Source organism: Pinus tabuliformis, chromosome J (genome assembly GCF_031772625.1).
Source record: "Pinus tabuliformis cultivar Carrire ecotype Pingquan chromosome J, CPIR1, whole genome shotgun sequence".
Lineage (NCBI taxonomy): Eukaryota > Viridiplantae > Streptophyta > Pinopsida > Pinales > Pinaceae > Pinus > Pinus tabuliformis.
Genome location: NC_142295.1, coordinates 1,056,602,513 through 1,056,746,691, shown reverse-complemented (window position 1 = coordinate 1,056,746,691; position 144,179 = coordinate 1,056,602,513). Strand labels below are relative to the sequence as shown.

The 144,179-nt window shown below is 35.8% G+C and overlaps 2 pseudogenes; both read left to right on the top strand.

Annotated features, from left to right (window-relative positions):
• Positions 1–20,397: 20,397 nt before the first annotated feature.
• Positions 20,398–29,706, top strand: LOC149230594 (uncharacterized; annotated as a pseudogene).
• Positions 29,707–37,967: 8,261 nt separating this feature from the next.
• Positions 37,968–139,606, top strand: LOC149230593 (aspartate aminotransferase, chloroplastic-like; annotated as a pseudogene).
• The last annotated feature ends 4,573 nt before the right edge of the window (positions 139,607–144,179 follow it).

Here is a 144,179-nt window from a genome sequence, read left to right as displayed (position 1 = left end):
TTATTTCATATTTCAAATTAGCAAGCTCATCTTAAATCAACAAAATATATTCCTAGAAAACACCACCTTAGTAAATGCTATAGAAAATAAAGTTTAAAGAACTCTTTATTGATATTTTGATATGATAGTTTCAATTTAGTATATTGACTTGAGATAGATGATATCAAAATGTTCTTGTTAATATTTTTGATAGGTATTAACTTGTTAAGAAATTACAATTCACATATGGATATATTAGTGAAATAAAATATATGTATTAAAGTCTAGTTATTAAAGAAATAAAAAAAGATACTTTTTTTTTTTTATATGGTTTTGTTTATTATTTTTCTTAAAATTGTTTTCTCTTTTAATTGTTATTATAAATCATGTGTGTGTGTGTATATAGTATTTTAAGGGATATATCTAAAAATTCAAAATTCCATATCCTAAGGGATTAATCGAAACATAATGAAAATATTAGTCATAGGGATAGTTGGAGAAATAACAACATTATAAATGGTTAGATGACCAAAATAAATATAGACATTAAGGGGAACCATTCATAATTTGCATGTCTTGGTGGATTATCTTTATCATTAAGAATTACAAACCAATCCACTGATGGTTTTCTCATCAATAGGTATGGCAGGTTCTAATCCATCAATGCCTTATCTTTCATGCAAATTCACCATGGAAATGGTCAACTTTGCTCGAGCACCATCAATAATATGGATTAGTAACCCAATGAGACTCAGTGAAATTTGAACCTCAACTAGACTATAACTAAAGACCTCGTTGTGAACTTTGTCTTCAAGAAATCTAATCAAATAGATTGACCTAACCCACTAGTTTATATTGTAATGTGTTTGTATGTGCAAACATGCACACACTCAAACATTAATAACAATAATGGCTAGTTTTTCCGCAGCGACATGACTTCATTTTTAAATATGACCTATGTTCTCCCTATCAATAGAATCCCTTAGGAAAACGATTCAATTAATTAGTTATTTTATTGTTGTTAATGTTTTTATATTCAAAGGAAAATATTGTGAGATGCACCACCCCACCTTACAAATTCTTACAAAATCAAGACCGCTAGCATATAAATTGTTAACTATAATAGTGATTGGTAAGTTAAAGGGAATCTATCAGATTTGAAACTATGGCCTCGCAGTCACTAACATGAATTAGGTGAATAGCTTAGCTAATTGAGCTCAACCTTATGAATTCTTTTCCAAGAAACCTCAAGGGATTCCAACCTCTTCTTGAGTATATAGATGGAAAATAACTCAAATACCAACCATAATAGTGGTTGATCATATAGAGGGACTTAATCAAATTTGAACATATGACCTGCCAATTGTTAACATGTATTAGGTGAATACTTCAATTGATTAAGCTAACCCTTAGGGATTTTTTTTCCAAGAGAAACCTCAAGGGATCTCCACCTCGTCACCATATTATTTGGATGGAAGGTAGCTTAACTCCAATCACAAAAGTGGTTGCTAACTGTAAGGAATTTAAACATATTTGAAACCATGGCCTCCCCATATAAACATGATTTATGCTGATGGTTTGAGTGATTGAGCTAAATCCTAAGCTATATATATATATATATATATATATATATATATATATATATATATATATATATATATATATATATATATATTCCAAATAAAACAAAATTCTTGAAAAAAATCTCAAGGTTTAATAAACCAAAGTTATTTCTAGTAATTGAGTTGTTGTCGACCTCAATATTTTGGGAAGCTGGAAGAAGGGGGAGATCCCATAATGTTCTATTTTTGAATTTATAACAACACCAATAAAATAACCAATTAACTAAATCATATTTTGAAGTCATGTTGCTAACTAGGCGGACATAAATCACAAGTTCAATCAAGTTGATTCCTTCGACATTATTACCCATAATTGTGATTAGAGATTGATTTTCCCTCATCCAAATATTCTAACTAAAATTAATGTTATTTATTTTTAATTTTTAGTTTTTATTATTTATTTATTTATTTATTATTATTATTTTTTTTTATGTTTATTTATGTTTATTTATTTATTTAATTTGGTCCATGAAAGAGGAAAATAGGTTTCTCGTATGACACATAAACTTATGAAATGTTCAATGTTGTTGAGAGCTTATAGTGGCTAGGGTTTACATTATCCAACTCTCCTAATTCCATAATTATTCCCATGTAAAGGAGTTATAGTCACTACAATTGAGTTGGTGCAATCCAAGCATGCGGGTTAGATCCGATTGAATTTCTTTTGTAATTGTTCTACTATAGAAGAACTCCATTCTCTAGATATAGAAGAAAAATATCCAATCTGTGAAGTTAAACGTTCGAATCCCATGGAATTTCCTTTGGCATTAATATACTAAGAAATTTTCTCATCATATTATTCATGAGATAAGCAGCTAACCATGGCATATATACATGCATGAATTCCCTTGTTTAGTCCCTAAATCCATGAAAACAAAGAGACCATTAATTGCAACATTTTATCAAAAGTCTAGAAGATATCTGTCACCTAGATCTTCCGTCTCTAAAGCCAAAAAAGAAAGACATTGTCCTCTTTGATAGGGATTTGGTTGAAAAATTTACAAGTCTTTGGCCCAATCCAAAAGTTGTGGAACCACGAACGACAAATAATTAGCCATTGAAGTTAAAAGGATAGAGAAACCCATTGCTTTTGGTCATGGTTATTACATTTTTGTCTTTAAAACAACGAAAAAAGAGATGTGATTTTCATGTCTCGTCCATACTTCACATTTCTAGGGTAATATCTCTCTCTCAGTGGACCCTCGACTTTAACCTCGAATAGGAGATTACAATACTTGAAATGTGAATCAAATTGGCTCACCTTCCACTAAGTTACTATAATGATGGCTCCATAAAAGAATTTGGAAAAAAACATAGTCATTGTATAGATAGAGAAAAACTCAAAAGGGAATATATATTCTTGTACAAGAATATGCATGGAATGGGATTTGGATAATGGGTTGTTAGAAGCTTTGAAAATAAACCTAAATGGGTAGAGTCAAGATGTTAGGAACCAACTCACAAAAAAATAGAAAAGATAAATCAATGCCTTAGAATTCAACCTCTTCGAGGGGGAAACCTCCTTTACATTACAGAAATGAACTATTCTTCAATGATACAAATGACTAAACCTCCCTTCTATATATAGGAGTCTAAGGGGTCACAATATAATCAAGCCGACATAATAGTAATAACATAAGGGCACAAAAATAATAATAGTGGGTTTCTATGGGGCATACTAATAACAATATGGGGACAATAGGGGCACAATAATAAATATAAGGGATACAATGAAAATAGTAATGGGGGAATCAATAGTATGATAGGGGCCTAACACAACATCAAGTGGCATATTATACCTAGATCACATTCAAGCACATGGTTTTTCATGCTCCATTCACTAGTAGAAAATGATGAAATTAATGACTACGTGACTAAAGACGTTAGTCATTGTTATCACCCCAAGAAACTCACCTAGGTTGTATATCAGTGATGCTCAGGAACATTAAAAATTCAACAATTTTGTTGGATCAAATGATGGATAAATGGAAGATGTGCAGCACCTTTAAGCCAGATAACCACTCCTACTATGATTTACCCCAGACATGGGTGAGGACCCCCAAACTACAAGGCTTTCAACTACCAACTACTCACAGTTTAAGGTAAAGGTGATGATGGAGAAGACTAATTACACCAGCAGATACACATGACCCTGTGATGGCCAGCTGCAACCAGTTAGAAGGTCTGTAGCACTATTGTTTAATACACAGACAGGATGACAGCTCCCTGATGTTAAACAACAACAATTTGCAAGCAATTTTAATGAACCACTAAATTATAATACAGAGGTGGGATGACAGCCCCTCTGATATTAAACATTCATAGCACTTCAAATAAATGCCAGCAGGCACAACCTGGAACAAGAAAGAGAAGTGGAAAGTGAGCAGGTGATAGGAAAAGAAGCTTGTATTAGTGGAAATCAAGACGAGAAGCTGCAGGTCTCATAGTATTAACAGTCTCCACAAGTTAAAAGGCTACAATAAGCTCTCATTCATCAAACACTCATCATCCACTACATTTGTTTTTTCAGTATATATGGTGTCTCATTACACAATCTCTCTGTTAGCTATGCGTGGAGGAGTCCATAAATGGCCACCAACCACATTTACATTCAGGAATGGGCCGCTGATACAAATCTGGCTGTGCTGTAAATGGATTTGACCCCTCTGTTGCTCTACAGTCCTCCTTTGAGCAAGTGGCGTGAAATACCAAAGGAGCCATAACCATTGAATGCTCTGCATTGATAAACGGTGTCCTACTTCCTCCTCGGCCATACTTTTGATTAATGGTACCTGCCGAATCATTAAAATGGCTCAATTATGACTGTTTGGCTTTAAAACAGTGAAACACTGCTACACTGTTCATTCCCGCCCATCACTGCTTCATCTTTGGCTTTAAAAGGTGTCCGTCAACCGTTGATCTGCCCTCAAGAAATCGAACGGTTGAGGTGAATATCGGAAGCCATTTCCTGACTGTCCTTTAAGTCCCGATAAAATGGTTGCTTTGGAAACGTACATAGGACGCGTGTCATAGTTCTATTGCATCGGGCTCTCTTGTACGAAAAACCACTTGCTGAGCAAAAGCAGTCCGATAAGGTTGGCGGTTTCCTTTGTATTTGAAAACACATAAACTGCTGCAAAACACGGGAAATTTGCTTTTGGAGGACTTAAGAACATATATATTTTACTTCCCGGCCCCCATCGGGTTCGGTCTTCATCGCTACCGGCACCCACCAGGCCTCCTTTGTATTTTATTTATATAAAGAAAATACATAAAAAACAACGAAACAGCAACGGGCGTGGATTTGAAATATTATGCAATGGATTGTTGTATTGTCGTTGGGTCCAGCCCATTGGGTCACAACATAACTCATGGTAAAGCCCGCCCCTTTGTTATCGCCGATAGCGATACGCCGATAGCGATATCGGTGATCGCTCATCGCAAACATAAAAGCCCCGATTTCTTTGATAATGCCGATGCGAAATTGCTGTGGACCCGATAATCTATCAAAAGGAATTAATACCGCCGTCGGGTCCGGCCCATCGGTGATTGCTCATTTATATGCAAAAGGCCATGCTCCATTGGAAACGCTGATAGCGATATCAGCGATCGCTCATCGGCGATGTATCATGTCGCTGTTGCTGCCTCCCCCGACTTGCGATATGCCGACGAGTTCTGGACTGTTGATCGGCCAGATCTAATGGCTGCGATTAATTCGGTCCCTTATGCCTGCGCTTTTGATTTTTAAATGGTTTTTTGGGTATTTCCACCTCCCGATAGTGTATTTTTGCCCTCCAAAGGGCTTTCCCCTTGCAATTTTTTCAATCGGTGGAAGACTTTTAGCCATAATTTGAGAATTTGAACAGCAACCATGGATCCTTTAGCACCATTATAAGTGTAATTGCAGCCTTTGAGAGTGTTTGAATCCATTTTTTATGCCTTTGCATAGCAAAGTTAACACTGGCTCCTTTCTCCGGATGAGATCCTCCCTGTGAGGTCTCAAGAACCTGCAGATCAATGCCTTTCCAACAACAAACAAATTAGCCAAAATTCCTAGTGTTCCATTGGGCATGGAGTATACTACAGCTATACCAAAAACTGATAAAAGCACAATATTTACAGCTTTTAAGGCCAAAAGACTTTAAATCGCATAGTTTTTCAAAAACCGCCCATTAACAGGGCCATCAAAACTTGGTTCTTCTTCCATACTTTTCAGTATGAAGGTATTAGTCCCTTGAATTTGTGAAATGATGAAAGGGCCTGTCCAGAGAGCATCAAATTTCCCATGATTGCCTTTCTTTCCTTTAAATGCATCCCATTTCAGAACCAAATCCCCAACCTGTAGATTATTCCTTTTTGCCTTCTTGTCAAAGACTTCCTTGATCTTTTGTTGATGTGCTGTAGCTTTTTCAATCAACTGCTCTCTGATCTGACATAATTCTGTTAAATCAATGATTCTATTGGCCATATCATCTTCTTCATTCTGCGCTGTTTGGAGCAACTTTTCCACAGGGAGGGTAAGTTGAATTGGAAAAATGGCATCAGTTCCATATACTAGCTTGAAAGGAGAGCAGCCTGTAGATATTTTGATGGTCACTCTGTCTGCCCAAAGCGCATATTTGAGCTTGGCATCCCAATTCTTCTTATTTTCCTCTAACAGCTTCTTAATAATCCTGATCAGACTTTTATTAGAGGATTCTGCTAGACCATTCCCTTGGGGGTAATAGGAGGTGGAATGATCAAGTTTAATGCCCATTAAATCACACATTTCCACCAACTCTTTTGCCTTGAAGGCTGCTGCATTATCTGTTATAAGCTTATGTGGGCAACCAAATCTGCTGAAAATGTTTTCTGATAAGAATTTCATGACCACATTATGATCAGCCTTCCTTGTTGGGATTGCTTCAATCCATTTTGTAAAATAATTAGTGGCAACTAATATCCACCTGTGCTGGCCACTGGAGTGTGGGTTGATTTCACCAATGAAATCCAAGCCCCACTGCTGAAAAGGTCCTTTTGCAATTATTGGCTTTAGAGGCAGGGATTTTAACTGCTGCTTACCTTCAAATCTTTGGCACCTGTCACAAGATTTAACAAAAGCAAATGCATCAGAAAATAAAGAGGGCCAATAGTACCCAGCTCTGAGAATCTTTTGGGCTGTAGTCCTCCAATAATGATGTCCTCCACACATGTTGTCATGGAACTGCTGCAAAACTTCTATTGACTGTTGTTTATCCAGGCATCTTAAAAGCACTCCAGATGGATCCCTCCAATAAAGCAAGCTACCATTGATCAATATTTCGTTGCCTTGAGCCTTAACGTTCTTGGTTGACTTTGAGAAAATTCTAAGGAACTTCTAGCTTTAGCAAGAAATTAATTATTGCAGCATACTAGCTACATGAAGCTAAGTTCTCGGCCACTGACTACCCTCTCTGCGTTTCAGCTGTTTCATGCTCTTCTATTTGACCATTTTCTGCTACATTGAACAAGAAATCAATGTCCAAAGACCTGCAATTTTCTTCAGCCAACAGTTTAGCAAGCCCTTGACCTCTTACCAGTTTAGTGGGCTTCAGCTCTATGTTGAATTCTATCATTTTTGCAATCCATTTCGCTCGTTTTCCATCAACATCAGGCTGCGTTAAGACATCCTTTATTGCAACAGAAGGCACATATGCAACTATTTTGGAATGCAAGATGTATAATCTGAAAGCTTTCAAAGATTTGATAAGAGCATAAGCCTGCTTTTCAATAATATCATACCTCAGTTCAGCATCCCTCAGATTCTTGCTAAAAAAGGCCACTGGATGCTCTTGACCTGCTTCATCTTGCTGCAACAAGACAACTGCAATGGTATCCTTAGAGGCAAATGAAAATAGGTGAAACTCCTTGCTATAGTCAGGGCTTATTAAAGTAGGGGCTTCCACAATAGCCATCTTAATGGACTCAAAAGATTTTCTGGCCGCATCAGTCCACTTTACCTCTGCTCCTTTTTTCAACATGGAGGTTATGTGCTTAACCAGCTCTGCAAAATTAGGAATGAACCTCCTTACAAAGTTAATTTTGCCAAGAAAAGACTGTATGTCTTTCTTTGATCTTGGAAGAGTCAAGGCCTGAATTGCTTTGACTCTTTCTGGGTCAATTTGAACACCTGCAACAGACACTACATGTCCCAACAGTTTGCCTTCTTCCAAATAAAATTGGGATTTTTTGGGGTTGAGTGAAATTCCAAATTTCCTGCACTTTAAAAACACCTTTTTTAAATGTTGTAGATGATCATGATGGCTTCCAGAATAAACAATTATGTCGTCAAGATAAATTAGCACGAATTTATCCTTTTCACCCACAAAAGCAATATCCATAGCTCGCTGAAAGGTGGCTCCAACATTCATCAGCCCAAATGGCATTTTGGCATACATGAACGTGCCCCAAGGAGTGGTAAATGTTGTCTTCTCTTGATCATCTGGATGCACAGCGATTTGATTAAAGCCTGAAAATCCATCTATAAAAGACATTACTTTGGCACCTGAGACTTGCTGCAACAAATGCTCCATTTTTCGTAGGGGATAGTTATCCTTTTTAGAGCATTTATTTAGATTCCTGAAATAAACGCACAGTATGATTTCTCCATTCTTCTTCCTCACAACAACCAGATTGGCCACCCATTTAGAATATCTGAGAGGCACTATAATCTTAGCAGCCAGCAGATTTTTAATTTCTTTCTCAACCAGAGGAAGGAGCATAGGATTCATTGGTCTCAGCTTCTATTTGAAAGGAATAGTGTCTTTCTCAAGCGAAATTTTATGCTGAATTATATTCCTGGCATATGTTTTCAGATCACTGTATTCCCAAGCAAACACATCAGCAAATTGCCTCATTAATTTTCAATATTCAGCACTCTGATCAGTAGATAAATTAGTGGACAGATTTATGAATTTGGGCTGACCTGGATTTCCTATATCATGCTTACAAACTGCAGACTGATCTTCTTTTTGGGCAGCTTTGTAAGGCACATCATTGTGGTCAAACAATCTCTCAAGAGGAATTAGACCCTTAGGGATATGGTTACTAGGAAGCTGGACTATGTTATTCTTGCCAATTTTATTTCTAAGTTGGGCCTTGGGATCCTCTAACAAAGCATCATTATTTTGGTCAATATGCATTTCAGAGAACTCATCAATGACTTGAAGGAACCTATTTAACTCATCATCATCATCAAAAACCTACCAATGGTGAACATTATCAGGCACAGAGGGTCTATACTTCATTTGTACCTCATAAACTAGTTTGGGAGGCGATGCAGGGATGAACAAACTAGCAAAGACAACAAGGGAATCAAAAAGCTGATTTTGGGCTCTAGGAATATATGAAATGCAGAAAAAATTGAAGAACTCTTTGACTCTCCATACCTCATCTCTATAAGCTCTCAGCCTTGGATGCTTTGCTTGGAATGTTTTATTTACTTGCTGAATTATCAGATCAGCATCTCCAAACACCTTCAAATTTTTTATTCCTCTATCTTTGGCTGCATGAAGGCCTAACAGCAGTGCCTCATATTCTGCTATGTTGTTTGTCACCTGAAAAACCAGCTTTAGAGACAACTGAACTGTTTCTTGTTGTGGAGATACTAGCACCACCCCTGCTCCCGCAGTCTCCTTGGAACATGCTCCATCAAAGAACATCTCCCAAATCTGACCACCTGTATCATGCTCAGCCTGAGTTCTTGGTTTCCTGATCTGCAATGCAGCCTTATGAGATTCTTCTATTTGGAGAATGCAAGCTCAAAAATCAGTGTCCACTGCATATATGGGGTGGTTTGTAAGATTCTTCTCATCACTAATGATATATGCCAACTGTGCTTCTCTATATAACCTCCTGCTTTCTCCTCCAAACACTGGAACAATTGCATAAGATAGATCATTTTGCAATGTCCCATCTAGTCTCTTCATCCATCCTCTAGACAACAGCATACCAAACTTCGGAGGAACATCAGCCATCACTATATCCATCATCATACTTTTCATGGGCAGCTGGGTTAAGGTAATGGCCACATCCTTAATTAATCCAAGGCATTTTACCTTCCTTGAATCAAAAGAGAACAAATCATGATAAGGTCTAGTGATATCAAGGCCTAACTCTTCCATGATAGTTTTAGGCATTAGATTGTGGTTGGCCCCTGTGTCTAGAAGGTAATTGTGGAGGATTTTATCATGGATAGTTAGTGAAACATAGAAAGATGGAGAACTATTATCAACAGGTTCAATCATAGGGCTAAGAACAATAATAGGCTTGTCATCTTGCAAATTGACAGAGTCAATGGAGTTTTGTTTAGATTCTAGTTCAAGGGCTTCAAGGATGGGTTTTCTGAATAATTCACTCTTCACCAATTCAGCCAGAGGCATGGATATTTTCAATTTCTGAATTTATGACTCAAAAGTAAAAGAAGAGAATACTTTATCAACAGTTTTTACCTCTTGAACTGGAGCTTTGAGGGTGATAGGATTAGCTGCTGGTCTTCTTTGCATGTTATTCTGTGGCATTGTTTGAGCACCTGCTTCTTGTGCAACATTTTCTTTGATATTCTTTGCAATGGATCTTAGATTATATTTTTGCTACTGCTCACCAGATTGCAGAACAATACCACTGTCCCACCTCTGACTGTTTTGTTCTTGCGGCAATGACTCTTCATATTCGGCCAATGTTAAAAATGCAGCACTGCCTTTATCTTCCAAGCAGTGAATTTCATCCTCATCTTCTTCAAATTGTTCCCCCTCCATGACTACATTTTGAAAGGGAGATTTAACTTTATGATCTTCTTTTGTTTCTTCACTCCTTTACATAATTTGTAATTGCTCATTTGCTTTTCTGAAAAGGTTTGGATTTCTTAGAGCAAATGCGTTTTGCTGCCTTGTTTTCCCTGAAGTCTGCTCGACCTTTAACTTAGAAATTTCAGTAGCCAATGACTCGATCATCTTAGTCATTTTGTCTAATTTAGGCTCTGAAGTTGAGGCAGGGGAAGAAGAAGCCTCACCTCTCAGCCTTCTCCTATCAACTTGACTCTTTTACTTGTCTGCTGCCATAATATTGGATTCCACCTCCAGGGCTGCATCTTGCATATCACCCAAAGTAGCACATCGTCTTTCTCTCAACAATAAAAAGAAATCAGAGTTAAAAGCATTGGAATATGTGAGTTTGGCAGCAGTGGGAGTAGGCTTTACCTTAGCTGGTATTTTACTATACATTCTATTAAATCTTTTATTGAAGTCAGGCAAAGACTCACCCTTTTCTCTTTTCAAGTTTCCAAACTCTGTATGATAATACAACAAGTCCTTCTTAACTCCCCATTGCTTCAAAAATGCATCATCTAATGCTTCAATATCTGTTATGGATCTTTGGGGTAATTCTCTAAACCACTTCCTAGCCTCTCCATCAAGGCTTTGGACAAAAACTCTCATCCATACATCATTCTCATTTATATCTAAATTATCAGCATAATTGTAAAAGGCTTCAAGATGTTCTTCTGTTGTCACTCCCTCTGTTCCAGTAAATTTAGGCATGTATTTTTGATATTCTCCCACAGGAATAGGATTTAGAGGCACAGGAAATACCAAAGGTCCATATCTAGCAGCAACAATCCTCTCAATCCTAGTAGGTGCTTGCTGTCCTGCCATGTTTGGAATATGTGGAAGAACACTAGCAGATGGAGCAGTAGGAAATAATGTAATGGATGGTAGAGATATTGGGATGTTTTGGACAGTATGGGAAGCTTTCTTTGGACTGAGATTCAAAGGGGAACTAACTGCACAAGGGGCTGAACTAATCTCTGAAAGAATTTCTTTATTAACAGTACTGGGCTCTAAGACTTCAAGTTGTAATTCTTCAGTTATAAACTCATCTTTCATAGATAAATTGGAGTTTTTAGGCTTACCTGATCTTGATGCCCCTTTTTGTGATGATTTCTTCGATTTAAAAACTTTCTCAGGGTCATGCAATGGTTCAGCTGGAGATTTCTACGGATTTCTTCTAGTATTCCTCACAAACTGAGCTAGAAATTCAAAGTGGAGTCACCAAAGGATGGTCTACCACCAATGGAGTCGCCAGACAGAAGATTACAACCAATACTGTGTTCAAACCTTGTCTGTCATCAAACCTTGAAATTATGTCGTTCTCCTAGGGAAGCTTGAGCTCCAATTCTCCTCTCCCCAGCAACGACGCCAATTAATGTTATCACCCCAAGAAAATCACCTAGGTTGTATATCAGTGATGCTTAGGAACATTAAAAATTCAACAGTTTTGTTGGATCAAATGATGGATAAATTGAAGATGTGCAACACCTTTAAGCCAGATAACCACTCCGACTATGATTTACCCCAGACATGGGTGAGGACCCCCAAACTACAAGGCTTTCAAATACCAACTACTCACAGTTTAAGGTAAAGGTGATGATGGATAAGACTAATTACACCAGCAGATACACAGGACCCTGTGATGGCCAACTGCAACCAGTTAGAAAGTCTGTAGCACTATTGTTTAATACATAGACAGGATGACAGCTCCCTGATGTTAAACAATAGTGATCTGCAAGCAATTTTAATGAACCACTAAATTATAATACAGAGGTGGGATGACAGCCCCTCTGATATTAAACATTCACAGCACTTCAAATAAATGCCAGCAGGAACAGCCTGGAACAAGAAAGATAAGTGGAAATCGAGCAGGTGATAGCAAAAGAAGCTTGTATTAGTGGAAATCAAGATGAGAAGCTGTAGGTCTCATAGTATTAACATTCTCCACAAGTTAAAAGGCTACAATAAGCTCTCATTCATCAAACACTCATCATCCACTACATTTGTTTTTTCAGTACATATGGTGTCTCATTACACAATCTCTCTGTTAGCTATGCATGGAGGAGTCCATAAATGGCCACCAACCACATTTACATTCAGGAATGGGCCGCTGATACAAATCTGGTTGTGCTGTAAATGGATTTGACCCCTCTGTTGCTCTACAGTCCTCCTTTGAGCAGGTGGCGTGAAATACCAAAGGAGCCATAACCATTGAATGCTTTGCATTGATAAATGATGTCCTGCTTCCTCCTCGGCCATACTTTTGATTAATGGCAGCTGCCGAATCATTAAAACGGCTCAATTGTGACTGTTTGGCTTTAAAACAGTGAAACGCTGCTACACTGTTCATTCCCGCCCATCATTGCTTCATCTTTGGCTTTAAAAGGTGTCCGTCAACCGTTGATCTACCCTCAAGAAATCGAACGGTTGAGGTGAATATCGGAAGCCCTTTCCTAACTGTCCTTTAAGAATGTCTGTTTTGGAAACGTACATAGGATGTGTGGCATAGTTCTATTGCATCGGGCTCACTTGTACGAAAACCACTTGCTGAGCAAAAGCGGTCCGATAAGGTTGGCAGTTTCCTTTGTATTTGAAAACACATAAACTGCTGCAAAACACGGGAAATTTGCTTTTGGCGGACTTAAAAACATATATATTTTACTTCCCGGCCCCCATCGGGTCCAATCTTCATCGCTATCGACACCCACTAGGCCTCCTTTGTATTTTCTTTATATAAAGAAAATACATAAAAAAACAACGAAACAACGACGGGCACGGATTTGAAATATTATGCAATGGATTGCTATATTGTCGTCGGGTCCGGCCCATCGGGTCGCAACATAACTCATGGTAAAGCCCGCCCCTTTGTTATCGCCGATAGCGATATCAGCAATCGCTCATCGCAAACATAAAAGCCCCGATTTCTTTGATAATGCCGATGTGACATCGCTGTGGACCTGATAATCTATCAAAAGGAATTAATACCTCCGTCGGGTCCGGCCCATCGGCGATTGCTCATTTATATGCAAAAGGCCATGCTCCATTGGAAATGCTGATAGCGATATCGGCGATCACTCATCGGCGATGTATCATGTCGCTGCTGCTGCCTCCCCCGACTTGCGAATTGCCGACGAGTTCTGGACCATTGATCGGCTAGATCCAACGGCTGCGATTAATTCGGTCCCTTATGCCTGCGCTTTTGATTTTTACATGGTTTTTTGGGTATTTCTGCCTCCCGATAGTGTATTTCTGCCCTCCAAAGGGCTTTCCCCTTGCAATTTTTTCAATCGGTGGAAAACTTTTAGCCATAATTTGAGAATTTGAACAGCAACGATGGATCCTTTGGCACCATTATAAGTGTAATTGCAGCCTTTGAGAGTGCTTGAATCCATTTTTGATGCCTTTGCATAGCAAAGCTCACAATTATTTCAAGTGAATTACTACTAAATTTGAGCAATTTTAAGTGACCAAACTAAAAATGACTAACTTAAACGACTAATTTAGTCTTGGGATAAAATATACAACTAGCTAATAAGTTACTAAACTAAAAGCGACTAACTTAAATGACTAATTTAGTCTAGGATTGAGAAATATGACTAGATAATAAGTGAAAAAATCATTTCATGATGAGACTACCCTACAAGCCACCAAATTTCTATCATATCCGTGAGGTCAACAACAATTTGTGGTTCAAAATATAACTAATTTGGAAAAAACTTAGCTCTAGAGCCTAGGATTTTTTTCCACCTCTAATGTTTATGGACAAAGGGGTCAATTTATAAAGCATGTGGGAGCCAAACTATCACCTTTCCCATGTTGACTCCCTCTATTGAACATCATGGAAAATTTCCATAGATTAGTTATCCTTACTAAAGCAAATAGTTCATTGGAAATGATCATTAATCCTATGACATTACTACTTCACTATACTTTTTGACCACACATAGTTTATTTTGTTGTCTACCCTTCTTATTTCATGACAAGGCTACCCTAAAAGCCACCAAATTTTTATAATATCCATGAGGTCAACACCAATTTGTGGTTCAAGATATAACTAAGTTGGAACAAACTTAGCTCTATACCTTATGTTATTTTTCACCCCTAATGTTTATGGACAAAGAGATATCAATTTTCTAAAACATGTGAGAGCCAAAGTATTACCTTTCCCATGTTGACCCCCTCTATTAAACATCATGAAAAATCTCCATAAATTAGTTATCCTTATCAAACCAAACATTTAATTGGAAATGATGACTGATCATTACCATGACATAACTACTTTTTTTCATTTTTTAACCACACAAAGCTTGTTTTGATATCACCATAATTCACTTTTAATAAATCAACAAAAATGCTCCAATAATATTTGGTGACACAAAGACAAAACTGTTTTGATAAATTTATAATTATTTATAATTAGAAATACCTCTCATTAAACAAAAGAAAAGACTCAACATTTTATTTAATGGAATTTATTTCCCCTTGAAAAACACACGATCATTTAATACGAGTATTTCAGTCAAGGTTTCATGGATTTGCTTCTTTCAAATACCAAAATTGTTTATTTCCCTCCATTTGAAAGGTATGTCCAGTAGGAAGAAGGAGAAGGAAGGGCATGACCATGTCATCGTAGTATGATCTGATTAATTTGGTTGAATTCATGAGATTGATTGATTTGGTTGAATTCATGAGAATGGATTCTCCGCGCCTCCAATCATGGTGATTTGGTTTTACTGTGAGAATGTGCACAAGGTTGCCCACACTACTATGCAATGGCACATAGCAAGCTCTCCATCTTTGTGAATAACTTCAGAATACTTCTAGAGAAGCACAAAGAGGTGCTGAACTAAAGGAGATCTATCTGGGCAGGTTAGAAATATCCGGAAACTATGCTATTGAAACAGGAACGGAAATGGGCCTCGTCTATAATAAACATAGCTGTATCAGGGGTTCCACCATCCATGAATCATAGTTTCCCGCTGGATTATGTATTGGGTCCTGGAGGGAATCCCGACTACTAGTGGGGTTGGGAAGGCACAAACAGGTGCCTAAAACGAGGATTCGAAGGTTAAAGCCCATGTTTCATTAGGCTATTTCCATCATCAAATAGGATTGGATGGAGAAGTTGTTTGGTTGGTACACCTCACAGTACCTAGGAATCTTTTCTCTATCAGTGTAAGATAAATTGACTATATGTTTCTTTCTTTCTCTTGTCTTCCTTGACTTGGAATATGATGTTATATGTTTAGGGTTACATGGAGGAAGATGAACCCAAATGCATAAGCGATAATGGATTCACCAAAGAAGACGACATGTGCCTTTCAGACACAAAAATAAACGAAGAAAATAAGCAAATAAGAGAGCAAGAATGCATTGATTAGGACAAGGAAATAAAATATCCTAAGACCATAGGTGGTCACAGGCAGATGCTCTCGCAGAGATGGATTCTAATGATCCAATCATCCCTAAAAGTGACAGAGACCCAAAAAGGACCTCAGATTCGCCTGGACCCAAGATTTTGAGAGTCCCAAAGCAAAAAAAAATGGATGTCGAGGAAATAGATGTGGACTTAGACAAGTAGGATTGAGGCTTTGTGCCAGAGGAGAATCTTCCAAAGGCCAAACCCACTTAATAGGTAGCTATCTAGCTGCATTTTATCTTTATTTTTTAATTATAATAATTATTGATTTTTACCCCTGAGGAACTTGAAAGATTCTCAAACTCTCGAGGATCAGACTGCAAAGCTAACCTTCTAATTTATTAAACACAAAAGAAAATGATTGTGTATATATACAATGGGATGAGCCCCATGGATAACCTCCATAGTGGGAAAATAGAAAACCTATGTGAGCTTACAAATCACAACACAACAAAGAAAACTAATTTTCTTTCTTTAGAAATTACCAACACCAACACCCTCCCGTAAGAGAAATGTAAGAGGAAACAAACAAATGGGTCCAAAAAACTAGGCCTGATGAGGTACCCATGTACAACAACAACGAAATCTCATAGAAAACCATAAACAAGAAACCAAAGAAAAAAAAATTTAGTGAAGGTAGGAGGATTAAAGAGGACCACCCAAAGAATACTTCCTTCACCCCAAGCATTGAACGAAGCTGAAGAAACCTAGGAGATGCAAGAGGTTTAGTGAAGATGTCAGCCACTTGCGCTTCGGTAGGCAGATATTCCAGATTGAGAACTCCATCTTGGATTTAATTGTCAGATAAACTGCATGTCAATCTCTATGGTTTGCTCCGCTGATGCTGAACTGGATTTCTGGATATGTTGATGGAACATTAATTGTCACACCAAAGAGTGGTCAGATGCTCTTGTTGAATTCCAAACTCCATCAGTAACTGTCGAATCCAAAGGACTTCTTGACTAGCCAAGACTGTAGCACGATATTTAGCCTCGACGGAAGAGAATTCAGTTGTCGATTGTTTCTTGCAGGACCAAACAATAGGAGTTGAACGAAGATGGTAAACAAAGCCTGATGTAGACTTCCGATCATCAACAGAAACAACCCAATCAAAGTCGATAAAACCTTCTAGCTCAGAAGAGCCAACGGTGTAGTGAATGCCAAACTTGGAAGTACCTTGAATATACCGAAGAATGCGCTTATCTACTTGCCATTGAGTCTCATGTGGATCCGAGAGAACCGAAAGACAAGTCCAACTGCAAAAGAGATGTCTAGTTGGGTATGTGTCAATTACAACAAACTCCCAACCAACTATTGATACAAGGTCAGATCAACACTGGGTGACAAGCAACTAGCAGTAAGTGTAACACCTGACTAAAATGGAGAGGGTGCTGACTTACAATCAGCCATGCCAAATCTCTGAAGAAAATCAAGAGCATACTTTTGCTGATAAATGAAGATGCCATCTAAATATTGATGAACCTGCAAACCAAGAAAATAATGCAGAAAGCCAAGATTTTTCATGTCGAACTACTCCATCAACTGTTTTTGTACACTTTGTATCATGGATGAAGAACTCCTAGTAATAATCAAATCATCCACATATAGAACTAATACCAAAAGATCAGTTCCTTCTCTTTTAGTATAAACTGTAGGATCTGAGTGACAGTGAGCAAAGCCTATAGTCAGTAGAAAAATATCCATCTTCTCATACCAAGCTCGTGGAGCCTGTTTGAGACCATAAAAAGAATGATGAATCATGCAGACAAGAAAAGAGTCCTATGCAAAACCAGGAAGTTGCTCCATGTAGATTTCTTCCTGCAAATCTTCGTGAAAGAAAGCACTCTTCACATCCATCTGATAAAATAACCAACATTGTGAGGCAATAAGAGACAACACAAGACATATGGAATTCATTTTGGCAATAGGGGCAAAAGTTTCAGAGTAATCAATACCTTCAACCACTGAAAAACCCTTGGGCACTAGTTGTGACTTATACTTGTCAACAATACCATCTGCAGCATACTTTGTCATATATACCCATTTGCAACGAACTAGTTTTCGTCACTTGGGAAGAGGACCGAGATCCCATGTGTGATTCTTCATCAAATAATACTCCTCTGTCATGGCAACTTCCCATTCAGGTATCCCATTAGCAACAAAACATTGTTGGGGATCCTTTGAAATACCATGATGGAAAAGAGAAATACCAACTCTCTTGGGCTGAATAGTGCTGGGAGCATGAGAAAAATAATTGAAATCAGATACATCATATCCATACCTGTGAGGTCGCTTCTTCTAGCAAAGACTAATCCTCTCTTGTTCTTGATTAAGATGTTCCTATGTAGGTTTATCAACTGCAGGAAGTGGTTTTTCTTCTGGTTGATTTTCATCTTTAGGAGGAGGATTCTCATCATCCACTTGATCATCAAGAATAAAATTATCAACATGGCCTACACCATCATGGTAACCTATGGAGAAAGTGGGTTATGATGAGTGTTTTAATTTCTCATCAAAACGAACAGCTCTGTGAAACAAAACATCCTTTGTAACATGATCAAAAAATCTATATGCTTTCACGTCTTCATAGTAGGCAACAAAAAATAATGGTTGGCTATTTTTCTCGATAGCTTTATGTTTGTCATTTTGAATCAAGGCTCATGTTGCACTGCCAAAGACTTTAAAAGTAGAGACATCATGTTTGACATGACTCCAAGCTTCCTCTGGAGTTATATGTAACACTTCTTTATGAGGCATATGATTCTAAAGATAATTGGCACAGTTCACTACTTCGGCCTAGAAGGAGGATGGAAGGTTCTTGGACTTAATCATGCAATTGGCCATTTCTTTCAATGTCTTGTTCTTCCTTTCAGCAATGCCATTTTGCTGAGGGGTGTAGGGAACAAAGTGTTGATGCAAGATGCCATGTTCTCTACAAAAATATTTGAATGCATGACTGACATACTCCCCACCATTATATGTGCATAGATTCTTGATATAAAGAGAGGATTTCTTCTCAACAAAAGATTTAAAAGTTTTGAAAGTGGCCAATACTTCACTTTTAAACTTAAGAAAATATACCCAAGATTTGTGTGAGAAATCATCAATGAAGGTAAGTGCATACTTAGCTCCTGAAAAGGAACAAGTTGGAAAGATCATAAGATCACTATGCACCAACTCGAGAGGAACAATAGCCTATAATTCTTTCCCTTTTGGAAAGGGATCTTGATATTGTTTTCCAAGAACACATCCTAGACAAACTCCATCTGTGCATGACACCTTAGGAAGCCCAAGAATAAGATTTTGAGAATTCATTTGCTACAAATATTTTTAGTTCAGGTGTCCTAATATTTCATGCCAAAGCTTAATGAATCATCATGTGCAATAAAAGAGTTACCAGAAGAAGGCTCGAAACCTACAAATCTATATAAGCGAGATATGTGATCTACTTATGCATATGCAACAACTTCTGGATCTTGTAGTTCTCGAATTCCTACATCATTGGGAGAAAACCCAATCATTTTCCCATCCACAGAATGACAGATATGATAAATAGAAAGTAAATTTGTGGAGATGCCAGGCACAAGCAAAACGTTCTTGATGCAACCATCATCTAACTGCACAGTTCCTGATCCACAAACATCAAGATGTGAATATTCTTCCACTACAATTTGGGAAACAATACAATCAAATGGAGATGGAAGAAAATTACTAGAATGAGTCATATGATGAGATGCACTTGAGTCAAATATCCAGTTGTCTTAGAATGCATGTAAAGCTCGAGCAGATAAATCATGTCATCTACTAGATGAAGAGGGTTTGGATATTGAAATATTATTCTGCTTCATCGCTTCATTCAATGCTTCAAGTTTCTTATAACACTTGGATTATGGATGACCTTCTCCTCCACAAAAGCTGTAGGTTTCATTTGACCTCTTCTTCCATGGCTTGGAGGAAGACCTTTTGAACTTGGAAGAGGATGGAGAGGGCTTTGACTTTTGTTGAGGTTTGGAGGGAGGCTCACTACTTTGAGTAGAATCCTTCTTCTTTTGAGGACTAGCCTTGGATTTTCCTTTGGAGATATGTGCTACAAGAGATTGAGACGTTGAGCTAGAAAGAGCATCTAACTATTGAAGCTTAGATTGTCTTCTTGTTAAGCATTCACAAAAAAAACTCAAAATAAGGCATTTTAAAATTATCACCAAGTGCATCCATTGTAGAATAAAATGTAGAAGAAAAAATTGGATACTGACCCTTCAGCTTGAATAGAATCAGGAAAATACACTCACTGTCTAATTTGGTGTCTCCACATCCTTTCAGTTGTGCAACCAATGACCAAAATTTGACAAGATAGTCTTCAATAGAGGTATGCTCATCAGGGATCAATGAAGACAATTCCGCTTCCAATTGTAAGGCCTTGAACTAATTTATTTTTCCAAACAGAGAGGCGAGTTTGTCCCAAATTTTCTTCGAAGTATCATATTTATTAAGATAGAATAACAAATTGTCTGAAACATGAAGCGCAATTAACCCCATGGCTTTATCTTCTATTTCAGATGATGAATATTGCATTGAGAAGTGGGATTGGGAACACAGAGTTAAGATCTTTGTAAAATTGTTGAGTTCTAGTAGGGAATTAATGCAAAATAGAGCCAAAATTATGCTTGGGAGAATAGAAAATTTTTCTTTGGGGTACATTTTAGAACAAACCGTGCCACATTTGATTTCCCTTCTTGTTATTGGGAAATCTAGTGTCTATGCAGAGCTGCTAGTCCCACTAAGACGGGTAGCTATCTTAGAAACAAACAGATTAAAGTTACTTTCGTTTTCCTTTATGAGAAGTAGATAGGAGAGGATCAAAGAATACCAACCTCGATCTTTTGCTCGGTTCTTTGCTTGTTCCTTCTCCTCACCGACAGGTCTTTGCCGCTTCTCCCTTGACCACTCCACTTCAAAGAGTACCTATAAATTCAAAGCAGCATAATACCTTCAAAGTGCAGAGATCTACAATCATAAACAATATAGGACCAGATATATATTAACCACAAAAATGCATATACTATCAGACATACAAGAATGTGGAGGAAAACTTGAATAGCTTTATTGATGTAAAGATTAGAAGAGAGGATTACAACCCATTGATCTAACCCAGCGTCATCCTCCCAGCATGAAAGCCCTTCTTCACCTCATGAAAAGCTTAGATCACCCAACACTATGATATTCCACCAGGAAACCAACAACACTTCCTTACAAGATACACAATTCCAGCCTATGGATCTCTGGGATGAGGGATCCATATATAGATGATTGCAGGGAGGTGAGTCAGCTTCTGGGATTTTGATTAGTGTCTTCTCTCTGATAGTTCTTGATTCCACTTGGAGATTGATGATCTCTTACTCATCCCTGGGCGAATTCAGAGAGGCAAGTGTCACAGGAGAAGTTTCTGGAAGATTCCATGATCATCCACCTCGCAAATTGTCTCTGCCATTTGTCCATTCTCGCCCATCGCACCCTACAGAAGGGATTTCCAGTATGCATCACACCTTTTACACTGGTCAGGTGAGATGCATCGCACCCTTAGCACTGAGCAACCTGTATGCTCCAGTTTTGACGAGTTCTGAGCAGTTTTCTGTGGAGAACTTCAGGGAGATGATGTAATCAGCTGAACTTGTTCCTTTAGGGCATGAAACAACACTTTTAGGGACTCAGAAGCCCTTGGTTTATGGACATATATGATTGGGGTTGCAGTGCCCAAAAATGTCTATAACAGTTGCCCTCTAAAGCATGAGGTCGTTAATCTTTTGATGTCTGGTGAAATGCTTTATCATGAGGATCCGAGGTTTTTGGAACTGGAGGCGACCTGTAATAAGATACAATACAATACATTATCTTCATAACATTTTCATGATCTAGCTGAGGCAGGCATTCCCATGCTCAGCTTTATAAATTCATTTTCATGTACATAGGACAGACAACCGTTTGTGTGGCAGACTGATGATTCTGATAGAGCCATCATCCTTTGATTCGGATGATCATATGTGCAACAATGATGTACATTTGATGTCTTTATTTTCCTGAATATATCGCAGCCCGGATGGATGAAACTAGATCCGGGGTCTTCAAACTTGTCCAATCTTCGCTCGAAGTACAAGTCGATCCATGTGAAAAATGTTATGGAGTCGAACATGGAAAGACATCGCCTGATTACTAGCCAATGATGTAAGCTGTTAACAGGTGCGAGAGGAATCACCGATAATGATGATGACCCTCAAGGTACGACAGTACAATTCACGTGGTGTGAAAATGGGACTTGGCGTCGAACACCACGCAAAATCTCTCGGTCGAAGGCCATTGATGTAAACATGTCACCGAAAGTGAGAAACTTGCCATTGAGGCATGCAAGCTTCAAAGTACTGAAAGGGTTGTTCCTAGGTCGACTTCTTGGATAATGAGATGATGTCGACAAGAAGTGACCCGTCGTAGGAGGGCCTTAATGAATCCCACATCTATGACACGGAATGGAGCAAATGACTTTTGGAGGTGAAAATGATCTGATGATACAGGGTTCAAGGTGGCGGTCATGAAAGAATGAAGCGTAAAGGTATTGCAGTGGATGAGACACAAGATGGGTTGGTGAATTCTTTGATCGACTTCTCTTGAACATATCGGTGACACTAAAATGGATTGGTAGCGTTAACCCCAAAGATGGATGGTATGGTGGACCAATGGTAATATGACCGGTGAACGGAATAACCCAACCCGACTCAATCATGGTGATGGAGTGAAAGTGTCATGTTCAAGAGCAACTCACTACCAATAAAGTTTCTTCAATTTTTCTTCCCAATTTTTCCCCAGTCATTGTTGACCAGTACCTCTTTATTTTTATCAAGCTTGAGGAGGATAACATATGCTTGTTCTATAATTTTCCCTTCGGGCAAACCCGTCGCTATGTTTTAACGAGCCTAGCGACAGTGAAACTCGTTCTTGTCTACATGGACAAGTTTGTCGCTATTGGTTTTAACGAGTTTAACGATAAAGACAACTTGGTCCTTTTTCAATTTTAGAGAGTCTGAAAAGGGACGGAAAGGAAATTCCAGTGATCCTTTTTCGTCATGTAATCCCTTAAGTCTGAAAAAGTATAAAATAATATGAAAGGGATGAATTTTCAATAGTTTTAATGAGCCGAACAAGACAAGCGCTCAATATTTTTGTGTAATAATCCTTCAGGTCCAAAAAGATTAAAATATAGAGGAGGGATAGCACTCCCGGTAGCTTTAACGAGCTGGAGAGGCCAATTGCTTAGTAATCTTTTCATATTTTACGAGTCAGACGAAAAGAGCTTAAAGGATACTCGCCTCTTGAGGAACGAGTAGCAGCTGATTCCAGGTAAGGTTTGGAATTTTCCAATCATGGCAGTGTCACAAGGATGGCTAACATAATCACTCTTCATATCTGTTCCTCAGAAGGGGTAAACAATCAAATGGACGTGAATGATCGGCTAAAACAGAGTGGAGGTGATGGTAAGAACACGACTAGGGCTCAAAAACCTGATGATAATGCGTTCGCAATGGTTATTTACCGGAGGTTGGTTCATTTTTTAATGAGCGTAAACTCTAGGGGGGAATGTTTGCTCATTGCTTAGGTTTAATTTTTAACGAGCTTGAACTTCACATAAAAACTGCTCGTGCCAGTTGTATAATAAGGATGTCTCATCGATAGGTTCAATTTTTAGGGAGCTTGCACCATTCGAAACTTTGCTCTGCTACCTCTTGCATGCAAGCTAGGAATGACCAACTACTGTCCTAGGGGTTAGTTAACTACTAAGGTCAGGTAGGAAAATTTTTCCTTTATTTCGCCGGTGCCATTTGGCCCCTGCGAAGGCGAACGGTTGATTCGACCACTCACCCAACTTAAGCAGTTGAAGTTAGCGAAAATATGGAGTTAGCGTTACACTGGTCACTTTTCACTTGCGCACAAAAGGTTTGCATGCCCCCAGGTATAGCGAAGTAGAGATTCTGAGGTTACCCCTCAATTTGTAGACAAAACAATTGTTCTATCGAGAAAGGCCTACCTTTTCTATGTTACCCTTCAATTTGCAGACAAAACATTCGTTCTATTGGGAAAGGCCTACCTTCTAATAGAGGTACCTTATTCCGGTCTAATCCCATTTTCCTATATGGACGGGTGTGTCAGACTAGTCATATATCCTCCACGGAAACCTACCCTATACCTGAAGTTTTTCTGCTGAAGCAGACTAAGGTGCATGCCCCCTGGGTTTCAGTCATGGCCACCGAATTACTCGCGTTTTTTAGGTGGACGGACTAGAGATTGATGAGACATTCCTTGCATGAAAATACCATTTAGGGATGGTATTTGACTATTAGCTATGTGTGAGCCAGGGAACGGAAGCTGGTCTATGAGCTGGACCACTCGGCCTTCATGCGAAAAACACATTACTCGAAAGAGTGAGGAGACAATGGCTCCCATGCTATAAATATAGTCGCACCCAAGGAGCAGATTATAATCTAAAGGTCCTTGGACTACCATTATGTTCAGATACACGGTTTTCCCTCTCAAGGTTATAGGAAAACTTGGAAGGATCCCTAACGGTCAACTGGTTCCTTTATCAAAGCCTGTTAGATTCTGCATCTCAGGCAGAAGCGATGGTGAACCAAGCGCTTTCCAAGCAGTTGAGGAAATGATACTCACAGAAGCCCCCTCATCTATGATGGTACCGACCATGACCATTCTGTAGGTTTGAACAATGATTCAGAATGGTACACTAGCCGGTAAACGGGGTCTGCCTAGTAGATTCCAATCGAAGGAAATGACTAGGTTGCTCGGAGGTGGGACCAAATAAACGGTCGGGTATGACTTTGATGAACTTCCTTCTTGCGGTAAAGGAATGGGTAGATTGCTCCCATTTTCATCAGAGTCTATGTTTACGAAAAGAATTTGAACGGTTTCGTTCTCATTCTCTTTGGTGATTGTATCATCTGAAGATGGACCTTCCGAAGAAAAGACCAGGTCGACTGCCACCTCAACCTTTTGAATTTCGTCTGGTATGGATTCAGCGGGTTTATCTTCAATGATAGATGCTTCGATCGACCACAAAGTTGTGTTGGTCAGATTTTCAACTAGTGATGGACTCGGCAAGAGTTTCTTGTATCCAGGAGAAAGCTGCAGTGGTGAAGCGGGACGGTTATCCAAGACTCTTTTAGCTTCGTCCAGGAAGGGACAACGGTGGATGGCATGATTGCCTTCGCACAGTTTGTAAGGAAATTTACATCTTCCTTTCTGTCCAGAGACTTCATTTTCACTAGTTGATGGTGTGCTTTCAACATGATCGTCAGAGGTTGATGACACCGGATTGTGCAAACAAGGAGACCAGTCCCTTAAGATCCGGGGGATACAAGGACAATCTCGATGATAGTGGTCCCCTTTGCAAATGACACATGGAGATTTAGGTCTGGATGGTGCCGTGTGTGGATTTTCGCTAGATGATGCATGGTTACCCCTTTTTGCCTTTGGCTCCTTGTTATTCTTTTCCTTCTTCTCCTTCCCCTTCTTCTCCTTCTTAGTTACTTGATTTTTTGCTTTACCAACTTCATCAAGTGAAGAGGAAGGAGGAGAGGGAGAAATGGATGAAGTAGAAGGTTGGGGGGTAACTTTAGTATCATCTAGTTGCTGACTTGATTGTTCAGGAATCACAGCATTCTGAACAATGGAGGTCAAGAAGAGCCATATTGGCAAGCCAATCGTCAATCCTGGAAGTGACAATGTGGCCATATGAGGTGCACCAACATCTCCCCAAGAGGAGAAAGGACCAGGATTTCCTCCAAGGGGAAATCCTTGGTTGGTGGACTCCATTTTCTCAACCTAAGACCAATGAGGGAACAGTGATGTTATTCCGATTAAAATAAATTTTATACGCTTTGACACAAACTACTTTTTCAATTTTTAAGAGTCGAGAAAAAACAAAAGATGACTCTAGTCGCCTTCGATTTTTAATGAGATTGAAGTGACAAGTGCTCAGATGGACCTTTTCCTTTAAGGAGTCTGAAAAGGAATGAAAGAGACTACTCTGGAAATCTAGATAGAGGGATTACCAAACCAATCACAAAACTGCAGAATACTTTTTACGGTACGGCAATCAATCTTCTCGAATGTTGTGTTCAATGCATTATGATCGATAGGGCGGCAGACATGGCTTCCTAAGGATAAAGGATACAGCCGATTGTGGTCTCCCTATATATACTCGATGGTATGTGCGAGCACAAGTCCGTACTGGCACTTGTCGTCTCAAAGAGGAGGAATCACCCAACCTACAATGAAAGTGATAGTTACCAGGCTTTACGACGCCGGAATACGTCTCTAGCCTAGACTTCTAGATGTTGTGCGTTGGGTTCCAAAGAGTTTTTATGTTCATTGAATTTATTTTACAGTTGATCTTTCTTAAGAAATTTGCCTTTCAGGTTCACCGTGTGATGTAGATATATAATTCCTAAAATGCAGTCTAAGATGATAAACAATCATTTAATCTTCTTTTTGCAATGAAAATCCTAGCTACTAAAGAAAGAGAGATGATATTCTTTCAACATAGAGCAGAGAGCACACACTAGATGCATTGTCCTAAATCAAACCAACAAGTAGTCTAAATGCAAATGCACATGCATGTATTTGTTTTCTGCTTTCTTAATGTGTGAATGACATAAAGAATGCTGAGTACAAATCTGAATTATATTTTCAAAGCGATAGTACTAACAAATTTCTCTTCAAAAACGAAAGGAAGATAATGATGAAACTTTGTGACTTTGAATTGAAAACTGCTTTCGACACTTGAAAAACTACTAATTCAAATCAAATACAAGAGTAACTGTATAATCAACCATAAAGAACGATAGGATTCTTTTCTTTGACTAAAAACAACACTTGCGACACTTCCAAATCAAAAGACGACAGTTTGATTACGCTACTTGTTGTAAAAGAGAACTATAAATGGCGCACAATACATAAAAACATTCACAATTCTTTGTACTATGGAGGCAGAATCATGCAAAGGAAGGGAGTTTCCACAGTGGTATATTGATCACAGACAGCAAAACTCCTGAATAAAGCTGAAGAGAGTGAACAAAGAAACCAAAATCTAGAAGCAGAAGAGGTCTTATCTAATCAGCGCACCTGCAACACAGTGAAAATGCGATGCAGCGCACCTACTGCACATGGGAGGTGCAATGCATCCAGATTTCCAAGAGGAGAAAGTGCGATGGTCCAGGGACGAGACTTCAACTTGGTTCTTGGTCACAGTTTGCAACTTAGTTCAGGGATTTAGGCCGAGATAATGATAGTCAGTAAATAGAAATCACAGGGGCTGATCTAATGAGGTTACTAGAGCCACCACTAGGGCAATTAGGATGTTTGCAAATGGATTGTTCAATTTATAAACAAAACCCTGAGATAGACTAAAGAAGCATTGATCTACTTTGCACTTGCATAGAAAATGCAGTTCGAAGGCTAGGTGGCTTAAATTCAGGCTCCGTCTATAAGTTTATAAATAAAACAAGTATAAACAAGGAAACAAGCTATTCTCTCCCTAGTGGAGTCTCCATTTTGTTATCAGGAAATCTATTGTCTATGCAGAGCTGCTAGTCCCACTAAGATGGGTAGCTATCTTAGAAACAAACAGATTAAAGTTACTTTCGTTTTCCTTTATGAGAAGTAGATAGGAGATGATCAAAGAATACCAACCTCAAGCTTTCACTCGGTTCTTTGCTTGTTCCTTCTCCTCACCGACAGGTCTTTGCCGCTTCTCCCTTGACCACTCCGCTTCAAAGAGTACCTGTAAAGTCAAAGCAGCATAATACCTTCAAAGTGCAGAGATCTAAAATCATAAACAACATAGGACCAGATATATATTGACCACACAAATGCATATACTATCAGACATACAAGAATGTGGAGGAAAACTTGAATAGCTTTATTGATGTAAAGATTAGAAGAGAGGATTACAACCCATTGATTTGACCCAGCGTCATCCTCCTAGCATGAAAGCCATTCTTCACCTCATGAAAAGCTTAGATCACCCAACACTATGATATTCCACCAGGAAACCAACAACACTTCCTTACAAGATACAAAATTCCAGCCTTTGGATATCTGTGATGAGGGATCCATATATAGATGATTGCAGGGAGGTGAGTCGACTTCTGGGATTTTGATTAGTGTCTTCTCTCTGATAGTTCTTGATTCCACTTGGAGATTGATGATCTCTTACTCATCCCTGGGCGAATTCAGAGAGGCAAGTGTCAGAGGAGAAGTTTCTGGAAGATTCCATGATCTTCCACCTCGCAGATTGTCTCTGCCATTTGTCCATTCTTGCCCATCGCACCCTACAAAAGGGATTTATAGTATGCATCACACCTTTTACACTGGGCAGGTGAGATGCATCGTACCCTTAGCACTGAGCAACCTGTATGGTCCAGTTTTGACGAGTTCTGAGCAGTTTTCTGTGGAGAAATTCTAGGAGATGATGTAATCAACTAACCTTGTTCCTTTAGGGCATGAAACAACACTTTTAGGGACTCAGAAGCCCTTGGTTTATGGACATATATGATTGGGGTGGCAGTGCCCAAAAATGTCTATAACACTTCTATGTCTTCCCTCTAGTGGTGGGTCTCTATTTGTTCAAGAGACAACTTCTTTTTACTTAGGTAGGATTGCACACAAAGGGGATCATCTAAGCTCTACTATTGGAGATTTTGGAACTATTCCCATCCTTGTAAGACTCTTGCTAGAATCTGAAGTGAGAATGCAAAGGGTGTTGGTCAAGGCTTTGAGGGAGCTTGGCATATTTACATAGAGTAATCAAGTAATTCTGGCTAGGAGTGGAGCACAAGTAATAGTGAATCTTATAGCTTCATCCCCTGATGATGTAAAGAAAATCGTTGCAGAAATATTGACTTCATTAACACTCTTGAAGGATATTCGATGAGAAATAGCTAGTTTGGGTGGAATCCCCATGTTAATCTAGTCAACTAAATTAGGTAGGATTGCATCTAGAGTTAGGGCAGCTCAGGCAATTGGACAACTAGGAGTCACCAAAAGGGTCAGAAGGATGCTTGTGAATGCAGGTGTTATTCCTGTTTTGATTGAGCTGCTAAAAGAAAATGATTTGGCTGCAAAGCTTGTTGCCGGGAATGCTCTTGGAATAATATCGGCCCATGTTGATTATCTTAGGCTCGTTGCTCAGGTTGGTGCCATTCCCCTCTTTGTGGAATTTCTTGAAGGAACCAATCCCTAGGGGAAAGAAATTGCTGAAGATGTCTTTTGTATTTTGGAAGTTGCAGAAGAGAATGTTATAGCCATTGCAGAGCACTTAGTGAGGATACTACAAGGTTCCAATGTTGAAGCAAAAGCTGTAGCAGCGGATGTTGTATGGGATCTCTCTAGCTACAAACATTTTGTCTCTTTTGTCAAAGCTTCAGGTGCAATCTCTCTACTTCTGAGACTATTGGAGGATGAGAATGACAATGTTAGATACAAGGCATTTGGTTTTGTTGCACAATCGAGTTATGATCACGCTGATAGACTAGCATTAACAGAGGTTGGGGTCGTCCCCATACTTCTGTCATTATTGCAGAATGAATCAGAGGGGCTCAAAGACAATGTTGTTGAAGCTCCGATCAATTTCTTAGAGGAACCATCATTGAGAGATATGATTTCACAAGCATTTGATGTTCCTTCATTTTGAGATATACAATAGAGACTTATGAGGATGCATCAATCAGATGAGCATACCACTCACTCTCAAATGTATATGCGGCTGGAGAGATTTACATTCTAAGTATGTTTGGTTCATAAACAGTTCTAGATGATATGAATATTTATCTTTATTCATGTTTAATGACCAATCAAGGCTATGTACAGTGAGAGACATGACTGATTATATATTCTCTCATTCTCGAATAGAATAGGAAAGCATAACCAATCCCTTCAAAAGGAATTGTGGGATATGTTATTATTCGCCCAGTTTCACTGGATTCTATTAAGCACCTATCGAAATTTTTTACTCCTTTTAAACTAAAAAAATGAACAAGTCACAAAGCCACCAATAAAATAATTATCTTGGAATTTAGAAAATATAACTAAAGATAAGTTTCCATGAATTGCATACAAGGATATGAACTACAAAAAAATAAGAAAATACTCTCTATCATTTCCTTCATAATACAAGTTCATGGACTACCACAAGTATCATAATCTCTTTGGTTTGGTTCATTTCATTTATAGAGAGCTATAGATGTGCACTCATAATTATAGAGGTATTAGCATTGCATTTTCAAGTGACTGCGTGCTAAGATTCCTATAGTTAATTTTACATATTGTACTTATATGAACACCATTGATGTGCATACCTACAACTCTACCCTAATCATAGTATGCAGTGTTAGTGACAAGTCAATATGACTAAAATCTTTAGCAACCATAATTAGCAGGCTCAATGGAACTAAGCTTTTTTCTTGAAGCTGTGTATAGTGTTCTTCAGAAACAACCTAAGAGAAAATAATTACGAATGTGAAGCCATGTGGGCGTTTTGCAGGATATTAACAACAATATCAAGGGTATTTCCTTACATAACCTCAATAAAAAATTGCACATCATACTCATGTTTGTTATAATTGTCATTGTGTAATAATACACGATATGGTGGAGATGTCTTCCTTGGTTTTGTTTTATTGTAATGACAAGCAAATAGCAAGAGACATAGAAGATGCATCAAATGAATTGGAAATTCTAAAGACATCATATCTATTTCATTGAAAATGAAAATAAAATTCAAGTAAAATTCTAGTCACATATTGTAAGGTCCCACCTTACCAACCAACAATAGTATAGAAAAGTAAAGGTCATATTGAATATTATTACTCAATTTTTATTTTTATTTTACTCATAATATGTCTAACTTAGCTATCATGTAATCATGTTCCTTCAACTATTTCAATGTAAGAATATAACATACGAATTCAGGGATAACTTTCTTAATATCACAAAATATATTGACCCAACAAAATTTCCAAATTCATCAATTAAAATTTCCAATCCCAATTATTAAGCTAATGCTTCAATCGTGAGAATTGTATAATGAATGTTGCAGCAAGAGAAACTAATGTTACCAATTCAGAAGCATATTATTCTTCAAAATGTGTCAAGTAAAACAATGGACTTGCATAAATTGGGGACAAGTAGCTCTTTTCTACAGTCATTGAAGCACAAGAATGCACCCATGAATACATGCAGCTCATATGAAATTTATTATGCTCATTTTCGCAAATTCCTACAGAATTAGTCATTGTAAAATTGTTTCCAACAACAACCATTTTTTTAAATGAAAGCTTTAGATAATAAAAGTAACAATTGTCTTATTCTCTATTCACACTTCAACAACTTATTAAATTCATTTTCACATTCATACAAAAACTTGCAGACATAGGAAGCTACATCCATTAAATAATCTATTCATAATTTTTCTAGTGCATAAAAGCTACAGTAAGTAGGAAATTTATTCTAACAATTTGTATGCACAGAATTACATCCATTGAAGTTTTAACAAACACTTTTCAAGCATGCAATCTGAAAACTACAGTCATTGAGGACTTTTGACAAACACTTCGCAATCATGCAATCTATAGCTATTGAGGGCTTTTAACAAGCACTTTGCAAACATGCAATCTACAACCATTAAGACATTTTTTCAAACACTTGGAAGCCACAATCTCTTAAGGAAATTTGACATGAATATAAGATTCTCCTTCAACCTATTTAGATCATAAAATTTATATATTAATTCTTCAAATGACAAAATACTAAACCAATGACTAAATCATTTTATTCTTTCACCCAAAACTTGACAACAGACGCAAACAGTTGGCAGCAACAATCTGCAAAATCACCCATTTTTATGATCTAGGTTTTGAAAAGTTTTGTTTTGGAATCAAATTGGGGGTTACAGGTCCATGTGGCATGGATACCCCCTGATGTTTTCCTGAATCGGTACAAAACCATGCATAGATTCATTTTTAAAAACTAGCAAATATGTTGACTCCAGGAATTTCATTTACAATTTTTGTCAAATAGATGGCATGCAAGATTGAATATACAACTATGAAAAACAAATAACAACCTATAATTAAATTATAATTACTTATGTATTGTCTAAATTTCTTTCAATATCATTTCATCCATTGTAAGTGAATTAAAGGGCTTTGAGATTCATCAAACATTATTTTCATTCAATCATTCCTATAAACCCATGCCAAGCATCTTGAATTATTGTAATACATAATGATTGAAACTTACCCCAATGATTCTCTTTAAAACTCTTGTCTTCCATCTTGTTTTTTTTTTAACATTTTTATTTCAACGACATATCTAGTGAATCTTGCTGGTATATTTTAGATTTGCATCCATTTCCTGCTCTGGTAGGCTGCAAGTTAACACTTTTTCATGCATAATGATTCTCATTCACGGATTTTAAAAAACACTTTGCAAAATATCCTGAAACCCTTTCTAAAACATGTCTCTAATTAGATGAAATAGAACCATAACTCAAGAGCTCTTACCCAAGTCCTTTAGAATTTCTTTATTTCCATTACCTTCAGCGATATTTGTCTTTCCTCTCTCAAATGCTAAAATACCAATGTTAGTACAATAGAATACACCAATAATAATTCCATAACATCTTGAGATCTAAACATCCATACATATATACCACTCTTAGTTTTCAGTTTCAAGTATCCAATAAGATTCTAAATAACATAAGCTTAAACCAAAATTAGATTCTTACAACAATTTAAATTTCTACATTTTATTTTATACTAAATCTATACTATAATAAATTGAGGACAATAAAAATTATACCTGAAGAGATATTCAACTCCAATCACTGAGAATATGATCCATCTTTGATCCCTTAACCAACTCATTTGAACCATTCGGTTTTCCACCCAACCATATCTAGGGAGAACTTCTCCCCCTGGAACCCCCGAGCTATAAGAGCTCACAAGCAGTACCAAAATATAGCAGTAGAGAGATATCCAAGGCAAGTTGAGGAAGATAAGTTTCACTTCCTCCCAACACCACTCATGGTCAGCTCCACCAGGTAGAGCTACATAGTAATTTAGACTAGGAATTTCAAAATCATTTCGAAATCAATTGACTACTCTCCACGTCTCTCACTCTCATAATATTTTTCAAATCTCTCCAACTCTTGGTATCACAATGCACCTCCCTCTCCCCCAAAGTGAGAATACATGAGACACATATATAGGAGGAGCAACAAATTCTTGTCATAAAGGAGGAGTAATATTCATGCCTTGTATTCCATTTAGAGGAGTGTAACTCTTGCCATTAAGGAGAGGTTTGCATGCCTTAGTTAAGGAGAGTGTAACTTATGCATTAAAGAGAGCGTAAGAGGAATATTTTATGACATGTCTTTAATGAGTGTAGCAAGAATATGCCATTATTTGATGAGTGCATAAAATAGAGTGTAATGTATTATTAAAAGATAGATATTTACATAGAGCCATGAGAGTCATCAAGGAGAGAGGTGTGAAGTGATTGAGGAGATGAAGGTGACTTGTAATTCCCTTTTAGTAATAATATCATAGTTTCATAAAAGATAATATTAATATTAATAATATTCAGGATTAAGTCGAGATTGAACTATTAGGATTGATTAATGATAAGTTAAGTGATTTTCCTTCAACTGTATTTGATTTCCAATTTATGCAAGGCGAATTACTATTTTTGGAAAGTCATACTTGAGATGCTAGACATGACTTTCAATCTTTAGAGAGTCACCCTAGGATTGTTAGAGAAGAGGTTTTATTAAGGAAATTCATCCCTGAACTGCCCATGAGTGGTATTTTTCTTCAGAAGAATAGGGATTCCGCACCCCTATTGCATGCATCTCCATGCCTTAGTAGATTGAGGACTCTACGCCCTGATCTACTCTAAAGATCCAAGATTCCACACCTTGATCTTTTTAAATATTCAGGACTCCACACATTAAACATTTTATTATAGATACAAGACTCCACGTCTTTATCTTTCATGGATTTAGGACTCCGCGCCCTAATTTTCATGGCTTCTCATATACTCTACTTTGAAACTCCACGGTTCACCTTAAGGTATTGATTGTTAGCTCATACCCATCTGATGGTTTGTTGGTAAGGCCTCGTTCCAAGACCTGCACATATCAAAATCTCATAGATCAAAGGAATCAATGAATTTCATAATTAACTTATTCACATTTTACCAAATATTGTGCATGACTTCCACAACCATTTTGGTTCTAGAGAAATGACTTCTGCAACCATTTAAAATTTGAACATCCTTGCTTGAAAATAACCACATTCCATATCACATATTTCTCAATACAATATTAAGCATATAAAATCATAAAAATCATGTATCATGACTTCCACAGTCATTTTAATTTGAGCATCCTTGTTTGCAAATAACTAGGTCCCTTGTCACATCATGTTCAATACAATATTAAGCATATATAATCATAAAAACCATGTATCATCCATAAATCATAATTAACCATATGTTCCACATAACCATGATCATCCATGGATCTATGTGTCTCAATCCTGAATCACCATCCATGTCATACAACCATGCCCAAGCTAGGATACAAAAAGAGAAAACATTGATAATATGCTCTTAACCAAAATGAATTCTTATACACACAACCATAGATCTTATCCTAAGCACACAACAACTAGGTGACCCAAACCAGGTCTATAGCATATAAGCATGTACATAAGTCTGTCATGCATAATATTATATCATTATATCAAAATCACCCTGTCTAAGTGTCATCAAAGCTATTTCACCAAGAAGGGACACTACATACTCTAATAACCATGTCCTTCAGAGTAGATATATTTATTTGAAAAAAGTTCTATATAAGACAATACAATGAAACAAGAATCTATTCATAAGTAATCATTCTATTTACCATAGATCAAACTCTGATTCTCTATCAGGTGTATTTTTCTCAATTGTTGGCATCTCTATCAATCCACCACCTTTTCCTCATTGTGAGGTCGATCTGATTGCATAAAACACCCGGTTCATGCATGTCCCTTTTGACTGTGATATTTTGTCACCTTGGAGACTTTTCAATGTTTTTGTCTTGTGGTTGTTTTCCTCACATTGCCTCTTTGTACATGTAGTATCTTACATGTTGTTAATTGCTAATTTACCCATAAGGGAAAGTTTCTTTATGTTGATATGATTGGGGATGGGGAAGAATTAATCTCGAAGATATCAAACTGACCATCACTTATGACCCCTACTTGAGAGTACAAACTCATTTTGTACATAACAAGAGGACAACTCTAGAATCACGGGCCTCTTTCCATTATTCCTCTTTCATTGTTTTTTTTCCATGATATTTTTTTTTCCTTTCTTGTTTTCCATTGATTTTTCAGTTGGAGAATACTTTGTGCATACCCAGTGATTGAAGGTCTGGTCGATAGTAAATTGTGGTTGAAATTTCAACCTTTGAGATGGACCAAACTCTATCTAGTGAAGCATAATATCCTCCAGGTTTTGATGCATGGGAGGGCTCTGTTGGGGCTATAGTTTGCATGTTGAAGGCATAAGAGAAAGATATATTTCTCTGCCACAGTTTAAACAAACCATTAAGGGCAAGATCTCCAATGAAATTTCCATTCTTGTCTTTTAGTTGCAGATCCTTCTATAATGATATCAATAGTTATTTTTGTTTTTGAATGGTATGATGATAATCAATGAGATCTTGCATGCATAGCTATTTTTGGGTGCTTGAACACTAAGTTTGTTTATGTTATTATCACGTAACTAGATATTTGATAAGGCCTCTAACATAATAGGAGTTCATAGACAACTACGATTTTAACCATATGCATTAAATCTGTATATCTATAAAGTTCTTATTTCTTTATGTGTCATTCTCTTTCATATTTAACCAAAAACAAATTAGAGTTTGAGTTAAGTGTGTAAATATCCCCTCAAATACTCTGTTACTAGTAAAATATACCATATTGAATTGCATAATATATGGGTGAATTCCATCTTCCAGCTTTAAAAATAGCCTTTACTCCCTGTGGTGTGGATGGGATGGTGACTATCGAGTCATGGTGATAGCATAGGTCTTTTCTAGTTACAATTTGATTGGTTCTTCTAGAGTAGACACGAGACTGCATTATTTGCATGCATAATCACTAAGTCAAAAGTAAAACACTAGTAAAGTCTCCATAGCTTGAACACTCTTTCAAAGTTTCAAGTTCACCAGAGAAGTTCATAGCCATACTATATCAGCTAACAATATATGATTCATATGTAGGAAAAATATATTATTCAATCATAAGATAAGATAATTTTATTAATGTTGATGAGTTACCAAATGGTGTCAATGGGACTACAGAGTATATGGAAAACACTGATAGTAATGTGGGAGTTCCATGACAGCTCCTTAGTACCGAAGAAAAAGAAATACAAAGTAAAATAAAGGAGTCAGTAGGAAGGGGTTTGTTGGAAGTGTAAACACTAACAAGGAGAGGTACTGCATTTTATTGGAAATATGGATTCATTTCCAAGTTCATAAAATTTTTGGATTTCTATGATATCAATTACAATAGGTTGTCTAATTGAAACAAAAGACATGTCTTTGCAGAATTTGTAGTGTGTGGAAGCCATCTCATGAAACTGAAAAGGCAATTTTATTTGATCATTAATACTAGGTGGCCTACCTCTAGGCATGAAACTTACATATCTTAGGGATAACACAACCTAATTTCCCTTTGGATGGTCAGTCTAAGATGCTCAAAGCCTCAAGCACATTTTTTTGGTTTTTCCCTCCTCCCAAGTCTGTCTGAGAATGGGTTTAGTTATTTTCTGGCTAGCTTTACCAACATCCATCTCATGGAAGATAGCCTTGTTATGTGATGAAATACCATTGGCAGTAGAATTGTAGGCTTCATGGCATCTTTAGGGAGTGGAAATACTCTTTTATTTGTAGGAAAATGAATGGTGTGTTATTTAATCTCATACAACATGGTAAAAGTTTATGTTGGTTTTCCAACACCCTAATTCATGCGAGCTTGTCCATGTAGATATATTTACGAGCCCAAAAAATGGACCTTAGGAAGCTTCTTGAGTTCTTTGAGGGCATCAGATGTACTATGAGCAAGAATCCTCCTGGAGCTTCTCCTGCATGTTCAACCCAATTGTGACAGCCTTAGCATTTAGAAGGTTAACCACAATTGTTGACACAACCATAACTGTTAACCACAACTGGTGCCCAAAACCATAATTGTTAACAACAAATGTTGACACAACCTCAACTCCACCACTGGGTCAAGTTTATCTAACATTTGACTGATGTTTCATCATGTGTGCCAAAGCTTGCTTTTGAGATGTTTAAACCCTTGGAAAACAACCACAATTGCAATTATGATTGTGTTTAAAAGTTTGAATGAATTAATGCTTATGTTCTTATGATAAAATAATGCCATAATTAAGTAAATGTATTTTCTCATGGAAAAAGAATATCATGAAATTTATGTAAGGTACCTTGAGCAAGATGATTTCTTAAAGAATGCAAATCTTTGTCATGAATGAAAAAGTGAATTTAAGATACTTGCGATTAAAAAAATTATTCTATCATGATAAAATCATTTGTTAGTGAAGACATTTGTTGAGGTGATCAAAGATAAACTGATCAGCGATAGGAAATTCTTTTGTTTAGAAGTGATATTCGAAATTTATTGTTGTTGGTTTCTAAGTTATGTTATTTCAAATTTGCAGTATTTTTAAAATTATTCTTAATCAAGAAAGAAATATAAGACATGCAATGTATCTTAGGTTCTTGAATGAATTTCTCAAACGTGTAACCATATTTCCATATCTATTGACTTGAATGCATTGCTTCCACCAACTGTATTTTCCATAGTATATTGATATAAAGAAAGTTTAATTGAAATTTATTCCCATGGGTGGAGTTTTTTCCTAACATAATTATTTTCTGTACAGATTGTGAGTAGAATTAACATGGCTATTACAACAGATGTATCAATGGCACCTCCAGATCCAATTCTGGGTGTTTTAGAATCCTTTAGAGCAAATAAGTGATTTGAAGCTTAATCTTGGTATTGGAGCTTACAGAACAGAAGAACTTCAACCCTGTGTGCTCAATGTGGTGAAAAAGGTGTCATTGAATTCTTTTTTCTTTTAGCTAATCTGCATTGAATAATATAAATGTTTTAAGGTCTTTATCTTAGTTTATAGCATTTTGAGGGCTCTTTTAGATTTATTTTATCAATTGGAATCCTTCTTATCACTGCTTCTATTTTGTAGGTAGAGAATATGATGTTGGAGAAGGGAGATAATGAAGAGGTATGCATGTGAAGAGACTATTGCACCCTTTCCATGGGAATCGTTTTAAGTTTTTACATATTTGACATTATCTTGTTATTATTTTTCTAAAGTACCTCCATATTGAAGGTTTGGCTTCTTTTAATAAGGCTACTGTGGAATTGTTTGTGGGAGCTAACAATAATGCAACCAAGCAAGGACTGTATGTTGTCTCTGAATTACTTCTAGACAGAGTAGGGTGGGGTGGCAAGGTGAGATGGGTGGAAGAATAGGGCGAGTTCTTTTTAACTTTTAGGTTGCACAATATTTTCCCTTATGCAAACTATGCTAGGAAAAGGATATTTGTATCTCTGTAGATCACCTAAGAGATGGTAGAAGGTTGTATCATAGATCCCTTTTTTCAAATTGGCATTATAGTGCTTATGTGATGTGTGTGTTAGGATGATGATATTTTGTGCTTGTGTATGTGGAATTAAATTTACATAATACCCTATTGACACTTATCTAGGTGGCTATTGTCCAAGGCCTTTCAGGAACTAGTTCTCTTCTCCTTGTTGCTACCTTTATTCAAAGATATTTCCCTGGAGTACAAGTCTTGATTTCTTCTCCAACTTGGGGCAATTATTAGATTTTTGATTCTGAGATCTAAGTAATGTATTTAGAGTTGTGATATTGAACTCTAAGTTATGTATTTAGAGTTTTCATTCCCATCTTACAATTGAACATTTTTAATCATTTTGATGCAAACTAATATTTGATCTATTTGAAGCTATTTGATTCTAGTTTGATTTTGACCAAGGAATCACAAGAACATTTTCAATGATGTTGGGGTTCCATGGTCAGAATACTGATACTATGATCCTAAAACTATAGGACTAGATTTGAAAGTGATGATTGCAAACATCAAGCTAAGAAACATTTTTGTTCCTAGATCTTTTCACAAAGAGATGATTAGTAAATGCACTGTTATTTTTTTGTTAGTAGAGGAGACTTATAGTTTCTCAACTTCCTTCAGCCTGCACCAAGTGGTTGTTTTGTGCTGCTTCATGGTTGTGCTCACAATCCAATTGGAATTGATCTAACTCCTGAGTAGTGGGAGAATATTGTTGATGTCATTCAGGAAAAGAATCTTATTGCTTTCTTTGATGTTTCTTATCAGGTTATTGATGATATGGGGGTTATGTTTATAGCCTTTATATTGTGAATCACTCATTGCATATTACTTTGTTCTTTCATTTGTTTACATTTGTGTACATTTTTCTATACCGACAAGTCTTATTTTGTTATTTGAAAATATTTTTTTAGTTTTTACTTGTTCTTCATTTTCAAATCTTTATGATTACATTGCAAGTTCCCTCAGAATTTAATTATCAATATGAGAATAATCAGAATATCATCAACCTACTGATTCTAGGATGCAAGAGTCTACCATGACTTTGTATGATTACCAAGATGCAAGAGTATATCAAGACTATATACCATACTAAATTGTAGGTTGACATTGGAACCAGTAACATAGGAAACATTATAAATTGTACTATTATTGACATGCATTTGATAGTAATCTAGGTTGTCATAACATACTATGACCCTAGCCAGTGTAAATAAGGGGTTCATATGGGTTGGATTACTGTTGGTCCACATATTCTCCAGCCTTGTCCTTATTATGTAACTAAACAAGGAGCACTTTCACTTAAGAGAGTATGAAAGGTGAAGGTTTGCTTGGAGATACCCTTGGAAAGAGTTGCGAATGTCAGCTCCAGATATGACAATAGATCTTTAGTATGGTCTCTGAACTTCTTACATGAAGATGGGAGGCCACAAAAGATCTAATGTGCCACATCATGCCCAAAGTTTTCTACCATTATGTAAGTGTCTCATGTTCCTAGATCATTTAGCAAAATTTTTGAGGGAGGGATGCCTTCTAGACCCTTTCCTTTGTCCTCCTTTCGTGCCTCCTCATCCAACCTAGCAATCTCATGTAGGCTTCTTAAGTGATTTTAGTTGAAGGATGAATGTGGTTGTCTGTTGCCCGCTTTGAAATAAGGAGGATTTCCTTTCCCAAAGACTCACTTGTCAATGTCTTCATCAATATCTTATCAATTATTTGATCCAGGGGGAACCCTTCTTTCTCTAGGGTAACCTACAGTCCCACAATGCAAATCTCTTTCCATGGACAATGGGGGTAGACCCCACTTCTTCATCACTTTAGCTTTGGCCTCTTCTAGATAAGGATTAGGATGTGCCAGTCCATGGATGTGGGAGTGTGAGTCAAAATATTAGCAGAGGATAGGCACAAACCCATGACCATCATTAGCCAAGAAACTTTAACCACCCAACAGAGATAAGCAATGGAAAAAGCCAACTGTGTTGAAACAACAAAGTGGTGGTATGCTGTCTTACATGCTGAAAAATAAAACTTGTTCATGTTGTTCTCCATAGATGAGGTCTAATGTTACATGTTATACTTTGATTGTTGTTAGGAAGTAGGTGTGAGGAGGGTATCTTCAACCTTAACGAATATCAACTAATAATGTGGTGGAAGCCTTGGAATTATACAAATGTCTCGTAATCTTAAAATATAAAGGGGTCCATACAGCTACAATGTTGGGGACCCTTCAATAATTCAAACATCAATGTATCAAAAGGATGTTGAAGAATTTCAGTCTATATAGGCTAGCACAAAGAATTCTAAGAGAGGTCAAATACTTTGAAAAGATTCAAATTTTTTGATGTCTCGTGAAATGAAAAGAAGGTTGTGGACAAGTAGAATAACAAGGGAACTAGGTTGCATATGGGTGTGTGATTCAAATGGGACCCTACTATCCATCTATCCCCATGAATGAATTTGAATCTTAGGGTGAGCCCTCATTTAAACACACATAAAATCATGTAAAATTTGACACGATAGCAAGTTAATACACCAATATCACCCCTTGCGATTCTTCCTCACAACTTTTGCATAGGTGTTTATGAAGGCTACAATGGAGGATTCAAGTGCCACTTGTGGGTTTATTTGGCTAGAAATTGGGATGAGGATTACATTATGCTCCCTTGATTTGGGTTTTGACCCCCTATCCAAGTGAAATCAATGGGTGTGTGGGCTTGTTCGATAGGGAATTAGGATTTTGTTTGACTTATTTGTCTCTACTTTAGACTTTGACCTTTGGCATGAGAAATGGACATAGAATGGTGGTTTGTTGTTTGTTCAGATTGCTAGGATTGTGGCAATGGCTCACCACCATTGCAAGAGTGTTTCTTGTGAATCTGAGCATGGTAGGGTAAAAAGAGGAGTGAAGCACATGTAAAATAAATAGTGGAGGTGTAGTGTAGTATGATGAATTCCACCATTCTTTGATGGAGTGTTATGATGTTATCCTTCCCACTTAGGTTATATTCTTGTAAGTGACATGGTAAAGCTTTGAGCTTCACAAAATTGGGTTTACTCTGTGTAACATCCTTAGAATGAATGGAAAATTTCTAGTGGGTTACTTTGAGAAATGGATTACATGGAAAAAAAAATGGAAGGAAGAGTATGAGAAGCATTTTTTGAAGAAAAATTGTGTTAAGGACTCTTGTGCAATGAACACAACAATCACATGCTAGAAATCTGGGATTGTTAAAAAGTGATGCATTGGGATTCACTACAGGAAGTATTTGGAGTTCAATGTACATCTATGGTCTCTACAACATATGGTTGGAAGAATTGTGGCCCATTTCGATTTACCTCTAGAAATTGTCATATCCCCCTCTTGAAGATTCAAGTCCATTTGTGGCTATATCTTTGGTCTTTTGGAGAATCGTAGGGGTATTCAGCTTGTTCAAAATTTGGTAATGGTTGAAAGTACATATAAGGTTAGCCTTGTTGCTACAATCGAGAAAGAGAGGCACTTGGAGGGCTATTGGAAGTGAGCCAAAGGAGGAGAAATAAGCAGATGCCTGTAGTATGCATGGAAACTAGTATTTTTCTTTTCCATTTTTATATATGTAAGGCAATACACCTGTAAGGCCACTAGAGGCTGGATCAAGGAAGATTGAGTATATGGTTTGAAGGACTATAATTTTTCATTTTGGACATTCGGTTATGGCTACCACTTTTCTTTTTTGTATTACAAAGATGTTTGGCTTGACTGCAACATTTTCTTATATAAAATATATTTTATTGTGAAAACATTATGTGATGCTTGTATGTGTTCTTAGACAACCTAGATGTGTCTAGTAGTATTTCATGCAGTAATGAACTAAAAAATTGGTCTGAAAGAGCTTATTTTCATGATTCAAAATTGAGATTTTACTTGAATTTGCAAGGATTTGCAAGTGGCAGTCTTGATCAGGATGCATCATTTGTGAGGTTGTTTGTAGCTCATGGGATGGAAGTTCCTGTTTCTCAATCCTACAACAAGAACTCAGGTTTTTATGCAAAACAAATAGGAGCTATCAATGTTGTGTGCTCCTCGTTAGATGCAACAACTAGGTATCACTTGTAAATTGGGGATTTTTATTTTTCCCATTGGGTGTTTATATTGCTCCTAGATATTTAGCAATTGTTTAAATGGATAATACAGTCGATTCAATTTTAGCCAGTTTTAGTTTGGATATTTTTCAAGATGTAAATGAATATGAAAGAAGAAAATCAAGTGGGTATTCAGCATGTTCAAAATCTGGTAATGGCTGAAAGTACATATAAGGTCAGCCTTGTTGCTGCAATCGGGAAAGAGAGGCACTTGGAGGGCTGTTGGAAGTGAGCCAAAGGAGAAGAAATAATCATATGCCTATAGTATGCATGGAAACTAGTATTTTTCTTTTCTAGTTTTATATATGTAAGGAAATACACTTGTAAGGCCAGTAGAGGCAAGATTAGGGAAGATTGACCATATGATTTGAGGGACTATAATTTTTCATTTTGGACATTCGGCTATGGCTACCACTTTTCTTTTTTGTATTACAAAGATGTTTGGCTTGATTGCAACATTTTCTTATAAAAAATATATTTTATTGTGAAAAAATATAATTTGATTACTATTGTGATGCTTTTATGTGTTCTTAGCCAACTTTGATGTGTCTAGTAGTATTTCATGCAGTAATGAACTGAAAAATTGGTCTGAAAGAGCTTATTTTCATTATTCAAATTTGATATTTTACTTGAATTTGCAGGGATTTGCAAGTGGCAGTCTTGATCAGGACACATCATCTGTGAGGTTGTTTGTAGCTCGTGGGATGGAAGTTTTTGTTTCCTAGTCCTACAACAAGAACTTGGGTTTCTATGCAGAACGAATAGGAGCTATCAATGTTGTGTGCTCCTCATTAGATGCAGCAACTAGGTATCACTAGTAAATTGGGGTGTTGTCCTCTCAAGAAGATATGGTGTTATAAAGGTGACAGAATCGGGACATATTCTTGCTTGCATCATCTACCTAAACAATTTGAGAACCCCTATACCTCAGCCATGTTGAGCACATCTGACAATTATGGCATTTCATGAAACCACATTTCTTTCAAGCATTTTCTCAAAAACCTTTAGTGAATCCTCTACATCCCCACATTTTTCATACATGTCAACAAGGGCACTCCCCATGATAAAATCTAGGTATAAAGTGGGGATGGACCTCCTTACCTTGTCGTAGTGCTGCATGTTCAACACACACAACCAAAACACCACCAAAAGTGAACTGGTACTATTCTATCCTAATACATGTCAACATGTCTTGGTACATACTAGAAGAATTAAATTATTTTGGAGCAGAGGCGCTACACCTTTTCATCTGCGAAACCATGAAACCATTGGATCTAAATAAGACATAGGGAAAAAAGGATCTAAGCGATAGACAAGGGAGGAAAGGAATGAAACAGGGGATTAAAAGGGGAAATCCTTTGCTTCCCATTTGAATTCTAGGAGATTACTTGGCAATTTGTCACCTCGCAGCATTAATGTAAGGACGTTGACTGTGGGATAAAGGCGGAATGGATATGGTGGAAGGGTTAGGATGGAAATGGTTTCGAGGGTGTCAGATTGCCAGAGGCGGCAAAAAAATGGTAGGCAAGAAGTCTATTTTGTCTATTAGATAGACTACATTGAAAGTAAGGCATGTCCTCATTGTTTTTTAGGAAAGATTTTAGTGGAAAACTAGTAAATGTTGAAATTGCTACTTGAGGTACTACAACACTTAATGAAGATCCCACTCATGAGACACACTTGTGATTGAGCCCACCTTTAGGTAGCCATTTCCATACATTTTTTAACAAAATATAATTTTCTCATAATTTTTGAACAAAAGCTATTGTCATATTGCAACAATGAATGTCACTTGCAAAGACTTGTAATATGTCAGCAACTTCTAGCATCATTTGACATTGTGCACAAGTCTTGTTCAACTTTTAAGGACTATAGGTACCGAATAACCTGAATATGTAGAAATTAATGCCCAAAAAATGCCTGAAATTGAGGTTTGATCCTTGCAGGTAATAACATAATGATCCATTACATCCTGTGCATCACTGTACAACTTTGCCCTTATCAATATATGAATTAGAGTTAAGTGAACTTGTATAGTTTGTTGAATATGTTGTTTTTCTAACCAGCTGAAGAATTGCAATGCCAATCCAACATTATCTTGGATTTCAAGCAATACTTGAATTACAACACATGGAATCAATTCAAATGATAATTTCTCTAGCATATCCCAACCATGTCCCTTCAACAAATTAACTTCTTGAGTGTAAATACATTGTTTTTGTTCCTCACAAATTTCAGTGTCGAGCTTCCGTGAGAATGCCTTTGCTAAAATATATCTCGTTCGGATAGCATGATCAAGAAAATAATTTGTCCTGCGATCAACAGATTTCGTCCTTATGACATGAAACGCTTTCAATCTCCTTAAACTATCTTGAATTTCAAGCCTTCTTAGCAAGGGCACTGTTGCAAGTTGTTGGGTGTGGAGCATGATTGTTTAGAGGTCTTTGTTTCAGCCGAATGTATACCCCAGGAAGTTTGAACACCCCTCCACGCGGGGGGGGGGGGTGTGCGGGGGGGACTTGTCCCCCCCGCGGGGCTCTGGGGGCTAATCCCCCTGGCTGGGGGGTTCTAGGGCCAGCAGTCCCCTGGTGGGGGTTTCGGGGGCAACGCCCCCGAAGCTAAAAACAGATGTAAAATTGCCTTGTAAAAGTATAGGAATTTCTAGTCAATCTGGGCCGTTCATTAGGCGGATGATCTGACGATAGAACTTATGTTTAGTTTAGGGATTTTTTCCCTATAAGGCAACCCCTCTCTATGTATGAGGGCATTGTATTGACGCTGTGAAAGAGAGGTGTATTCTCTGAGTGAGAAACAGAGAGGTGAGACTGTGAAAGAAAACAAAGGATATTACAACAAATCTACTATAGGTTGTGTCTCTTCATTTTGTTGGATAATAGAAAGGAAGGACTGGCTGTTCGGGGTGGATGTAGCCCAAACTGGGTCAACCACGTATATCTGTGTCTCTCTGGTTTTATACATTTTCTGTGTTTATATTTATGCAATATTCTATGTATTCCATTGCTCTGTAATATATAATTTTCTAACAACTGGTATCGGAGCCGAAGGTCTATTTGGCTAATAAAATTGCAGGAAAGAAGGGTTCCTCGTTCGAGTGGGAGCAATGGCGGAAGATGGTAAGTTTAGGGTTGAGAAATTTGACGGCCAAAACTTCTCACTGTGGAAGATGCAGATGGAAGATTATCTGTATGAGAAAGATATGTACCTACCATTGGGCGGAAAAACAAAGATGTCGATGGGTATGACAGATGAAGAATGGAACCTTCTCGATAGAAAGGCACTCGGAACAGTACAGTTGTGCCTCGTAGAATCAGTCACCTTCAACATTTCAAAGGAAACAACGACAGAGGGTTTGATTAAGGCGTTGGTGAAACTATATGAAAAACCCTCGGCCTCAAACAAGGTATTTCTTATGAAATGGTTATTTAATATGAAGATGTCGGAAGGTGGATCTGTTGCAGACCATTTAAATGATTTTAATACTATTACAAGTCAGTTAAGTTCTGTAAGGGTAAAATTTGATGATGAAGTTAGAGCTCTGTTATTCTTGTGCTTATTGCCAAAAAGTTGGAATGGTTTAGTAATGGCCATTAGTAACTCTGTTTCTGGATCTAGTACTTTAAATTTTGATGATGTTGTCGGTGCTATCCTTAGTGAGGAAATGCGACGGAAAAGCTTCGGTGAGACATTGAGTAATGCTTTGAGTGCAGAGTCTAGGGGAAGAAAAATGGAAAGAGGAAAGAGCTTAGGATTTCACAGTAAATCAATGAAAGGAAGATCCAAGTCCATATCAGGGATAGTGTGCTGGAAATGCTGATAGAAAGACTATAAATCTCGGAAGGGAAAAGAAGAAGATGCACAACAAGAAAACAATCATGAAGCAAATGTGATAGGTGAGGTGTTACAAGATCCTTTGATTCTTTCTTTCGAAAATATTATTGATTCTTGGGTGGTAGATTTAGGGGCCTCATTCCATGCCACACCTGATAAGAAATATTTTCATGACTATGTTCAAGGAGATTTTGGACAAGTCCGTTTGGGTGATGATAAACCCTGTAAAATTGTTGGAATGGGTAAGGTTCTTGTAAAACAGCAGAATGGAAACCAATGGCTACTAAAGGAGGTAAGGCATGTTCCAGATCTGAAGAAAAATATGATTTCAATAGGGCAGTTAGGCGGTAAAGGTTGTGTGACAACTTTCACAGATAAAGCTTGGAAGGTCACCGAAGGAGCCTTGGTAATAGCAAAAGGCGAAAAGGTTGGTACATTGTATTTATGCAATGGTATTTCTAACTTTGTTAATGATTTAACTTCCAAAGGAGCAGATGCAGCATTATGGCATCATAGGCTCGGAAACATGAGTGATAAGGGGATGAAGATTCTTCACTCAAGGAATTTGTTGCCGGGTTTGAAGAATGTTGATTTGGACTTCTGTAAGAATTGCATTTATGGAAAACAGAAAAGAGTCAGATTTCTCAAAGTTGGTAAAGAAAAGAAGAGAAAAAAATTAGAGCTTGTGCATACATATGTATGGGGACCTACTCAGGTATCATCTCTCGGTGGGTCTCGTTATTATGTTACTTTTATTGATGATGCAACTAGAAAAACTTGGATTTATTGTATTAAGAGTAAATCTGATGTATTTGATACTTTCAAGAAATGGAAAGATTTGGTTGAGATTGAGACAGGAAAGAAATTGAAGTGTCTCAGATTAGACAATGAAGGTGAATATTGCAGCAAAGAGTTTGATAGGTACTATTCAGAGCATGGAATTCGGAAAGAGAAGACAGTTCCAAGAACACCACAAGAAAATGGTGTGTCAGAAAGGATGAACAGAACAATCATGGAGCGTGCAAGGTGCATGAGATTGCATGCAGGATTGCCTTTACAATTTTGGGCATATGCTATAGATACTGCTGTTTATCTAATAAACAGAGGGCCTTCAAGTTCCTTGGATGGTGGTGTTCCAGAGGAAGCATGGACAGGTAAAAAGGTAAACTACTCCTTTTTAAAGCCATTTGGGTTTGAGGCTTTTGTCCATATTAATAAAGAAAATAGAACAAAGCTTGAGGCAAAGTCAAAGAAATTTACCTTTATTGGATATGGTGTTAATGATTTTGGTTATCGCTTATATGATTATGAAAATCACAAAATCATTAGGAGCAGATATGTAATATTCAATGAAAAGGTCTTGTATAAGAATCAGTTGCAGGAAAGGAAACAGGAAAAAGAAAACAAGGAATACATAGTTCTTGATGAGATCACTGAAAAAGTAAAGGTGCCTGAAAATAATAATAATCAACAACAACAACAACAACAACAACAACAACAACAACCACCACAACAGCAATAGGCACCCAAACACCTGAAAGTGGTGTTAGAAGATCTACCAGGATAAGTATACCCCCTGAACGATACTCTCCTTCATTATATTATTTATTGTTGACTGATTCCAGTGAACCTGAATGTTATGAAGAAGCAATGCAGGTTGAAAGTAGGAAGAAGTGGGAGCTAGCCATGGAAAAAGAGACGGACTCCTTAATGCATAACCAAACTTGGGACTTAGTCAGGTTGCCTGCAGGTAAAACTACATTGCAGAATAAATGGGTTTACAGGCTAAAGGAAGAAGATGGAGGAAAACAAAGGTACAAAACTAGACTTGTGGTGAAGGGTTTTGCACAGAAGAAAGGTATTGACTTTGATGTTTCTCTTGTTACTAAAATGACTTCAATCAGAACAATTTTAAGTCTAGTAGCAGTTGAAGATTTCCATCTTGAGCAGTTAGATGTAAAGACAACCTTTCTCCATGGGGATTTTGAGGAAGAGATATATATGTAGCAGCCACAAGGATATGAGGTAAAAGAGAAGGAGAAACTAGTGTGCAGGTTGAAGAAGAGCTTGTATGGCTTAAAACAGGCTCCAAGGAAATGGTATCTAAAATTTGACAAGTTTATGTCTGAACAAGGTTATACTAGATGTCACTCTGATCATTGTGTTTATCTGAAAAAGCAAAATGATGGTAGCTACACTATATTGTTATTGTATGTGGATGACATGCTTGTTTCAAGGTCTAACATGCAAGAAATAAATGTGCTCAAAAGAAAATTGGCAAATTCATTTGCAATGAAGGATTTGCGAGCTGGAAAACAAATCCTTGGTATGAGAATAACTAGAGATAGGAAATATTGCAAATTAACATTGTCTTAGAATGAGTACATACAAAAGGTGTTGAAAAGATTTAATATGCACAATGCAAAACCAGTTAGTACACCTTTTGCTAGCCATTTCAAACTTAGTAAGGAAATGTGCCCAAAGTCCCAAGAAGACATGGATTATATGTCTAAAGTTCCATATGCATCAACAGTTGGAAGATTAATGTATGCAATGGTCTGCACAAGGCCTAATATTGCACATGCAGTGGGAGTTGTAAGTAGGTACATGAAAAATCTAGGAAAGGAACATTGGATGGCAGCGAAATGGATTCTCAAATATTTGAAAGGTACCACAAAACAAGCATTATGCTTTGGTGGTTCAAACATTTCTCTACAGGGATATGTTGATGCAGATATGGTAGGTGACAGAGATAACAGGAGGAGCACTATAGGATATGTATTTACTGCAGGTGGAACAAATGTTAGTTGGGTTTCAAAAATCCAAAGTGTTGTTGCACTTTCAACAACAGAAGCAGAGTATGTTGTTGCTATAAAGGCTAGTAAAGAAATGATTTGGTTACAAAGGTTTATGGGTGAATTGGGTAAGAAGCATGATATGGGCATGTTATACAGTGATAGCCAAAGTGCCATTCATCTTGCAAAGAACTCAGAATTTCATTCCAGGACTAAACACATATAGCTCAAGTACCATTTCATATGATCAGCGTTGGAAGATGGAGAGTTGAAGTTGCAAAAGATACACACTAGCCAGAATCTTGCAGATATGCTAACAAAAGTTGTAACTAGGGAGAAACTGAGAATATGCTCAGTTTCAATTGGCCTTCAAGGATGAAGATGAAGATGAGAAACAACCAGCTCCAAAGAGGAGTCATTGTCCAACAAATGAAGCAGCGGTGGAGCTGCTACAATCATTCTCCATGTGGGACATTGTTGGCTGTGGAGCATGATTATTTAGAGGTCTTTGTTTCAACCGGATGTATACCCCAGGAAGTTTGTACACCACTCCATGTGGGGGGGGGGGGGGGGGTGTGGGAGGGACTTTTCCCCCCCGCGGGGGTCCGGGGGGGCCAGCGGTCCCTCGGCAGGGGTTTTGGGGGCAGTGCCCCCGGAGCTAAAAACAGATGTCAAATTGCCTTGTAAAAGCATAGTAATTTCTAGTAAATCTGAGCCGTTCATTAGGCGGATGATCTGACAGTAGAACTTATTTTTAGTTTAGGGTTTTTTGCCCTAGAAGGCAACGCCTCTCTATGTATGAGGGCATTGTATTGAGGCTGTGAAATAGAGGTGTATTCTCTGAGCAAGAAACAGAGAGGTGAGACTGTGAGAGAAAACAGAGGATATTACAGCGGATCTGCTATAGGTTGTGTCTCTTCATTTTGCTGGATAATAGAAAGGAAGCACTGGCTGTTTGGGGTGGACATAGCCCAAATTGGGTGAACCGCGTATATCTGTGTCTCTCTGGTTTTATGCGTTTTCTGTGTTTATATTTATGCAATATTCTATGTGTTCCATTGCTCTGTAGTATATAATTTTCTAACGCAAGTGTTAGGGATTTAAAGATCATATGAGGTTTAAAAATCATTGTTTTAACATCTCTATATAGCCAACAAGACCTCGATTCACTATTGAGTTCAATGAAGTATGAGGGCTTCCCTACCAGGATCCCATTTTTGCTTGGGTTTGCCCAACCCATATGTCATGTCAAAAAAAGGATAAGGTTGGGTGCCATATTGGGGGCTTTGTAGAACTAATGCCCTCAGACCTCGTTAATAAAAAGGGAAACATCTGAGTAACTATTCCCATCATTTTCGTTCATGGTACAGTGGTGTGGGTCCAATTAGCTATGGTTGGGTTGTTGTTCGTGCCTTGGGTTTATATATAGATTTCTTCTCACCTGGCAGGGGACTAGTTCCATGGACAATCAATTCCGAAATTTATACTTCAAAATATAGAAGTATGTGTGGAGGCATTACTGCAACAATTTGTTGGATATTTAATCTGATTGTTTCAGAGAGATTCCTATCTTTGATTGATGTGTTGGGCACATCCAAAACATTTATAGTATTCACAACTATTGTTGGGGTTGCATTCCTTTTTGTCCTTTCTTTTGTTCTTGAGATGAAAGGTCTGAGCTTCAAGGAGGTCGATAAATTATGACAAGGGAGATCATATAGTGGTAGTATAGGCGAGGAAGGTTATTTTAACAAACCCCTTCTTGATGATCATCATACATTTTGAAGAAGAAAATCAAATGTTGAAATCTCTCGCTAGAGAGGGCATTCAAATCAATTGCTGCAAATCTACGGATGACATTTTTGAGGTATTATAGGAGAATGTACAACTTAAATGGCATATCATCAATAACATCGACAGGTTTTGCATGGTGACGGTGTCGTAATTTTCATTATTTCTTGATAAGATGCTATTATTTTTTTGAAAATTCCATTGGATATGTTGGATAATGGATGCTTCTACTTACATCATTCATCAACATACCCTTTGAAAAGATTTTGCATTGTTACCACTCCCCAAATATAGGAATTTTAATTTAGCACTATATTTTTGTATGCAAAGGATATATATTTTATGCTTTCCTTGATTTGGGATATACATCATTACGCTCTATTGAAGTTACATCATTTGTAGATTAGGTTAGGCACAAACCAATGGGATTTTTTGGGTTACTCTCCTAACACTTGTTGTGGTCCAAATGATTTAGGTATCAGTATTTGCATATTGTTGTTTTTGGGGATGATGGTCTTCCATTGGAAATATAGATATAGACTAAAGAAATGCATCAACAAATTGAGTTTGGATTTGTTGCACATTGGAGGTACTAGGAGGGTGAAGAAACACTCTTACTTCATTATTTAGATGGTTGAGTGGGCATGATGGGTGATAATGTGGAACAATGATATTATGGACACTAAACTACAATTATCTCCCTAGGATGTAGACATGAGACCACCTTTCCCTTTCCCTTCCCATAAAGATGGTTGCCCACATATGGATAAATTATGTTACCCACCATGTGGCACAAATGATAGTCTCCTTCTAATTATGTTGGAAGATGATAAAGTGAGTATGCTATTCTTAAAAGCACCATATTATGATGTAGTTGCTTTGCAATCTGCTTGTTCTGAAATTCATTTTCTAATATTTTACACAATTTTTTATGTATGTTGTTTGAAATTTCTACCATCATGTCAATTTCATTAAGGATTGCTTATCGTTGTTAAATAGATGGTTATGCAAGAACTACCTCCAAATTAAATTGTGAAGGATTTGCTAGACAAAATAACTTATGGTGGTTCACTTTTTACATCTTATGGTTTTCCAATACAAGAGGAGTTGAGGCCAAGAGTCAATCACAAAATCATTAGTGATCCTCGTCAGAAGCTGAAAATGGGTGATTTAGTTTATTTCACTATGTCAATACCACATACATTTTTTATTGAATATAGGAAAGAAAGAAGTCGAATTTTTTGGTAAGGAAGATGAATGCCAGGATGAAACAAGCCATGTGCTAGGAAAGAATTCACAAGTTGCAGCTATGACATCACTTATGTGGCAACTGGCCAATTTTTTGGAGTGTATTAGAAGGAATGGTGACCAAAAGACTCACCTTGTTGAATTCCATTCAACAACAAGGCTCAATTTCATTATACCAATATGCTTGTTATGAGTTCAACATGTCACTTATGGAAATTGAAACTAGGTGGGAAGGATAACAATTATTTCTCACAACCACCAAAGATAAACCCAATTGAAAACTTTCTTTGTGGAGCTTATAATATTGACAACTTTCTTTGTGGAACTTATAATTAATATCATAGCGACCACAATTTATTTTGTAGAAAATTCATTCTACTCTTTGAATAATTTAAAGCACATTATTTTAACAATGCTAGGAGATAGGTATGGATAACCAGGAAAGGAAGGTTTGGGATTGTTTGGGCTATTTTTATTCTCATATTTATATTTCACTTCTTTAGAGAAAATCATATATTCAAATATGAACTCAATTCAAATCAAACTAAAATAGAGAAGCCTAATTATGAAGATGTTTCTCTCTCCACTACCTTGCATTGACGTTAATTTTTTTGAATTATACTTGAATTTCACTAATAATAAATTGGATTTATATACTGCTTTAACACCAAATTGGCATCACGGTAAACATATGAATATCCCATTAAGTATGACCTAAATATGGTTCAAATAATCTTAGCCCTATCCCATGCATGTGGTAGAGTAATTTTTGAGGTGTGAAGTTTTATTAGAGGCACTATTTGTTTGTTTGTTTTGGTTAACAAAAGGGTTTTCTCTAGGTTTTATGTGACTTTCAATTTATCATTTGTAACATGTTGATAAATGAAAAAGAATAATGTGTGATATTTATCTTGAAAAAATTAATGTTGAATGAAAGGATATAAAGTTTAACCAAGCTACAGTTTGTTTTAGTAAAGGTAGAAGAACATCTTAAAAAGATGTCTATTGATACACCATATATAGAGTTTGAACACAAGTAATATATGGATTTTTATTTTACAAATATGTTATTAAGTTTTTATACCCAAGATATCACAACAAGAAAATATTGATATTGTAGGAATTATTTTAGGATCTCATTAAGGTAAATTTTTTTGATGTCCTACTTGATTGATACCTTCTCATGATAGGAAGGATTTAAATATGAATTAATATGTTCCTAAAACAAATCATATTCAAAGTTTATATATAAAAAAGATAAATAAAAATGTCAATGCCTTCGTTTGATTATTAATTGACTCTGGTGTGCGCGGGTTATAGGAAATGGGATTGGAAAAAGGATGGGGAGACAATGCAGAGTATGTCTTCGATATTATTCATTTGTTGTTGGAGACCCTTTAGGCATCTGAGCCATTGACTTTGGAAATGTTTATAGTAGGGATTCCTATGTTTTTTAATGTTGTTAATTTTTCACTTCATGGTTGTTTTAGGCAAGCAAATGTTTTAGGAATGCTAGACAAGACACTAGTGGACAGGTAAACAAATTTCTTATAATTGCAATGTTCATTCCATGATATCCTCTCTTTATTGTTTGATTGTATTTTGAATGTTTCTTTTGATTTTGTTTTGTCTTTTAACTATGAAATTGAAAATACTTGGTATCATGTCCTTTTAAAAAACATCCAAAGCTGGAACATGAGTATAGTATTACATGATATTAATTGAAATCCTTCTAGTTGTTTTGTGTTAAAATATTTTCATGACTATTAATTTTTTTTACTTTCATGTTGTTATTTGAGCACATGTTGTCTATATACTTGACCAAGTTCACACATTAGAGGATGAAATGTTGTTGTGAATAAAACATCAAGGGTTAAGCAAAACAACTCAAATTATTTGTTTTAACAAGTTATCTACAACATAAGCTTTTTAGCATGTAACTTGGCTGGCATGATTGTGCCTAAGCTTTATTTGAACATTTAATATAGCTAAGTTACTAAGGTATTATTTTCTATGGTGATGTTTTATTTGCTTTGTTTATACAGGTCATATGGCCACATAATGACCATTATCCCCAATTGAAGAAAACTTGTTCGACTTTCTTGCTTTTATGGGGGAAAATGACATTGAAATTTCTGATATTAAGGTATATGTCGTATGAATATTTTATAGTATACTTTAGTTTATATTCAAGTATTCATCATCTTTCATGTCTTATACTTTGAATTGTATCTTCTTTCATTTTCAAGAGAGGAATTCAATATTGATAGTAAGAAGCGGGAATTGAAGAAAGAGGAGAACAATAACACTGGAGCGATAAATGCAAAATGAGAGAGAAAAGAACTGGTCTAGTGATACCCTTAGAGCCACATAGAGACTAGTGGTAAAGTCTTTAGAGTTGGCGAATTCACTTGCATTGTCTTGGCAACATAGTGTCAATGTTTTCAAATGATGAAACAATATTTAATATGTAAATTAGAGTCCAACCAATATTAAGTTGGAAACGCATATTGTAATACTTGACATTTTATATAATAAAATTTATGTAGTTGAAATTTTTTTTTTTTCATTTGATATTATTTAGTCTTGTAATTTATATATGTAACTTTGCGTTATCATATTATATGAACATGCATATTGTATGCCATTTGTTTTAATTTAGTTGCAAAATCATACTAATTAATTTATGTTGATTAATAATGAACACATAAAATCAATCTAAAACTACTAAATTAGTAGTTTATATTGATTAATGATGAACACAAATAAAATGAATATATGACTAAATTAGTCGTTTATAATGATTATGAATGAAATTAAATGAAATGAAGAAAAACTACTAAATCAGTCGTTTATAATGATTATGAATGAAATTAAATGAAATGAATAGAAACTACTAAATCAATCATTTATATAATGAATATGAAACTACTGAAAAATATAAATGACTACTGCAAACGAAAAATTTGTGACTACAAATGATGACTAAATTTTGCATATATATGACTATTTGTAGCTAATTTATAGTATCTTATAACATGACTAAAATTTAGTCATATTTTTTTAGTCATTAATTGGTTTCAAAGGATGACTAAAATTTGCATATCTATTACTATTAGTAGCTAATTTACAGTATCTTATAACATGACCAACCTTTTGGTTATATTTCTTTGGTCATTATTTGGTTTTCTCAGGTAATCATTTAGTAATAAATTTTGTTGTATACTTGGTCTTTAATTGCGACAATTAGTGACTAAATCAATGACTAAATTTATGACTAGATATACTACTAGATGATAAAATTGAGACAACCAAATAATGACTAAGCTAAAAACAACTAAAAATTGGCCGCGTTATAAGATACTGTAAATTAGCTACTATTGATCACCCACTGAAAAATGGTCGTTTATATGGAAAACTAATTAGCCATTTTGTGCTAGTAATTAGGGGAATTTTGAGGTTAAAAATGATCCTCAAAACAAAAATGTACTAACAAAATTAACTTTAAAAGAACCAATAGGATTTAAAATGGTGATGTCATCCTCAAGTGAAAATATTTTGGAGGGAAAAGAAGAAACCTATTTTTTTTTTAATTGTATTTTTGGCTATTCTACTTGTAGGTTCTCTCAAATTTCAAGAGTAGAAACATGTTGGTTGTAGAATTAAATTCCACATCCAACGATTACTCAATCAGACACACCATTTTCATGTATTTTCATTTTTTTCAATGTAGATTTACTCTAAAGTATGCAGAGTGGGTACTCATTGGATGTGGAAATTAATTCCACTTCCAATGGGTGTCTATTATTTAATTTTGAGTGAACCTATAAGGAGACAAGCCGGAAATACAAATAAAAAGGTCGTTTCCTTTCTTTTTCTTTAAAAATTAATGTGTCTTATTATATTATTTTAATTATTATTTTCCATAGAAGGCTTATTTTAGAGCTCAAAGTTCCCCTAATGATAGAGTATTTTTCTAAAAACTCTTCAAAAAACATAGAAGAACAATATTTTTCAAATTTGTAGTCAAGTAAGGAACTTATGTTCAAGACAACTCGAAACAAGTGGAGGAATTTTCATCAAAACAAACCATCTCAACTATTGTCATCGCAAGAGGGTCCACCTTCATTAAGTAGTTCAGCAAATTTGATGCTCTTTGGAACTTCAAGGAAACAACAAATCTACAAAATACAAAAAAGAGGTTAAAGAGGAATAAGTAGGATTATGTTAACCTGGAAATGATTTAAAGTCATTCCCTAAGGATCTAGTCACCAATGCCCAAGAAGAAAAGTAGTAATAAAAGAGGTAGATAAATAATATGTAAAGGTGCCAGAGGCAAAAGAAGAGGAAGTAGAGGAATTTGAGTGAGAATCGAGTAATGAAAAGGAATAAAAAGTGGCACCATACGTTGTTATGAAACCAGCTCAAGAAAAGATAGAAAAGATAGATCAACGACTTAGAATTCAGCCTCTTTGAGGGGGAAACCTCCTTTACATTACATAAATGAACAATTCTTGGATGATGCAAATGAAAAAACCTCCTTTCTATATATAGGAGTCTAAGGAGTCACAATATAATCAAGACGACCTAACAATAATAATATAAAGCCACAAAAATAACAATATAGGGATTCTATGGGGCACAGTAATAACAATATGGGGGCAATAGGGGCACAACAATATTAATAAGGGGTATAACTACAATAGTAATGGGGTAATCACTAGTATTATAGGGACCCAACATGCCCCTCTCCTTCAAAAAAGTGTTGTCCTCAACGCTTGAGTAGTTCTGGATACTTCTGCATAAAATTCTCATCCTCCCATGTGGAATCTTCAGTGGATAAGTCCTTCCACTTGATAAGATACTCTGAAATTGATCGATTTCGTAGCTGTCGAGTTCTTGTTTCTGTGACTGCTTCCGGTTCCAATATAATTTTTCCTTCCTCGTCAAGTTCTGGCAAAATTGTTTGAACTGGGAGCTTGTCGCCTATAACCTTCTTTAAACATGAAACATGGAAAACTGGGTGCAATCGAGAAGCTGCAGGAAGCTCCAATTTGTATGCCATAGTACCAATCTTTTGCAACACCTTGTACGGACCATAATACTTTGGTGATAATATATTATCCTTCTTAGCTTGCTTGAGGGACATTTGCTTATATGGTTGTAGCTGTAGGAATACCCAATCACCTACATCAAAACTTCTTTCACTGCGATGTTGATCTGCCTGTTGTTTCATTCTATTCTGTGCCAACACGAGGTTATCCTTTAAGAGTTGGAGGACTTGTTGTTGATGTTCGATGTGATGTTCCATTGCCTGAACCTTAGAATTTTCTCTTAAATATGATGTGATGGATGGTGGTTGATACCCATAAAGTGCCATAAATGGGGTCATTTTTGTTGCTGTATGGAAGGAAGTGTTATACCACCATTCAGCCAAAGGCAACCATTTGACCCATTGTGTTTGTTTATCAGATACAAAGCAACAAAGATATCCTTCCAAACATTTGTTTACTATCTCAGTTTGCCCATCATATTGAGGATGATAAGATGAGCTATGAGCTAACTGAGTACCAAGACAAGAAAATAATTCTGTCCAAAAATTTCCAGTGAAAATGGGATCTCTGTCACTTACAATAATCTTTGGGTTTCAATGTAGCTTTCGAATTGTTTCCATAAATGCAGTAGAAACTGTACTGGCTTTAAATGGATGTGATAATGCACAAAAGTGTGCATACTTGGTAAGTCTGTCAACTACCACCATGATGACACTCTTTCCCTCAGACTTTGGTAAACCTGTGATAAAATCCATTGAAACCTCCTCCCAACGTTGGCTTGGAATGGATAAAGGTTGTAATAGACCTGGTGTCTAAATTGTTTCAACTTTATTTTGTTGGCAAACCAAACATTCCGCCACAAACTTTTGAATGTCTGATTTAAGGCCATCCCAAAAAAATTCCTTCTTAACCCTGTGGTAAGTTTTTAAAAATCCTGAGTGCCCTCCTAAGGGAGAAGTGTGCAATTCCATAAGAATCTTTTGTTTTAGCTGGGAATTCTTACAGAGGTATAAGCGATATTTGTACCATAACGAATCATTTTGCCAGCTAAATGTATCAGACATATTGGAATCTTGTTGTAACTTTCGAATAAGTGCCCACACTTCTTCGTCATTCTTCCATTCCTCCCTTGCTTCGTTTATCCAATCTGGTTGGATAATAGAAATGGCGCACAACAATGCTTCCACATCCTCATCCTTTCTTGAGAGTGCATCTGCCACCACATTTTGCTTCCCTTTTTTGTAGATGATTTCAAAGTCATAACCCAACATCTTTGTGACCCACTTTTGTTGCTCTTCAGAGGATAATCTTTGTTCTAAAAAGTATTTAAGGCTATCATGATCCGTTTTTACCTTGAAGTGTCTTCCCATTAGGTAGGGTCGCCATTTCTTAAGTGCATGGAGTATTGCTAACATTTCCTTCTCATAAATAGCTTTGTGTAAAAAATTTCCCTTGATTGGACGACTTTCAAAAGCAATTGGTCTTTCATCTTGCATTAAAACATCACCAATTCCATTTCCTAAAGCATCACATTCCACAATAAATGTTTTTGTAAAGTCCGGTGTAGCTAAGACCGGTGCTTGGCACATTGCCTCTTTAAGATGTTTGAATGCCTTTGTTGCTTCTGGGGTCCATGAAAATGCATCTTTCTTCAATAACGTTGTTAGAGGTGCTGCTATTCTTCCATAATTCTTAACAAACTTGCGATAATACCCTGTCAACCTGAGAAATCCTCGCAGATGCTTTATGGATGTGGGAATTTTCCATTCCTTAATGGCTTTAATTTTGCTAGGGTCTACCTTAACTCCTTCATGAGATACAATATGACCTAGATATTCCACCTCTTGTACTCCAAAGAAACATTTGGATCTTTTTGCATATAACTGTTTCTCCTCCAATAGTTGTAACACCCTGTCAACATGTTCAACATGATCCTTCCAAGACTTGTTGTAGATTAGTATATCATCAAAAAATACTAACACAAATTTTCTAAGGAATGGTTTGAAAATTGAATTCATCAAACCTTGAAATGTTGAAGGTGCATTGGTAAGGCCAAAAGGCATGACCAAAAATTCATAATGACCCTCATGAGTTCTAAATGCTGTTTTCGGAATGTCTTCAATATTCATTCTGATTTGATGATATCCCGAACGACGATCCAACTTGGTGAAGTAAATTGATCTATGCAATTCATCCAGTAATTCATAAATGACAGGAATGGGAAACTTATCTTTAATAGTGAGCTTTTCGAGCTCCCTATAATCCAGACACATGCACCATGATCCATCCTTCTTGTGCACCAATACGACTGGAGCAGAGAAAGAACTTTGACTTGGTTGAATTATACCAGCCTCTAGCATTTCTGCAACCATACGTTCAATTTCACTCTTTTGGGCATAGGGATATCTGTACGGCCTGATGTTTGGAGGAACACTTCCCGGAATCAGATGAATAGCATGATCATGATCACGAATAGGTGGGAGACATTTGAGAGTCTCAAATACCTTGGAATGATTGTCCAAGACTTTTTGGAGATCTGGAGAAATAGATGATTCTACTGTGGACACATCTAGTGAACATAATTGTGCAATTACACCTCTTTTTTCCTTTTTTAGAAGCTTTGACATACTGTTAGAGCTTATTATCTTTCCTGGTTTCCCTACAATACCCCTTAATTCAACTTCCTTTCCTTCCACAGAAAATTTCATGAAAAGTTCTTGAAAATTAAAAGCTATTGTACCCAAGGATTGTAGCCATTGGACTCCTAGTACAACATCAACACCTCCCATTGGAATGGAAAGCATTGGGCTAGTCAATACATATTCTCCCATGGAAATCTTGATATTATGGCACTTTCCCGAGCAATTTATTGTTCCTCCATTTGAAACCATCACTTGACACTATGGTGCTGGATATAAGAAGAAATTCAATTCTCTTGCTACCTTACAATGAATAAAATTGTGGGTACTTCCTGAATCAATCAACACTATTACCTTTTTCTTCTTGATTTGTCCTTCTATCTTGATGTTTTGAGGAGTGGAATTCCCGCCAATGCATTACAAGATATGGTCAGATTCATTTCTTCTTTATCTAGGCTTTTTTCCTGGAGTATATCCTCTTCTTTTGACCTTTCTTGCTCCTTTTCTTCTTCCTCTTCACAATCTATGTAGAATAATTTCTTCTCATCACACTTATGACCTTTAGTGTATTTGCTATCACAACTGTAACAAAGCCCTTTTGCTCTTTTTTCTTCCAATTGTTGTGGTGTCAACCTTATAGGTTGTGGAAGACTAGCGGCAACAACACTTCCGTCTTTATAGTTGTGAGTGGTATGCTTTCTGGTTGCCATAATTTTGCTTTCCATTTTTCTTGCTAACCTGAATGCCTTCTCTAATGAATCAGGTTCCCAAAGGCGAACATCATGTTGGATATTATCCTTTAAAGACCCTATGAACACATCAATCCTATGCTCCTCTAGAATATCTTTTACCCTTATGTTCAATTTTTGGAACTCCTCAATGTGCTCCATTATTGAACCCTTTTGTTTGAGACTTATCAATTGGCTAAAAAAAGTGTTTCTTTTTGTATCCTCATAATGTGCTATCAATTTTTCCATAAAAATTGCCCAAGTGATAAATTGTTTACGAGAGCAAAGCCATTGATACCATACAAACTGATTTGGTTCCAAATATAAAGTTGCCATACGTACCTTTTGTGTGTTTTGCACATTATTGAGATCGAAGAATTGCTCCATCTGTAATATCCATGTGGCGGGATCCTTGCCATCAAACTTCCTCATATCGATTTTTGGAACATGGTGAGTCTTTGATCCAACATTAGAGTCTATGGAATCATGATTAACATTTCTTTTGTTCTCATCATGAGTTTCCTTTAGTACCCTTTCACCCTTAGTGACCATTTCTTGTAGCAACTTATTCATATTTATCTTCAATTCTTCCATCTTATCATCCATGCCATCAATTTTAGCATCCATGCCATTCACCTTAGCTTCCATGCCATCCATCTTAGATTCTACACCTTTCTTTAAACCATCCATCTTAGCTTCTACATCTTTCCTTAAACCATCCATTTTAGATTCTATTGTTTTTTGTGCAAGTGACACTCGTTGCACTTGTTCTTGTAATTTTGATATATCATATAGCATTTCTTCTTCTTCTTCATGAGTCATGCTAGAGCTTTCAGGTTCCTTACTAGGTGTTTGCATTTTCTTTCCTCGGGGCATCAGTTACCGATAATAATTCTCTAATATGCCCTTTGAATTCCTTCAAAATAAATTTTCAAACCAAGCTTAAGCAAAAATTAAAGAAAATCTACACACCTTTTTTCACTTTGTAGGAGTTCGATATTGCCTCTGATGTATCTCTGTACTTTCTGATTATGTAGTTCTGAATTTGTGACCTATAGTAGCCCTCTGTGTCCTCTTTCCAATGCCACAAGTCTGACCCAAATTGGATTCTCCAAGGACGAGTTATGCGAAATCTCCCACAGTGACTTGATTATAGACTAGTTCAGTAGAGCGAACTTGTACGACGTGCCCCGAGTCAATGTTTCGACCTTTGGATCTGAAAAACACCCACAAGAAACTACAGCCCGTCCTCTTTCTTTTCCTTCTTACGAAACTTCAATCCGATCCCCAAGGAGAAAGTTATGACGATTTTCCCTAGGTCACCTGTTTTGAATGTAATTCAGGAGTCTGCAAAAAGACCAACTTCCTCAGATCATTTCTCCGCAAATATCACGCTAAAAGCTTTGAAATTCGGACCCAAGGTTCAACGCGATTTCTTCTCAAATGAGTTTTTTTTGCGACTTCTGAAATTTCACAGAAAAAAAGTTATAGCGAAAATGCCAAGATGACCTGTTTGGAGCAGCGAAACCATAGAATCCAAAGCTCTGATACCAAATGTTATGAAACCAGCTCAAGAAAAGATAAAAAAGATAGATCAACGCCTTAGAATTCAGCCTCTTCGAGGGGGCAACCTCCTTTACATTACATAAATGAACAATTCTTGGATGATACAAATGACAAAACCTCCTTTCTATATATAGGATTCTAAGGAGTCACAATATAATCCAGCCGACCTAACAATAATAATATAAAGCCACAAAAATAACAATAGAGGGATTCTATGGGGCACAGTAATAACAATATGGGGGCAATAGGGGCACAACAATATTAATAAGGGGTATAAATACAATAGTAATGGGGTAATCACTAGTATTATAGGGACCCAACATAAGTGCAGGCTGACTCGGAGAGGAAATAGAGGAATCCGAGTGAGAATCAAGTAATGGAAAGGAATAAAAAGTGGCACCATAAGTGCAGGCTCACTCGGAGTTTGTCAAATCCTTGTCTTTTGTTGAAGCCCTAAAAGATAATGCCTCATATCCCTCTCCTTTGGTTACAAGGGGATGGAAAAATAATTAGGATCAAATTCTTAGGAGGAAGAAACAAATGTACGATTGGAACATCATACAACTATTGTCTTTCCCCTATTAGAAAAGGGGTTAGAAAAAACATTTGATAAAAATAATTTGTTTTCATATTTATCTTTATAATCATTTCATTAAAATTTTGTACATACTCAAGAAATTGATATAAACACAAATTATTAAAATATTTTGAAACATATACATGTCAATTTATAGTTGAGCATAAAACAAATTATTGATATCTCTTATAATAAATTGTAAAATGTATGTCTCTAAATTAAAAAAATATTTAAAAAATAATTAATATAACATAATATACATACATAAAAATTCCAATAATAAAAACTTAATTAAAAATAAGCTTATGTATCACACTTAAAACAAAATATGGTCGTTCCTCTTCAAAAGAGAATTTTGAATAAGTTTTGAATAATACTTATGGAAATAAAAATTAAAACCGATTATAACATAGTCATAAAATTTTTTAGAGAAGGAAAGTAATTATAAATTTGTTGGTTTAAAAAAACATATTGAATAATAATGGTTAACTGAGAAAAAGGGAATTGTTACTAGTACCACTAATTTAAGATTTTGGGGTTGAATTTAAGATATTGATTTCATTATTATTGGTTTTTAGGCCCCTAACTTAAAAAAAAGGGAGTGATACTATTAGTGCCACTTTTTGATTTGAGAATTTATTTTAAGGTTTTTATTTGCGACATTATGAGATTGTTTAAGCCATGGTTGTAAATATGTTTTTATCTTAACCTTCTAAAAGAAGGATGCTATTATTAACACCACTTTTGTAATGACTGTAAAAGTAATAATTAATGACCTCACATATATAAAGACATAAACTCTAGAGGGTTCTTGTTAAATAAATATTCTTTAACCTACGGTTTCTTTATTTAGTCTCAAAATTGAGAGGCAACTTTACTCTTTTTCTTCTTTTAGGAGTGTGTGTAGGTTTAATTGACATTCCATCCCTACCCTCATGATCCATGCAGTAGCATAAATATGTTCGTTCACTACAACCATTTACATATAGCCTTAGCTATGTTCTTTATATCACACTAATCTAGAAACCATCTGCATGTTGTCCTCTAACATTGAACATCATTCCTCCCAAGCATATCCACCAATGGTAGGGTTGGTCTTTTTTATTTAGGAATTTATTTTAAGGTTTTTATTCACGATCTTATGAGAGTGTTGAGGGCATGGTTGCAAAAGGTTTTTGTTTTAACCTTCCAAAAGAAGGATGTTATTATTAACACCACTTTTGTAATGAGGGTAAAAGTAATAATTAATGGTGACATATATAAAAACACAAACTCTAGAGGGTTCTTCTTAAATAGTTAAGTATGCTTTAACCTATGGTTTCTTTATTTAGTCTCAAAATAAGGTGGAAACTTTACTCTTTTTCTTATTTTAGGAGTTTGTGTATGCTTAACTGACATTCCATCCCTGCCCTCATTATGCATGTGGTAGCACAAATATCTTTGTTCAATACAACCATTTACATAGCGCCCTAGCTATTTTATTTATCTCACACTACTCTAGAAACCATCCTCATGTTGTCATCTAACATTGATCATCATTCCTCCCAAACATATCCACTAATGATAGGGTTGGTGAAATAATTTCACACGTGTATGGTTTCTTAGCTAGGCCTATATCTCCTTTGGGTTTTGTAATTAGACCATTAGGGTGTTGGTGAAAAATCGACAAGTTCCCATTTTTCTCCCTAATGTTAAAATTCACCCATGCATATATGAGTACATTCAAATTACAACTTAAACTAATGGGATAGAAAGGAAGAAAATGAGAAATTGACTCAACATTCACATCCTGGGACAAAACCAAGGCTCGTGGGTGCATCTACAAATATCCTCTAAGTTATTAATCACATCCAGTAGTGTGGCCTTTGCGATTAGTATGGTATTTGAAGGGATGAGGATTCTATAGGTGGTGGGCATGGATTGTGCCAACATTTTCCTAATAACATTACTTGATGGACAAACATTTAATAACATAGTCATTACAAAATCCACTTGATTATGTATGGATCCTATCCATATTCACAAATTCTGTGTGCTTCCTTCTACAAACTGGTCACTTCTAGCTTTTTTTAAAATGGGATTCCTTCTTAATGTGACAATAGTGATGATTTACATAGGGTTGGGAAGTCCATCCTTTCCCCCAACAATAGAGTTCTTCAAAGATTCTCTCCTCTCATTGGAGGGAATTTTTCTCATAGTATATTCCCTTCGCGCCAACCATTAGAAGTGGGGAAGATATGGCAATAGATTACAATGAAAAAATATCCTCATAATCTAGAATTTTAGAAAAAAATATGATTACCCACTTATAATAATATACAATCTAGAAGACCTCGTTGTAAATCTAGTTCAATTTAGTATGTTTACCAATTTTTAAGCTAACTCACACAAATCCTTCTTAAAACTCATAAATATCCCCAGTTTGCTTTATGGATGCTTCAAAATGGCTAACCCCCAAAATTCCAATGGTAATGTAGGAAAACTAAACCATACTAGATGGACTACAAAGTTTCCACTCTATCATTTAAAACCAAACATCCATTGTTTAAGGGTTAACAAAGTATTACCTTAGTATCGATTTCTTCTCCTCATCCTTTCAACATCCATCACCATTCTTAACAACAAAAGGCATCAATCCTTATGACAAAATATGAAAAGTGGGTATATGGTCCATAGATTTTCCCCCTACCTTGCACATTCATTCTCTTAAATCTATTTGATTCATGAATCTCCTAACAATGTACTTACAATATCTAATTCTTTCATAGGGCTTGTTTGATCCATGAAAACATATTCACTAATCACGATTTGAATTGTCTCATTTATTTTTTAAATACATCATCTACTTTACTTTTTTCTAAATAACCTCTTACAATTTATGTCTCTCCATTGATCCATAATGCTCAAGCCAATTCTTTAATACCCAATAAAACTTTTAGATTAACACTGCCCAAAAATATAAACCTAAATAATAATATACACAGAATATTCTAAATCGTCAATACTTTTATATAAGTTTTGATTAACCTCAAGCGTTTAAAAATTTAAATTAAAATCATTTATACATAGAAAGAACGATAAAAAAGTGAACTAATTAACCCTCCCACCCATGTGGTGATTCAATTTAAGGGAACACAATTTCCTCAGACCTAATAAAATCACTTACTTTATAAGCTAGATGATTCATTCCCTATTTTTGGGCTCAACACCAAAGGGATGAGATACATATTTAATGTAAGATGCTTAAAGCGAGAATCATTGAAAATGTTTTGTCATCATGTAAGAATTCCTATTGGGAAAAGGTAAATTCTTATATTTATCAAGTCAATGTTTTGGAAACGAGAAAATGCCCCTGTGCCCAGTCCTCATTAACTTCGTTCCCTATCCTTGAACTCCGTGTTGGTAAGGAATATTCATCACTTTCAAACGACCGCTCATAATAAAACAATAATAGAGTTTTTAAATAAAAAATATATTTGAACTACGAAAAAAATAGACCATTCAAACTAAAAATATTCTTAGACTTCACCATGCAGGAAGTGAATAAAATAATTGCGAAAATAAACGTCGAAAACAGAAGCTGAGAATAAAACTAGCAATTGTCCCAAAAGGTACAAATAGAGGCCGATATGATTATTAAATTGGAACTGTTGAATTTTTTTAGAAGAGATATTGGACCTACACTACCACAACTCTTCCCGGTAAACCCTGACAATGATTCTGCTTTTGTGAAAAATTAAAATTTGCACCAGTAAACGTCACACATATACCTATACAGCTGGATTGTTGATTGATATCTTTGGACGTTGAATAATTTAAGGTAAATCTATTCGCTATTACGCATTTGTGAAAAAATTAAAATTTGCACCAGTAAGCATCACAAATATATACAGTTGGATTGTTGATTCATACCTTTGGACATGCTCGATTAATGAATAATTTAGGGTATAATCTATTACGTAAACAAAGGATCAAAGGGGGAAGGGGTGTGGTTTGTGTACTGGATCAAGCCTCTGAGATTCATGGGAGAAACAAAGGAAGAATCCCCGCCCAAAACCTCCTCTGCAATCATCCACTGTACCCTCTCAGTTGGATGAAATTTGTCCCAGTAAACATATTCCTTGGGATCCTTGCAGATTGGGCACCCTGGATCCAACCCACAGCCTACATGGCCATTGTATGGACCATCTCCACGGAAAACCTGTTGACCCACCCCGTACCTCCTAGTCTTCGTCATCCAAAATGAGGTCTAGTCTGCAGCACCCTAGGCCGATGGCCTAGGCTGCCCTGGTTCGAGTCCTCCTGCCGACAGAACCCTCATCGCTCTCTTTTTCACATCCCCCCTCAAGTGAGAAAGGATTCATAACCCTATATAATCTTATTAATGAATATTATTATATATAATATAATTTTAATATTAAGGTTTAATCCTATTCATATGACCAAAAATAATTTAAGAGAGTCATAAACTAAGCAATATGGGGATTAACAAAAAAAAATTAATTAATCTATAAATAAATAAAAATAATTTTTTAGGAAGAAAGCGCAGGAATCTAGCATCTGTTGATACTCTAGCCATCATCTCTATTTAAATTAACAAGTCTTTTTTTTCAATTTCTAAGGCCTCTCTAAATTTACGATAATGAAAATGGTCAATCCTCGCAATGACCTTAGCATCTTCAATGGAGATGTGATGATTGGTTTTTTCTGCATGCTCTACCAAAGCGGAGGAGCAAGACCTTCCATGCCTGATGTCGGCAGCATGTTCACAAATCCTTTGGTTAATGGATTGACCGGTCTCACCAATATAAGGAGCTCGACAAGAACAAGGAATGATATAAACACCCTTCTAATCCTTGGGGTTAATCGGGTCCTTAACAAAATGAAGAGAACTTCATATAGTGTTAAGAGGTCTAAAAGAAGAATGAATCTCATGCTTCCTCAAGATCCTAGCAATTTTATCCGTGGTCCTGTTGAGGGCCCTGAAATCGGGTCAACAACAAGGGGGATACCCACCCGGTCGGGACCCTGGTTGGCGGCTCCGTGCCTGTTTGTTGTAGCGGGTCCAACTGGGGATAACGGGACCAGCTTCCCGTTCTAAGGGTGTGTGTGTGTGTAGAGTTTAGTGATGTGTGTGTGTGTAGAATATGATAATGAAAATATAGAATTATTTCTAAGCTAATCTAGTTCTGAACTCTGAGAATGAATTTTATACTACTTTAATCTATAAAGAATAACACATCTAATCTACGCTAACCCGGGATAGAACTTTTTCCATTATGCGATCTAGAAAGGTTTCACACAATAACTGGTAATGAAGATTATTCAGCTATTATGAGAATATAAATCAATTAAGATGAACCATCCTGCATAAAAAGTTAAGCAGAACAATTGTGAACAACATATCGCATAATCAGTTATTCATGTATTAAGCACAAATCAATGACTCCACCGTACAGAAGTGCCAAATGGTAGTCCACTCATTCATACGTTAACATATAAGCAACATCAGTTGTATATTACTCTAAGAATGCAAGCAGAAACTCGTCAAGAGATAAAAGTACCATTTATGACTGACTTTATACTCACAGACCTGAAGCAATAATGATCTATTTCTACTTACTTCTAATGCCTACTAAGAGTACAGAAGTGCAACATCAGTAGCAGGTATTAAAATGCAAACATAAATAAATCTTGATCCGTCCATTCATCAAAAACCCCCTCCGAGGGTGCAAAAGTGCATGTTCTGAGGACAAGTTTTTTTGACAAATTTCCGGACCCTTCTCCAATGCAACGAGAAGGGTTAAATACTACTAACCGGCTAATTTTAATTACACAAATTGGGGGAACGGCTTCAAATGACCGCCCTTTTACTAAAAGCAAATTTATTTCTAAAAATAAAATCTAATTTCTAACCATTTCTGTATCTGTTCTTTAGTGCTGTAAGCAATGCGCTGTTCGCCCTGAAAGAGTCGGCTGGTTGTTCTTTCCTTTTGTTCGAGCTTGAAAATTAGAAATAACAAGAGCTGGCACCTCTTTCTGACAGGCTAGAAGATATTTTCGAAAACCTTTCTCTGGCTGGGTGTATTCGCTGTGCGCACACTTAGTACAACCCAGTCTCTTCTCGAACTGATTTTGCTGTTGCTATTTCGGTTTCCGGTCGTGTGAATGACTCAATGAGTTAGAAGTCGCGCTGTATGGACAATCCCCTGTTTCGAGAATTGTTTCCGTTCTTTTTTCCAGGCTTTTCTAGAGCGTCTTCCTTCTCTTGCGCTTCTTTCTCTGCTTTACCAAGTCTGAGCTTTAGGATCTTTTGTAAACACGCTGCTTTTGTGTGCCTTTGACTCTGAGTCTTGGACAGTCTATTTTCATCAGTGCCTGTTGGGCGATATTCTGGAATCCGTGGTTCTGCTGCATGTGGCATCCAATAGCGGAGGCATCTCCTCTCTGTTGTCTTATTGGCGCTTTTCCCTTAGATGTTTCCTGCATATAGATTTATATCAGTAGCATGTCTTGCAGTTTACGCAAAGAAGAAGGGAAATGACGAAAAGATTGACATGAAAGCATTAAATTCTAATGAATGCATAATTCTGACATTCATTGTGACTTGACTCTTCGATAAATGCGATGCAATCATTTCTGGATATTCAAGCATGCGGTCATTAATTTCCCGTAAGGTGCGCGCCTAATTTTGGGCTCACATATCATGCTGAGGAATGCCTGCGATGAATGATTTCTGCGATATGCATCGCAGTCTTGAAGATTGCGATGTAAATAGGTGGCGTTGTAGCAATTGATAGTCTCATTCGTCGCAAACCATAGGTCGCAGATCACAGCTTTGCATGGTCGCAAATCGCATATCGCAATATCGCACGATCGCAAGGTTTTCGCTTTGTCACTTCGTGCTGCTCATGCGATATTGCGACGTGCGATGTCGCATATCGGTCGTCGGCGTTTCTTCAGGTTTTCCCTTCTCAAGCGCTTTTGATGCTCGCGATGCGATGGGTTCTCGTGTCGCTCGTTTTCAGTGTGTTTGTGCGCTTAGGGCAAGCGCTCTTTTTTCCATTGCAACGCGATATAGCTCTTAGGGGTTTGATACAAAAGATTTTTTTTTTTTTTCAAACAAAAATATTTTTTGGATTTTTGGCTAAGGGTCCCCCTTTGCTTGATGTTATTACTAATATCAAACAAAGAGGGGGGTTGTTGGTGACCACAACAATGGCAATTCACTGTGAAGAACCAGTTATCTCTGCATTTCTATTGACCGTTCACTTCCGAAACAGCAAAAATTTTTATATGTCTAAATTTTGTTATGGACATATAGAGTAGATTACCCCTCACCTTGTCGACGATATTTTGTTTCAACCTGTTTTATATCTCAATTTCTTGCTTCCTCAGGTTTCTTATTGCACTTGCATCAGACATTACCGTGTCTTGATAAAAGATAAAAAAACGTCTTCTCTGCGTACTGGCTTAAAAGTATGCTCATTTGTCGTAGGTAGAGCCTCTGCTGCCCGCAAGCGTCCATAGCCTCGACAGGGTTACCATATTATCCAGCAATGATCCTTTTTCCTGCTTTGAGGTTACTCACAACATTCCAGAGAAAAATCCTTTTTAACACACTTTTCCTTTTTTAATTCTCTAAAGAACAATGTCTTGGTTTGGTGGCCAAATTATGACACAGTCATTCACCTGATTTACACTTGTGCTGAACAAGCCGGCTCGTGATGAGACCTCTTGTCTTTGGATTGCAACAATCTTAAGTCGTTGCCCTGTTTTGATAGACAGTATTGGCAAAGTCAGCAAGTTATAATATCTGTGATCATGATAAGCCGGCTCGTGATGAGACCTCTTATTCTTTGAGATATAGTGTTTTGCTTGGATTGTTTCTCTGGATGCTGTAGTTTCCTTTTTGCAGGGAGGAAGTCATTGTTTTTCCTTAAGAAAGCTCTGGACGACAATAATAGAGTTTTTGAAAACAACAGCTTTGCAGAGAATGCTTATTTTATTATTGATGATACCCTTCATGGTGCTGATACAAAACAATTCTTTTACCAGAGGTTTCTTTTGTCAAAGTTTTTTTTTAGAGGTTGAAACGAGTATCGTAATCAAAGTGAAGTTAACTCTATTTTTCAATAATAAAATTCAGATTTTTCAAAAATTTTGCTATTTGTACAAGCGAAATCAAAATCTGATAGAGAATTGGCTTGCTCTTTCATGAATCCTTTTTAAATGATCATCTACACCGGGTTTTATTCAAAAGAGAAAAGCAAAACAAAAATAAAAACTAAAGACTAAATCTATCCTACAAAAATTAGAAGATTTCTCTTCTATGGAAAATATAATTTAAGAATCAGTCCATTGACAGGTAAAGAATCTCTCCTTCCTGCCAGATCCTGCAATACAAATGTAGATGGGCCTACGACTTCCACAATCTGAAAAGGGCCAAGCCACAGCTTCTGAAATTTCGTATGTTTTCCCTTTTCTTCATGATCCTTATCCCATTTCAAAACTAAATCACCCATCTGAAAGTTTTTTCTGGTTATGACGCTTGAGTCAAAAGAAGATTTTATTAGCGCTTGGTGATGAGCATGGGTTTTCCTAGCTTGTTCTCTTTGTTCTTCTAGTTTGATTATTTCCATTTGTCTTAATTGTAATGAGGAAGTAGGTACTTCATCGATGTATTGCACTAAAGACAAAGAGGGAATGACTAAGTGAGTCGGAAGAACCACTTCCCTCCCATAAACTAAATTAAAGGGAGAAGTGCCGATTGAAGCTTTCTTTGTGATTCTATCAGCCCATAAAGAATTTACCAGCGCTTTGTGCCAATTCCTTTGGTATTGGTCAACTGTTCTTTTGATAATTCTGATTAGGTTCTTGTTTGTTGATTCAGCCAATCCATTACCTTGCGGATAGTAATTGGCAGAATATTTCAGTTTAAACCCTCTTTTAAGCGCAAACTTAGTCATAGCATTTCCAGAAAAATATGAAGCGTTATCAAATATTAAGGCCGTTGGCAATCCAAACCTAGTTATGATAAATTGGTTTATGAACTCAATAATGTTTTCAGAATGAACTGTCTTGAGAGGAACTGCTTCTACCCATTTGGTAAAATAATCAGTAGCCATAAGGATATACTTATGCTGCTTAGAAGAGTGAGGAACGATCTCACCTATTATGTCCAAGCCCCATTGACTGAATGGTTGGTCGATGTTGACTGGTTGTAGCGGCATGGATGGTTTCCTTTGTTTTCCTGCAGCAGTCTGGCAGACTTGGCATTTCCTTACGTGATTGTATGAGTCTTTGAACAGTGTGGGCCAATAATATCCTGCACGCAAGATTTTGTGTGCAGTCGCATCTCCGGCATAGTGTCCACCTGCTGGTCCATCGTGAAGTTCCTGCAAAACCTTTTCGGCTTCAGTTTTCTCAAGACACCTAAGGAGTACAGAATCGTAATTCTTTTTAAACAGGACATCATTTATGAGCTGGTATTGTTTAGCTTTTAATCTCAGAGCTCTTTTCTTGGTATGATCCAGATGTGATGGAGCATACCCATTCTTAAGAAAATAAATGGTGTCAGCATATAATGATTCTGCATCGTTTAGGCTTACCTCATATGCTTGTACCTCTTCAGATGAGTTCTCTGGGATTTGCGATGCTCCGGCTAACATCTTGCAGAAGCCTTGACCTCTTACGATGTTTGCTGGTTTGATCTCAAGATCATATTCTTGTAAAGCGGTAATCCAATTAGCTCTCTTCTCGCCCACGTCTTTCTGCACCAAAAGGTTCCTTACCGCTGGAAACGGCACTACGACTTTGGTGTGGGCTTTAAGCAAGAAAGGTCTGAAATATTTGATTGCTTTGAAAACAGCATATGCTTGTTTCTCTACGTCTGAGTAATTGATTTCAGCACCTTGTAAGTTCGAGCTAAAGAATGCAATTGGAGCTTCCGCTTTCTCTTGATTTGCTTGGGTCAAAATCGCGGCATAGGATTTCTCTGAGGCAAAAGTGTATAAGATGAAAGATTCTGAAAAATTTGGGGTGGCCAGAGATGGAGCATTGATGATAGCTTGTTTGATTAAGTTAAATGCTTCGTGCTCATCTAGACCCCATTGGAAGTTGAATTCTTTTTTATCATATTTTGCAAGGGAGAAATAATACGTGAAAAATCCGGGACAAATCTTTTGACAAAATTGATCTGTCCAAGGAAGGATTGCATGGATTTCTTGTTATGAGGTATGGATATTTCGGAAATTTCCTTGATTCTGTCGGGTTCTATGTGAATACCGGATTTCGACACTATGAATCCGAGCAATTTCCCTTCACTTAACGCAAAGAAAGATTTCTTTGGGTTGAGCGAAATCCCATACCTCAAGCATCTTTGAAAGATTTGCTTCAAATCTTTGAGGTGGTTGTTTCGATTTTTGGAGTACACTGTTATATCATCCAGGTGAATCACTACTGATTTATTGACTAACCCTTTAAACGCGATGTCCATGGCTCTCTGAAAGGTAGCTCCGGCATTGATCAGACCAAATGGCATCTTCCGATATGCATAAGTGGCCCATTTGGTTCGTAACGTAGTCTTTAACTGATCATCGGGATGCACCAGTACTTGATTGTATCCTGAGAATCCATCCAGGAATGACATTAATTCTGAGCCTGCTACTGCCTGTAGAATTTGCTCCATAGGTGGGAGGGGAAAGTTATCTTTCTGACAGGCTTTGCTGAGATTTCGGAAATCAATACAGATTCTAATGTCTCCGTTTTTCTTCCTAATGGGCACCATATTGGATACCCATTTAGAATGCCTGATGGGGAAGATTATTCTGGCTCTCAACAACTTATTAAGCTCAGTTTTTATCTGATTTTCTAGGTTAGGGTGTATTTTTCTGAGCTTCTTCTGGACAGGTTTTTCATTGTCAATCATAGGGATAACATGTTGAATGATAGAAGTGTTGTAAGTCTTCAGCTCATCGTAATTCCAGGCAAAAACGTTTTTGTATTGTCTCAGAAGACGGATATATGCTGATTTTTCTTCAGGGGCTAGGCCCTGGCCTAGGTTAACGTTCTGTGGCTTCTGATCGGTCCCTAGGTTTACTAATTCATAGTTCATGGTAGAACTACAAAGTTTAGCATTGGCGGACCTTTTAAACCGACTTTTCAAATCATATAGATCTTCTAGCTTGACCACCGATTTCGGTATAACATTGTCAAAGCTATTTTGTTGTATTTGATGATCATGATGGTCTTCGTCGATTATGTGATTTGAGTAGGATCCTTCAGAAGTAAGGAAATTTATGATGTCAGGATCGTCGTTGAACACTCTCCAATTGGTGATATTGTCAGGGATGGATGGTTTAAAGATCAATTCTATTGAAAACCTATCAGGACTAAAATCTTCAGAAGGGATAAGTCTTGAGGCTACGTTAGCTAACAGGTCTGCGCTCGCGTTTTGAATTCTTGGAATGGACGAGATGTTGAATGCTACGAAATGTGCAGTGAGATCTTGAACTAATGATTGATAATGCTTTAAATGACTTGACAGGCAATGTATGGTGTTACGTACCTGTTTTACAACGATCTCCGAATCTCCAAAGACTTGAAGATACTTAACGTTCAATCCGATTGCTTTGTATAGGCCTTGAACCAAGGCTTCGTATTCCGCTGTGTTGTTCGTGCAATCGAACTCAAGTCTGCATGTGAGCATAATCTTGTTCTCGTCTGGGTTAATCAGAACGCATCCTGCTCCTGCTCCCTCATTTGATTTAGATCCGTCAAAATATAATTTCCAAAATAAAGATGTATTTACAGAATTATCTAAAAAACTAAAACATTTTGAGTCATCAGTTTGTGAGAAATTTTCAACTTGGGATACAACTGAATTCTCTAAGTATGGTGAAATATGAGCATTGAAATTACCTAGGAACAGGGAAAATTTTAAGAACCCCCCCTAAATTTATAAGTATAATAAATGGGCGAATCTCCATGGTATATAGGAAAAATGGAAGGCGATTTTATGAATAATATAATATGTATATATAATTTTTTTGGCGAATCTCTCACCAGGCATGGCGAATATTTTACTTAATTATAAAATCCTGTAAGATCTTGGTATTACCATGGGTTATCATAAACCTGGAGCTTAAAAATTACTATTAGTAATTTATAAAAATTAATATCCACCAAGCCCTGAGAGGGATCAAATATTTTTTCACTCTATGCTAGTTTGCATATCACGATATTTGATACCTCTCAAGGGTTAGTAGATCCAGAGTAAAGATGGATCTATGCTATTTTAATTTCCCCATTTAAATAGGCTACATTCCAGGTGAATCCCATGGTTCAATACCATGTGCCATTTTTGTGAATAACATGGGTCAACACCATGTGCCATTTTTATTTTTATTAATACTAATATTATGGTTAATAATGTTTTTTTGCATGGTATTAATAACAATCTAGTCCATGGTATTTGTCCCATAGTATTTTGCCCATAGGTTTCACCTAAATATAATGCATTTTATGAGTGTTCATAAATATAAGGTGACTTATGGAGTAAATATAAAAAAATGTTTTATTTGTTTACCATACCTCTCGTTTATTTATATTTTTATTAATTTACCATACCTCTTTTACAAATATGGTATTTGGCCCATGGGATTCACTTAAATAAAACCTCTTTCTTGAGCCTTCATAAATAGAACGAGGGTTATGGACTAAATATAAAAAGAGGTTTTATTTATTTACCATACGTCTAGTTTATTTATATTTTTATTTATTTACCATACCTCCACTTTACTTATATTTTTATTTGTTTACACCCTTGCATGTATATAACGTGACTTATGGAGTAAATATAAAAAATGCTTTATTTGTTTACCATACTTCTCATTTATTTATAATTTTATTAATTTACCATACCTCTTTTATAAATATGGTATTTGGCCCATAGGATTCACTTAAATAAAACCTATTCTTGAAAATGGGCGAATGGAAGGTTATAACTCCTAATTTCAAGGGCTAAATTTACCTTTTTTACCCTCTCCCTTAAAATAAGGTGGGCTATTTGAGGTGATTTGTAAAAATGTACTATGATACAAAATATTCGCCCACTAAAAATTTAAAACCCCTTAATTTCGCCAAAGGGCGAACATTCACCCCTAAAATTTTCTATGCCTAGGAAAGAATCTATTGCGTAATTGCCTACAATGCTGCTATTGTACGTTATGGCCTCATTTTCTCCTTCCAGTTCTGTCACTATGTATTTTTGGTGCAACTCTCGTTCAACCTTTATCTGATTTGGTTTACCATTGTATGGTAACCACATGTGCGACCAATCGGTTGAAAAATATCCGTGGAGTTTTTCCAACCAATCCTTGCTAAGAATCAAACCATAGAACTCAGGGATATCAGCTACTAGAATGTCGATAACCTGACACACTTTCAGGTTAGACGACAATCTTATGGTCACCTGATTGAGTTCACCAATCACTTCGACTTGGGATCGATCAAGTTGAACTATGCGTACTGCGGATTTTTGAGGTTGCACATTCAATTTAGCACATATTGACCTAGGTAAAATATTCGTTGAAGCACCAGAATCAACCAAGCAATTGTGCACATTTTTGTTGAAGATTTCATATGTGAGAAGAAAAGGAGGAGTATGAGATCTTGATCTTCCTCCAATCAAGGCGATGTCATTTGGATCAATTTTATTGATCGTGTTGGTTGGAGGCTTTCCCAGATTGTGGGAAGCTACCACTGTAGGTAAAGATGTAGTAGGCACAGCATGTAATTATTTCATCATTATTTTCTGATGGTGTTTCAATTTACTCAATTCATACAGAGTGATATTAGCCCTAGTCTTCTTCATGTCATCAATAATGTTATACTCCATTTCATCCGACACTATTAGTGTTCTTGATGGAGGAGTCTGATCAGATTGGACTAGGCTAATCTGGGTCGCTTTAGCAGTTGTCTTTTTTGTTGCGACCTTTTCTTTTGTTGCAGGGCTTGCGCCCTTTTGTTTTGGGGTAGTTATGGGAGGATCAAGTTGATTTTTTCTTCTCATGCTAACAAGAAATGCTTCTTGATCCTCTTCTTGTGGGAGGATGAAGTCCCACATTCCTTGTAGTTCTACGACCTCTTCCTCGTCGGTCTGCCCTTCAGTGGTATTCTCTTCTTCGTCTTCTTCAGATTCAACATTTGAGACAACACTAGGTGGTCTTACCTCCATGGGAGGATTTCTTTTAAAAGTCCTAAAGGGCTTTTTCGAAGAAGTCTCTACTACTTGTTTCTTAATATCAATCATCTCATTTGACATGGTTTTCAACACTTTTTGTAATCCTTCCAAATCGAAAGGATCTTTCGTTTACTTCTTTTTGGTGTCTTCTTTGAAAGAGATCTTCTTAGATTTGTGTTCTTCTATAGCAGATCTCTTTTCTAGGGCTACCACGCGTTTTTCCACTACTAACGCTTCTATCAAGTTGTCGACTAAGGTGGTCTTGTTTGCCCTATCTACGAAGATAGCCAAGTTTGGAGGTAAAGCCGTGATGTACCATTCACATCTTACTTCCTCGCTGGGTTGTGAGGTAGCGGGGATTTTGTTGAGGATCTTATTGAACTGTAAGTTAAAATCTTTAATGGGTTCTCTAGCCTCAGCCTTAAGATTAGATAGGTCATTGATCAATGTCGCCGTGGATCTGTCATCACCAAACTTGGTGAGGAACTGACTTTGAAAAATGTCCCAGCTAGTGATGGATCCGGAAGGTAACGAAAAGTACCATGACCCGGCTGTTCCTTGCATTGTATAAGGGAATAGCCGGACAACAGCGTCTTCGTTAGTGACTCCGTTGAGATTAACAGACAGCATGAAATTATTGATATGTTCCTCGGCTAGCATGCCTGCTTCCAGATTGAATTTAGGCAGCCATTTCTCAGGATGGGCCGGTATAGGGCTCAGGGGAGGAGGCATTAAAACCGCCCCAGGATTGTTCCATGGAGACTGGGCCATCGTTGAGCTGCTAGTTAATGGAAGTGTAGAAGATGAATTCTGATGCTGAGAAGATGAAGATATTAAGATCTTTGATGTTTGAAGAGGAAGGTTTGTAGAAGATGGGTGAGTGAGTTGGAATGAAAGAGTGGGTGGTTGACTTCGCGGTGAGGGAGTTGATATGGACGAGGTGGATGAAGGAGTCCGACTGTCAGACTTTGGTGGTGTTTTCCTTGCTCTTTTCCTGGTGGGGAGAGGGAGTTCACTTGGTTGTATGCCAAATTTTTCACTCTTTGATCTGGTAAGGGGATGAGCGGGGTTATACTGCGAAGTCACGCTGCTTTTAGATTTATCAGACTTCTGGTTAAAAATAGAAAATCCCTGGAGTTTATGAATCAAAGTCCGAATTTCAGGGGGTTCAATGATAGATTGGTCTGATATATTCGAATATGTAGCAGTGGTAGATACTCGAGCGACTTCAAATTCTGGGTTTAACCGTGTTGGAGAAGTCGAGGGAGTTGATGAGGGTGTATTACTCTCAGAATGGTATTTAGATATTTCTTTAGGTGCCATTCATAGTTCGTGCCCTCCTTCTAGCGCCAAATATGTTGAGGGCCCTGAAATCGGGTCAACAACAAGGGGGATACCCACCCGGTCGGGAACCTGGTTGGCGGCTCCGTGCCTGTTTGTTGTAGCGGGTCCGACTGGGGATAACGGGACCAGCTTCCCGTTCTAAGGGGGTGTGTGTGTGTAGAGTTTAGTGATGTGTGTGTGTGTAGAATATGATAATGAAAATATAGAATTATTTCTAAGCTAATCTAGTTCTGAACTCTGAGAGTGAATTTTATACTACTTTAATCTATAAAGAATAACACATCTAATCTACGCTAACCCGGGATAGAACTTTTTCCATTATGCGATCTAGAAAGGTTTCACACAATAACTGGTAATGAAGATTATTCAGCTATTATGAGAATATAAATCAATTAAGATGAACCATCCTGCATAAAAAGTTAAGCAGAACGATTGTGAACAACATATCGCATAATCAATTATTCATGTATTAAGCACAAATCAAGTACTCCACCGTACAAAAGTGCCAAATGGTAGTCCACTCATTCATACGTTAACATATAAACAACATCAGCTGTATATTACTCTAAGAATGCAAGAAGAAACTCGTCAAGAGATAAAAGTACCATTTATGACTGACTTTATACTCACAGACCTGAAGCAATAATGATCTATTTCTACTTACTTCTAATGCCTACTAAGAGTACAGAAGTGCAACATCAGTAGCAGGTATTAAAATGCAAACATAAATAAATCTTGATCTGTCCATTCATCAAAAACCCCCTCCGAGGGTGCAAAAGTGCATGTTCTGAGGACAAGTTTTTTTGACAAATTTCCGGACCCTTCTCCAATGCAACGAGAAGGGTTAAATACTACTAACCGGCTAATTTTAATTACACAAATTGAGGGAACGGCTTCAAATGACCGCCCTTTTACTAAAAGCAAATTTATTTCTAAAAATCAAATCTAATTTCTAACCGTTTCTGTATCTGTTCTTTAGTGCTGTAAGCAATGCGGTGTTCGCCCTGAAAGAGTCAGCTGGTTGTTCTTTCCTTTTGTTCGAGCTTGAAAATTAGAAATAACAAGAGCTGGCACCTCTTTCTGACAGGCTAGAAGATATTTTCGAAAACCTTTCTCTGGCTGGGTGTATTCCCTATGCGCACACTTAGTACAACCCAGTCTCTTCTCGAACTGATTTTGTTGTTGCTATTTCGGTTTCTGGTCGTGCGAATGACTCAACGAGTTAGAAGTTGCGCTGTATGGACAATCCCCTGTTTCGAGAATTGTTTCCGTTCTTTGTTCCAGGCTTTTCTGGAGCGTCTTCCTTCTCTTGCGCTTCTTTCTCTGCTTTACCAAGTCTGAGCTTTAGGATCTTTTGTAAACACGCTGCTTTTGTGCGCCTTTGACTCTGAGTCTTGGACAGTCTATTTTCATCAGTACCTGTTGGGCGATATTCTGGAATCCGCGGTTCTGCTGCATGCGGCATCCAATAGCGGAGGCATCTCCTCTCTGTTGTCTTATTGGCGCTCTTCCCTTAGATGTTTCCTGCATATAGATTTATATCAGTAGCATGTCTTGCAATTTACGCAAAGAAGAAGGGAAATGACGAAAAGATTGACATGAAAGCATTAAATTCTAATGAATGCGTAATTCTGACATTCATTATGACTTGACTCTTCGATAAATGCGATGCAATCATTTCTGGATATTCAAGCATGCGGTCATTAATTTCCCGTAAGGTGCGCGCCTAATTTTGGGCTCACAGATCATGCTGAGGAATGCCTGCGATGAATGATTTCTGCGATATGCATCGCAGTCTTGAAGATTGCGACGTAAATAGGTGGCGTCGCAGCAATTGATAGTCTCATTCGTCGCAAACCATAGGTCGCAGATCGCAGCTTTGCATGGTCGCAAATCGCATATCGCAATATCGCACGATCGCAAGGTTTTCGCTTTGTCACTTCGTGCTGCGCATGCGATATTGCGACGTGCGACGTCGCATATCGGTCGTCGGCGTTTCTTCAGGTTTTCCCTTCTCAAGCGCTTTTGATGCTCGCGATGCGATGGGTTCTCGTGTCGCTCGTTTTCAGTGTGTTTGTGCGCTTAGGGCAAGCGCTCTTTTTTCCATTGCGACACGATATAGCTCTTAGGAGTTTGATACAAAAGATTTTTTTTTTTTTTCAAACAAAAATATTTTTTGGATTTTTGGCTAAGGGTCCCCCTTTGCTTGATGTTATTACTAATATCAAACAAAGAGGGGGGTTGTTGGTGACCACAACAGGTCCCTTGAATAAAGGGAAGATGAACATCGGAAGACCAATCCTTGGGGTCAATCTTACTCTTAGGACCCTTTTCAGCATTTTGAAAAGCCTTAAGACCTTCAGACCTACTATAACCATTCTTATTAAAAACTTCAAGGAGGTCAGTTTTCTCATCTTCAAGGTGATTTTCGTCATAAACTTGCAACGCCCGCCGAAGTAGCTAAGGTGTTGAGAACGCCTATCTTTTGAGCAGGAAAATGATGGGAGCTAGCATGGAATTAAATTGAATTTAATTATTTTAGAGAGATGTTAAAATGTTTAACATTTTGACTTAGTCAAATTAAAATTAAAATATAAAATATAAAATTTTCCAACCCATGGTTTTTCCTTATCATATTTTTAATCTGTTGTTTTTTCCCATAGTATTTTTCTCTAATGTGAATTATTTAAAGGTTAATATTTAAACTAATCTAAATTCATTTTAACTCTACATCTACCAAATGCCAAAAAAAATCAAATCTCTTTTCACTCTTAAAAAATCAATACCTTAAAAAAAAATCTCTCTTAACATATAATAAACTTACAACTAAAAATAAATCTAAACTAATTTTTAAATTTTAAATTTAAAATTTATATTTCAATTAAATTATAAAAATAAATTAATAATACATTGCATTTAAAAAATAAAAATCCTCAAAAATCTTTGCTTTTCTGAGCTTTTTTCTTTCGATCTTTGATTTTTATGATCTTTTTCGTGCTTTCTTGATTTTTTTAGCATAGAATCTTTTTTGAGCTTTTGTGCTTTCTTGACTTTCCGTGCTTTCTTGATTTTCCATTGTTTTGTTTTCTGGTTCAGATCAATGGTTGAAAGTGTTTCATCTGATCTAACGGATCAAAGTAAAAGTGTTGACGAAAAGTTGATGCATAGGAAAGTCCTATCGGCCTAATTATTGCAAAACTGAAAAAGCAAACTTCTATTGACGAAATTCAAAATGAGTCACAATCATCCACATGGTTGGAAGTTTCAATGGAATTTCTATGAAGCCGCTGAAAGGCATTTTTGTTGACTGGAATAATAACACTCAATCTGGAAACTTGCCTTCCAAGCAAACTTTTGCTCTTTTCAAAATATAAATATAAGATGTATTTCGTTAGAACACCAATTTGTATAAACAATTGCAGTCTTTAAATTTAAAATCTGTATTGCGGCAGAGGACATATATTAGTTTGATTTGATCAACATGATGATGCAGGGTGCATTCAAAGTGATTGCAGGTTGCTTTAAGGGGCATAATTCTTCTTATCTGCCAAAGGAATCGTAAAAAGGCATTGAAAAGAAGAAAGAGGAGGGCGCAAATAGCAAGAAATCTCCCGTACCCACCTCCTACTTCCCTCTCGGATCCAACTTCTCCCGCTTATAGTGAATGCCACTTTTTGACAGTTTGTACGAGAGCATAGATCCTCTTGTCCTAGGTAGGGTAGTTGACAACTTCCCCATGAAACACTTCATAATGGTAGAATAAAATCCTTCCTCCTTGCATCAAGACTTTGTCCATAGTATTCGAATTTGCATCCGGGTAAATGAATGAAGATGGATTACACTTTGGGACCAAATGTGGTAATGAAATTTCAAAATTTTACTCTTTTATCAAATTGAAGCCCTCAAAATGCATTTAAGCATTGCGAATTTTGATTCAGAGTAAAAGACAATTTGTGGAGAATTATGTTTTCGTCCTAATGATATTTTTTGCAAAAAAAATTAGCGTTGTATAATTTGTCAATTTTCCATTAAATGAAATTCTTTTCCTTGCAAATTTGGCACATCTTAAGAGGTGTCCATGTGTTTGTGTAGCATAACTTAGTCTAAAATGTGTAAATTTTTAAAAATATACATATGAGCATGATCTACACGGAAAGAACTAAGATTTCATATTAAAAATTTATTTTTATGCAAAGTTATATCTTTTATTATTTACATGTTGTCGACGTAATATTTTGATTGCATTTTGTAAACACGTCTTCATGTAAGATATTTTTTTTACTCTCTAAATAAATTCAAAAACCAAGAATACCCTTTTGAAGAGGACTTGTAAACGAAGATAATTGTATTTTTTGAATTTATTTTTTTGTATATTTTATGTAGTTGATTTTTTATTTAGCCCCTTTGAAACAGTCCAAAAAAATCAACCATTATGTTTAAAAGGAATTAGATGAAAAATGTCATATGGATTAGAAAGTGTCAAATTCGCATTCCATTGGATAGAGGATTCCTTCACGAATCCAATATGATCAATTCCGCCACATAAGAACAAATTCTGTGTGAAGTTGGCTAGGTTACAAAATGTTGTTGCTGAGATATTTGCAAGGGGAGCTAAAACCCCATTTTTATGCCCTCAACAACTTGACCGTGCACTTAAAAATCTCAATCGATTGCTTGGTGTAAAATTTGAAATAGCTTGATCAAGCATTTAACAAACCCTTGGAGCTCTTGACATGGTTAAAAAAAGGGCTCAATCGAGTTATAGCTCGATCGAGCCCTTGAAAACATAAACTCCTCATTGTGTTTTGGGCAGGAAGTTTTAAAAAAATAGCTTGATCAAGCTCCCATGTAATTGTGGGTTAGTAGGAGTTTTATCAACGATTTATTTTTAAGCACTCAAACAACTCGACCGAGGGCTAAAATATAACTTGACTCAGTTACTTTTTTCTCCCTCCCAACTCATGTGCTTGCCAAAAAGTGTAACCCATCTTCATGCATTCACCTGTCCATCTCCCCTTTCAAGGGCTACTACAAGTTTGATGCAAGAACTAGTGCTTGATTGATTTTTTTTTTGCAAGTCCTCAACGATTTTCTCGTAAATATATCACCACTTGAAACTTTTTCCATGCACTATTATGACATGGAGTGGTGTAGCTACTACCAAGAATGAAGCTTCCTCATGTACTATGTTGCCCCAAATAAACTCATGATTTCTAAAACATTGCTAGGCACCAATCACTTCATGATGACTTCCATATTTTCAAGATCTATCTTAAGCCCCCCTCCACCAATTACATAGCCTAAGTACACCAAAAGTAGTTGTGCAAACTCTAAATTCTTGAGATTTTCCAACAAATGGTGCTTCTTCAATATATCTAGCACCTACATGAAATGTAATATGTGCTCGTCCCAGGTAGGACTATATATCAGTGTATCATCCAAATATAAAAGAAAAAATAAATCTAGATATGTATCCCATAAATCATTCATTATTCTCATGAACATTGTTGGTGTATTGCATGGACCAAATGGCATGAATAACCACTCATGCAACCCTTGTATGGTTTTGAAGGTCCTCTTCCAGGTATCTTATTCTTTGACTTGATCCTAGTGATACTCTAATTTTAAATCTTGCTTAGTAAAGTATTTTTTCTTGCTACAATTGATATAACATGTCTTCAATCCTCAATATAGGATACCTATTCTTAATTGTAATCTTATTTGACACTTTGTACTCAATGCACATTCACTAAGTCCCATCCTTGTTTGGCATAATAATGATGGGTGATCGACATGGTGACGTACTTGGTGGAATAACCCCTTCAATTGTTGTTGCAACTACTTATTATCTTCATTAGCTTCTAGAATGGACTATTTATATAGCCTAATATTTGGCAATTAAGATTCTAGAAACAATTCAATTCTGTGCTATACTTCCCCCTTGGGTGGTATCCATTTAGGTTCCTATAGCACTCCCATATATTCCTATAGCAACTCTTCTAATTATTATCTCTATTCCTTAATGCACTCGTCCAAGGATGCCTTTGATCTCATTGACTCTTTTATAGACTAATTTTCTCTTAAGAATAATAAAATGTATTTTTTATTGCAACTGGTCAATTTCTTGGCTTGATTGGCACTTACAAGTGAAAGTTTTCCCTCATGCATGTTGATGATGAAGGATTTTTCATCATTGATGTGGCAATATTGTTTGGATCTCCACAAGAATATTGCATCTCATGTGTACGTATAGGGACTTCCAAACACAACTCCACATACATCAAGTGGAAATACATTTGTTTCTACTTCATAAATAAACTTACCACTAATAGAAAATCTTATTTTACATTATTATTTTACTTGCATCCTTATTTGGCCATCCAAATGGATCTGGGCAAGGATGATTTCAAAATTCCAATCCTAGTTTGTTGACTAGCTCTAACTAACAATCACCTAATGCTATAGGTCATAATCATCCACATGACATCATGATGCAAGAGATCACTTTACGAGCTTAGTGGGTGAATGCAGGACCATACCAATAAATCTTCATCATGCAATAGGAGGGTAATTGACCATACATTTAGTCAAACCAATCACATGGGTACTGATAATTAAATCTTGTGCATTCACTATGGAACTAGAACACCTTCAACTTAGTTTTGACATCTAAATGTAGTCATCCATACTTTTAAAAATATTTTATTGTGCTAGGATTGTGTTTCCAAGATGGTGCTAAAGAGTGGGAAGTCCCTTGCTTTCGCTCACATTTATTGTGTTTCCTTAGACGCATGCTACCCATTTTTCCCTCCAAGGAGTTAATTGTATAAGAATCATTTTTTCAAATTTATATTGCTTTTCCATTGGCCAAATGAAAAATTGTATTCCTATAACCCCACTATGTTGTTTAAATAATTTGATTTGTGTTTTGGATGAAATATTGTTTATTATACATGCATAGGGTTTAGAATAAACATCATAACTTTATTTGCCACTCACATTTATCTACCTCAAATTCTAACAATAAACTAAGAGTGTTTTTTGGTACACACGTACATGAAAAGCAACATAGTAGAATGGTGACCATATTAAGATACCATGATCCATTTATCTTGCTCATAATTATTCCTAGAGCTATTTTTTCACTCTCTATTAGTTTGCAAGTTCTCATAGATTGTCATCTTGATGCCAACAACACACATATCATTAAAATTGAAACTTTTTTATTACAAGGACCTACAAAACAACATATTTCATTAAATTTGGAATTATACAGAGGATCAAGAATTTAGAACTTTAACGAGATTAAGTTTGAATTATACAGAGGATCAAGAATTTAGAACTTTAACGAGATTAAGTTTGAAAATTGGTTAGTTCATTACTTTGAATGTATCTTTTCACCATTTTTTGTGATAAAATTATCATGATAAAGTATATAAAACAAATTTGTATAAACTTGTAGAAGAAACTTTTTGACATCTTAATCTTGGACTCCTTACATTATTTCTTCTAATATTATTTATGTTTTCTATTAAAAAGTTGATTAATATTATTTGACAACAAGAATATTTTCTATATTAGTATTATTAACCAACTATATTATAATTTGATATCGTAAATACCACATTTTATATGTTGAGTTTGTATTATAGTAGAAGGTTGACACAATTTTAAGGTGTCCATAAATTTGATTTAATGATAGAATTATACCAGTATGTTTGTTACTAGAACAATTTTAATTTCAAATACTATTCGTAATTTTGTTTGTGTTGAGTATCATGTTTTATTACATTAGAAGCTTGATAACATTATATAATCGTTAAGGGAAAATATTATATAAAACTCACATTGTTCAATTTTTTTCTTTTAACAATCAAAATCAATTATAAAATAGAAATTATAGCAACATTCAACTTAGAAAAATTATATTACAAGGACTTCATCAACTTGAATTATTTTGTAAACCAACCAAATTTGTAACTACCGAGTACTAAAAGGGATCAAGTCTAGAGTTAAGATGGATCTAAGTCTGTACTCTTGAATTCCATAATGGATTTCCTCAAGCCTTTAAATAGGCTTCATCGTAACAAAGACAATAGAAAAATACCATGCGTTATGCAATTCCATGGGCTTATAAACCATCACGATTAAAACCATCAAGTGACCAACTCAAACTTATCTTAATTGGTTGGTGACCTGAAAATTTAATGGGGACCTCCCCATATCCTAGTAAAAATTTACATTTATGGGCTTTATTGCCTCTTGGTGCAATCACCATATTAACCTAAAATAACATAAGAAAACCATTTTTTTAGTAATTTCAAACCAATTAGTGACCATGAATAGGTCAAACATGGGGTTGTTATGAACAACAATATCAATACAAACTAGGGGTTTGAAATTAGCCCTTAGTAGGAATCAATTAAATCACATTAGTGTGTCTAATGTCAAAGCATGATATTATAGTTATGTATAATAAACCATATTCTTTGATGTCTAATTGTTATGCCTAATGAGTTTCACCTTCAAGTTTCCCATAACCCAAGGGGGGTTGTTTATCAAAATATGATGGTGTTCTAAGGATCTACATGTAAGAATTCAGAGGGAGTGCCTCCCTTGAAAATTGTGTGTTCAAATTAATCTAATAGAGAGTTACTAAGTAAAGTATGTTTTTATGCTGCATTTTCAACCTCTTAGTGCATTTAGAAATCACCAAGAGGAGGTTCAAACCACTTAGACCACTTAGAAATAATTATTAAATAATTAAAATTTGTTTAAAGACCATTTCGGATTCATTATCAATTAATTATAATTTGTACAAAATTGTCATAATAAAGATGCACAAAGTCTAAAGACATCTATTTGTGACCCTTATCTTGAATGAGACTAGAAAGTCCACTTAACACTCATTATCATTTAATTATACCATGTTTCATTGGGAAAAACATCGTGTTTTACATAGAACTTTATTCCAAAAGCAATAATGTCACATTTATACACCCACAGTAAACCACATGATAGGAGAATAGAAGTCAAGAAATGAATTCTGACTTATTGACTTATCAATTTAAGAATACATAATTAGAAAAAGTTATGGATTAAAAATCGAAATAGACCATTTAGAACACATTATCAATCAATTCTAAGTTATTTGTTTTGTAAAATTTGTATATTTACTTACATTAAGAGATTTATTTCAATAAAACAATACATTTATAAACATGTATTATGGAAGCATATAGCTAAATAAAATTATAGCTTCATGTCGTGTTGGCTTCTATGAGATTATATCAATTACAAATAATGTATTTTAAATTTTAAATTTACAAAATATTAATATGGATGGGAAAATCAAATGTCATATTATGGCGCAAGAAGTTTAAAGCAAGGAATTTATGGTCAATTTCTTGAATGAGCCTGAATGGTCCAGTTAATACTCGTTATCAATTAATTGTTCCACATTTTATTAGGAAAATCATTTTCTTTTACATGCAGTTTTTTTTTCAAAAATAATAATGTCACGTTTATGCACTAACGTCATGGTATAAAAGTCAATAAATGAATTCATGACTTATTGACCTATATAATATGATTGCATTGTTGGAAATAATACTGAGAGGGGGGTGAATCAATATTATCAAACTAATAATTTTTCATTTCCATAATCAGATTCATATACGCTACTTCAGTTAAGGGAACTCACATGTACACGCGACAGTGTTTAGTGCAACTAGCGTTTATCCAGCAAACTTATGATTTAGTTAATTCATGATATATTGATCTTTAATTAGTGCATCATAACCATATAGACAGTAACCAGGTGCAGTAAAAATAGAACAAATCATCACACATAAGAAAGACACATGAACACCAAGATATAAGGTGGAAACCCAATGTGGGTGAAAACCACCTACTGCAATTGTCTCTGTCTTATTTTAATAATAAGATAATTCTGTTTATAATTTTTGTACTGGTGCAGTCTTATACCAGTACGCAGGCTTCTACCTACAGAAGGCTACAACCTTCTCTCGTTCTCCAACTTCTACTGGAAGGGAGCTACAACCCCCTAGCTCTTGTACTAGCTGATATGTTTACTAGTACGTAGGTGCCAGCCTATAGAAGTCTACAACCTTCTCTTTTATTCCAGGGACCACGTTTCATAAATTTTCAAACTGGATCCATCAACAACATCCTTCAATCATCAAATATATATGCATTAACCAATCTCCTTTTGAACCAACCACAACCGAATCAATTAATCACTCTGATCATTCAGAATGTTGTCACCAGAATACAGTAACCAGAACCCAAGCACTAACCTAGAACACTGAAATAGCTAACAGAAGCAACTAAAACATATTTTATAAGGTATATGCTACTTCCATGTGTCGAACCTACGTGCATACGCACTTTCCTCAAAGCGAACCAGCGTAAAGATCTGCAATTCAAATTTATGATGTATACGCTGTTTCGATATGCAGAACCAACGTGTATATGCTTCTTTTCTAAAGTGAACCTGTGTACAGATCTGTAAATGATGATTTAAACATTACAACTATTCCATACTTCAACCTGTTATGAAACCAACTCAAGAAAAGATAGAAAAGATAGATCAATGCCTTAGAATTCAGCCTCTTCAAGGGGGCAACCCACTTTACATTACATAAATGAACAATTATTGGATGATTCAAATGAAAAAACCTCCTTTCTATGTATAGGAGTCTAAGGAGTCACAATATAACCCAGTCGACCTAACAATAATAATATAAAGCCACAAAAATAACAATAGAGGGATTCTATGGGGCACAGTAATAACAATATGGGGGCAATAGGGGCACAACAACATTAATAAGGGGTATAACTACAATAATAATGGGGTAATCACTAGTATTATAGGGACCCAACACAGTCACACCCAAATCATCATATTTACAGACTACAACATGCGCCAGTTATTCAGATAAATGATCAAACCACATAAAGATGATTCGCTTCAAGCCTTGAGATCCTGATACATCATTAGATCTTATCCTTCATCAAATGCCAAGGTTAATCCTTGGTTCAGATCAAGCATAGCACCATAAGTCAATAACCTGCATATTAGATCTCACTCTTCATCAGATATTCAATACTTGCCCCCTTGGCCTAATGATCTTCTCCTCCTTTTATAGTTTTAGGCCTTTCTCAATACCATGGACCGAAACCACTTAGAACCAATACCTTGCACCAAATACCTAGGGTCAATACCTCAGACCCAATATGTTGGACCAATACCATGGATCAAAATTCCATGGACCAAATACTTCGGACCAAAAACTTAGTTTTCCAAGGTATACGCACTTTTCCTTTTCTGAAAGTGCGTGTGTACGTTGTACGCGCCTTTTGTTCTGTTAATCTATGTGTATACGCAGCTTAGTCAAGGTGAACCTGCGTATACCCCTCTTTCTTCATTCTATGAAGACTGATCTGTAATTATTTGTTGTTTACTTGCTATACTGTGACCTTTCATCTAACTGAGTTGCCTTCTGAACTGATTTCTTGAAGCTGCCCTGCATTTCATCACACTTGTAAACACTCTTGTCATGCATTCTGTCACATCTGATATCTCTTCTGTAGATTCATCTAGTTAAAATATACAAGAGAGTTGTTATGCTACAAGTGGGTTGCCATCAAGTACAACACATACATCATAATGCCAACAATATCCCCTTTGGACTTGATGGCAACAACCACACGAAGTCACTCTCTCCCTTTGACATCAAGGGAAAAGGGTCATGCTCCCCCTAAGTGCATGCTGAATTCTCTGATATGCTAAAGTGCTGATTGAGCTCCCATGATTGAGTCCATGCTCCCCTTGAGCATAAGCAAAGTCTGCAAAAAAATGTTCTAAAAGAAGAATGTGACTCTATACATACATCACAAATAACCTTCCTATCACTAATGACTCATACATGCATCCATCTCTCAACCAAGTGGAGATATACCAAATTTGACTCATCCACCTAACCAAGTGGGGATATATCAATTGTTTATACATGTCAAAAACAAGAAACATTACATCATCCATACCATGCATAGTGGGGTTACAAATTAGTTCTTTTCATGACCGTTACATTAAAAGATATACGACATATATAACAGAGACCAAATGTCTTAAACAAGACCATGATAGTCATTAGCAACTATCATCAGCAGCATCTGTCAATAGCATCCAGACCAACAACCTGTGTATGTCCATTATATCATCAACCATGTTCTCCCCCTTTTACTGAGTCAGGCCCACTGTTTTTTTTCAAACCAACATATACGCGACTATGTTGACAGAAACTCGTGTATGTACGTGCCTACACTTCATGAAACTCGCGTATAACCACCTTTCTTTGAAAAATAATATTTAACAATAGGATGATGCAAAAACTACTCCCAACTTTTGTCTAAGATATTCAAATGTCTCTCTAGGCAATGGTTTAGTGAATATATCAGCGACCTATTCTTTGGAGGGAACATACTCCAATTTGACTTTTTGTTCAAGCACTTGTTCATGTAGGAAATGGTATTTGATGGGTATGTGCTTGGTCTTGGGGTGCATGATTGTATTCTTTGAGATATTGATGGCACTTGTATTATCACATAAAATGGATATGGGTGGAGTACTTGTGATTTGAATATCTTGCAAGGTTTGCATCATCCAAAGTAATTGTGTGCAGCAAGATGTAGTAGCCACGTATTTTGCTTCAGCTGTAGATAATGCAATTGAACTTTGTTTCTTGCTTAACCAAGACACCAACCTGGAACCCATATAGAATGCACCACCACTAGTGATTTTTTTGTCATCAACACTTCCTTCCCAATCTGCATCTATATATGCATGAAGTGTAAGATCTGTATCTCTAGGATACCATAGACCAAAGTTCTATTCCTTGACGATATTTGAAGATCCTTTTGACTGCCTGAATGTGAGATTCCTTTGGATTTGCTTGGAATCTTCCAACTATTCCCATTGCATGCATGATGTCCGGTCGGGTACCTGTTAGATAAAGTAGACTGCCAATCATGGATCTGTAATTTGGTTGATGTATCGCTACTGATTCATCATTTGTTCTGAGACTACATCCTATTACCATTGGAGTATATACTAGTTTAGAATCTTCCATGCCATACTTTTTCAGGATCTGTTTGAGATATTTGGTTTGTGAGAGAAAAATACCATCTTTATTTTGCTAAACTTGTAGACCAAGAAAGTAGGTAAGCTCACCAAGTAAGTACATTTCAAATTCTTGCTGCATTACTGAAGCAAAATTATGACTCATGGATTCTTCATTGCTACCAATTATTAGCAATTTATCAGTGTCCATCTTTGTATATAGGTTGTTATCTGCTAACCCCTTTGAAAAACCATGTTGGTGGAGATATTTGTCAAGACGGTAATACCATGCCCGTGGAGCTTGTTTTAGACCATAGAGTGCTTTCTTGATTTTGCATACAAGTTTTGCATCATTTCCAAGAATGAATCCTTCTGGTTTTTCAGTATAGACTTCTTCTTCTAAGTCTCCATTAAGAAAGGCAGATTTTACATCCATTTGGTATACTTTGAATTTCTGAAAACTAGAAAGAGAAAGAAACATTTGGATGGCTTCAAGTCTAGCAACAGGTGCAAAAGTTTCTTCAAAATCTATACCTTCTTGTTGAGCATATCCTTTACAAACAAGTCTGGCCTTGTTTCTAATAAATTCTCCATTTTCGTTCAATTTGTTTTTGAATATCCATTTAGTTCCTATGATATTCTTATCATGAGGTCTAGGAACTAATTCCCAAGTATTATTCTTTTCAATTTTCTCAAGTTATTCATTCATGGCCTTGACCCAACATTCATCTCTACATGCTTCATTTACATTTTTAGGTTTAGTGGAAGATAGTAATGCTAGATAGCTTGAAGCTTCAGCAATGGTTCTTCTAGTCTGCACACCTACTCCTTTTTCTCCTAAAATTTGAGCTTCTAGATGATTTTTCTGAACATACTTGGACAAAGTCTTTTCTTCTATTGTTATCTCTTCTTCTGGTGCTTCATTGGTTTCTTCTTTAGAATCAGTGTGATATGATGTGGGAAAATGATCCTCATCTTCTTCATTGTCATAAACTTCAGTTTTTATCTGTTTTGGATTTTTGCATGCTTCACCAACCACAACATCAATGCTTTCAATAATTTTCCCAAGTCTTTTATTGTAACATTTATATCCTTTACTTTGGGAAGAGTAGCCAAGAAGAATACCTTCATCTTCTCTAGGTTCAAACTTACCAAGTTTTTCATCAGTCCTTTTGATGTAACATTTGCTTCCAAAGACTTTGAAGTATTTTACAGTAGGATTCTTACCATACCAAAGTTCATGTGGAGTTTGAGTGTTGTTTACCCGAACATTTGCTTGGTTGAGAATAGTGACGGCAGCAAATGCAGCTTCACCCCAGAAGGTTCCAGGAGTTCCAGATTCATCTAGCATAGCACGAGCCATTTGTTGAACATTTCTCTTCATCCTTTCTACCACTCCATTTTGTTGAGGAGTCCTTGTGGTGGATAACTGCCTTTTTATTCCATGTTGTTCATAAAAGTCAAAGAATTCATCCGAGGTAAATTCCCCTCCTTGATCAGATCTGAGGCATTTCATTTTGCGATCTAATTCATTTTCAACCAAAGCTTTGAGGGCTTTAAACTTTTCAAATGCTTCATCTTTATGCTTTAGAAGACCTATCCAACACATTTTGGAAAAGTAATCAATGAACAATATAAAGTATTCTTCTCCACAAGGTGACTTTTTCCTTGATGGACCACTTAAATCAGTATGAACAAGTTCAAGAGGCTTACTAGCTGACCCTTCCTTTTCGATGAATTGAGATCTGGTTTTCTTACCGAATTGGCATGATTTGCATGTAGTATTTCCAGGAATGTTGATATTTGGAAGATCACAGGTAGCCTGGAATCTGCATGCTTTTCTTATTTGAGAAAAGCTTAGATGTCCCAATCTTATGTGCCATAGCCAGTTTTCATCATTTTTGCTTAGATAGCACTGTTGTTGTCCTCCCTTGAGTATGCATAGGTTGTTTGGAGTTCTTGTCCCTTTAATCACGATTTCTCCTGTATCAAGCTCAGGAACAACCCATCCATTTGATCAAAACACTACTTCATTTCCTTGGTCACACATTTGACTCACACTCAACAAATTATGCTTTAAGCCATCAACATACATAACATTCCTAGCTTTAACTTTTTCTTTCAAGAAAATAGAGCCTTTACCTTTTATGACAGTAGGAGTGTCGTTTCCAAATGAGACACTCTTTTCCTTTTCTAAGGCATTATATGAGTGTAGTTTTTCTCTGTCACCTGTCATGTGTTTTGAGCATCCACTGTCGATGTACCACTAGTTTTCTTGTCCTTCTGCATACAAGGCTATACTACATCTTTTTGTTTGTGGTTCTTTCTTTCTCCATATTTTTGGATTTAATGGAGTTTGTTCTTTTTGAGCTATTTGCTGAAATTTACTCCTACATTTAGATTCTTCATGGCCAAAGTTGTTACAGATTGAGCATTCTATTTCATTTTCGAGAAGAAAAAAGTTATTATAGGAAATTTTCTTGATCCTTGTCACATTCCTTTGATTTCGTGCTTCTCTAATTATGATAGTTTTGTAAGCAACACATTGAGCAGCTTTGTGTCCAAATTACGACATGAGAAACATTGACCATTAAAGAAGTTCCTGCGATTATTGAATCTACTGACCTGTTGATTGTAGTTGAAGTTCCTCCTACTGACTTGTTGATTGATATTATTTGAAGAAAATTGAGTATGGTTTACCTGAGGTTGATTGTGGCTTTTGTTCATCCTTGAAGTAAATTGAGCCTGATTCACCCAGTGATTTGCTTTATGCCTTTGTTGATGATTGTTGAACTGTTCACTTCTCTTTTCTGCATCACGATAGCTTTTAGTGGAGGTTGACGGCTTCTGCGATGGAGATGTTTCTTTAGTATATCCAAGACTTGTCTTTATCAGAGGAGAGGGTGGCACTTTGATAATTTCATTTAAGGTTTCTGATCCTTTAGCAAATCTAATATTGAGAGCTTTTGTTTTCTCAAGATCCTTTCTTAGACCCACAATTTTAATTGTGTTTTTCTCTTTCAGCAAGTTGGTATGTCAAGGTATTTGTAATCATATTCTTTTCTTCTAAACAGATTTTGAGTTTAGAGATTTCTTCATAAAGGTCATCTTCATCTAAAGCATCCGAAAAATCATCATCTTCATAAGCCATCAGAAGTCTATAGTTATTACTATTTTCATCTTCATCACTATTTGATAAACCATCGCTATCTTCATGAGTATAGTAGCTCGTTTTACTTACACTTTGTTTTCTATTCCATTTTGCAGTTTCCTTCCCTTTATCATATTTATCTTTATGAGGACATTTGGCAGCATAATGACTGACTCTACCACAGGCAAAACATTTGAAAATTAGTTTACCTCTGAATCTACTGGAACCCCATTGAAGATTCTTGACAAAGTTCGCTTCCTCTTCTTCTTCTTCTGAAATATGTCCCGATTCATTAAGTTCTTATTTTCCTTTTGCTGAAGCTTTAAATGCGGCTTCTCTCATATCTAACGGACCTCCTTTTCTCATCTCAAAGGCAGTTAATATTCCTTGAAGCTGTGTCATAGTAATAGTCTGTAGATCCTGCTTTTCTTCTATGGCAGATACTTTTGATTCAAATTTAGTAGATAAGGATCTTAAAACTTTTTCAACTAAGGTAACTTCCTTTATCTCTTCACCCAGATTCTTCATGCAATTAACAATCTCATCTATACGTAAGAAGTAACTAGCTACACTTTCATCATTGTGCATCTTGAGAGTTTCATATTGAATTCTGAGAGTTTGCAGTTTAGCACGTTTTACCTGAGAGTCTCCTTCGTAGCTTAGAACGATTTTGTCCCATATTTCTTTGGCTGATTTGAGCTGCATAACTTTGAAAAACTTTGATTGTGACAGACTTCCTAATAATGTATTGACAACCTTGGCATTGGTTTCATATTTATTTTTACCTGTTGCATCTGTAGGAATGCTAATGGAAATGTATATCCTCCTTCCACGATTTCCTAGACATTTGTTTCAAGAGATTGAAGATAGGTTGTGGTTCTTACCTCCCAATAAACAAAGTTGCTCCCATTAAAGATTGGTGGTCTGATGGATCCCTTGTTTTCTTGATTACTCATGATGATGGATCTTCCTTCAAGTGATCAAGCTTCTTCTGAAGGATGTCCTCTGATACCAATTGTTGGAAATAATACTGAGAGGGAGGTGAATCAATATTATCAAACTAATAATTTTTTATTTCCGTAATCAGATTCATATATGCTACTTCAGTTAAGGGAACTCGTGTGTATACGCAACTGTGTTTAGTGCAACTAGCATATATCCAACAAACTTATGATTCAGTTAATTCATCATTTATTGATCTTTAATCAGTGCATCAAAACCATATAAATAGTAACCGGGTGCAATAAAAATAGAACAAATCATCACACATAAGAAACACACATGAACACCAAGATATAAGGTGGAAACCCAATGTGGGTGAAAACCACCTGCTGCAATCATCTCTGTCTTCTTTTAATAATAAGAATATTCTGTTTACAATTTTTGTACTGGTGCAGTCTTATACCAGTACGCAGGCTTCTACCTGTAGAAGGCTACAACCTTCTCTCGTTCTCCAGCTTCTACTGGAAGGGAGCTACAACCCCTAGCTCTTGTACTAGCTGATATGTTTACTAGTACGTAGGTGCCAGCCTACAGAAGGTTACAACCTTCTCTTTTCTTCCAGGGACCACGTTTCATAAATTTTCAGACTGGATCCATCAACAACATCATTCAATCATCAAATATATCTGCATCAACCAATCTCCTTTTGAACCAACCACAACTGAATCAATCAATCACTCTGATCATTCAGAATATTGTCACCAGAATATAGTAACCAGAACCCAAGCACTAACCCAGAACACTGCAACAACTAACATAAGTAACTAAAACATAGTTTATAAGGTATACGCTATTTCCACGTGTCGAAACTGCGTGCATGCACGCTTTCCTCAAAGCGAACCAGCGTACAGATCTACAAATCAAATTTATGATGTATACACTATTTTGATATGAAAAACCAGCGTGTATACGATTCTTTTCTAAAGTGAAACTAAGTACAGATCTGTAAATGATGATTTAAACATCACAACTATTCCAGACTTCAGTCACACCCAGATCATCATATTTACAGACTACAACATGCACCAGTTATTCAGATAAATGATCAAACCACATAAAGATGATTCACTTCAGACCTTGAGATCCTGATACATCATTAGATCTTATCCTTCATCAAATGCTAAGGTTCATCCTTGGTCCAGATCAAGCACAGCACCATAAGTAAATAACTTGTATATTAGATCTCACTCTTCATTAGATATTCGATACTTGCCCCCTTGGCCTAATGATCTTATCCTCCTTTTATAGTTTTAGTCCTTTCTCAATACCATGGACCAAAACCACTTAGGACCAATACCTTAGACCAAATACCTGAGGTCAATACCTCAGACCTGATACCTTGGACCAATACCATGGATCAAAATACCATGGACCAAATACTTCAGACCAAAAACTTAGTTTTCCAAGGTATACATGCTTTTCCTTCTGTGAAAGTGCATGTGTATGTTGTACGCGCCTTTTACTCTGTTAACCTGCATGTATACGTAGCTTGGTCAAGGTGAACCATCGTATACCCCTCTTTCTTCATTCTGTGAAGACTGATCTGTAATTCTTTGTTGTTTCCCTGTTATACTGTGATCTTTCATCTGAGTGAGTTGCCTTCTGAACTGATTCCTTGAAGCTGCCCTGCATTTCATCACACTTGTAAACACTCCTGTCATGCATTCTATCACATCTGATATCTCTTCTGTAGATTCATATGGTTACCATATACAAGAGAGTTTTTCTGCTACAAGTGGGTTGCCATCAAGTACAACACATACATCATAATGCCAACAATATATAAGTAATTAATTTAATAATACATAGTTACAGAAAGTTATGGATTGAAAATCGAATAGACCACATAGAACTTATTATCAATTAATCAGGGAAAATTTTAAGAACCTCCCCTAAATTTATATGTATAATAAATGGGCGAATCTCCATGGTATATAGGAAAAATGGAAGGTGATTTTATCAATAATATAATATGTATATATAATTTTTTGGCAAATCTCTCACCAGGCATGGTGAATATTTTGCTCAATTATAAAATCTTGTGTTTATTGAATACACAAATGAAATCATTGCATTTCTTTAAAATATCTTTTCAAATCGAAATTACTGAAATTACATATCGATAACCTAGTGGGTGTAGAAAGCATGAGAAAAAACCTAATACTATATATAAAACCAAGAAAATTTCAAATTCATCACTTCTAGGACCTCGTAACCACCCTGCCAATACACAAGTATGTTCCTGTTTGCAGTTAGAAAAATTAACCAAATTACACTCTGTTTACTGCAGCATATGTTGGAAAGTTATAAAAGGATGACTAGTGCAATCAATTCATTCCTTTTAGCCTTGGATTTGTTTCAGTTTAAAACAGAAGTATACAAAGATACTTGTCCAATGTCTATGCTTTAACCATTCACCTTGAGATGTTTTTACAATATAATTTCCTAAGTCTATTTAATATCTTCATTATCATAAAAACCAACCTATATCCATCTTAACTCCACATCTACCACTCTTAGGGGGATGAAATCTATTTATCCCTCTAATCCACATCTACCACTCTTTGGGGGATGAAATCTATTTATCCCTCTAAGCACTTGGTAGACACAGAATTAAGATGGATCTAAGATGATAGAATTTCACCTTCAAATAGTCTATGCTCACATGAATACCATGGTATTACCATGGGTCAATACCATGGGTTATCATAAACCTGGAGCTTAAAAATTACTATTAGTAATTTATAAAAATTAATAAAATTAATAGTTGATTTTTATTTTATTTTTTATTTTAACGAAGCTAAAATGTTTAACCTACATTAAATTACAACATCCATTTTTAATCTTGATCCGCAAGCCATCAAATATTTTTTCACTCTATGCTAGTTTGCATATCACGATATTTGATACCTCTCGGGGGTTAGTAGATCCAGAGTAAAAAAGGATCTATGCTGGTTTAATTCCCCCATTTAAATAGGCTACATTCTAGGTGAATACCATGGGTCAATACCATGTGCCATTTTGGTGAATACCATGGTTCAATACCATGTGCCATTTTGGTGAATACCATGGTTCAATACCATGTGCCATTTTGGTGAATACCATGGGTCAATACCATGTGCCATTTTTATTTTTATTAATACTAATATTAGGGTTAATAATATTTTTTTGCATGGTATTAGTAACAATCTAGTCCATGGTATTTGTCCCATAGTATTTTGCCCATAGGTTTCACCTAAATATAACGCATTTTTTGAGTGTTTGTAAATATAAGGTGACTTATGGAGTAAATATAAAAAAATGTTTTATTTGTTTACCATACCTCTCGTTTATTTATATTTTTATTAACTTACCATACATCTTTTACAAATATGGTATTTGGCCCATAGGATTCACTTAAATAAAACCTCTTTCTTGAGCCTTCATAAATAGAACGAGGGTTATGGACTAAATATAAAAAGAGGTTTTATTTATTTACCATACATCTAGTTTATTTATATTTTTATTTATTTACCATACCTCCACTTTACTTATAGCTTTATTTGTTTACACCCTTGCATGTATATAAGGTGAATTATGGAGTAAATATAAAAAATGTTTTATTTATTTACCATACCTCTCATTTATTTATATTTTTATTAATTTACCATACCTCTTTTATAAATATGGTATTTGGGCCTTTGGCCCATAGGATTCGCTTAAATAAAACCTATTTTTGAAAATGGGCGAATGGATTCACTTAAATAAAACATATTCTTGAAAATGGGTGAATGGAAGGTTGTAACTCCTAATTTCAAGGGCTAAATTTACCTTTTTTACCCTCTCCCTTAAAATAAGGTGGGCTATTTGAGGTGATTTGTAAAAATGTACTATGATACAAAATATTCGCCCACTAAAAATTTAAAACCCCTTAATTTCCCCAAAGGGCGAACATTCGCCCCTAAAATCACCCCTACAATTAATTCTAATTTGTTTTACAAAAAAGAAAATCTTTACTTACATTAATATCTTAAATAATTTCAAAACTGGAATATATTTATAAACTTATATCAATGTATATAACTAAATAAAATTAAATAAATATGTTGATGTGTTGTTGGCTTCTATCACATTCTTTCTATTACAGATTTATTTAAGAATTGAACTTTACAATTTGTTAATGTAGATGGGGAAATCAAATGTCATATGATTCAAATAGTTTAAAGACATCCATTTATAACCCATTTCTTGAATAACCCTAAATAATCCACCTAGTATTCATTATCAATTAATTATTCCATATCTTATTATGAATTTTTGTTTCTGTTTACATGGAGTTTGATTTTAAACACAATAATGTCACATTTATACACCATTATTAAACAAATGATAAGAAAATGAAATTCAATAAAGGGCTTCTTAATTTATTGACTCATATCAGATGATTGCGTACAAAAATAATTGCATGCAAAGATGATTGCCATCCTTAGCTTTTCAAATTCAAATATAAACATATTGAGTGTTGCACACTACTAGTAGAGTTTTTTTCAAATCTCACATAAAGTGGAAAAAGGAGGTGTACACTAATATTGAATTCATTTTCCCCAAATTAAAGGATAGGCCATTGTAGTCAACGTTTGTTCCACACCCTTGATCACTTTTAATTCTAATGGCTCATTTTAAAGAGAATTTGAAGCATCTTAAATGCATTAATTTAAGCTGCACACAAATTAGTTAATTCTTCATAACATCTAAATAAATCGTCACTTAGGGACATACATTATAACCTCAAGTATGGGATGTTGTATTAACGGTTTAGAGTGATGAAGATACATTATAACCTCAAGAATGGGATATTGTATTGAAGGTTTATTCTACACTCTTCATCACATTTCAATCTAATGGTTTGTGTTACTACACATTTTTTATGCTACTTCATAATGCACACCAATAAATAATACCTCCTCACCTACGAATAAGTTATCATTTAGTCTGACATCATTGCATAATGAATGTAAATATGAGGTTCTGAATACATTAAAATTTCACATAACATTTTCACTTACAGTTAGTTGGAGTTTTGTCTTATAAAAATAGGTTAATTACAAATCATAAGAAATGTTAATAAAATATTTTCATATTGGTTAATATAAATTACATTGAAAATTGAAAACTAAAATTTAATAGTATATTTATTGTATGGTTTAAATGCATCTTTTATATATGACATGAACCCAACTTACAAGGAAAATCATATATACTAATACAAGGTATGCAATTATACCGAAAAATTGATAATTTAGGTGATCTCGAGACAATTTCCCACATACATATTATGCTTGCAAGGGATATCGATCAATATTTTCTTTCAATTTTCAAGGCATCTCTTTGTTATCCTTGGTGAGGTGGGTGTGGATTGAGGCCCTTGGTCATAGGTTAAGGGCTTTTTTCTCTGGGCTCTTGGCAAAAGGGCAAAGGGTTCAAGATTTTAGCTCCTGGCTGAAGGTGGATTTGGCTTGTTGGCTGTTGATGAAGGCTTCCTTTTTGGTGAGGTTACAGGCTCAAGGCCCTTCCCTGGGTTAAAGGCTTTTGACAAAAGGTGAAGAAGGGCTTCTGGAAGTGAGAGGCTAAAGGTGAGAGGCCCTTTGTGAAAGGCTTAGTGACTCCTCGTAAGAAAGGTCATAATTTGATAGCATACTAGTGTACTAACTCCATGCTTGAGCCAAAGACTGAACCCAAGGTTGAAGAACTTAGGTATTGACCATGAAGTCGTTACCATTATCGAATTGTTGAAGACAATATTTTTCTTTTCAAAAGGGGTCTTTTTGTGTTATTATATTAATTGTATACTCCCCTACCCTCTACGTATGGAGATAACATCCCCTCCTTTAGGGATTTGAACCACACAGGCAAAGGTAAGGGAAATACACCAAGTTGATAGGACATTACAATTCTATGGCACTTGCACTGCAGCGATTTTGGGTGGTGAGGAGCAACACATATCCTTAAAGATGTGCTTCTGAGCCAGAGAGATTGATTTCCGCAAAAAGTACACCTATCACTTGCTTTCACTTACTTAGAATGGGGAAAGCCACCACAAAATACCAAGGAGCTCGTAGCTATGGTTTAAATGCATCTTATTGTAGAATTATTGTCTAATGAAGTCATCATGACTTTAAACAACCCATATGTTATGAAAATCAATGATTAAAGTAATGCTTTATTAAAACATTGATATGGTAAATTACCAACAGTAAACCTATTAGTCATAATATCAAACTGATCCTATGAAAAATTCAATCTAATTACCCTAGTCATTATAATTTTGGAACAAAAATCATTTTTTCTCTTACCTTCCCCTCTTATTATCTCCCTTATAATATCAATAGCATATATGTTCTTGTGATTGGGTGGAGAAATTGCAAATTGTGTTATGAAGAACAAAAAAGGAAAATGATAAATCGATGAATAGAGAAATTGTTATAATAGATACATTTTATGTGGAAAAGATGGGAGACTAACTTCCATAGAGAAGCAACGGAGAAGGATATTGAGTTTCTTAAACACCGTTGACGAGGAATGGGAGTAGATGGGTAATGGGAGAGACAAGGTGACAATTGAAGCCATCAAAATTTTAGAAACATTATTGCAAGTGAGTGGTACCAGGAGTTTGGTCTAGCAACAAAGGGAGTTGAAAAAAAAAAGGAGTTTCTTGGATGCAGATGAACAGATGGTACAATGAAGAGGAGGAAAACAGCAGCTACAATACATGGTTACATGTAAGAGACTGCACCATCTAAGTGAGAGGAAGGCAGTGACAAAATAGAGTATGGGATCCTTGAAGGATGAGGATGCCAATAGGACAATAATGCAGACATGCTTGTGGACAACAACAACATAAAGTTTGGGATCTGGGAGCACTATAAAAATTGGAATACATATGAATAGGAGGTCATAAAATTTTCTACCTTGGGTGTGTGATACAAAAGCGTCAAAACCCTGGGAAATCATTTTGTCTAGACCCAAGGGGTTCATGAAAATTTTCCTAAGGAAAAATATTTCCTCCAACAAAATTTGTATGAAATCTAGAAATAGGAAATTTTTAGGTAAATAGAAGTGTCCAGATTTTAGAAAGAATCTAGGTTGTTATGAATTTTGTTGACCTAGAACTTTTGGCCATGTGGCCTATTGTAAAACTGAGAAATGATAGGCTGAGGTGTTAGGAAGTTTTCTAGGCATTAGGATAGATGTCCAAATAGTATTTGTTTTGTTAGGAGATATTCTAGTTAGATAGAAGTCATATATGTAAATAGAGTTGGAGAAAAAAATGCAGTTGGGAGAGGGGAGCACGAGGAAGAGCACGAGAGACCTTGCAAAGTATTAATGTGAGCTATAATATCCCTCTATAAATATATTTTAATGAGCTATAAAATAATTTTAGGTTTTGTCCAGTTATCCTATATGTGTTTTATTTCTCTACCTAAACATGTGTTAATGCCCTATCTGAAGTGTAACAATTTCTCCATTATTTTGGGCAGAATAAGAATGTCATCATGATGGTCAATTATTATTTTCCTAGAGGTTTTTCAGTTTTTCCCAGCTCACCATTCGAATGGAATTGAACCAAATGAAATACCTAGTGAGTTATAAAGAGAAGGAATTACACAATTTTTGATGTATAATGAGCTTTATTTTAGAGATTAGAAGTTGAAATAATGAAATTTTATGTTTGTAAATGAAAATCACTCCCTATCATGTATCCTTGTGGAAATTGAAACAAAATAAAATGTATTTCTAAATGCTTCAAACCTGCACTTCGTGGTCAGGGACGCAAAGCATACTTGTAATGCAAGAAAAAGGAACAAAGTTAGTTGTTGAATCTGGATTCCAAGAAATGTTACTCTTCTCCTCAAATGAAGTAAAGCTAGATTGTGGTCATGAGTTATAGGAAAACGAGACTAAATGGCACCTCCAACAAATATTGGAGCTCGTGGTTCACTAACGGAGTTCGAGCGCATGGTAATATGGAGCTCGCAGTTCGCAGTTCATGGTCCCCATGGGACTTCAACCTTACCACACATGAAGTTGAAGTTTGCAGCCTGATGTTACATTTTACGGTTTGCAGTCCACAAGATGCTAAAGAACTGCAATGAGGATAAAGAAAATTGGAGCTTGTCGTTTATTTGGCCAAGGACACATCAAGAAGTTTACTGGTTGGATTTTGAGAGCCCCCCACCTCTGCTGCATCATGTAGTATCAGAGCCCAATTATTATACCTGATTGAAGGGTAAAGAAAGTTTTTTTGTATAGGATATTTGTAGCCAACGAGAGAAGAAATTGAAGAAGTTGTGCATGGAGGAAAATAAACCTAAAGAGAGAAATAATCGAGGGTAGTTGGTGGTAGAAATAATAGAACAATGCAAGTAGGAATTCAGGAAAGGGGTTAGAAATTCTAAGAGGATAAATTGGAGAAGGAAACATAACACAAAATATTTAGTGCAGATTGAAGAAATTCCAGCAAAGAAGCTGGGCTGGTAGAATTTTTGAAGCAAGGAACAAAGGAGGTGGAAATATCGGTGTAATGAGACCTGACATGTAAAATGGTATTACATTTTTATTTTAATCTAAAGTAAGAATTTGTTGGTTGTAGGTGAAATAGAAGGAAGGGAATTGTAGTAAAGAACACTTGTAGTAGAGAAGCTACAGTAGAGAATTTGTTCCAGCTAAGGTTGGAAAGGTGAGGAGGATGGAGGAAGTCCTCAAGAGAAGTGACGATAACATGAGGAGTTCTTAAGAGAGGTGAGAAAAGTGTGGAAGCCAAAGGACAAGAGGAAGTTGAAGGAGCTCTAGAGGAGAGAACCTGTGATACCAAAATACTAAGCCTAGAGGAGAGAAGTTTGGTGAAGTGTCTTATGAAGGCTTGTTTGCAACTCACAGTGAGCATGGAGAAGCTCATGGAGAATGAGACGACTAAGGATAGTAATGTTGAGGTCTCAGTTATAAGTCACAGAAAAATGAGTGATGAGGATTTTATAGAGAATTGGTTGAGTTAAAGGAAAGACTCAATATGGTGAATATGGTCATACATGAAAACAAGAGTGAAGACCGAAAATGTGGATGGGATCTGAATAAATCATTCCAATGGCTTGGTATGAGTTTGTGTGCTAGGAAGATGAAAAGGAAACTGAGGTACATGGGAAGTTCTCATTTGAAAGATGAAAAAATTAGAGAACATGTGTGTGAAGAGTAGAGATTTCACTACCGTGAACTAGAGTAAGGATACTTTTTTGGAGATGTGGATGAGGAAAATTTTGCAGAGAGATTGATTGAGGGTCTCGTGGACTGAGTGAAAATTTCACATCAACATGAGGATATGAAAGTAGAGACATCAAATGAGGATAGGGATCCTTGTGATTTTAAAATTGATATTTTGTGTATGGTTACAAGTCATCTACAAGTTTCACAAATATGGAAGGGCATTAAGGAGTGCTTTTTCAAAGCATTGGAGAAGGACATAATTTAAAATATATCATAAAAGGACATATGAAAACAATATCTCATAAAGGAAATCAGAGGGATATTCATGCACGACATAAGGAATTGATGATGGAGACATCAATATAGGCTAGAAATACTCACATTTTTTAAACTAACAAACTATTTGGAAGTTTTGCTGGTCATGAGCATGACCATATTATCCAAAAGGAGGAAAAAAAATGTAGATATAGCTTCTAAGAAGCAAAAGCAAGAATAAATGGGATTGTCTCTTGAAAGCAATTGGAGAGAGCCTTGCAAACAACTAACAAAAATAGTCATGACAATAAATAAGAGAAAATTGACTTATAGCCATGTGGAAGGTGAAGGACAATTATTAAAAGTTGTTATAAAAATAAATGAACATAAGGAGAAAAACCACATAAATAAGGGACAAGATTCAAATGCCATAATGTTACAATATGAGAAGGAATTGAAATTTACAGAGGATTGGTTGGATAGTCCAAGATTTAAAGAAAATTGCATGAGGAATGAAGGCAAGGATCAATAAGAGGTCAAGATGCTTAAAGTATCTGAATATTTTTATTATTTTTATGATAAATTTCATGATGTAAATACTGTTGGTATTATTAAAAAAGGACAACAAATGTTGTTAGAAGAAGGAGATAAAGAGGAAGATGAGGCAAGTATGGCTCATAAAACAAAAATCTTATTTCACTTTCATCTAAGGGAAATGGAGAAAGAACCTATTTTGAATAATAACTAGTAGCCTGGACATAGATAAATTGCACAATGTGTTATGAATAGCAGCAGAGGAAAAAAAATCAATCAATGAACAAATAAATTGCTGCAATAGATCCATTTATGTTCAAAGATGGGAGTGTACATTCCATAGAGAAGCCATGGAGAAAGCCATTGATTTTCTTAAACACCCTTATTAAAAATTGAGTAAATAACTTATTAAAAATTACAATGTGTATATAAACAAAGGGAATAGTTGCAATGCAACATAGTCCTTGCTGCTACCGCTAAATAATTGGCCAAAGATTGTGTGGAGTGTAGTGAAAACTTTTCACAATCATATATATCCAAACAAAAATCTCTTTACAATGAAATCTCTTCACATGAAACTCTCCACACAAAGATCTGCACAATAAAATATTTCTGCACATAGCTCTTCGAACAGTGAAATCTCTCCAGACAAAGCTCTACCATTAATAAATTGATTAAAATTTGTGTAGTCTGCACAATAAACTCTCTGGGCATAGTGAAATCTCTCTACAGAGTGAAATCTCTCTACGGAGTGAAATCTCTTCATATAAAACCTTCTGCAAAATGAAAGAAATATTCAACGAAGCTAATTATTTGATTCTCATGTCATTCGAGAAATAAGATACGTGAAGAAATTTCAACAATCAATTATGTGTCCTTAGCTAGAACTGCATCCATTCACAATATTCCTAGACACATTCTTCATTCCGCATATATTAACATTAATAGTTTAACGTTAATTTCATTCCTACTGAATAAAGTTCCCTATGTACCCCCATTCTCCCACACATATGGAATCCTCCGCACAGTAAAAGCTCCACACAATGAAATATCCACACAAGAAAGCTTCATAAAATGAAACATAAAAATTTTAATTCAAATTGTATTCATAGTTCAATTAATTAAATTTCCCTTCACATCCTTGTTCTCCTGCATATACCCAATCCTCCGCACATCCCTCATTCTATGAAGGTTACGTTGCAACCATCTATAATATTCTACGCATAATTTTCTAAATGTTAATTTCCCATTGCTCTTGCAATGCAAATGCAAAGGATATATATTTTTGCATGGCTTTTGCACTCCTCGTAGTATTGGTAATATTTTAATACTAAATTAATGCATATTTTCGTTATCGCGATGCAGAAAGAAATATTGTTTATGAAATATGTTCATACAATGAAATCCCTTGAAATAAATAAATCTCTATGCACACATATTTATCACTAAGTTAATTGATTAATGGTTGTGTACTTTGCATAGGAAAAGCTAATGAAAAATTTGCATAGTGAAAGCTCTGTACGTATTAAAATCTCTTCACACAATGAAAGAAATAGTCAACAAATCTAATTAATTTATTTGCATGTCATTCGAGAAATCATATACGTGAAGCAATTTCAGCAATCAATTTTGTGTCCTTAGCTAGAGTTATATCCATTCACAATATTCGATGCAAAATTTGTTAAACGATAGTTACCCATTGCTCTGCAGTGCTTTTGCAGAGAGATTTCATTACAACCTTTAATCAATTGATTAGAAAACTCCCAGGTGTAGAATAAGTTGGTTCTACTAGAGTGTGGCAAAATCAATATTGTCTACCCTTCCATACTTGGTCTTCGAGAGGTTTTTATGCTTATACAGATATTTTTGTGTGAAGAGATTTCATTGTGAGATGAGATATCATTGCACAGATTTGTGTCCGCACTCTGCACAACCTTTTCTCAATTGATAGCGATGTTCGGAATACATAGATATGGGATATTTATTACTAAAATATGTGTACAAAAGTTTGAAACGTCGCAACCCATTTGCGTGAAAAGATTTCACCATGTGGAGAGCTTTGTGTCAAGCGCTTTCATTATTAGAGAAAAAAATTAATCAATTAATTTGCTAAATGATAATTTCTCATTCCTTCCTAGTCTAAATATTTCACCATGATCTTCCTATGAAATAGAAATGTGGATGTGGAGGAGAGATACTTTCATATCGCTTGCGCACTCCATGTAGTATTGGTAATATTTTAATACTATTGTAATAGCCCCTGGTTGATTTCCTACATAAATAAAATAAGATCAAGGTCATGGGACATGTATTCTGAGCTTAATGTTGGGCAAAAAAAAGTGATGGGGATCACTTGTGATTAATTTATGACTATGGAAATTGGCGAAGGCAATGTGAAAATAATTGGCATTTATTTATTAAAATAAAGGAAAATAATATAAAAGGAAGGTGAAGGTTCAGGGATTTTCATGTTAGGAAAAATGAAGGAAAATGAAGAAAATAGAGGCCTCAATAATAAAAAGGATTTTGAGGATCATTTCACAATGTTTTTCAGTTGATCTTTTGTTTGGTTAGCTTCTGAAAGTTCTATGGTGGAGCTCTCTCTCTCTCTATTCTCTCATTCTCTCATACTCTTGCACACTTAGAGAAATGTTGGAGCACTTTGGCATACCTTGGATTTGGAGCAAGAAGGCAAAGGAAATAAGGAAAGCATAAGGAAATGGGTGGATCAGTAGCTACATCTGGATTGCTTTGCAGGTAACATGTTTCATGTTTGATTTCCTAGTTGATTTATGGATGCATGATATATGAATGCGCTTCTCTGGCTACGTGTTATCATTGGCATGGAGGATTTACTGGACTGACAATGGTTTTAACCTTTCCTTTCCATTTCCTAGATGGTTATGGTGTTGTGGGTTTTTTTGTCCACTTGATTATTTTATGGTTGGTGCTCATAATTCCTTATGGTTGTGAGTTGGAACAAACACTATGGAATCCATGGAACAACTTGGGTTGAGTTACTAGTCCTAGAGCCTAGTTTGGACAAACACTTTGGAGACCTAGGTGGGTTGACTTACTAGTCCTAGAGCCATGGTGGATAAACTCTCTGGAGCCTTGGAAGGTCATGGGTTGAGTTACTAGCTCCTAGAGCCCTTGCCAACTTAGGTAGAGACTGACCAGATTGGTGTTAGTGATTTCTGACTGTGAGGTGGAATCTCTGGTTAACGGTTGAGGTGGTTTGGTCTCTGGAAGCATTGGTTTTGTTTTGTTTGGTTTATTTCGTGAGGTCCCACATTGATGCTTGGAATGTGGCATGGGGGTGATTGGATGAAAGAGAGATTTGGTTTAGTCCAATTTATGGTCGGGTGTTACATGGAATTCCCTGACTTCGTTCGATTTTTCATATGATAATAAGAGTTATTTTCCTATTTTATTCTACGATTACTTGTACTTTTTCTTATGTGGATTCGATGGTTATTCTATTATTGTTAATATTCAAGTTAGATGTTGGTTATAAGCATGGTTCAATAATAGGTTCTAGCTATGGCTCTTGATACGGTTGATTAGTTGATGAATGGTTAATGAATTCATGAAATTAAAAATGTTATTGTAATTATTATGTTAGGGAACTAGATCTTCTTGGTGAATCTCAGATAAGTTTCAGACTCCTATGTTCAGATATTTATTCATGACCTGTAGATTACATGTTCACCATATGTTTAACAAAATGACCGTCATGGTTAGGCCTAGTTAGTTCAATTCCTTAATCAATTTTTGTATGAACGGATTTTTCGTGATGTTATTTATCATTCTAGAATGTCTCAATAAGTTATGGGTAGTGGTTTGGAGACTAACCTGAAATGGTGGCTCAGAATCTGGGACCACACCCTCTGAACTAAAAGTTTTGGGCCATAATTGCATGCTCGTAGGGTTATGGATGCAGTTGGAGGCCTATAATCGCATGCAGACCTTCTCACACATGTGGTTCTGGTTCTAGGTAAAAAAAAGGAAATATAACTTAGTTTTTGGGCACTTAGAGTGGTGGTTTAACTCTTAGGTTTGTTGTAAGCTCCGTAGGATGTCAATTTGTGGTTGGTAAGTTCTAGTTGTCGACCCCACTTCCATAATTAGACCTAGGAGGTCAGGTAATGTCATAGTATCTCTTTGTCTCATGTTTACCCTAGTAGGCTGGTGAAATTGGGTAAATGTGGGAGGGGTGGTTATATATTGGTATCAGAGCTCCCAGGTTCAACACTTGGACTTTATGGGAAAAATGTGTTTGTAATGCATCCATGTTAGTTTTCTATGTGTTCAGTATGTGTGCATTGTGATGGTAACTGTTGTAGTCATGTTGAGTCAATTGATATGTGGATTTTTATTATACATACGTATGTTGTGCTAATCTGGATTGATTTTACAAATGAGATAAGAAATTCATTGAGGTATGTTTATTATGTTTATATTTGGTTTATCTGACATGATATGTTTGCAGAAAGTAGAAGATCAAGATGACAAGCAAAATGGTGCACAATAGTTCATGTGATTCTCCCTACATATTAGATGAACAACATGGTGATCATTACTCCCGTGAAATAGCAAACACATTGAGGAGTTTGAAAGCAAAGATCAGAAGTTTTAAGGTGGATAATGATAGAATAATTCAGTCACAAGAATGACTTTTCAGAGAAAAAGAAAAGCAAGTAGAGGTCAATGTTGTGATTCTTCAGAGTCTATCATATTTGAAGAGATAGGGACCACTTATATTAACCAAGCGAATGTAAAGATTGTCTAAACCTTAAGAAATCCAATCTCTGCTAATGAAAAACATGTCTCTTAAATCAAAATGAAATCTCTATTCAAGTTCATGCACTAAATATTCTTTCCTCTCAACCCTATCAGTAATCAGTACACTCAAAATTACTCCACTCTGTATTTGAATAAGAAACTGAAATTATGACTCAAATCCATCTTTAATACTATCAATTCAATGAGGTGAATTAACAATAAAAGCATCTACTGTCTGCACAAGAAAAATCAATCTCGCTTCAAGCTATTTCTTTCTTGAACCTTAGAGCACACTTTGACATGCAATCTCTTAAAATAAACTTAAGAACTGGAATCTAGAGTGACCATATTCATGCAAAAGAAATTGAATCATCCTTTACGAAACTGATGTGAAACTATCAAACAAGATCACAAGGAGCAATCTTCTTCTTTTGATTCTCATCCATGCATTCATATATAGACATTACTGGTTAAAATATCTAAGTGCACAAGCCAAATCATCTATAGTGACCAAAGACAAGATTTTTAAGAGATTAAATGGTCAAATCAAATGAACATATCATGTTTTAATCTCAATCAATCATGAACCAAGTATTACTCTAGATTTAAACTATTTTAAATGAAAATTCCAATTCACTTTCCAGCCTTAGGGTTATTTTTGTGATTCAGATTGAATCTTAATCAAAATTGTTGACTTATGTCAAGATTCTAAGGGCCTTATTAAACCTTGATTTCATTATAAGCAAAAAAATTTCTTGGACTCACAAATGTGCTTGTATGGAAACAAAGGGTCTATAGAATCAAGTGAAATCTTCACTTGAGTATCAAAAAATATTTTAGGGCTACAACTGTTCTCCACTGCAAAACAAAAGGTATCCAAAGTTTACATTATTCTCAACAACAATCCCAATTTATTTTAATAACTAGGATTTTGTTTCTGTAATCAAGATTCAACTTGTTAAAGATCTTGGATGTCTTATTGAACTTCCTACAACTCCAAATTTCAATGCAACAATAATATTTCAGACGGTCTTGGACTAAATGTTTGTATAGTGACAGAGGACGAAAAGCGCTTCCACTCTCCAAACCAATAATGTCTGGAAAGTTACAAGTCTCAACTCAAAGATATTCCAAATGAATTTCATGTAAACCAAATTTGTGATAGAATTAACACACCAAGATAATCAACACTACAATAAGAAAACCCTAATCATTTCTCCATACAAACAGTGTATCGATTAATCATAAGAGTATTTTGGTCACACAATTGAAATAAGTGCAATGTTTGAAAGGAAACTCTCAATCACACTCCAATATATTATATATATGTTTATCCAATCAACCTCACATAAAAATAACAAGCATATATAAATGAAAATAGAGTATGATAAAGACAACCACGAATATATCAAACCACCAAAAGAACATTGTTGTTAACAAAATATAGTTACAATGAAAAGCACACTAGCATGGTAGATCTACAATATCAAACATAGAATATATAGGCATAAGGATGTTGATATGTTCTGGTGGGTCCTACCAGTCCATATATTACCCTCATTTAAGAGCTTAAATTACAGAGTTGAGCTAATGATGAAACACACTAGAAATTATAAGAAAAACCTGGCATCAACAATCTTTTATTAAAATTTAATAAGCCTTTTACATACCAAGCCATATGCTCCAATTCTAGACCAACAATATAAGGTTATAATAACATCTTCTCCCTCTCATAGACCATGTCTAGGATCAGGGAAAAATTTAAGAACCCCCCCTAAATTTACATGTATAATAAATGGGCGAATCTCCATGGTATATAGGAAAAATGGAAGGCGATTTTATCAATAATATGATATGTATATATAATTTTTTGGCGAATTTCTCACCAAGCATGGCGAATATTTTACTCAATTATAAAATCTTGTGTTTATTGAATACACAAATGAAATCATTTCATTTCTTTAAAATATCTTTTGAAATCAAAATTACCGAAATTACATATTGATAACCTAGTGGGTGTAGGATAAAATTCACCCGTGCCATTCATAGAAAGCATGAGAAAAAACCTAATGCTATATATAAAACCAAGAAAAATTCAAATTCATCACTTCTAGGGACCTCGTAACCACCCTGCCAATACACAAGTATGTTCCTGTTTGCAATTAGAAAAATTACCCAAATTACAATTTGTTTACTCCAGCATATGTTGGAAAGTTATAGAATGATGACTAGTGCAATCAATCCATTCCTTTTAGCCCTAGATTTGTTTCAGTTTAAAACAAGAGTATAGAAATATACGTGTCCAATGTCTATGCTTTAACCATTCACCTTAAGATGTTTTTACAATATAATTTCCTAAGTCTATTTAATATCTTCATTATCATAAAAACCGACCTATATCCATCTTAACTCCACATCTACCACTCTTAGGGGGATGAAATCTATTTATCCCTCTGAGCACTTGGTAGACCCAGAATTAAGATGGATCTAAGATGATAGAATTTCCCCTTTAAATAGTCTATGCTCACATGAATATCATGGTATTACCATGGGTCAATACCATGGGTTATCATAAACCTGGAGCTTAAAAATTACTATTAGTAATTTTATAAAAATTAATAAAATTAATAGTTGTTTTTTATTTTATTTTTTATTTTAACCAAGCTAAAATGTTTAACATACATTAAATTACAACATCCATTTTTACTCTTGATCGGATCAAATATTTCTTCACTCTATGCTAGTTTGCATATCATGATATTTGATACCTCTTGGGGGTTAGTAGATCTAGAGTAAAGATGGATCTATGCTGGTTTAATTCCCCCATTTAAATAGGCTACATTCCAGTGAATACCATGGGTCAATACCATGTGCCATTTTGGTGAATACCATGGGTCAATACCATGTGCCATTTTTATTTTTATTAATACTAATATTAGGCTTAATAATGTTTTTTTGCATGGTATTAATAACAATCTAGTCCATAGTATTTTTCCCATAGGTTTCACCTAAATATAACGCATTTTTTGAGTGTTCGTAAATATAAGGTGACTTGTGGAGTAAATATAAAAAAATGTTTTATTTTTTTACCATACCTCTCATTTATTTATATTTTTATTAATTTACCATACCTCTTTTACAAATATGGTATTTGGCCCATAGGATTCACTTAAATAAAACCTCTTTCTTGAGCCTTCATAAATAAAACGAGGGTTATGGACTAAATATAAAAAGAGGTTTTATTTATTTACCATGCCTCTAGTTTATTTATATTTTTATTTATTTACCATACCTTTTGAGTAAGTATAAAAAGATGTTTTATTTATTTACCATACCTCCACTTTACTTATATGTTTATTTGTTTACACCCTTGCATGTATATAAGGTGACTTATGGAGTAAATATAAAAAATGTTTTATTTATTTACCATACCTCTCATTTATTTATATTTTTATTACTTTATCATACCTCTTTTATAAATATGGTATTTGGGCCTTTGGCCCATAGGATTCACTTAAATAAAACCTATTCTTGAAAATGGGCGAATGGATTCACTTAAATAAAACCTATTCTTGAAACTGGGCGAATGGAAGGTTGTAACTCCTAATTTCAAGGACTAAATTTACCTTTTTTACCCTCTCCCTTAAAATAAGGTGGGCTATTTGAGGTGATTTGTAAAAATGTACTATGATACAAAATATTCGCCCACTAAAAATTTAAAACCCCTTAATTTCGCCAAAGGGCGAACATTCGCCCCTAAAATTTTCTATGTCTAGGATTGTTATGAAGGTTACGAGGTGATTTTTTTCTCTAACAACCCAATTTCTCAATTCTAGAAATTTTGGCATTTGTAACAAATTGGCCTCAAATAATCTCTCATAACTCTCAAACCCTGATGAATTTTGGAAAATTATTATGAGGGAGCCTAATTTTTTATGTTTTCAACAAATAACTCTGTTTAAAATTTCTAATTCAACTTAATTGCCTCAAAAATCACGCACCAAGTTGATTGTTTATATTCTTTTACAATTCTGGGTTTAACATGATTTTTTTACAAATCTACCTTAAAGATTCCTTTAGATCTCCCAAATTGTGATGAAGTTTTGAAAAACATTTGGGGCTTAATAAATTTCCTATACTGAGAAAAAAACAAATGTTTTGTAATTTTGAGATTCGCTTTCATATGCACGAAAATAGAGGTCAAAGTTAGCAGTTTGGAAACTGTGTGAATTTTAGAGCAATTTGTTAATTTTCTTCTAGAAAATGGCATGTGTGACATAGGTGAATTTTGACTAATGTGGAGGTGTTATAACATCATTTTGGACAAAAACCATGTTCCATTTTCCTCGAAAGTGTGGCAATCTATCAAAGCCCCAAATTGGTGCAGGCATGCCAGTGTAGGAATGTTGGTGTAGGAACAAAACATGGTGCAATTAATTGTTGATGCATGTGTATATTTGACCGTGATTTCATACACCTTCTTGAAAACGTAAAAAAACACAAGCACCATCATTACTGACCATTTTGATGCAGAATTTATCGAAATAAAAGAAATAGGTTAAATAATAAACAATTACCTAATGATGCCCCGACAACTGTGTAAAATGATAGTAATAAACGCAAAACCATGAGTAATCATAGGATGAAAATGTGAATTAGAAATGATAATACTGGGGTTTGATATCCCCCCATGTCGATGATCTTGCATGTCCTCATGCAAGAAAAACCTTTAATAGGGAGCAAAGTTAATTAAGACTATAGGGATAAGGTTTCTTTATTAGAGTAATGTTGTATAAAGTTAAACTATAGGATTAATTGAGTAAGATCATGCAAGTAAGTTCCATATGATTTAGAATACCTTTGCATCAATAATATAAGAAAGACCTGCGAACATAGATTCAGTGATGTCAAGAATGATATCATTATTTTCTAACTAATGCGAGGATTGCCATAGGAATGCTAACAATGTTGTGACTACAAGGATAATGTCATCATGAAATAGCCAGCCATCGAAATTTCCATAAGAATCTCAGTAGTAGCCTTAGTCAGAAGTTTTTCACCTCAATAACCTCATTCTAAGTAAAAGTGACAACATTTATAATCCAAGGCGTTAAAAATGGATGAGAATAAGGGAAAGAGATATGAAAAAATGATACCTTCCTAGGGTGACTATCTTACCACTATCCAAGCATATAGTTGAAGCTCTTCTTGTTCAAGCAAAGTGAATCACCTGCATTAAGGGCCCCACATCCATAGAAACTAGATTATTCCAAAATATAGAACTTCAAAGCATAATACCGGAAGGATCTTAAATCAATTCTCAAAGAGATATGATAATGAGTTTAGGAAAAGATACAAATGAAAAAGTAAATCATAATACCACATGCATGGCCCTACTACTAGTAGGAATCTACAGCCTCAACAGGGATGCCTTTTAACCAACGAAATGTCTATGTCCCATCTATTAGATATAGATTCAAAGTCATTTAAAATAATTTACTTTCGATAAGGAATCAACTGAAAGTCATTTTCCTGGATTATTATCCAGTAAATGACAATTCCATTCACGATATCTAACAAGAATGAACAAGTCGGCTCATGATGAGACTTGTTGTCTTAGATATCTTCAATTGAAATCCATTACCCTGGCTTGGTGATGAGTAGTGGTAATGTCATTCTTATTAGGACCCATGATCATGGTAGGTAGGCTTGTAATGAGACCTCATATCCCTCAATTAATTCTTTTTAAAATAAAATTTGATTATGATTAACCTTAAATAGGTTACTTAATATGTGGGAAGGAAAATCTTCTTCTTAAGAACACCGGATGGCATGAATTTCTTTTAATGACTAATCTTTACTGGTTGGTCTTGCTTCCCTAAAGACTTATTTTAAAGAAAGCATCACAGATAATGACCAAAATATTCGTTGAGTTAATCATGCTATGGTTCTCATGGGAGATCATTAGGTTTTATATGAGTTATCCACCATAGGACGCTTTTCAATAATACCTTCTAACAGAAACTTGAAAAGGTTTCTTGGATGACATTTTGTTAGAATGAATAGGCCAGTAGTAGGGTTTTAAGCTTATGAATGGAAAGTATAAAAAATAATAATAAAATCCCCCTAACTGACCCAATGAATAATCTCAGCTGATAATCAAAGCCACTTTATAAAATATGAGACATTAAGAGTGAATTGATTCTTGACAAGTCTTACCACAAGTGCATTGTTGGGTCCCTATAATACTAGTGATTACCCCATTACTATTGTAGTTATACCCCTTATTTATATTGTTGTGCCCCTATTACCCCCATATTTTTATTTTGTGCCCCATAGAATCCCTCTATTGTTATTTTTGTGGCTTTATATTATTATTTATAGGTCGGCTGGATTATATTATAACTCCTTAGACTCCTATATATAGAAAGGAGGTTTTGTCATTTGAATCATCCAAGAATTGTTCATTTATGTAATGTAAAGGAGGTTTCCCCCTCGAAGAGGCTGAATTCTAAGGCATTGATCTATCTTTTCTATCTTTTCTTGAGCTGGTTTCATAACATTTGGTATCAGAGCTTTGGATTCTAGGGTTTCGCTGCTCCAAACAGGTCATCGTGGCATTTTAGCTATAACGTTTTTCTGTGACATTTTAGAATTCACAAAAAAAACCCATTTGAGAAGAAATCGCGTTGAACCTTGGGTCCAAATTTCAAATCTTTTCGCGTGATATTTGCGGAGATATGATCTGAGGAAGTTGGTCTTTTTTTAGACTCCTGAATTACATTCAAAATAGGTGACCTGGGGAAAATCGTCATAACTTTCTCTCTGGGAATCAGATTGAAATTTTGTAAGAAGGTACAAAAGAGGACGGACTGTAGTTTCTTGTATATATTTTTCAGAGTCAAAGATCGAAAATTGTACACGTGGCACTTCATACAAGTTTGCTCTTCTGGAAAGGTCTATAATCAGGTCATCTTGGGAGATTTTGCATAACTCTTTCTTGGAGAATCCAATTTGGATCAGACTGGTGGAATTGGAAAGAGGACACAGAGAACTACTAAAGATCACAAATTCAGAACTAGATGATTGGATAGTATAGAGATACATCAGAGGAAATATCGAGCTCCTACAAAGTGAAAAAAGGTGTGTAGAATTTTTTAAATTTTTGCTTAAGCTTGGTTTGAAAATTTATTTTCAAGGAATTCAAAGGGCATAGTAGAGCATTATTATTGGTAACTGATGCCTCGAGGAAAGAAAATGCAAACACCTAGTAAGGAACCTGAAAGCTCTAGCATGACTCATGAAGAAGAGGAAGAAATGCTACATGATATATCAAAATTACAAGAACAAGTGCAACAAATGTCACGCTCACAAAAGTTAATAGAAGCTAAGATAAATGGCGTGGAAGCTAAGATGAATGGCATGGAAGTTAAGCTGGACAATTTTAAGATAGATTTGAAGACAGACATGGCAGATTTGAAGACAGATTTGACAAAATTTCTACAAGAAATACTTACTAATGGTGAAAAGGTAGTAAGGGAAACTCATGATGAGAACAAAAGAAATGTTAATCATGATTCCATAGACGCTAATGTTGGATCGAAGAATCACCATATTCCAAAAATCGATATGAGGAAGTTTGATGGCAAGGATCCCACCACATGGATATTACAGATAGAGCAATTCTTCGATCTCAATAATGTGCAAAACGCACAAAAGGTACGTATGGCAACTGTATATTTGGAACCAAATCAGTTTGTATGGTATCAATGGCTTTGTTCTCGTAAACAATTTATCACTTGGGCAATTTTTACGGAAGAATTGATAGCACATTATGAGGATACAAAAAGAAACACTTTTTTTAGCCAATTGATAAGTCTCAAACAAAAGGGTTCAATAATGGAGCACATTGAGGAGTTCCAAAAATTGAACATAAGGGTAAAAGATATTCCAGCGGAGCATAGGATTGATGTGTTCATAGGGTCTTTAAAGGATAATACCCAACATGATTTTCGCCTTTGGGAAACTGATTCATTAGAGAAGGCATTCAGGTTAGCAAGAAAAATGGAAAGCAAAATTATGGCAACTAGGAAGCATACCACTCACAACTATAAATACGGAAGTGTTGTTTCCCCTAGTCTTCCACAACCTACAAGGTTGACACCACAACAATTGGAAGAAAAAAGAGCAAAAGGGCTTTTTTACAATTGTGATAAAAAATACACAAAAGGTCATAAGTGTGCTGAGAAGAAATTATTCTACATAGATTGTGAAGAGGAAGAAGAAAAGGAGCAAGAAAGGTCAAAAGAAGAGGATATACTCCAGGAACAAAGCCTAGATGAAGAACAAATAAATCCGACCATATGTTGTAATGCATTGGTGGGAATTACCACTCCTCAAACCATCAATATAGAAGGACAAATCAAGAAGAAAAAGGTAATAGTGTTGATTGATTCAGGAAGCACCGACAATTTTATTCATTGTAGGGTAGCAAAAGAATTGAACTGCTTCCTATATCCAGCACCAGAGTGTCAAGTGATTATTGCAAATGGAGGAACAATAAATTGCTCTGGAAAGTGCCATAATATCAAGCTATCCATGGGAGAATATGTATTGACTAGCCCAATGCTTTCCATTCCAATGGGAGGTGCTGATGTTGTACTAGGAGTCCAATGGCTACAATCCTTGGGTACAATATCTTTTAATTTCCAAGAACTTTTCATCAAATTTTCTATGGAAGGAAAGGAAGTTGAATTAAGGGGTATTGCAGGGAAACCAGGAAAGATAATTAGCTCTAATGGCATGACAAAGCTTCTAAAAAAGGAGCAAAGAGGTGTAATTGCACAACTATGTTCGCTAGATGTTTCCACATTGGAATCATCTATTTCTCCAGATCTCCAAAAAGTTCTGGACAATCATTCCATGGTATTTGAGACTCCCAAAGGTCTCCCACCTATGCATGATCATGATCATGCTATTCATCTGATTCCAGGAAGTTTTCCTCCAAACATCAGGCCGTACAGATATCCCTATGTCCAAAAAAGTGAAATTGAATGTATGGTTGTAGAAATGCTAGAGGCTGGTATAATTCAACCGAGTCAAAGATCTTTCTCAGCTCCAGTAGTATTGGTGCACAAGAAGGATGGATCATGGCGCATGTGTTCGGATTATAGGGAGCTCAACAAGCTCACTATTAAAGATAAGTTCCCCATTCCTGTCATTGATGAATTACTGGATGAATTGCATGGATCAATTTAATTCACCAAGTTGGATCTTCGTTCGGGATATCATCAAATCAGAATGAAGATTGAAGACATTCCGAAAATGGCATTTAGAACTCATGAGGGTCATTATGAATTTTTGGTCATGCCTTTTGGCCTTACCAATGCACCTTCAACATTTCAAGGTTTGATGAATTCAATTTTCAAACCATTCCTTAGAAAATTTGTGTTAGTATTTTTTGATGATATACTAATCTACAGCAAGTCTTGGAAGGATCATGTTGAACATGTTGACAGGGTGCTACATCTATTGGAGGAGAAACAATTATATGCAAAAAGATCCAAATGTTTCTTTGGAGTCCAGGTGTTACAGGGAAAAGTGTCTATTTAGAACTGCTCTATCCCACTAAGGTGTGACAGCTACCTTAGAAACAAACAGAGAAAAGCTACTTTTGTATTTCCTTTATGAATTATAGATAGAGAGGAATAGAAAGAACCAACCTGTGTCTTGCACTAATCCTTTGATTTGATCCCTCTCCTCTTTGATAGTCTCCAGCTACCTGCTCACTAGCATGCCCAGCTTCACAAAGTACCTGTAAGATCACAGAAGCATAGCACTATACAAAGACATGGATCTATATTCATAAACAACTTAGGATCAAATTTAAGTTGACCATACAAATGTAACAAGCATCAATGATACAAAAGCATGGAGGAGAACTCAAATAGCTTTTATTGATAAACAAGAAAAGATCCAGGAGGAGTTACAACCAGTGGTTCCGACCTAGCATCAACCTCCCAGCAAAGAAGCCCCTCTTCACCTCAAACAAAGCTTAGATCACCCAACAATCTGATGTTTATCTCTAGAAACCAACAGCAATTCCTTACAATATGCAAAATTCTAGCCTCTGGATCTCTGGGATGAGGGATCCATATATAGATATCTGTAAGGAGGATGAGTCAGCTTGTGATTTGATTAGTGTCTTCTCTCTGTCAGTTCTTGCTTCCACTTGGAGACTGAGGGCCTCTTACTCATCCTTGGTCGAATTCAGTGAGGCAAGTGTCACAGGAGAAGATTCTGGAAGCTTCCATTGCCTCTCCACCTCGCGGAATGACACTGCCATTTGTCATTTCTCGCCCATCGCACCCCACAGAAGGGAGTTTTGAAATGCAACGCACCCTCAAAGTGCATTTGGGTGAGATGCAACGCACATAGCCAGTGGAGCAGCTGCAATGATCCTGTTTTGACCAATTTTGAGTAGTTTTTCATGAAGAACTTCTGGGAGAAGCTGTAATCTGTTGACCTTGTTCCTTTAGGGGTTAGAAAAACACTTTTAAGGACTTAGGAGCCCTTGGTTTATGGACATTTCATGCTTGGAGTTGTAGGGCACAAAAATGTCTATAACACTAGGAGGTGGAATATTTGGGTCATATTGTATCTCATGAAGGAGTTAAGGTAGACCCTATGTTGTGTGCCATTTCTATTATCCAACCAGATTGGATAAACGAAGCAAGGGAGGAATGGAAGAATGACGAAGAAGTGTGGGCACTTATTCAAAAGCTACAACAAGGTTCCAGTACTTCTGATACATTTAGCTGGAAAAATGATTTGTTATGTTACAAAGATCGCTTATACCTCTGTAAGGATTCCCAGCTAAAACAAAAGATTATTATGGAATTTCACACTTCTCCTTTAGGAGGGCACTCAGGATTTTTAAAAACTTACCACAGGGTTAAGAAGGAATTTTTTTGGGATGGCCTTAAATCATATATTCAAAAGTTTGTGGCGGAATGTTTGGTTTGCCAACAAAATAAAGTTGAAACAATTAAGACATCGGGTCTATTACAACCTTTATCCATTCCAAGCCAACGTTGGGAGGAGGTTTCAATGGATTTTATCACAGGTTTACCCAAGTCTGAGGGAAAGAGTGTCATCATGGTGGTAGTTGAAAGACTTACCAAGTATGCACACTTTTGTGCATTATCACATCCATTTAAAGCCAATACAGTTTCTACTGCATTTATGGAAACAGTTCAAAAGCTACATGGAAACCCAAAGATTATTGTAAGTGATAGAGATCCCATTTTCACTGGAAATTTTTGGACAGAATTATTTTCTTGTCTTGGTACTCAGTTAGCTCATAGCTCATCTTATCATCCTCAATCTGATGGGCAAACTGAGATAGTAAACAAATGTTTGGAAGGATATCTTCGTTGCTTTGTATCTGATAAACAGACACAATGGGTCAAATGGTTGCCTCTGGCTAAATGGTGGTATAACACTTCCTTCCATACAGCAACAAAAATGACCCCATTTATGGAACTTTATGGGTATCAACCACCATCCATCACATCATATTTAAGAGAAAATTTTAAGGTTCAGGCAGTGGAACATCACATCGAACATCAACAACAAGTCCTCCAACTCTTAAAGGATAACCTCGTGTTGGCACAAAATAGAATGAAACAACAGGTAGATCAACATCGCAGTGAAAGAAGTTTTGATGTAGGTGATTGGGTATTCCTACGGCTACAACCATATAACCAAATGTCCCTAAAGCAAGCTAAGAAGGATAATAAATTATCACAAAAGTATTATGGTCCATACAAGGTGTTGCAAAAGATTGGTACTATGGCATACAAATTGGAGCTTCCTGCAGCTTCTCGATTGCACCCAGTTTTCCATGTTTCATGTTTAAAGAAGGTTATAGGCGACAAGCTCCCAATTCAAACAATATTGCCAGAACTTGACAAGGAAGGAAAAATTATATTGGAACCGGAAGCAGTCACAGAAACAAGAACTCGACAACTACGAAATCGATCAATTTCAGAGTATCTTATCAAGTGGAAGAACTTATCCGCTGAAGATTCCACATGGGAGGATGAGAACTTTATGCAGAAGTAACTCAAGCGTTGAGGACAACACTTTTTTGAAGGAGAGGAGCATGTTGGGTCCCTATAATACTAGTGATTACCCCATTACTATTGTAGTTATACCCCTTATTTATATTGTTGTGCCCCTATTACCCCCATATTGTTATTTATGTGCCCCATAGAATCCCTCTATTGTTATTTTTGTGGCTTTATATTATTATTGTTAGGTCGGTTGGATTATATTGTGACTCCTTAGACTCATATATATAGAAAGGAGGTTTTGTCATTTGAATCATCCAAGAATTGTTCATTTATGTAATGTAAAGGAGGTTGCCCCCTCGAAGAGGCTGAACTCTAAGGCGTTGATCTATATTTTCTATCTTTTCTTGAGCTGGTTTCATAACATGCATAATGATAGAAATTTCAATATTTGTGCCTTAGGAATTGCAGTTTCAAGAGTGTTGTTGTAAAAATTTTATTTCAGATGACGTTTTTATTCATATCTCTAATGCCACCCTACCCTAATTTAAAGAGAGGAAGATCTCCTTCAAGTGTGAGAGTACTTCTAGTGTAGCCATGTGCGTAATAGAATGATAAATATATTCACACTCAGTTTTAAAGAATAAACTTCAACACATACCAAATTATGAGAAACCAACTGATTTAATTGATATGGTACCAAGAGTTGTCGAATGATGAGGGAATGAGGTGTGCTGACATTTTTTTGAAACCAGGATTCAATGGGATCCACATATTCACGATTCTCCAACTCATGCAATTGTTCCACAACTTGATAGTCACTCACTTGGAGGCATAAGGGATCTGCTGAAAGACAAAAGAAAATTCCCTCAAGTTCAGGCTCAAATATCTTCTTTTCAGATTGGCAAGAGCTAAGGGAAATTCTAGGGTTTTGGGCATCAACAATAGTTTTAGATTATGTTCTAATCAAAGATTGCTCCTGTAATGGTTGTTCAATTAGATCTTCCCAGGCTGAATTTTCTGTAGTGATAAGAGATGTTTACAAACTCATCCCTTCCCCCAACCTCAAAGATATATCATTACACTCATTATAGGAGGCAGCAGGAAGAATATGTGTTTCAAATTGTTGTGCAACATGCTGGTTTGGATTAGGGTTTGGGCTATGGTTTGGGTTAAGGCTTAGACTAGGCTTTGTATTTGGATTAGGATTTGGACTAGGGTTAGGTCTATGGTTTGAATTAAGGTTAGGGTTAGGTCTAGGGTTTGAATGAGGGATAGGTTTAGGGTTTGGATTAGGGTTAGGGTATGTATTAGGATAAGGTCTAGGGTATGGATTAGGGTAAGGTTTCACAGGTAGCTCAGACCATATAGGATGATAACTTGATGGTGCGTTAAGTGGGGATTGTGGTTGTTGTTGTTGTTCAAGTAGTTGATTTTGCATGAAATACTTCCCTTGGGAAGAGGCTCCAAACCATTCTTGAGTCCATGGGGATATCTGACTCGAAGAAGAGGGTCACTGTGTCCATTACGTAGGGTATTTGGTTGGAGGAGAACTAAAAGTTTTTTGTAAAACTACGGGATTATAAATATGTTGAGGAACTTGCCGAGGATAATAAATATTAGTTCAAGTATTAAATGATGATGGGCTTTGAGTTATACCTAGCGGTTGATTTGATTCTTTACCTAATTTCCTGAGTACCTTTAATAATCTTGGCAGTGTTGGGAAATTTTTTGTTGCATGAGCCTCTTCACAAATTCTACAAACTTTCAGGCTACTAAGTGGACGCTTTCCAAGGAAGTGTTTCTTCCTACAGTTGGCATAGTAGATCACCAACGATTCTTCATCATTCTTCTGTTCTTCCAGCAAATCATGCAATGTTGAAATCAAATATCTAATAATATTATCTTTATGTTCAAGAACAATACTAAGTTTTTCACTTATAAGTTCTTCATTAGGTGATTTGTATATCTCTGTAGTAGCATCAAAATTCCTCACTGGAATATTCTTGAAAATACCATTTTCCTGTTCTCAACAAGCCAACTGGTATAATTTCCATCACATGGATGACTATTTGGGGGGGGGGGGTTCTTACAACACCTGATAAATAAATATATATATATATATAAAAAACCTTGAAAAAATGTGCAGGAAAGAAAAAAAATCTTTCAAGAAAAACTAGGTGAAAAAGCAAACCAAATGAACTAGGTCACCAAGGTTAATCCCCTAAGCACCTCCACGACAATGACGCCAAAATTTTGGGTGCATTTGATGTATTAATGTACCAACATTTAATGTCAGTTCAGGGTCCATGGAATTTGAGGCACATCACTGGAAATTCTAGAGAGAGCCCCTAATGACCCGCAGATCAAATTCCTATAATAACTTGTTCATAAACCTCCTTATAACTTCCTAAAGATAATGATCAATCCAAATCCTACACTCAAAATAAATCTTTAAAAATGAAACCATAGACACGAATCTTGCACTCTACCAACATTGGAAGAAAATCCTAATTAGAAAGAAAACTGTGACTAGTAATTAACTAGAAACATGAGCATTATCCAAGCGAATGTAAAGACCGTCTAAACCTTAAGCAATCCAAGCTCTATTAATTCCAAATAGGACTCTTAAATCAAAATGAAACCTTTATTCAAGTTCTTGCACTAAATCCTCTTTCCACTTAAATCTATGTGTAACCAGTAAAATCAAAATCACTCCACTATGTATGTATATAAGAAACTAAAAGTACGACTCAAATCTACCTTTAATACTATCAATGAAATTAGGTGAATTAACAATAAAAGCATCTACTATGTGCACAAGAAAAATCAATCTTACTTCAAGCTATTTCTTTCTTGAACCTTTGAACACACTTCGACATGCAATCTCCACAAATAAACTTAAGAACTGGAATCTACAGTGACCATATTCATGCAAATGAAATTGGATCATCCTTTAGCAAACCAATATGAAAATGTCAAACAAGATCACAAGGAGAAATCTTCTTCTTTCGATTCTTGTTCCTGAACTATGAGTGTAGGGTCTCACAAATAGAGATTACTTGTTGAAATATCTAAGTGCACAAGTCAAATCATCTATATTTACCAAAGGCAAGATTGTTAAGAGATTAAATGGCCAAATCAAATGAGCATACCATGTTTTAAAGTCAACCAATCATGAACCAAGTATTATTCTAGCTTTCAACTGTTTTGAATGAAAATTCCAATTCACTTTCAAGCCTTAGGGATATTTTTGCTATAGTGAGCTTTAGATTGAATCTTAATCAAAATTGTTGACTTACATCAAGATTCTAAGTGCCTTATTAAACCCTGATTTCAATCCAAGAAACAAAGTTTCTTGGATTCAAAAATGTACTTTTATGGAAACAAATGGTCTATAGAATCAAGTGAAATGTTCGCTTAAATATCTACAAATATTTTAGGGCTACAACTATTCTCCACTGCAAAGCAAAAGGTATCCAAAGTTTATAATATGCTCAACAATAGTCCTAAGTTCTTATAATAACTAGGATTTTGTTTTTGTAATCAAGATTCAACTTGTTAAAGATCTTGGAGGTCTTATTGAACTTCTTACAACTCCAAATTACAATGCAACAATAACATTTTATAGGGTCTTGGACTAAATGTTTGTATAGTGACAGAGGAGGAAAAGCGCTTCCACTCTCCAAACCAATAATGGGTGGAAGGTTACAAGTCTCAACAGAAAGATATTCCAAATGAACTTCTTGTAAACCAAAATTGTGATAGAATTAACACGCGATTGTAATCAACACTACAATAAGAAAACCCAATTAATTTTTCTGTACAAATAGGGTATCGATTCATCATAAGAGTCTTTTGATCACACAATTGAAATAAGTGCAATATTTGAAAGGAAACTCTCATTCACACTCCAATATCTTCTATATATGTTTATCCAATCAACCTCACATAAAAATAACAATCATATATAAAGGAAAAAAGAGTATGAGAAAGAAAACCACGAATATATCAAACCACCAAAAGAACCTTGTTGTTAACACACTATAGTTACAATGAAAAGCACACTAACATGGAAGATCTTTAAATTCACATGTAGAAAATACAACTAGAGGGCTTTTCAACTGGTTTGGTGGGCCCTACCAATCCAGCTCTCACCCTCCTTTAAGAGCTTAAATTACATAGCTGAGATAATGATGAAACACACTAGAAATGATAAGAAAAACCTAGCATTAACAATCTTTTATTAAAATTGAATCAATATTTTACATCCCAAGCCATATGTTCCAAGTCTATACCAACAATGTAAGGTTATAATAACATCCTCTCACTCTCACAAACAATGGCTAGGCTTTTTATGAAGGTTACAAGGTGAATTTTGGCTCTAACAACCCAATTTCTCAATTCTGGAAAATTCTGCATTTTTAACAAATTGGCCTCAAATAATCCCACATAACTCTCAAACCTTGATGAATTTTGGAAAATTGTTCTTACGGAGGATAATTTTCCATGTTTTCAACAAATAATTCTCTTTTAATTTTCTAATTCAACTTAATTTCCTCGGAAATCATGCCCCAAGTTGACTGTTTAGATACTTTTACAATTCTGGGTTTAACATGATTTTTTACAAATATTCCTTAAAGATCCCTTCATATCTCCCAAACTGTGACAAATTTTGGAAAACCATTTGAGGCTTAATCAATTTCTTATATTTGGAACAAAATCTGTGTTTTGGAATTTTGAGATTCGCTTTCACGTGCACAGAAATTGAGGTCAAAGTTGGCAGTTTGAAATCTGTGTGAATTTTGGGGACGATTTGTCAATTTGCTTCTAGAAACTCACACGTGTGACCTGGGTTCCATGTTTGGTTTTCCTCGAAAGTGTGCCAATATATCAAAGCCCCAAATTGGTGTAGGCATGATAGTGTAGGAATGTTGGTGTAGGAACAAAACTTGGTGCAATTATTTATTGATGCATGTTTATCTTTGGCCATGATTTCATATGCCTTCTTGAAAACCTAAAATAACACAAGCACCATAATTAATAACCATTTTGATACATATTTTATCGAAATAAAGGAAATAGGTTAAATAATATACAATTACTTGACCATGCCCCAACAATTGTGTAAAATGATAGTAATAATAATGAAAAGCATGAGTAAGCATAGGTTGAAAATGTGAATTAAGGATGACAATTTTGGGGCATGATAAACCTCCTTTTAGTTTACATAATGTTGTAGGAATTGTAATTTAAATATAGTAAACATGAATTTACCTCTCATGTCAAGAATTTAATCTTACATATTAATACACAATTTTTTTCATTGTTAAATTCCTCATAGAGTTATCACTACATCATGATTTGTATTGATTTTGAACTAAACAAGAAGAAAAAACATGTGAACTAATTAATAAACCAATAAGTATCTAAATTGGGACTAAATCTTCAATGTTATTTCTAAATTCATAATTTTGTCCTCATTTTCCTATTGGAGAAGTGTTGTGACCTTGCACTAGTACAAAATGGCTAATTAGTTACTAAAAAACGACTAAAATTTGCATATAAATGACCATTTTTAAGTCGGTAACCAATAGTGGCTAATTTACAGTATCTTATAACGTGACCAAATATTAGTCTTATTTAGCTTAGTCATTAATTGGTTGTCTCAATTTTATCGTCTAATAGTATATTTAGTCATAAATTTTATCATTAATGTAGTCATTGATTTAGTCATTAATTGTCACAATTAATGACCAAATAAACAGCAAAATATACTACTACGTGATCACCCAAGAAAACCAATTAATGAAAACAAATATGACCAAAATGTGGGTCGCGTTATAAGATATTGTAAATTAGCTACTAATAGTCATATATATGCAAAATTTAGTCATAGTTTGAAACCAATTAATGACCAAATAAATATGACTGAATTTCGGTCATGGTATAAGATACTATAAATTAACTACTAATAGTTGTATATATTCAAAATATGTTCATCATTTATATTTGTCATTTACAGTAATCATTTATTTTTTTTAGTAGTTTCATATTCATTATATAAATGCCTGATTTAATAATTTATATTTATTTCATTTACATTCATTAATAATCATTATAAATGACTATTTTAGTTGTCTTGTATTCATTTTATTTTTGTTCACCATTAATAAATATAAGCTACTAATTTAGTAGTTTTAGATTGATTTTATATGTTCATTATTAATCAACATAAATTAATTAGTGTTATTTTGCAAATAAATTAAAAAAAATGTCATGCAATGTGTATGTTCATTTAATATGAAAACGCAAAATTACGTATGTTAATTACAACACTAAATAATATCAAGTACAATTATAAATCACTTCAACCACATAAATTATAATATATGAAATGTCAAGTATTACAATATGAGTTTCCAACTTAATATTGGTTCGATTAGAATTTACACATGAAATATTGTTTCATCGCTTCAAAACATTATCATTGTATTGCCAAGGCATTGTACATGAATTCGCCAACTCTAAAGGCTTGACCATCAGTTTTTTTGTATGTCTCATGTGGGATATTGGCTTTAAGAGTATCACTAGATTGGTTGTCTTCTGTCTCTCATTTTCCATTTGCCGCTCCAGTGTTATTATTCTCCTCTTTCTTCAATTTTTGCTTGGGTATTGTGTGCAAGAAGGGTCATACTCTTGTTTTCTGCCATATTCCATAGCTCCAGTGACTTCAATCAAACACAATAAAGATCAACAAATCACATATCTAAATCACAATGTCTATCATTACCAACTCTTACAAGGAAAAATCCCATATTAAATAAGTAATAATTTTGAAGTCAAATACTAAATGTGACTAACGTGATAGCATCAAATTACCAAAATTTACCAACTCTTACAAGGAAAAAATACCATATTAAATAAGTAATAGTTTTGAAGTCAAATATCTAATGTGACTAACCTGATAACATCCAATTACCAAAAGTTTTGGATAGCTTGGATGAAATACACGTGAATGGAATTTATTTCCACTATAGCTCAATTCATGTACACATTCACCACCTTTTCCATAACGAAAAGACCATGCCCTAACAGAATCCTCACTTATAGCTGCAAAATATTCTCCACTTGTATCTCATCAAACTGAGTGCACATGATTTGTATGCCTATGAAATAATAAATATATTAGAGATAATAATAATTTCCAAGCCTTTATTTATCTAAATCCGATAAATATTTACAACCATTGAACATATTTCCAAAAAAAATATTTAAAAAATCAAAAGATACGGGTATCACATGTGGAAATTACAAATACCTTAAATAAACCAATTTAAGCAAAACTAAGAGAATAAAAAAACTCAGAATCTCCATCCAATATTGTTTAGAAGTTTATTTTATTAAAAAAAGACTAAATGTGAATGCAAGATAATGCAAAACATACCTGTAAAGAATGAAAATTGTATGTCTACCCATGAAGAGGAATTTCTCCCCTTCTTTCCTCAACCGATATTGATTTGATTTTTCATTATTGATCCATTAATAGGGGACATTCCTATCCCAATAAAAACATTTAAGAAGAAGTAAGTCCAGAAACAATGCCAATTTATTATCATAGATCCTCTACAACATTTGGGTGAAAGAATATGCAGTTACCATTGCTTTAGAACTTCAAGATTTTTGTACTTTTTAAACAGTGATGGAAGAAACAATAAATATGGATCAAGTATGTACTTGTATCAACACTCATGCTTTCTCTTTGGCCATCTAATAGGTATCTTGTAGCCTTCTAGTGGAGGGATTAAGCACTTGACTCTTTCGGAAAGTGGGGGGTAGTGTCGTTCCCTAAATGCAAGTCCGTGAGCCTCATATTTCCTCCATCTTTGGCAAAATGAGAGTCGAAACATTTTAGTAGATTGAAATTGAATGAAATAACTCAGAAGACATAAAAAACAACCTAAAAAAACTATTTCACTACAAACTAACAATGAAAAATAAGATTAAACTTTTTTCAATAGCAATGTTTTGCCATGAAAAAGTCATTGAGAAAACATGCCAAGTAGTTCATTGGACCTTGTCTCAAAAAAATAAAAAAAATAAAAAAAGAATGTCCACAAATGACCAAAATAAGTCAATGGGACTAGAAAGTATATCACATCAAAATATAGAAAATAAAATAAGTAGTGTGCATCCTATGCCCCAACAAGGGAAAACCTAACTAGTTCATCCAATGTGGTTGATTGGTAACAAACAAGAAATTGTGAGATCTATCGGCTCACAAAAATTAAGTCATTTAGTAAATTCACCAAGAAATACAAACTACTATTTTAGTTATATTTAACTCAAAATGTAACGAAAATTGTGTATCATTTACAAATCGGAAGGTTTATGTAATTCTAGCTCCTCAAAGGAGTCAAATGTCCAAATCGGGCAAGCTACGTTTCAAACTCTTAAAATTATTACAACACAATCTATCACAGTACAAATACCTTTGGATCTATGCATGGAGTGAAATCTTGATAGTCACTGCTGCACTCTTCAAACTTCATGGACTTCACTTTGGAAACATTGCAACAAACTTGTAGAGGGGCAAGTGATGTTTTATCTTCTAAAATGAATATGTTCTTCTCAAAGCAAAAGATACCACCAAGGTAAAGTGAAAGGGCACATAAGGATAGGAGAATCACAATGATAGGAACCAATCTCAAGGACTTGTCCACGTACATTGTTAGTTTAAAATCTTTATCCTTCATTTTTTTATTGAGAAGTAACTTGTGATTCAATATTTGTTGAAAATTGACATAAGAGATGAGAACCAAATAAAAACAAACATTTATACTATATGAGTAAGATTATTAAACACATGTATACTATATAGAAATTTACTATTTCAACAAAACATACCCCAATTCTTAAGAGTAAAATGGTAAGTGGCTGATCTATAATTCTAAGAGACTAATCTCCCATCCAGTTGTAAAGCAAATCATTAAGATTTTTATGCATCTACATCGTTAAATCACTTGATGCACTTGTCCATCAAGTATCCCTTAACTAATGGAAAATATTTCATCAGGTCTTGGAAATTCTGTGATGGTGCACGGTTGACCAAGCAACCTTTCATGAACTATTTGAGTACTTATAACAAAAAGTGTACAAGTTACTCAGGGCCATAGTGGCATGAACAAGAGTTGATTGCATTCATCTAGACTCCAGAGGAATTACAAACATGGAAGACAGATTATATAGGAAAGTTTAGTGTGTAAGATCAAACTAATATTCAAGCAATCACAGAGACAGTTCAAACAATCTATAATCAATGGAATTAGTCATTGGCTCTACAAGGATTTCCAATGATGTGAGATAGTGCTTCTATGAGAGGTGTGTCTGGGAGTACAATGAAGAGATCAAATTTGGAATGAATCAACTTAGCCAAATTGCATTGAAGGCTACATGGGATTAATCTACAAAATCATAGTTGCATGGACACAAATGGGATGAAAAAATGGGATGGACTGTGACGTTAAAAATTTGGAAGTGAGTGGCCGTGACCTCCCAAGCCAAGGTGGGAATGAGATACAATTGGAGCTCGAAGCTTTTCCAACATAAAATAAAAATCATAATAGGATCTGAAAACGAACATTCTCATTCATGAAAAATGAATAGAACCACCCAACTGTAATAAGATTATGCAGGACTTTGGGCATGGAAGGATGGATCTTCAAGCCCTGAAGTGACAAGTCATAAGACTCATTACTGCAAAGAACAGATACCATCTTTAGGATCATAGTGATCTCTAGCTACTAGCACAAACCCATCTCACCCAGGGTGTGATATGCACCTCAAGCTTGACAAGTTCCATGTTTCCTAATTTGAGATCCAATATTTGATATACTGGCCATTTGTAGTCTCCAGCATCAAATATGGATTTAGATGGGTTTGTGCTGCAACGAATGCACCCTCTAGGTTCAATATACCTTTACACATATGCACACAATAAGTGTTTTGATACATCACCCCCATGCCCATTCCCACCCTAAATGCATGGTGTGCTAGCTTCTCTTGATGCAATAAGGAGGCCACTCCCTAAACTGGCAGGAATTTCCACAAAAAATGTGTATAAAGATTTGAAGAAGAAGGATTAAACATTCAAGAAATACCCAAACCCCCAAATCCAGTGTCATCTCAATTCTCCACCATCATCACACAAGAAAACACAAGCATCTAGCCTCAGGCATTAGCCCAACACATAAAAATATACCCCTAGTCCCTCCAACAACAAAATTAATCAATAAAACACATGTAGTACCGAAATATGCAAATGCAATATATCCAATTAACAAAATACCCAACAGTTGCAATAAATGAGACTCAACAAATGTAGAGAAGTCATCACTGTGAGCATTGAGTTCCATCCACAAAAAAAAGTGCAGACTAGCAATAACCAGTACAAGCAATCAGTCACAAAAAAATAGGAAATGTAAGATGGATCACTCACCTAACTTGGTCCATAGAGAGCTGGGAAAATATCAATATTAGTACATTTGTAGAAGCCCAATATTCCCCGACATTTTTGGCTATTAGGGTGCATAAGGAGAGGGGCATCACAATGATAGGAACCAATCTCATGGACTCGTCCATGTACATTGCTAGTTTAAAATATTTATCCTTCATTTTTTAATCGAGAAGTAACTTTTCATTCAATAGTTGTTGAAAATTGACATGAGAGATGAGATCCAAATAAAAATAGACATTATACTAAATGAGTAATATTACTGAACACATATATACTATATAGAAATTTACTATTTCAACAAAACATACCCCAATTCTTAAGAGTAAAATGGTAAGTGACTGATCTATAATGCTAAGAGACTGATCTCCCATCCAGTTGTAAGGAAAGTCATCAAGATGCCTATGCATCTACATTAGTTGAATCACTTGATGCACTTGTCCATCAAGTATCCCTTAACTAATGGAAAATCTTTCATCAGGTTTTGGAAATTATGTGATGGTGTACAATTGACCAAGAAACCTTTCATGATCTAGTTGAGTACTCATAACAGAAAGAAAAGTGTACAAGTTACTCAGGGCCATACTGGCATGAACAAGAGTTGATTGCATTCATCCAAACTCCAGATAGATTACAAACTAGAAACACAGTTTAGATATGTGAGCCTAGTGTGTACAATCAAAATAATATTCAAGCAATTGCAGACACTATTCCAGCAAGCTATAATCAATGGAATTAGTCATTGGCTCTACAAGGACTAAATTTGCAATGATGTGAGATAGTGCTTCTACGAGATGTGTGTTTGGGAGTACAGTGAAGAGATCAGATCTGGAATGACTCAACTTAGCCAAATCCATAAAAGCAAGCACTACTTAATGCACTAAAACCCATAATAATGAGAAACACACAAGCTGCCATAGTGCGTCGCTCTACAAATATTTATTTGTTGTCAAGGAATATAATGAAGTATTGGTGACCACCATCCTTGACCAAATCAACTTGGCATGACTGCAAATCAATATTTTCCATAGAAAGCAATATTAAAAAATGAATAATTGCCCGCCCTTTGGCAAAGTTCAGTGGCCTAGCTAACAATATGATTATCATATTGTCAAAAAGAGAGCATAAACACTTACAAGAAAAATGAAGAGAATTGGATTGCCCAAAATATTATATTGTTGAATCAAAGTATCATTTCCCTTGTCTCATTGTGCCATTACCTAGTCAAGTTAAAGAACCTTAGTCCAGGTAAACAAAAGAATTTGCCACAGATCTATCGCAGTTGTTTGCAGCAATTTGACAACATGCATGAAAATTTCAATAGATAAAGCATATAAAACAATAAAAATAAACAAATAAACTTACCACAAATCCAGTTATATATTAATGTCATATAAAGAACACAAATTCTCATAACAGAAATTGTGAACCAGATCCACTGCCAAGGCTCACATGCCTAGGAATCTTCCCAGCAATACTAGAAAAATGATAACTGTGAGATTGACTAAGTAATCCCTGTAGAGATGGGATTGCTCATCTTAAGCATCATTGTAATAGGGCAGAGTACAAAAAAAATGCTAATTTACATTGAAGAAAGAACCACCTAAACACTGGCATCTATAAAATTTTACAGAGCATAAATTCAAGCTAGAAAATGACTGTAATAAACAACATCAAATGAAATGAATAAAAATAAGCAACTAAAGAAGGGGTGTTCCTTTGTTTTAATTCATTTCTATTTATATTGGAAGATGATATCATCTCAAGGAACCAACTAATTTTTTATATCAATAATAATTTAGTTACTACCACGACTGGAGATAAGAGCAGGCTGGAAATAACAATGAAAGAAAAATGCACAATAAGAAAATTCTCAAGGGATGATGCCTGCACAGGCTCCAGATAATTTTATACAAGTTCATATGACATTTGCAGAAATGATCCAACAACTTACTATAAAATAGGTGCCTCAACTTGGAAAAGGTACATTGAATGTGTCTGTAAAATATTAATATCCTAAGTCCAAACTATGAACTAGAAACACTGATTAGGGAAAACATTGTCAGTTGGTGAGGCTAGAGGCTTGAAGTTATCCCATTGTACTCCATTTGCAACAATAGAAGATAATGTTAGGATTATAAATAAACTAGTTCCATTTGAAATATGGGCTATTGAAACCTCACCAAGACCCTTTCAACATCAATCAACCCATCATTCTGTCCAAAGGATTGCTGGAACTAGACATAACATAAGAATGGGGGTATCCGAAAGAAGACATCCCAAATTCACAAGAAGATAAACCCTTAACTTCTAACCTTAGTATTACTGTAGATAGTGAGAAATCTAGCACTACAATAGGATGGATCTTTGTCAATGACGAGGCATCTATTTCAGATTTCAAAGAAAATTCAAGTAAAAAATGATTTCCATAAAGACCACTGCACATGTTTAGAAGCCCTTAATGATGAAGGCCCTGCTTTCTATTTTTTCACCAGTGTATAGACCACCTGTAGTGCTCAGACTATGATGATAGGAATGTGCAACATTTTTCCTACTTTTGACTAGAAGAACAATTAGGCAGCAGATATGATGAAGCCCTAAACACATCCAATCATAATCTATTTGGAGATGCATTGAAACCTGAACACACTTCTCAAGTTAGAGAAGTGTATTTTGATTAGCAGAAAGTGAGATAAGATAATTTTATATATCCAACAAATGACAATAAATAGGTCAATGGGACTGAAAGATAGAACTAGTACGAGTACAATGTGGGAGTGCAAACATAACTCCTAGAAAATGGCAAAGCTAAATCTAGGGTAAAATGAAGCAAAGAAGAATACAATAATAGGAAATCCTCATAAACATGTATATAAAAAGATCATGTAGAAGGCTAAGTGAGGGTAATAAAGCTATGGGCATTCACGGAAACACATTTGGTAGCTCAAAATTGCATTCCAACTTTGAGGAAAATAGAAATATAACACCTAAGCTACATTTTGATGTCGATGATGAATGTGGTAGAGATAAAGAGAGGTTTGTTCCTGAGACAGATTGTGAAGTGCAAATAGTGGTATGCTTTAGTCTAGCCAGTACTCATTTTTAGGCAATGCTAATGACCACCCTGTTGAAGAAGACAAAACAATTTCCTACAAGTTTTTTGGCATACTTAGTAGGCTTGCTACACTTGGATAAGGATATGCTACATTTCTCTTCATTTGATCCCCCCTTAAAGAAAACCCAAATTTCCAAATAATTGATAGTGTGAGAAGAGGTACTGAATGAAAAGTACAAATATCAGCAGGAGGGTAGGAAGCATCTTTCTACCAATCTTGCAATCACCCGAGAAGACTTAGCACATGATGACAGGGGTATCATGCCATGTCGTTTTTCTACACTAGAAATTCTACCAACATATGACAAAATCCTGAGTGCAGATGGAGATAATGGACTAGACTACAGGCCTAGTTTCCCTAAGAATTAGAGTAAAAATACACTCATTAATGAAGGGAAATCTTGAAGATACCCTAAGGTTCAAGAGACCAACACTCCTATCTATGATTTTGAATATAGTAGAAACGTTGGCACCCATAATCATGTCCATCTCCAATCATCATTGTCTATTAAGTTTGAACAAAACAATGCAAGATCCTATATTTTTCGCTTTGATAGTCATCCTACATATGACATGGACTCTGATGAGGAAGTGTTGAGTCCCAGTTTTTCTCAATTTTGACAGCCTTCCAAGACCTTGTTTTCCCATTTTAAAACTCTATTTGACCCCTAGTTATACCTATTTCGACCATATTATCTAGATTTTGGCCAAAATGGTACTATCTGCTTAAGGTATGCAAATTAACTTTAAAACTGCCATTTTATCTTCCTTGTAAGTAGTTCCTTAAGCTAATTGTTTCCTTATTGAAATTATTGAGTCAATTGATCGAAGTATTATGCAGATTCGAAGTAGCTCTTCCATTTCCTGTGGACAGCTTGCAGTCGCCATTTTCTTGCAGACGCTCCACAATTTCCTGTAGGTGTGGATTTCCTGCAATCGTCTAGATTTCCTACAATAAAATTAGTGCTTTTCTATGTTCCACTGAATCTCAAAACAAACGGGAACATGGGTTTTGTGGGTAAATATACCTACATGGATGCTGTCCTATTGGCTCCTCCAGATTTATCATCAAAAACACCCAGATCTCCAATCTCCTTGTTGTTGGTCGTATGAGGAAAAGCTCCAACAGATGTAGCGAAATAGTTTGATCCATGCTTTCAATCATGGATCAGACTCAGAAGATATATTTTTGATATTTTGTACCTGTAATAATAGTAAATAGTTCAACAAGTAGTTTTTCCTTATTCAGGAAAATCATATGCCTGCAAACTTGTATAAATACTATTATATTTTATGTGTAAGGGGATTGGTTGGCTGATCAACGCATCAGATTGTACAAGACTGTGATCTTTTCCATATTAATACAAGTTATATGTTTTGTTCATTCTATTGAGTAAACCCTTTTAATATTGAAGGGGTTGTGAGTAAGGGAGGGCCCCCTTTACTCACAACTCCATTAGTAGTACTAGTGTATTCCTTTAATTATGTTTATGCAGTGATATTGTTGTTGCACAACTAGTGTTCTCTTTTATGATTCAACAACATATATCGATTGATTTATGGTTAATATTTATGTGATTCATTTAATCAGTTTTAGCTTTCCATTGTCAAATTGATTTCTTTTGGCACTGTGTTTTATATTTTTTGTTTTTTTATCAACATTAGCAATATTAGAGCTGTAGAGGGAGGTGAATCCACTCTATAGCCTTTTCTGCCAAGTGTTGATGCAGGAAAGAGGCATTGGTGTTATGTATAAGTGACTGATTTAACTAGGAAGCACTTGAGGTATCACGCCTACATATATTTTGCACGACATCTCATAAGTTTACTTAACCTTGGTTGATAATTTATGTTGGTAAATTATAAGTCTATAATTTAACTCAACATTTTGGCGTCGTTGTTGGGGAGGTGCTAAGGGATGATACTGAAAGTGTTTTAGTATGATTTCTGTTGTTTAAGATTTTCAGGACTGGGGGAGTCAAAGTGGTAAGACGTAGGGTAAAGCCTACGCACCTGTAGAGTTCAGAATTCGCCAAAGCCATGTCTTGATTGCTTGGTAAGTAGAAGCTTTTGAATTTGTTTGCATAATAGATAAATAGGGTCCAATATTTACAAATGTCTTTTGTGGTGGTGTGAGCACCACTTCATTCACTAATAAACTGGCAAGAAAAAGGAAGTTTGCAAGAAATAAGGCATCAAAAGAGGAAGAATCTGAACAGGAGGTCTGTGGTCCTGAAGATAGCTTGGTCTCCGACCCTAAGCAGATTAATACTTCCACAACAGAATATTTTGTTGGAAATTCTTCTGTTGCTGCCCATTTAGAACCGCCTCTTACAAGGAATAAAGTATCTTTGCTCAGTGGTCAACCTGAGAAGGAAGTCAACGTCAATCCTATCCAAGAATAGGAGTTCTGGACCATTGACTCTAAAGAATCTGTAGTTTATAAGGACCCTACTTTCTCTTGGATCAACATGGTTCATGAAGAAGGTACCGGTAATACAGATGGAGACCACGTTGAATAGAAACTAGTCACATTTGAATTTCCGATCAAGGAGATTGTTGGATCTAATCAGATGAAAAAGATTCCTCCCTCAACCTTGCCCAACTTTCATCGTGTCTATAGTGAAGATCCTGGTTCCTTCTTATTCGAATTTGATGTATTGTGCAGGAGCTACGACTATTCTTCCAATGCTCAAAAGTTGAAGTTGTTTCCTGCTACATTAAAGGATGCAGCTCTCAGATGTTCTATGGGGTTGGGCTCAAACTCCATTTTAACCTGGGGTGAAATGAAGAAGGTATTCCTAAGAAAGTACCAAGATTATTATAAAACTAGGGACCTCAGGGAAGAAATTTTTAGCATGAATCCGAAGGAAGGGGAGAGCCTTGACGACTTGGTGGAAAGATTTTAGTATAATCTTCAGAGACCCAAGATGAACCAGCTGAGCAAAGAAACCTTGAGAACAATTTTGCTCAGAGCAATCAAACCAGAATATCTGGAGGTTTTGAACCTAATGGGAGCAGGTGATGTATCAAAATTGAGCTATGATGATGTGTGTGAGTTGTGCAGATGTTATTCATGAGGAAATTCTAAGGTTGGAGGAGGATCAAGAGACACTTCTTCCAGGATTGTCAAATCAGTTGCCGGAGATAGAGTAAGTAGAGTTGAAATGGGTAACTTATTTGAAAATTTTAAGACTAATATTCTTAGCACTTTATCTTCACAATTGGATGTTTTGCAAGCTAAGAAGAAACAAGAGGAATTGGAAAAATCCCTAGCCATATTTTACTCCAAATGTAGGAAGAAACATGCTCTAAGGGAATGCCCTGTTGACAGCATAGAGGTATGCCGAATTTGTGAAGCCGAGCATTCTACTGATCAATGTCCCTCTCTTCCTAAGATTAAAGCAGCCTATGCAGTAGATCAGGAAGTTGTCAATGCACTCTATGCAATGGCACCTCAACGACCATGGCAACCACGTCCTACAGGTATGTCACAGTCACATTTTCAATTTCTGTATGCTCATAATCAGATGTGGAATGTTCCAATGCCATGGCAGCCCTAGCCTCCTCAACAACCTTGGTAGGGGAACTCTTCTTACCCTGTTGCATAGAATTTTCCATCTCAGAAAGTTTATCCACCACAACTCATGCTGCAACAAATGGTACAGCTACAATAGCAACAACTTCAGTTGCCTACCCCACCAAATCAACCTCGTCCCACACAACTTCCTACTCAGCCAGTATCTAACCACAATAATAAAAAAATTTAATATACTCACAATATTGCATTGGTCACTTATCCAACTTTTCCTAATTATTGTATTGCCCTACAGCCTCTGTAAGAAGTTTTTTTCCCCTTTACTATAGGAATTTCCTGTGTCGCTGCAGGAAATCAAACTTCGATTTGGAAAAGTGGTGACTTAGCCTGAAATAATTGAAAAGGTTGTAGGGGAAGACATTTCCGAACCATCTGAAGTAGAAAACATACCTAAACAAACAAAACAAATCACTTTAGGACCACAAGAACCTTCCTCATCCCATACGGTCTAGCCTCCTTTTCCAGAGAGGTTGGAAATGAAAAAAAGTGTTGGAAATAATACTGGGGGGGGGGGGGGGGGGGTGAATCAGTATTTATAAATCAATAAAATTTTCATTTCCATAATCAAATTTATATATGCTACCTCAGTGAAGGGAAATCGCTTGTGCACGCAACTATTCTTAAGGCAACTAGCATATATCCAATGAACTTATGATTCATTTAATTCATCATATGTTGATCTTTAATCAGTGCATCAGTACTTTATTAAACATTAAAAAATAATCATGTGCAGTAATAACATAATAAACCATCACACATAAGCAACACAAAGGAACACCAAGATTTAAGGTGGAAACCCAATGTGGGTGAAAACCACCTACTATTAGCGTCTCTGTCTTCTTTTAATAATAAGAAAATCTATTTAAAATCTTATATTGGTGTAGACTCATACTAATACACAGGCACCCACCTACAGAATCCTACAACCTTCTCTCATTCTCCAGCTTCTACTGGAAGGGAGCTATGACCCCCTAGTTCTTGTACTAGCCGATATGTTTACTAGTATGTAGGCTCTGACCTACAGAACGCTACAACCTTCACTCGTTCTCCAGCTGCTATTGGAAGGGAGCTCCAAACCCCTGATCAAATCACTGGCCACTACTGGTAGGAAGCTTCGACTTCCTCACTAAAGGATCCAACCCTCAATATCCTCTAGGGAACACGTTTCATAAATTTTCATACTAGATACTCCTAGTACACAACAACACAATATGTAGGCCACGTTTCATCAAATTTTCACATTGGACCCATGAGTAACATTGAAGCTCAAATAAATCATCACTGCAATAAATCCATCAAATACATCCACATCAACCAATCACTGAAACTTAATAATCAATCTCTAATATAACTGAAACCCAATCATCAATATCTGAATCAACCATAACTGAATCAATCAATCATTGAAACCTCTGCCATGTTGAATTAAACAATCACTGAACCTTTTGACATACTGAATCAAATAATCACCAACCCTTTGACATACTGAATCAAACAATCACTAAACCCTCTGACATACTGAATCAAACAAACAATGAACCCTCTGACATACTGAATCAACCATTCATTCAAAATTAATCAAATTCAACCAATCAACTAGAATAGACAAATCACTATAACTAGTACACATATCTAAACCCAGAACACTGCATCAACATCCATAACCAACTGTAACCTCAAAATTCATGTGTCAGAATGTATATGCTACTTCCATGAAGCCAACCTGCATGTATATGCTACTTCCTTTAGCCCAACCTGTGTATACCTATAAAGATACTGAATCGTAAAACCTCTGAACCACAATTTGTACCAGTCAGTGACATTCTTAATATATATTGTCATATTACAAAGTTCTAAATAGATAGTAACAAGGATCACCCTTCTTTCTTAATCAATTAATCAATCAGATTCAATCTCCTTATACATTCAATTTTATTTTTCAGATCTAGTGAAGACATCATTGACAAACAACAGTAGAACAACAACATTGATTTGATAGATCAGTCATCCCTGAACATCAAGATTTTCTTTTGCATGCACTACTTGGAAGAGCCAAACTAGCGTGTATACGCACCTTCACCAAAGCGAACCAACGTATAGATCTGAAAATACTTACTTATAACTTCGTTGTAATTCCAGACTTCAGACATACCCAGATCATCACGTTTAAAGGATAAAACTTGTGTTAGCAATCAGATCTGGCCTATCCTTTATCAAATCACATAATGATAAGTCATTATGATCCTGACCCATCATTATGATCCTGACCCATCATTAGATCTCATCCATCATCAAACACTCAAGTGCATACTTAGTCTAGATCAAGTAAAGCATCAGAAACCCATAACTTGCATTTTTTCTTTTGATCTAACTTTTCATAAGATATTCATTACTTGTGCACTTAGCCCTTTGATCTTCTCCTCCTTATATACTTAGATCCTTTGTCAATACCTCAGACCAAAACCTCGGACCAATACCTCAGACCAATACCTCAGACCAAAAACCTCAGACCAAAACCACACTTAGGATCTGTGGTATTCTTGGACGGGATAAAATAATCGTTACTTCGCTCAATATTGTGGGCTAATACCATGGTATTGAACCTTGGAATTATTTCACCTTATTTTCCTTAATTTTTCAACCTTGTTAGCTTTTCTATTCAATTCAGCATTTCGAGGATCAAATACAAGCCTGATCGGGTCGTTTGCTCTCAAAAACGGATGTGCATCAGTGGTTCTTCCCTTGCTCCTCCATTTTTGTGTACTCCCATAGCCCCCTGCTACATGTGTTTTCCTCCATTTCACCTCTAAATTGTTGTGAAAGCTTATGTTCTTTCAGCCCCCGAGTGCTAATTTTGAATTGTCATGTAACCACAATCACCTGACCGTGTGCTTTTCCCCGCCACCACAACCTTTTTCCCGTGCGGTAAACCTCGTTTATCTCCCCGTCGTTTGATTGTTTGCCGCGAGATTCGACGGCATTCGCACCTCCCGCGCCCGTAAGCTGCATGAGCATTAACTTGCGAGAAAAGTGGTTTGCTGTCGGTCCCATTCGCCACGTGTCGCAGTTCTAGTGGATCGCAAGCCCATGTATGAATACCGCCACAGCTCCAAAGGCGGTGCGATAATTACCGCGCACCTCTCAAAACCACTTTCCAGGCCGTTAAATCCGATGCATCTTCTGCGACCGACGACTGTTGGATCTCCCCGCCTGAGATCCAACGGCCCGCGATCTCCCTGCTCTCATATCTCCCGATAGCCCCTGCAAATAGATCTTCGCTGTCCATCCATGTGATCCAATGACTAACATTTATTCCCTTGCCTCCATTCATTCCCCATGTAGTTTTCGTGTCTTTGGCTTGTCTAGTGTACCCAAAGGAGGAAGGAGGCCAGAATCTAGTACCCGGCAGATTAGATCCTCAACAACTGCATTTAAGGAAGAGGATGGCCGAGAAGAAAAATGACAACCTTGAGCAAATCACAACATTTACCAGTTATGGAAATTCTTCCATACGACATTCTGCCTACTCGAGAAGGACAACAAAGTATCTCAAAAGGCCAATTTTGTTCATTAAAGCACGCAGTTTGCAGCAGAGGCCCATTTTAGATAGTTAATGTGGTTGGTGGTCCATTATGACCCCTCCTCGTATACGATAGTAGAGTATTTTTGTAATCAACCTCTATATATACCCAGAAACAAGATGTAATGAGTGTTGATGGTGTTGTTTTGATGTAAGGTTCAAATTCTGGAGACTATAACTACTGTGATACTTGCAGCGTCTCGTCTTCATTTTCAGCTAATACAAGCTTCTTTTGTTGTTAATTTCTCACTTTCCATTTCTACTCTGTTCTAGGCTGTGCCTGTTATGTATTTTTCATGTGCTCATGATGTTAAGCATTAGAGGGGTTTTCATCCCACCTCTGTGTTAGAATCTAGTATGTATCGTTGAATGTGCTATGCAGGTTTCTATTTACTTAGTGCCAGAGAGCTATCATCTTGTCTGTGCCTTAGGAAATAGATTTGCAGACCTCTTTATTGGTTGTAGCATCCCATCACATGGTCTTGTGCATCTGCTGGTGTGGTCAGTATTCTCCATGTTCACCTAATCCTCAAACTGTGAGTAATTGGTGG